Genomic DNA, 115,810 nt, shown 5'->3' on the forward strand with positions numbered 1-115,810 from the left:
GAAATGTGGTTGCATAGGTGGCCTCCTGGACCTTACTGTAACAACTGCGAATAAGGGCAAATAGTCAACAAGACACAGCATCATAGGGATAGTTGATCCAGGCAGGGGACATCATAGCAGTGAAGAATTCCATCCCATTCCTTGCAGCAAAAACAAGACAACCCTACTGTTAGTTAACCATGAAGTAGACATGTAGCCAGAAGTAGAATATCGGGTACCCTATCGCAAAATTGATCCTAGAAAGACAAGATCTTAGGTTTGCTTCCCCCTTTGGATTTTTAGAACAGAGCAGAGCAGGAGACAAACTAAAAGAACAGCACAACATTGGTTTCACAAATGCCATTTATCAATATCATTGATTTCTTTTTGTACTTCTGATTAATAAAATCTATACTCTGTACAATAGATTACATCAGCAAGAGAATGGACAAGCTAATTGGAACAGGACTGCTAAAGGGTACTGAGATTGTTTTTATGTTATGTTTCTTTAGATGCCATGCAAGGAAGAATGTTTAGATATGTGAGTGACGAGACAGTCCAAGAATATTCACAGCCCTGTCATATCAGCTGTTTTAACTGGAAAGCAAAGGAATTAGAACTTGGGCAGCATAGGTGTTACAGATGAGTCAGTAGCGACATCTTCATTGGCCTTCAAATGCATTCAGTGGGTCTTCAAAAGTACTTGATGCTCTGAATTCAGATTTAGTTCCTGAAGCTGTCTGAAAGGATTGGGCTTTTTTGGTCAATGACTTGGATTGACTACTAGATGAGAAGATATCATCTAGAGAAAATGAAAATGAAAAAGGCATCCGTCAATGGCAAGAAAGCTAGATTTCACAGTATACATTGTCTGCAAATGTGATAAACTAACTTTATATTGGCTTTGATTTTTAATATTTTCCAATTTAGTATTACTGGCTCCCATTTTAAAATCATAGCATTAAAATAAAACGGGGAAAAAGGGGCAACACCAAACAAAGTGAAGCAAAAAAGAGATGGCATGACCTCAAAATGGTTCATTCATTCATTCATTCATTCATTCAACTCTTATACCACCCAATAGCTGAAGCTCTCTGGGTGGTTCACAACAATTTATAAAAAATTATAAAATGTATACATTTATAAAAGAGTAAAATGCACAACATGTTACAGCAAGACCTCCTTCAGGGGCAACATTTTCAGAGATGTTGGCTTAACAAGAAAATTGTATTCTTATGCTTGTGAAGGTCTCACTGGAATGCAGGCATTTTACAAGAACCTCATGCTCAAAAAAACAAAACACCACAACCAGCTCCACTGGAGAAGGATTCAACATCTGATTTTCCCTCCCATAGGGCAGCTGATGTCAGTTAGCCCTCGGGTGAGAGGGGCAGTCCAAATGGAGCATGTTCACCCCCTTTTTTACTTCTATTTTAAAGGAGACACAGCCAGTTCTAAGCTTATGCATATTTTGTTGTCTTTCACTACAATCACCATGCTTTCTCCTTTTCCACCCACTATAAACTTGTTTAGGTACCTATAAGCGATCAAGGGAAATTTCCCAATTCTTGTTCAGATAAGCTCAGAGATGAAAATTTATATGATCTTCCTGCAGCTACTAGTTTAAATTAGCATAGATAATGGGAAAGCTTGCCCACACTGGGCTTCCCTAATTGATTTTCAAAACTCCTGTCATTTGCCATCTCTATGGACTTGAAAGGTACTATTTGGCAGTGGTCATCCTTTCCCAACTCTGAAGTTATCGTCTCCATTCCCACCCCCACCCCAGCCCAACATTAAAAGGCTGGACTCTAGTTTTCTAAGAGACTCTTGCTCTTTGAAACAACTCCATTCTTTCTCCATTGCTGTCCCTTATGACAAACTGCTTCCAGAACGTGTTTGTGGAACTACCGCCCATGCTTACTTGGAATTCTCCATCAAAAGCTTTTGGAGCAATGTTCCAGACCCAGTTCCTGCTATAACTAAGTTTAAGTACATGTAACCGAAATAATCGCATAGTCTTCCCTTGTTTATCCTTACGGCCAGGGACCTGAACACCAATGGTACTATATTGGAAAAAAAAATCAGAGGCAACCCCAAATGGCTAGAGAGCTCAAATGAGAGTATTAAGGCCCACATGGAGTGGTGGCAGCCAATTAATAACTTTGTGATCCAAGGGCACAAGGAACAGTTGCTGGTAAAAATCCCTGGTTGGCCCTAGGCAAGTTTCTAGCTAGCTCTTAGAAAATATGACTGAATACATTGCTATTGACATTCAGTATGTTAGCAACAGCAGAAACAGGAGTTCTTAGCTGTTGACTTGTAAATATTTTTATGTCTGTCGAAACATTGATTCATCTACTATGTAAACACCATTAGCACTGAGAGAATGTTAGGAGTAGCAGGTGACCTCAAAAACACTGTACCTCTCCTGTACACTGAGCAAACTAAGGCCCAAACTAGATGTGACATCGACTGGGTTCGCACGACACACCAACCCACAATTGGTGGTTGTTGGAAACAACCCACAGTGGGTTAGTGTGTCATCCAAACCTGTACTGGCTTTACCAGGTTTGATAACCTATGGCCTGCAGTAGGGGTTGTTTTGCCCACAGTGGGCTGGCATATTGTCTGAGCCTGGACATGCTGCTGCAGTAATCAAAGAGAAATTGAGGGGAAAGGTGGGAGCTCAGTTCTTAGGGCATGCACAGGAGCGAGGGGTTCCCACCTAAACTTCTCAGCTCTAAAAAGTTCTGACAAAGGCTCTGCATAGGCACAGAACCCATATGTCTGATGCACAGAGACCACAAAGAGGAATGTAATCTTTTCCTCTGCTGTTGTGATCCTGAAGAAAATCTCTCCTCTGAAGGTGCAATTTGCATTGGCGCCAATGGGGGATTTCCTCCCAATGCAAAGAGCACCTTCAGAGGAGGGATTTTCTTCAGCAGGAAAGGGTTAAATCCTCCCTTCACACCTACAGCCATCCCAATAATTACCACCCTCCCATTTGACATCACATTTAATTTGGCCCTAATACTTTAGATAAAGCTAGCAAGCAGGTGTGCAGGTATATTTATACAATGTTCATATAGGCTATCAGTTCTTGCACGGTTGGATTCCAATCCAGGGAAGGTTAGTCACTTCATTATAAAAACACAAGTAATATGAAACTAACTTAAAAGTCCCATTAAGTTCAGTGGATGTTCAGAAGAACTAACTTATGGGCTTCAACACAAAATCAAGACTATCCCATGACAAATCTGCTTTTCCCCCAACTCCTTTTAAGGGCTGCTATGATCAGTTCTGATCTTCATGGAACATACATCACTTTCCCATATTTCTCCCACTGAAGTATTGTACTGTTTCAGGCCAAGATTTCTGATGAACTCTGGGATGCAGCTTGGGTTGCAGGGTTCTGGTAGGAATTAGATCTTGAGCAGGGACCAGGTTGGGTCAGGTTTCTCATAAATCAAGGCAGAAAGAGATCAGCAGAAAGCTTTGAGTGATGCTGGGGATGGAAGCCAGACAGGATTGTATGCATGTGGCTCCAATGAAGATCAGAGCAAGACTGAAGCTTAAATGTGAAGTTACTGGCCTCTAGGCTGGTAACTCTACCTCTACTGAGGCTTTGACCCTTAAAGGGGCCTGGTCTGTTTTAGCAGTCTTAGGCTGCTGTGACGTGGAAGTGGCATGCTAGTGTCTTCGTGGCCTGAGTCCTCAAGAGTATGAGGACAGTAATGGAGCCTCCTTTGGAGACAGGGGGCTGCCTCCTGGGGTTCCTCCAGAGAACGAAGTTCTCTGGGAAGATAGAAGCCTTGCAATGCCTTTATGTGGCTGAGTTTTCTCCTACTGCTTCTGGAGCCTCTTCCTAGAATGAGAGGTTGAAATCCTCTGAGGATGATGGTTCGGGGTCCTGGGAATGTCAAAAATCTTCTAGACAAACCAGAGCTACCTAGGGTCCCTCACCACTTTCTGAAGACATATATTGAGTAGTTTGACAATCGTCAACACCCCCAACCCCTCCCATCACAGTGTAGCATCTCTCTTATTTTCTCTTATTCTCAACCCTATGCAAAATTGTCACTTGGCTACATGTATAGATATAGTACTTGTAACTGTACCTGCATATTTATTGAAGTCATATTTGTATGTATGTATGTATGTATTGCAGACCTAACTGCTTAAATAAATTATTTACCTGTGTCCTCATCAAATATGGATTTAGCTTCCATCTTCTTTTTGGCACTCCTTTCTTTTGGTTTTACAGCAAGATCAGCAAATATGTCAACATCAAACAGGTTTGCTTCCATCTCTTTTGCTTTGACAGGCAGCTTAGTGGCTTCTATTGCAAATATATCATCCTCAAAAAAAAGAAGAGAAGTTTCAGTATAGGGCAGGTCTTTGTAACTACGTACTTTCTCCCTAGTTGGAGCTTAGCAGCTAAGAGCACAATACTTTGCATGTTTAGGCAGAAAAAAAGCCCTACAACTCTGGCTGGGGAATGCTGGGAGTTGTAGGACCTTTTTCTGTCTAAACATGCACAGTATTGATCTCCAAGCCAACTTTGTAAGTCACTCACATTCTTTCTGAGTGGTTCTGAGCTGCAGGGTCTCCCACCTCTCAGGCAATGACTGTATGAAGGAATTATGGGGTAGGCAAAGAATTAGTTCCAGCTCACAGTTGTTAGTGGAGCTATGTGGGATCCAGCCATATGAAATTAACTTCCTTGCCACTTCAGTAACACATAAAAGCAGCCATTAATAATCTTTGGATGATTAAGCACATTGCACGCTACAACAAAATCTATAAAAATATTAAAATAATAAAAGTAATTCCCTTTGTATGAAATCCAGGCTCATGCTCTAGACATAACCCAGTAAAGAAGAGTCCTTCTGGATCAGACCAAAGGCCTAACTAGTCCAACATACTGTTCCCACAGGTGCCAGATGCCTAAGGCAGTGGTCTCCAAGCTTTTTTGATTGCGCACCCCTATCAGTGAAAATGTTTTGAGCATGCACCCCAATATATGTATATTTATAAATTATATACATGTACTACTGTTTTAGATGAATAAACAACATTTTTAAAATATTTTTTATTTTATTTATTAATGGTACAAATAATCTTTTTGCTCTCACTTAAAAAAATATTAATATAATCTGTAAATGCACTTAACTGTGCACACGTCATTGCTATACACTGACGATCTGACAATCGAGCGAGGGCACCTCTGTCAACTTTCAAAGAGGGGAAAGGCGTACTTGGCCAGGCTCTTGCCTGCACCAGAGCCAGGAGACCTGGCCGCCAGCCCCACACCCTGCGCAGAGTCCCCAATCCTTGGCCGACTGGTGGCTTGGCCTGGGCTAACCCTTCCCACTCTCCTTTGGCAGGATGGAAGCTGAGAGGAAAGTGCCCGCTTCCTTCTCGGCTTCATTCTACTTTGCTGCGTGGGAAGGGTTAATCTCACTCCTGCTTTCCTTCAGCCACCACCACCACTGCTGCCACCCTGCTTGCACACAACAGCAGCTCATGCACCCCAGTGGATCGTCTTGTGCACACACCCGACTTTGGAGACCACTGGCCTAAGGAAGGCCCACAAGCAAGCACCCCCTGCTCCTGTTCCCCTTCAATTTGCATTCAGAGACATAGTGCCACCAATATTGGAGGAAATATATAACCATAATGGCTAGTAGTTATTAATAGCTTTATCTTCCATAACGTTGACCAAGTTGGTGACCATCACTACATATTGTTGTAGTGAATTCCTCAGTTTAACCATGGGCTGTGTGAAGTAGTTCCTTTTATCTGTCCTGAATCTCCCACCATTTAGCTTCATTTGATAACCCCAGGTTCTAGTATTATGAGAGAGAGAGAGAGAGTTCTATCCATTTTTTTACGAGAGCTCCAGAGACTGGTCAAACACACCACCAGCAATGGCAAAGCTAAGCATGCCCATCTTTCCTACATCCTTTTACAATTAACCTGCATTCCGAAAGCTCAACGTTATTTTGTAGTATCAGGACACCAAACCCTTTTATTGTCTCCTCACCTAAAGAGGGGTTTGTGTAGTAAGTTGTTTCTCCACAACTCCCATGCTTATAGAGCTCCTAAGCAAAAGCAGGAAAGCACAAAATAAACAGGATCTACATCTGAAGGAAGGAACTTCCCAAATTACCTCAAAAATATCTTGCATTGGAGGTTCCTGATCTAACTGAGCAGTGGGTTTTGGATCTTTTCTCTTCACAGCTGTTTGATTGGTGATGAAGAGATCCTCTTTGTCCTCCAGAAAAGAGGCAGGGCTGGATTTCCTTGAAGTCTTTCCAGGTTGGAAGTGGTCTCCACTATTTGCACCATCCAGTGCCAATGGAATAGGCAACCGCTCCCCATCTTTAAGGGTCTGGCTCACAAGGCTCTTTGTTTCCACTGTTGATTTTGGCCTTATGCCAACTTTAGAGGCTACACTGTTAGCAAAAAGATCATTAGACTCAAAGAGATCATCTGCATCAGAGTGGACTGTTGATTTTGAGGCAGGGCTACCATCTGTCTCACTGCTGTTGGTTGATAGAAGCATTTTTGCTTTTTCAGTGTTTTCCTTTTTACGCAGTTCTCTATCGTAGGGATTCACTATGGCTGCTGGAACAGAGTTTTCCTTTAAGAGAGGCAGGAATGGATCCTCAGAAATGTTCATTTCATTCTTGCTGGACTCTTGAGCAGCTAGTCGCCTGGCATTTCTGGTAGGTGGCCTTCGTTTCCCAGTCATTTTGATTCTGCCCTTCAATTACAATCAAGTTAGGTGACATCAGGACACAAGGAGAAACAAGCACTCTTACATTTCAATTAATAGTAAGAACAGGTAAGACTACAATTTCTATCATTCCTAGCCAGTGTGGTCAAGTAGGGGAAGGCTCTTGCAGGCAGTTTGCCAGAGAAGGGGTTTCCCTATTCTCCTCTTACTTCTGATTTCATTACTGAGGAAAGGGCATTGGTTCTTGGGAGAAATACATCCGTGGCACTTTGGGGCTTGAAAGGGGCTGCATACTACTGAGGTTCAGTGAGTTCCCCAGCAACTTGTGTACTCTAATGATTTTAAACAGGAGTCTGAGGAAGAGGCTAGCTGAAATGGGTCCAGAGTGAAGTACTCTTCCCCAGAGAGCTCTTCCTCCTTCTGATCGGCAGGCAGTTTGGAGCTCACCAAGGAGCACTCCCCTCATCTCTGGAGTGGTGGATGGAAGTTCTGAATAAGGTTGCTATTGAATGGTCTTTCCTATGGTGGTATTGAGATGGTGGCCTAATCTCCCTGGGCAACTTGCAGAGCCAGCTCTTCCATGAGGCAAAGTGAAGCGTTTGCTTGAAATGGCAAATTGGGGGGAGCGGTGGATTTGGGGGAAGGGGGAGTCTACCCTCCACCACTGCCCCTGCCACCCACCTGAATGCTGCTGCAGTCCAGTGGGCAGCCACCACACTTCAATGTAAGAAGAGAGAGCTGGGTATATCCCTCCCTTCCCAACCAGGTTCCAGCTGCTGTCGCATTATTCTCCTTGCTGCTGCAGCTGCGTGGAGAAGGTAACACAGGGCTTTCCTCTCTCATTTGCCACTGCTGCCAGGCTTCTGTGTTGTTCTGAAGCACAGCCTAAACTGGGTTCCAGTAGCTACTGTCATCAGCCTTTCCTCTTTCCTCATCCTTTTACCCCTACTGGCTGCGGTGCTGGTTTGCCCTCTCCCCTCTCCTGCTAATTGGTCTTGTGGGGAAGACCGGCTGGGGTACAGCTTACTGGTGCAAAGGCGGAAACTACAGCAGAAAAAGAAGCAAATATTTTTGTTTTGCTACAAGCAACCAAATTGCAGCAGGTAAAACGTGTGTTTGTTTTGTCCTGGGACTATTTTATGAGCTTCTTTGGAAGAAAGGTATGTCACCCATTGTGCTTCTAATTTACATAATCCCATTGGCAGCTGATAAGGATCTGTGGTCTTGTCCTGTGTCTGCCTCCGTGTTGTTGTTGTTTTTTTTACTTTGTTGAAAAAGAGAACGGCAACATTCCTTAGAAGCAGCCAGCACTAACGATCACTTAGCACCCAGTTTCTCTTCCCTACTCTCTTAAAGGATTGTCTAAGTCCCTCAGAATTCTGTTATGATGAGGGCTTCATTTCTGCCAGGGCTATGTAGTCTTGCTTCCCCCCAATCCTATCTCTATTCCTTAATTTAAATAATGTTGAGTTTCATAGTTATGTTGAGTTTCAAAGAATCAGGCAGGGTCTAGGCAAGCTCAGTTCCCACATGCAAAAACTACTCTACCTTACAAACACAGCTCCTAAAAACAAAATCCTCAGAACTTGCTCTCTATAGGTAGCAGCCAAGAGTTCGTTTGTCTGGTTTATTTCTTCCAAAAACTCAGGTAGAAGGAACTACCTGAGTTTGAATCCTTTCATGCCTGTATAATTAAAACATGCCTGTTAAAATGTGTGTGTGTCTTTTGTTCTCTCTCTCTCGCACACACACAGTGCATTACATCGTTCCAGGCCCTGGAATTTTGTTCTCATTGCTAGGTCTTAATCTTTGCTCATGTAAAGTAATTAGAGATGTTAAAATAAATGTTGGTGCTTCAAGCTGAATGCCTCTGAGCATATGCAGAGACCTCTTCCTCCAAGAAGGACAGCATTTCATTATTTTAAAGAACCCAATGGCCAGTTATCTCTCAGAATGTCAAGAGCTGTTTAAAAGAAGTCAGTGTAGACAGAGTCATTGTCCTCCCCCACCCCCCGTGAACAGTACCACTTAAAAAAAAAAAAAAAGTAGAAAGGAAAGGATAAAGATCTTTTTTTTAGCAGTTACTAGGGAGGATGAAGTTCTGGGCTGTCCAGTCAAGTCAAGACTGAGCTGTCCCTGCTGGTTGGGAACCCTAAAAATAAATTCTGAAGGAGAAAAGAGACACTTCTAAGAATGAGCGGTGTGCATTTTACTGAGTGCTAAGCACTGCCCCACTCTACCACAATATCTGGGATTGTGTATGTGTGAATCCTGAAGCCTCAGCTGCAGTGTCAGAGTTGGACATGACTGGTTGGGGACACCTTTACCTTTTTTTTTTACCTTACGTGTGAATCCTGAAGCCTCAGCTGCAGTGTCAGGTAGGGCAGTTTAATTCCCCTCCAAGCAGTTGCCTCAGAGAACCAATTTGGTGTGTTATAAAAGGGAAGCAAATTGTTTGTATTTTTTTACTCCCAGGGAAGGAGAGAGATGCGTGGGGGATTTTCTGCCTTGGATGCCAGAAAAACGTGAACAACTATGGGTACTATGTATCTTAACTTGGGGGTGGGGGTGACATTTGCTGTTCTGCCTCAGGCAGCAAAACATCTTGGGCTGGCTCTGACAACTTAATCACCTCCATAGTAATTCTTCCTGTTCAGCTCATGATCTAATTTAAATCTGCTATACTGTAATTTGAACACATTATTTCTTGCCTTTACCTCCAAATCTATGGAAAAGGTCCTTCTTTATAGCATTCTTTTAAATACTGCATGCATTCTAACTTATGCCTCCCCTAGCTTTCTTAACTTTGTACAAATTCATTTAGTTCACTAGAACATGTGAACTAGTTCACATACATGTACCTCCAGACCATCTGGAGACTAGATCAAATAATAGAAGTTCCATTAAAAGTTACCTTAAGCTTTACACACCAGATGTGATTTGTTGACTAGTGACTATTTCTTAAAGCAGCCTTCCCCAATTGGGCACCCTTCAGATGCTTTGGACTACATCAGCCCCAGCTGGCATGGTCAGTGGATGGGGTGATGGGAGTTGTAGTCCAAAGCATCTGGAGGGCATCAGGTTTGGGAAGGCCGTCTTAAAGTATTGATTTGCTTTATTCTGCTTTATAAAGTTACCTTGTTGGCATTTTGTAAAGTGTCCGCTTGCATGGGATAATCAAAGCTGACTCCTGTCTCTTCACGGTTTCCTGCAGTAGCAGGTATTTTGGTATGCTGAGGCTCATGACATGGAATCTTTGGATATGGTGGAGCAGAAGTCCCACTAGGTAGCAAAACTGCTGGGTTAATATCCAAATTTGCCTTAGAAAATGATGGAGAGACTATTATTAATGGCAGCAATAGGTCCAACAAATACAAATACAAAATCCATGAAAAGAAAAGAAAGTCAGCAGGTGTATTCCTACATTTGACAAGAACAAGGATCAGTTAAAAAGGCAGCCAGGGGACAGGGGGGACAAGTATAGTCCATGCACATGTAGACACACCCTCCTTCTCTATCCCCCTTCCTCAGATCAGGAATTTTAATCTTAGACAGAATTTTAATTTCCCAAAGGAAAGAATAGCATGTCCTGACGAACATGCAATTTACAGGAATCAGAAGTTGCATTACAAGAAAGGGCTGAAGCTGAGAGTAAAAAATAATAAATGGAAAAACCACAATTAGCAGGAAGAATACATTTTAAGTTAAAATGCCAGTAAAACAAGTTACTTGTAATTTTCCAATCCGAGAGGAGGGTTCTTTAAGTTTACGTGCAGCAGGGCCAGTGGATTTCTGTGTAAAGTTAGATTTAAGTAAATCCAAGTGACTAGGATTAACACATTTAACATTTTACAGGAGAATCTCAGAAGCATCAAGACAATCCAGAAAAAACATTCTCATTGCTGAGCCCTTTCTGACTAGACTAAGGGGAAGCAGGGTACAAATGAAGGGGGCAAGATGCCAGAAGGCAATATTAACTGGTCTATCATGAAGTTGCAATGAGGATATCTATATAGATGAGTGTATTATCCTGAGAATGCTAGACTGTAAATGGGGGTAGTCTAGGAAGTGATTATTTGAAGCTAGTGAGCTAGTGAGATATCAAACATATTCATCAGGACTGCATATCCAGATGTTTTACCACTGTTAAGATATGTAATTCCACACATTTTTACTCATTCCCCAAAGGTGGAATATACAAACCTCAGTGTCCTCCAAGCTTGCTTCTTCTTGTTTGAGATTTTGATGACCCTCAAGAACCGTATTGTCCCCCTCCAAAGAAGAGATAGTATTGCCCTTCTTTATTATTGTTTTCTTTTCTGCTACCTTACAAAAACAAAAATAAAAAAGGTGTGCAAAAGCATTAAGAACGTATAAAAAGGAAAAGCTGTACCATATCAAAGTTTGACTTTAGTTGTTAAGCTGTTAATCTATTGGGTGAGTCAGGACGACCTTGAATGTTCTAGAATATCTAATTGTCCACGATTTCTCAAGTTCTGAGACTATTTGAGGGGGAAATGGTTTGCTTGAGCGTTAATGTTTTTGACCTGTTGAAATCAAATCTGGATGTACCTAAGCAATTCACTTTGGCTTTGATCCTGAAACCAAGGATGACAGCCAAGATGCCTGATGCCAACTACTTAACAGCATAAACTTGCTCTTGCAGCCACACAGTTTAACTACTTTTGATGAAATGTTGAGTATAAGCTAATATTAAGTCTAATATTTACCCCTTTTTATAAAAGCCCTACCTGAAAAATTATAAAATGGTGGCCAACTGAAATTTATTTTGGGCAAGGTCACAAAATCTGAACAAAATACATTATGACTAACATAGCTGGTTTCATAGAGCATTAAATGACAAACTATTTGGTGTACAAATCAGCCTTCTGTGACAATGGCTGCATTCACACAAAATGATATGCCAGCGTTTCAGCAAATCCTGGCTTACCATTCACGTGCAAGCATGCTAGTGCATGCTGCCTGATTGCTCCAGCCTGGCTCTTTCTGCCAGCAGGTTCAGTGTTACATCTGAACCTGACTCCTGGCACGTCATTCCCAAACAAGCCCAGTATCGTAAGCCAATTTCAAATTCTGGCTTATTAGGGGAGCAACAAATCAGGTGTCTCAGTTTGGACATAATGCTATGCATCCTGTTGAGTTGCTCGTTATTGAAGCCATTTCTGCTGGCAGGAGGAGCAAGGCAGGAAAGATCAGCAGTGTGCACTAGCATGTATGCATATGAAGGCTAAGCCAGAATTTACTGAAAATCTGGTTTATCAGTTTGTGCTACATTTCAGTGAATCCTGGCTTACTGTTCATGTACAGGCACGCTGGTGCACAGTGCATGATCTCTCCTGCTTCGCTCCTCCTGCCAGAGAGATACTAATGCAGCAAATTTCAAGGATTGTTCCCCAGGTGCCCTCACGGATGCTCCCCAGTCCTAGGGACAATTAACAGATTGAAGCCATTGCCAGGCAGGCACTGCTGAAGCAAGAGACAAAAAAGCAAGCAGCTGCAAGGTGGTAGCAGCCAGCTGTGCTGCACAAGTAAATTAAGTTGAATTATCAATATTGACATGGGGGGAGGAGGTGGCAGGAGTGGGAGCCTTGGAGGTTTGCTGCCCCACTTGCCTGAAAAGACCAGCCATGACTGAATGAGATGAACTGTGATGCTGAGAAAATAAAAATGTAAAAATTCAAAATGGCTGCCAACATCAGTTACATCTCAATTAAAACTGAAATATATGTGTCATTTTGTAATCAGATCAATGAAAGTTTTAGAACTACAGAAATAGCATCTGATATTACCTTGGAACTACTAATCTACTTGTTTTAATATCTGCTTTTATAATGCTAAAACATTATAAAATCAAGACTACTTGTCCCAATCTCTTGACATTTTCTCCAGATTCTCCATGGTCACAGCTATTAAAAAAAGAAAATAAATGCTTGAGATTCAGCCAGCACTGGCACAAGACGAGCTGTCTAAAGCAGGAGAACCCTCCTCTGCCTTTTTTTTTTAAGCACAGGCAGTCTCACCCATCAGTACCTAGCTCTGAGGGGTCATTCCTCTGAGTGAGGCATTTGGGGTGAGGCGGCAGGTGCGCCGACTTACAGTTTCTATGCTTTTGGCTGCCCGAATAACTCTTTAAGACTTCTTGAAACCAACGTTTTTAAATCCTTCCCCTAGATTTTTTAAAATCTACTTAGGTCTAGTCACTAGAAGTGAGGTTCATGGCAGTATATTATCATATGCAAGATACAGCTTATATTGAATTTAAAATAACTATCACAGGGAGTGTTCCTTTCACATGGATCTAGCATTAGAGAGTTAAACAGCCACTCAGCCTTGAAAAGTAAGAATCGATTTCAGAGCTGAGGCTGTTATGAAATTGAGATGGCTTGCTGTCAGCACTGATATGCCCAAGTAGTTCATAAATTATAGTTTTCATATCTATGCTTGTTAATTCCTAATTCTAACCCTCTCTGCTTTTTAACTTTATTTCCCTTGGGAACATAGAATGTTTGCGCTTTATGAATTTTTTTTAGTTTTAGTATAGGATTATGAAGGAACAGTAATATGCAAACATGAATAATACTTTTATGAGATGATTAAAGTGTGTGTGTGTCTGTTCGTTCTGTGGAGTCCCTGCTGAAGACAGCTGAAACTGGAATCACCTATTAAATGATTCCATCTTATAACAATATGCACACTAAGGACTAGATGATGAAAATAAATCTGTGTTACTTCTTCACAGGAGCCACCATTAAACTTATACAGCAGTATCCCATTCAACACTACAGTTTATGTAAAATTATGTTCTCATATCGTAAATTACTTCTAGTGCAACACCAATAGCATTTGCTGGTGTGTACAGATGTGAAGGCTTGGAAAAGAAGGGAAAATTCAGGAAAAAAGAAGTTTTTTCACTGTTTTTTTTCCCCGGAAGGCCTCCCGCCTTCTCTGCATTTTAGATTACTTGACTGCTCTCCTATGTTTTGATCTTGGCTGTGTCTCTTCTGGAAACCACCTACTTGCCTGGTAATACTGTGCTTTTGCCTGTACCTTGAGCACTCCTGCCTTAAAGACTGATCCCATACTGCACTGAAACCTTTGTACTTTACCATTTGCCGGCTTACTTGCCTTGCCTATTGGAACCCCTGTATTTGCCTAGCATACCGTCTGACCCAGCTAGAGCAGGACAGTGCCCCCCACAGTGCTCAGCAACTAAGAAGCAGGAAGTCAGCATATTGGGAGACTCCTTGCCTGATCTGCTCACTTCCTGCTTCCTTGCTGCTAAGGTGAACGTGACAGGAGGCAGAAGTGGTGATGGGGGTGAGTGGGGTGGAACAATGGGGGTGAGAAGGGAGGTCGCAGGGAGCAGATGCAGTAGGGGTAGCAATAAGTAAAGAGAGCTGGCAAGGGAAATAGACCCCAAGCAGGAAGGAGGGTGAAGAGGAGCAGGAGGAAGGCCGCAGGCACCCCCCACCCATTTCACATACCTGCAGGCCCAAAAACTTTGCCTATTTCTGATATAGACTAAGATCTGGCAAATTAAATCCTTCCTACCTGATTGGCAACTGCATCCTCTAAAGCAAAAAATGGGGAAGAACCCCTCCCCCTCAACTTCTGAAATGCTGCATAAAGTTTTTGAAAATATTTTTTGGGAATATATGAAGGACATAAATTACCCATGTCAAAACATTCATTTTAAGTATGTTAAACTTATCCCAAGTACTTAAATTAAGTGATGCCCATCTTTCCAAATCAAGAGATATTTCTGCCAGCGACACAAATTCAGTTTAATCATTTGAACATGTCTCCAGGCACCAGTATACCAAGATACTTCATAACTTCTGGACACCAACAGAACTGCCATTTAGTAACTACATTGGATGTCTTGATATTCTGTACAGGCATTAATTCAGATTTTGACCAATTGATAGTATAATCTGAAAGTGTCCCAATAGTATCAATTAATTGTATTAATTTCAGAATAGAAGATTCTAACCTAATGATACATAGCAACAAATCATCATATAAAGCCATTTTATATTCAATCTGCTCATGCACAAATCCATAAATTTCTTTACTCTCCCTAATGGAACACGCAAAAGGTTCCAGCCACAGATCAAAAGAGAAAGATGACAGCTCTTCAAAAGAAACGTGAAAGAATTCCATTTGCCCTCACTCACAAAAAAAGGTGTATTCAAATACACCTTAAAAAATCCTAAAGAAAGTCACATTTTTTCACAGTAACAAACATAAACTGCCAATATAATTTGTCAAACACTTTTTCAGTATCAGGTGAAATGATCACAGCTGAATTCATTCTTTTTGTATTCAAAGCAATCAGATTTACTACAAGCCTTAAATTATCTGCTCCCTGTCTTTGGTGAATAAATCCCAATGGATCAGGCTGTACTAATGTACGTATCATACACAGAAGTCTATTAGAAAGAATTGCCATTAATATTTTAGTATCCATTTTGATTAAAGGAATTGGCCTGTAACTTGCAGTTAGTATGATCTTTCCCAGGTTTAGGAATAATGGATATATAAGCATCATATAAAGATGCTGGTAAAGTTTGATTTAAAAGCCTTATGATAAAGACAAAAGTGCTTAGGAGTAAAAAAAAAAAAATCTAAGTGCATCTTACACTATTCTATAGGAAAACCCTGGAGGTTTCCCATTCCTCATGTTCTCAGTAACAGACAACCTCTTCCCTTTTACTGCAAATCCAACTGCAGAGGGATCAACTCTGAAATTTTCTGATTCTTGATTCACAGGATTCCTTTCCTTCCTGTATAGTTCAGTATAAAATTTTTGAAGCTCTAAATTTATATCCTTTGGGGACTATACATACATTATAATGATTATCTTTAATTAACAGGATATAATTCCAAGTTTTGTGTTGCTTCAGCCAAAATACCAGAATTTTCTCTACTCTCCCAACACCACTGACACAGACAAGTCAATGCAAATCCTGCTTTATATGTATGTAATTCACTCAATGTATATTTAGCTCACTGTAGGCTCTGACAGAGGTCTGGGGAAGGACAGGATGCAAATTGGTTTAATAAGGAGTTCACTGTTTTATCCAAATTATCTTCTTGCGTGACCCTAAACATTTTCTTGTGAGAAGTGTATGCAACAATCCTTCCCCTTATATAAGCTTTAGATGCCTCCCATTCAATAGAACAAGACATAACTGAGCCCTCATTAATCTCAAAATATTAATTTAGAAGCCATCTGCATTTTAAAATTATCATTAAGAAGTAAAACATTCATGTACCAAATGTGAAAAGGTTTAACAGAATTAGGCAATTTGATTCCTAGATGGACTGGAACATGGTCAGAGACAGAAATTGTATCAATATCACATGCTGTTACACACTGAAATAGAAAGGAAACCAAAAAACAATCCAATCTAAAACAATTTTGACACACTGCCAAAAAGAAAGGTACAAAGGATGCAGCATATGCCATACATTGATCAAACCTCTCTCAAACATATAAGCCTTCAATGTTAAATGGACTGCAGTCAAGTTTGCAAGAGGGATTACTCCTATCCAACAGTGGATCCAGAATTTCATCAAAATCCCCACCAATTAACAGATAGTCATAAGTAATAGTAAGCAAGTGACTAAGGCACTCATGAAACATAGCAAGTGAATCTAGATTAGGACCATATACAGTCAGGGCCAGAAATATTGGAACAAGGATAACTGTTTTGGCAGTTGGCCTCTGTACACCACCACATTGAAGCTGAAAGGAAACACACCCAGATGGGAGCAAAGTCAGGACTGTCAGCTGTAATTCAAGGGGTTGGACAAAAGTGGGGCACTAACCATTCAGAAAGGACAGCCAGTGGCATACACACACCCCCATCGTTGGTGGCTCATAAGTAATGGAACAAACCAACATCATTTCAAACTTAAGGATCGCCTTTAATACCTGGATGAAAATCCTTTGCAGTCAATGACTGCCTGAAGTCTGGAACACATGGAAATGACCAAATGCTGAGTTTCCTCCCTCGAGATGCTTTGCCAGGCCTTCACTGCAGCTGCCTTCAGCTGTTGCTTGTTTGTGGGTCTGTCTGCCTTCAGTCTGGTCTTCAGTAAGTGAAAAGCATGCTCTGTTGGGTGGAGATCAGGTGACTGACTTGGCCATTGAAGCACATCTCACTTCTTTGCCTTGAGAAACTCTTGGGTAGTTTTTGCTGTATGTTTGGGGTCATTATCCATCTGCAACATGAAGCGACGTCCTATCAGTTTGGCAGCATTCGGCTGAATCTGAGCAGAATGTATAGCCCTATACACTTCAGAATTCATCCTGCTGCTTTTCTCAGCAGTCAGGTCATCAATAAACACCAGTGACCCAGTTCCATTGGCAGCCATACATGCCCATGCCATAACACTGCCTCCACCATGTTTGACAGATGATGTGGTATGCTTTGGATCATGAGCTGTTCCTTTCCTTCTCCATACTTTTCTCTTCCCATCATTCTGGTACAAGTTCATCTTGGTTTCATCAGTCCAAAGAATCTTATTCCAGAACTGGGGAGGCTTTTTTAGGTGTTTGCTGGCAAAGGCTAATCTGGCCTTTCGGTTCTTGAGTGTTACCAGTGGTTTGCACCTTGTTGTGAAGACTCTGTATTTACATTCATACAGCCGTCTCTTGAATGAAGATGTTGACAATGACATGCCTACCTCCACAAGAGCGTTCTTGACCTGGCTAGATGTTGTGAAAGGGTTCCTCTTCACCATGAGCAGAATTCTGCAGTCATCCTAGTTGTCTGCTGCGGTCTTCCAGGCCTTTTGCTGTTGCTGAGCTTGCCAGTTAATTCCTTCTTTTTCAGGATGTTCCAAATTGTTGTATTGGCCACTGTATTTGCTATCTCTCTGATGGGTTTATTTTGTTTCCTCAGCCTAATGATGGCCTCCTTCGCTCGCATGGACACCTCTTTGGACCTCATGTTGGGAGTTCCAGTGAACAGCTACCAAATGCAAATGTAACACTCAGAACCACCTCCAGGCCTTTCCTCTGCTTGATTGGTCATGGGGTACCCAGGAGACAGGCCACACCTGGCCATGCAGCTGCTTGTCAGCCATTAATTCCATTACTTATGAGCCAACGATGGGTGTGTGTGTATGCCACTGGCTGTCCTTTCTGAATGGTTAGTGCCCCACTTTTGTCAAACCGCTTGAATTACAGCTGAAAGTCCTGACTTTGCTCCCATCTGGATGTGTTTCCTTTCAGCTTCAATGTGGTGGTGTACAGAGGCCAACTGCCAAAAGAGTTATCCTTGTTCTAATATTTCTGGCCCTGACTGTACATTCACCATGTTGATGATCATATTTGTACATTTAACAACCATCCATCTGGACCAGATATTGATTGTAACGCTGATATTGGCTCATTATTATGCATAAGTATAACCACTCTTTAGCTTTCTTAGAATTGCCACTAACATAAATTTCTACCCAATCCTTGCAAAGTCTGTCCTTCCCCCAGAAGTCGAGTTTCCTGTAACAAAGCAACATCTGTTTTAAGCTTAAGTTTGGAAAGCACTTGCTTTCTCTTAATGGGCGTACCTAGTAGTCAGAATTCACTATGCGCACTCAATATCCAATTGGTAATCCTCAGGTAGATCCAGTAATTAATACAGAGAGGATTCCATAAAAGCAGTTGGTTGAGCGTGCTCAGCCTGCTCACATATCCCAAATACTCATAAATTACAATAACAAGATTGAGTTTATAGCTTGTTAACCTTTGTCTTCAAAATAAGATTAGATCCCTGCAGAGCAGCCAACACAGATCCATAACTCCCAAAATTCTCTTCCACCAATGAGATTCTAGATTCTACAGCATCTGTTCTGACAGTGGTTTTGATATTTTGAAAAACTCCAGCCATTGCTCTAAGGAGTGTCATAGCATTTCCCCTGGATTTTTCTGAAAAAGCCCCTGCCACCCCAGCAATGGAGGAGGGAAGACATAGGCACACCTTTCTTCTTTGCTTCCCTCCTAATCGCCATCAAGCCAATTAAAAAAAGAAAAGAGCAGCACATAGTTGGCAAAGAAAGAGAGAATAGTTTCCCACTCTTTATATAAAGTGAGAGCTAGAAAATTAGGCAATTACCAGGATAATAAGGTAGGAAATGGACACATGTTGGTTGCTTCTACAACTTAACAGGAAGTCATGCCAGCAGAGGAACTACTGAAGGTAAGTGCAGAAAAAGTGTATTTATTTCATTAATATCTCATGTATGTGTTTAATAGCATGGGGGATAAGACAGAACCCTGAGGGACACCACAGGCCAATGGCCAAGGCACTGAACTGGAATCCCTAAGCACCACCTTCTGAAATCATACCTCCAAGAAGGACCAGAGCAACTGTATAACAGGGCCTCCCAGTCCCATCTCAGACAGATACCTCAGAAGGATACCATAGTTGATGGCACTGAAAGCCACCAAGAGGTCCAGCAGAAGCAACAGGGACACATTTCCCAGCAATAGATTATCCACCAAGGCGAACAAAGTGGTCTCTATCCCATAAGCAGGCTTAAAGCTAGATTGAAATGGATCCAAATAATCCTCCTCATCCGGAAATCTCTGGAGTGGAAAAGCCACCACATGCTCCAGCACCTTGCCCAAGAATGGAATATTGGAGACTGGCTGGAAATTATCCAGTACAGTGGGGTTCAGGGAGGGGGTTATTTTAACAGCAGTGTTACTACCACCTCTTTTAGGCAAGGTGGTATCACACCTTACCATGAAGAGGAGCTCACCACTAACTTTACCCACCATGAAGGGCAAGGTCCAGCACACATGGTAGGCCTCACCAAGGATCCTGTTCACATCTTTGAGCTGTGCAAATTGAAAAGTACCCATTATAACCAGACAAAGCCAGTTACATGCACCATAATAGGCCTTTGACCACCTGAGAAAGCTCTGTTAGGAAACTCTCTACAGACGTAATGGTGGCAGAGAATTGTTGTTGTTGTTATCATCATCATCATCAATTACATTTTTATACAGCCCCATAGCTGAAGCTCTCTGGGCAGTTTACAGAAGTTAAAACATTAAAATACAATATACAGAGTTTAAAAGCCATTTACATAAAAGCACACAGACAATATTCACAAACAATATATAACTAAAAACAACTTTGAATAGTCAGTCATAACTAAAGACACATCCAGGACTGATTAAAACTCATCGTGCATTGCCAAATGCCTGGGAAAAGAGATAGGTCTTAACCTGACCCTGAAAAGCTAACAGTGTTGGTGCCAGGCGGACCTCATTGGAGAGTTCATTCCACAGACGGGGGGCCACCACTGAGAAGTACAACTTCTCTGCTGCCCTCACTGGCACGGAGGAGGCTTTCAAATGTGCTCTAGCCCATGTTTGATCAGGCTCACGCTGAGTTTTCTACCAAGGTTAAGATTTCCAGCAGTGTAAACTATGGTGTAGCATAGTTTATGCTAGCATCCCCAGAGTGGAGGGTTAAGAACAGCACTAACACCATGCAAGTAGAAAAACTACTTGAAGCCCACCCAGCCCCCACTAGAAGGGGCAGTGTTGGATAAGACTGGCACAAAGAATTCTGAGGTCTGAACAAAAATGAAGAAACGGATACCTAAGTGACATCCCTACACTTAATGAAAGGAACCACGTTCATTATGAATTTGGCGGAAGCAACAACCCCACCGATAGATAAGTCTGTGAGCCTGAGCAGTGCCTTGTATGGTTGGGACATACAGGTGTTTAATAACCCAGCCATAAGATCCCTTCAAACTTTTTCTGCCCAGAGAACCAGTGAAGGGAACTAATAAACTCCTTCAGATTAATTAAAACTCCCATGCCCCTTTAATATACACCCTCAAGGTCATTCACACCTCAAGAGTGCACCATGCTTTCCCTTTGTGTTTAGGCTAAGGACAGAAAATGAGAGCTACCCAAAAGCAAACCTTCAAACATAGACTCTTAGGGATGGTGAACTGATAGGATTAGGAAACTCCTTAGAAGAAATGCTAAGGATCCTGTGCAAATTCCACCAGGGACATCTGTGAACCACCAAAGAGATCAGCAGACCACTCCCATAAGGAAAAACTATTCTGAAGGAGAAAGACATGCATGCAAACCTTGGGGTCATTTTGCTTATTGCGTCTATGGTTTCTGCTCTTTCACATGCCGATCGGGGGAAGAATACCTGAGGTTTTAAACTCCACTCCCATCATTCACATCCGAGCAACTCAAGTCAGCTGGCTCTGATACTGTGAATTCCTCTTAGAAGAAACACTGCTAAAGAGCATAGGGAATGAACTATCCAGTCAAGAGGCTACCTGAAAAAGAAGCCAAGAACACTGGAACGATTGCCCTGATTCCTAACCAAAATTGTTGCTATTACTGGATTATGAAACCACATGCCTTGGGACACTCTACTATTGCAGTCTATTGGATCTCCTTTGTTAGCTGAATTTGGAATGCCTTCAAGGAGAAACAAATGACTCCAAATGACTCCCAAAACAAATGACTCCAAGTCAACAACCACCTGAAAGATGCAGTCACCACTTGTGACAATAATGTGTGAGATGACATCGAGTTGCAATCACCTCCTGATAGCATTGCCCAAGTTGCTAGAGATGTCTGGAATGAAATCTAGCTCACTGGACAGAGACTGTGCTGAAAGTCATGTGGCCTTGGAATTGCCTTACTGGTTTAAAATGCACTCTGGTGGATTTTACAACAATGAGAATGAAATGTAGTCCAGAAAACAGACTACGCAGACCCACACATTATCATCTCATTGTGTCGATTATGTAAGATCCACTCCTGCAAGTAACGTGAATCCACTTTCTTTTTTTTTGTCAGTAGGGCCTGGAACCTAACAAATACTTTATAAAGAGCACCGCCTTGCCAAGTCACCTGAGCACTTGTAGAAAATAAAACCAGATGCCACAGTTAGGTAAAAAAATTAGTTAATATGCATCCCCTGTGGATACCATAAATCAATAGGGAAGCATGGGTGCACCTTGTATTAAAAGCAAATGCTTCCATAAGTACCTCTGAATTATCTGTGGAGCTTCTGGAGAAGGGGTACATGACTATATGCTGCTCCCATGAGAACTGCAGAAGCTGGAGAGTTCCCTTGCTGGAGAACCAGAGTTTTTTCCTCCCAACAGAATGGGACTTGAGCCCATGTCCCAAGGAGAACTGTGGCATCTCCTCTCTGCAGATCTCCTGCAAAGGGAGCTATGTGGGTGCTGTTCCATTACTGCCTTGGGAATTTCCATGTGATTGTTTACTATTAAATGTAAGGACAATTGAGTAAATATCTTGAGAATTTCTCTTGGAGAGATACCTGATCAATAAACTTAAATGCTGAGTTGAAAGGGACACCCTTTTGGTATCTTGAGATCAAAGGAGATACTGGGTCCTTCAGAGAACAGAAACATATTTTGCATTGAACCTACACTGTGGAGAAAGAGTTATACATATCAAACTGCAGTGAGTTTTAGACAGTAAACTTCTTGAACGCTTTATCCAAAAACTTATCCAGCTAGTTGAAACATCTGAAACCTCCTCCATTCTGACAGGATATTGTCATCTTGTTAGAAAACTGTCAAGTTTCTATAATTATTGTGCTTAAACTGCTACCTAAAGGGACATAAGGAACTAGTAAAGGGCTCGGAAGGCTACTCACACTCTTATCTAGGCAACAGAGGAAGAAGCTGCTTTTTGTTTGCAATTCAATTCTAACATTGTCAAAGACTTTCCAAAAGAATTATCTGCCAAAGAATATAAACAAATCAACTTCAGACTTGAAACAGCTTGTTACGGAATGATACCCTTGGTTGATGGACAAATTTGATTGGATAGGGAAAGGATGGTCTGATATGGAACCCAAAGATTACTTCACCCCATGCCTTAATATATAGGGTAAGGTCCTATATAAGGTGGTCATTTTTATATGTTAAAAGGCCCATGGTGATTGTATCTTAAACTTTATGTTGTTAGTTAAACAAAATAAATATTTTTTAAAACCCATTCAGACTTGGAAGTATAAACTCTATATATTACAAGCTGAACATTTAGTCTGATCATATGTGTGATGCACAGAGACCACAAAGAAGAACTGGGAGAGGGCTCTATCCCACACGGGAAAGTACATACAAGTGTGATTTGCATAAGCCTTGTCTACTGGAGCAAGTGGAAGGAGCAAACCATTCAAAGATAGAACTTGAGAAGATTTTCCACTGTAGGAAAATTTAGATTTTTATTTTTTTTAAATGCAAAATTCCCTGTGATAACATGCAAGGCTTGTTATGTGCAAGCTAACAGGCACCATCTCTGTCCTCTATCCTATTCCTCAAATTCTTAAGATAAAAAGCTAAGTACCAAGGGCTTTGCTTTCGAACAGCTGAAGAGACCATCATCACCATCATCATCCCCAAACAGCTCTCCTTCAGATGACAGTTTTACCCTAGGCTTTGGAACCTGCAAAAGAAAAAAAGGAAACAGTTTACTTATTTGCTAACTTGTTTTTCCCTAAATCTAAAAGTGTGTTAATTCATTTACGGGATAGTAGTGGTAGATCATTTGTGGCTCTAGACAATTTTCATGAATTTTGCCTGCCCTACTGCTAAGACTTCATTCTCATAAACAGCAGAGGAGGGTACCTTCTGACCTTTTTAAACTGTAGGCGAGGGCTCCCTATGAAAATAATATTGTATTGCACTGTAGGAGATTTTGGTGACAGCCACTTTTTTATTACATGCATATTCAAGGCCTGCTTCTTATACTACAAGCAGACTTCCCTTAAAGGTCCTATCAGATTTTTTCTTACTGCAAAGGCCTCGTGTCTGGCCAACTGGCTTCTCAAGTTCTTCTGCAATTGTGCCATGCCAGTGAAACAGAAAAAACACAGAACACTTAGTAATGTTTAAATTTTAAGAAGTGTAAAAGGAACTTTAAACATAAATATCAGGTCTTGCATAATATCCTTTCTATAGTTTGCATGCTACTACACCAACAGAAATGGTTCCTTTTCTTTAAAAATGTTTACAATTCAACATAACCCATTTTAAGCAAAAATTCTGAAAGTAGTTTGGACTGACTGACCCCTTTTTTGTTACTGGCAAAAAGATCAACATCAGGATCATTGTCTTTCTGCAGCTTCTGACTGAAGAGAAGTTCTTCATCCTGAAAAACACCTGTGCTCTTGGAACAAGCATTCTTTTCTGGGGGCTGGAAAGGAAATAAAACTGATAACTTATGGTCCTCATAACACACTGTGGCAGAAATTGGCTATAACATCTGTCACGAGCCTGGGTCCTCGCTTTCTGAGGACCTTGTTCACACCGTTACATGGGGTATATGTTTCTGGTGCAGTTGACCTATGCGGGCCACATAGCTGCAGGCTGGCAGCAACCCCAGGGCCCAATCAGCAGTAATGGTTGGTTGCTGGGGGTGGACCTAGGAAGGAGAATTCCTTCTCTGATCTGCTCCTGGGGCATATATAGGAGGCCCCCATGGGGTTTTGGCCATTGCTGTCAGGGAGGGGCGAGTCTAAGAAGAAAAAGGGCAACAAAGGTGACAAAAAGGAGGAGGCAGATAACACTCCATGGATTATGATGAAACATTCTACAAAAAGGCCTCTTACAGTGCTAAGCCAAATGGGATCTCCTGAATAACAATTTGTGGGCCCTCATATCAGAAATAAGCCAGATAGTTTTGAGGCAGCAAAGGCCACCAGCAGAAAGAATTTCAATTGTAAAGCACCCTTCTTCAACCTTGTGCCCTCCAGATATTCTGAACTACAGCTCCCAGCATTCCTGACCACAGGCCAACAAATAGATATCCCAGGTCAGGTACAAGACATCTGGAATTGGCTCACACTCCAGTCTGCCCATGTGCTCTTCACCCCCTTCCTGGATAGGGAGCCATCACCCTAGTTATGGGAGGATTTCACCTAGGACTTCCACATCACCTTCACAGGGAAGTGAGTTTTCACAGACTCTGCTAACCTTAAGTTGGTTCACAGCATGTTGGAGGCTGCTGCAGCCAAGATCTCCAAGGAGTATGCAGCAGGCAGAGTAGCCACTGTGCTTCCCCCCCCCCCCCGACTTCCAGGTTTCACTAGTGGACATAATCCCAATGAAATCTCAGGTGTGTTCAGGCTCATTCACCACCTTTTCTATCCCAAAGGGAATGTATTAAAGATGTGATCCCACCTGAGTTATGTGGGGTGTACTATGCATCTCTTGACCACATGGTCAACTTGATCAGGGCTTGCCCTGCTGGCTAAATGTGATATTCAGTCCACCTTCTGGCTGTTACCAATCCACCTGCAGGAATCGAACCTGTTGGGCTTCAAGTTCAATGACCTTTTGTACGTGGACAAGGCCATGTCAATGGGCTGCTCTATTGCTTGCACTGTCTTTGGGCCTTTAGCACCTTCCTTGAATGTACTGTGAAGGTTAAAGTTGGGCATTCTTATGTTACTCATTACCTACATGACTTCCTTTTTGCTGTCCCCCTGGATTTCACTGAATGTTTCAATATTTTGCACTGTTCCAGTCTGGCATATGTCCTAGGTGTTCCCTGGCACAAGACAAAACCAAGGGCCATTCTACCTGGCTTGTCTATTTGGGCATTCAGCTCAATTTAGTGGCATGCATTTCTTGCCTACCTAAAGACAAATTGGCTGGAGTGAGGGGCTTAACTGAGCATTCCCTTCAGTGCAGCAAGTGCACCCTGATGACTTACAGAAGCTGGATACAGATGTTCATGTGCAGTAACTGGGGATGTAGAACATAGCTCTTTAGGGTGTTAATCCTGGCCCTGCCATAGCCCGTCATAAAAAAATAGTTGTGCAGAGAATCTTGAAGTTTGTATGCGTTTGAGACCCATGTAGGAACATGTTTAACGTAGGTAGACATATGTATTCTGCAGCATGAATTCTATAGCTACCATTTTCCAAAACGGCTGATACACAAAGGGGGATATGGGGAATGGGGATCAATTCTTCTGGTTAAGGCATAAGGCACTTGCGTGGCTGCAAAACACTATCCATTTCTTCCCAATTGTAATCCAGTGGATCCAGCACTGAGTAGTCATGATCCAACAATAAAGCAACGATAACAATGCAGCACATAATAAAACCAGGATGAAACCAGCAGCAAGGGGTGAAAACAGTGTAGCAAATAATAAAACCAAAGTAAAACCAGCAGAAAAATAAATCTGATCTAAAAGATCAGAAAAGATCTAAAAGATCAGAAAAGATCTAAAAGCACTAAAACTGTTCTGAAAATGCCTGGAAGAATGAACAGGTTTTCTCCCAGCGTACAAACAAACATAATGTAGGCACCAGGCAGCCCTCTGGGCATTCCACAGGCAGGGTGCCATCACTGAAAAGGCCCTCTCTCTTATATTATGTATTATCATATCACCATTTGCCAAATTAAAGGCACTTAAAAAATTAGAAGATCTTAAGAGCGATTTGTTCAACTTTCTGCTTAATAGCAAAACCTTAGAAGGTATTCAAATCAGACATTCAGTCATCTTCTCTAATTGGTTGTTATATTTATACTCCACTTTTCAGTCTGACAGCTTTGAGAATAGTTTACAGCTGAAAACAAACAGCAGTAGCATCATCAGCGCTATTTCCAAATAAAACTCTAGCATTAATCTTAAAAGGCCCTGGCAAATAAAAGTTGTCACGTAGCACCAAAAATATATTGGAGCCTATCAAGAGGCATCTTTGGAATGCAAAGTTGTATTCTAAACAGCGCATGCAAGCCTTTCCCAACCCATGCACCAAGATGCTTAAGAGGGAGCAGTGGAGGAAAGCTACCTTCTCTGAGGATTCCTCCTGGAACTACTGTGCACATTACTCACCTTTCCTATTCCCTTCTGTGTGCTCTTACTAACATCCATATCTTCAATTTTCTCCTCATCTTCAAACAAACTGAATACGCTTTTAATTTTTCTCTTGGCATCTTTTTCCAAAAGGGGCTGAGGATTAATAAATAAATATGAGTTACCATTAAGATTTAGAACAGACTGGGCAAAATGCTTGAGTTATATTTAAAACTAGCTCAATTGATTTTACACTACATGATCCAGTATAGGGGAATAACACATTACAGTTTATCTTTCACAGATATCAAACAGTTGTTTTCAGTCTCACTTTTCCTCACATTCTGAAAACATGCTGGGGGTAGCCAGAAACTGGCTGTTGAAGCTCAAGGTCATACATCTCAGGCATCCAAAACGTCAAGAAGCTTCTGCATTGCCCCTGCAGTAGGCTTCGAACTCTTAATTTAGAGGTGCCAAGATAGTGATAAATCAGATCCAGGTTTACTGACAAGGAGATACTTTATTGAATACAATCAGCACACAGGCATACCCAGTGGTTGGATCAAACAGCTTCTCTGAACCCAGAGCCATGGGGCAAAATGGGTTTTATACCATACATATAAGCAGTAAGGCAGCATGACAGCAGCAAGTGCCAACTAGCGTTCATTCCTAGCATAGACTAGCAGTGCTTGGTTCTCAGTACAGCCACCTGCAGCTTGGCAAAAACATAGCCTCACTTCCCAGGTGCATCCTGATAAGATGTGCTTGAGGCTGCCCTATCGCTCTTTGACTCATCCTGGTAAATCAAGAGGCCTGTTAGGGAAAACAGCAGCCTTCTGGACCAAAGTCAGAGAGCATTATGCGGCATCTAAGACCCTCTAAAACTACTAATAGCTTGGTTCAGGCCTGAGGCCTTACAGCTTCCCAGACAAATCTGTCTCACAACTCTTTGATCATTCAAAGATGTGCATCTTTGGCATTTCAAGAGCTATGTTCTACATCCCCATTTACAACACATGAACATCCAGCCTCTGTAAATCATCAGTATTTTACTTGGAGATCTGTAGATAGCTTTTATGAAGCATGATGAACTCAGCATCTGTAATTTGCCTTGCTAAGCAACATTGCTACATCATCCTGTTTCTCACCAATTCTAGAAATCTTAAGCATCTATTGTCTTTTATATTCTATCTAGGCCTGCTCCTCTGTTAGCTTTTTTGCAGTATGGTGTCATCAATATGCTGATAATACACAACTAGCTTTCATTTACAGGTAATCAAAGTACAACTCTTTTGTATGTTATGGCCTAGGTGAAGGCAAACTCATGCTGACAAAATAGAAGTGCTGATGGTTGGTGAGTTGGGGACAGTGTGGATACTCACTCTAAACAGGGCCATATTCTCCCAAAGGGAAAAATGCAACCTGGGCATATTCCTGGAACTTGCACTACTGCTGGATGATTAGGTGGCAGCATTAGACAGGAGTGTGTTTACTAGTTTTGATTAGTGAGCCAGCAACACTTATCCTCTGATTGAGCCCTAAGTTTTGTTAGAAACCTGCTCCAGACACACTACTTGGCTCAGGCATCTATATTGTTATGGAAGGTGCAGTCCAAGGACTGCCAGGAATGCTATTAAGGCTCTGGAACCACCACAGAGGCAAAGGAGCCATAGAATATATCTGCGTCCTTCTTGATTAAAGAAGGTTGTTCCTTGCTATGCTATTACCTAGCTGACTAACCCACAGGGATACTTCTGAATTGGCCAATTAAAAGCCTTGGTGAGAAAAGTGGTTCAGTCCTGAGCGTCCTATCTCCAAGTCAGGTCAAACACTATCCTTAATGACACCCCTTTGTGTTGAATATTGTGTTACGCCACTATGCATAGCATGCTAGATGAAAAATGAATAAAGAGGCAAGGAATTTCCCCATGCTTTCCGTTCAGTGGCCAGAACCAAACTGTAGTTTCATTTGCTTTAATCCATCCTGGATCTAACCTATAACCTACTCTTTGTTCTAAACCCTATAACTGCCTTCAAGTTTTCCCACCAAGGGTTTTGATTGGCCAATTCAAAGTTGATGTTCATTCTTTCCGCTTGGGTATCCCCCACCCCATTTGTCTCAGCTCTGAGAATAAACCCAGGATCCAACTGATTTTTAATAATGTTCATTATGACTATTTCCTAGTATGGTTCCCCACTCTACTCTAATGCCTTTCCCATGTTTGCAGGACCAGAGTTCCCCACTCTCTTGCTCTGTTTGCCCCAGATAGATCCAATTGCTTCATATAGTCAGACAGAACTTTACTCCCTAGTAAAGCCCTACTGAGTCAAAATCAGAGTTCCACACATAATGCAGCCTACTAACTTTATGGTGCCTGGCAAGGGACCATGACTTATGACTGAGGTGCCAGTTCTGAGTCTCAAAGGCTGGAATTGGTCCTCTACCAATGCAGGAAGCATAGACCACTGGGAAGTGGCTACCAAAAAGTCTCAACTGGAATGCTAAATTTCCGGACCTATTTGGAAATTAAAGACAAGCCCCATTAGCAAATCTTTCCATCTAAGTCTGTTTTTAACCAAAATTGTGGTGGCTCCAGACTTCTAATAACAACTAAACCTCCATTCATTTTCCCAATCATTGCTTTTCCAAAACACCTTTCTTTTCAATGTCTGTGGACAATGTGGTGCAGCCCATTGTCAACAAGGCTAGAGTAGCTTGAGGCTACTGCTCCATTTTTGTAATTTGCAATTAAAGCAAAGAAACCCTGAGGGTAGCCTGAGCCCACAGTATTTTTTCTTAATTTTTAGCAACCAATTAGAAAATGAAGTCCTTTCAGTTCTTTCCCCTTCCTCTGAAGTTATGTAATTATAGACTTTCCTGCTCTATTTCTTTTCCTTTTCTCCTAAATCTATTGTGCCCATCACCCACCATTTCCACCAACACCAGAGCTTCCTTGGTTGCATAGCCCGCCAATCTCCTGCTTGCCATTTCCATAGCACCCCTCCTTTTTGCTAAACCCTAATTTCCCTTGTGTTCATCTTTTTCCCCTCATCTAAGTTAGGCCTATTAGAACTAACCCATGTGTTGGGGGTAGGTATACTAATCCAGCTAATTTTCTCATCTGTAATGGACGTTCATCCATGGTTTTGAGAATAAACATGGGTAAAAATAAACTTCATGGTTTTAAAACTCTGAATGAGTGTTTGGGCTAATCTGCCCATTTCAGAAGTAGCTTTTCCCCATTTTAGTAAGAGCATAGTGCAGAAGTGCACTGCCTGTGCGTCATACCTGCTAAAGGGCCCTGTAGACCAGCATTGGTTGTTACACATGGAACGTACATGTCTGTCTGAGGATGTGTGGCAACAGTGGCCATAACCATTCATACATTGGTTGTTGTTGTTCAGTCGTTAAGTCGTGTCCGACTCTTCGTGACCCCATGGACCATAGCATGCCAGGCCTTCCTGTCCTCCGTTCATACTCATTGCATCGGTGATGCTATCTAGCCATCTCTTCCTCTGCCGTCTCCTTCTCCTTTTGCCTTCAATCTTTCCCAGCATCAGGGTTTTTTCCAGTGACTTTTCTCTTCTCATTAGGTGGCCAAAATGTTTGAGCTTCAGCTTCAGTATCTGTCCTTCCAATGAGCACTCAGGTTTGATTTCCTTTAGGACTGACTGATTTGACCTCCTTGCAGTCCAGGGGACTTGTAAGAGTCTTCTCCAGCACCACAGTTTGAAAGCATCAATTCTTCAGCGCTCAGCCTTCCTTATAGTCCAGCTCTCACAGCCATACATTACTACTGGGAAAACCATAGCTTTGATTAGACGGACCTTTGTCAGCAAGGTGATGTCTCTGCTTCTTACTATGCTGTCTAGGTTTGCCATAGCTTTCCTCCCAAGGAGCAAACGTGTTTTAATTTCATGGCTACAGTCACCGTCTGCAGTGATCTTGGAACTCAAGAAAATAAAATCTGTCACTGCTTCCATTTCTTCCCCTTCTATATGCCAGGAAGTGATGGGGCCAGATGCCATGATCTTCGTGGTTTTTTTTTCTCCTGGCAATCTTAATTCCAACCTGTCATTCATCCAACCCGACATTTCTCATGATGTACTCTGCATATAAATTAAATAAGCAGGGCGACGATACGCAGCCTTGTCGTACTCCTTTCCTAATTTTGAACCAATCGGTTGTTCCGTGTCCGGTTCTTACTGTTGCTTCTTGACCCTCGTACAGGTTTCTCAGGAGACAGCTAAGGTGGTCTGGTACTCCCATCTCTTTAAGAATTGGCCACAGTTTGTTGTGATCCACACAATCAAAGGCTTTAACGTAGTCAATGAAGCAGAAATAGACGTTTTTCTGGAATTCTCTTGCTTTCTCCATGATCCAGCGAATGTTGGCGATTTGATCTCTAGTTCCTCTGCCTCTTCGAAACCCAGCTTGTACTTCCGGTAGTTCTTGGTTCGCATACTGCTGAAGCCTAGCTTGTAGGATTTTGAGCATCACCTTGCTGGCATGTGAAATGAGCGCAATTGTGCGGTAGTTTGAACACTCTTTGGCGTTGCCCTTCTTTGGAATTGGAATGTAAACTGACCTTTTCCAGTCTTGTGGCCACTGTTGAGTGTTCCAAATTTGTTGGCATATTGAGTGCAGCACTTTAACAGCATCATCTTTTAGGATCTTAAATAGCTCAGCTGGAATACTGTCATCTCTGCTAGCTTTGTTGTTAGTAATGCTTCCTAAGGCCCACTTGACTTTACTCTCTAGGCTGTCCGGCTCAAGTTCAGTGACTGCACTATCATGGCTATCGGGGACATTAAGATCTTTCCTGTATAGTTCTTCTGTGTATTCTTGCCACCTCTTCTTAATCTCATCTGCTTCTGTTAGGTCCCTGCCTTCTTTGTCCTTTATCATGCACAAAACGTTCCCTTGAGATCTCTGATTTTCTTGAAGAGATCTCTAGTCTTTCCCATTCTATTGTTTTCCTCGATTTCTTTGCATTGTTCATTTAAGAAGGCCTTCTTGTCTCTCCTTGCTTTTCTCTGGAACTCTGCATTCACTTGGATATATCTTCCCCTTTCTCCCTTGAGAAAGGGAGAAGTACTGCTTTTCCCAGTACTTTACCCCAGTACTGCTTTTCCCACCCTTTTATTGACTATGAGTGCTACTCTATTTCTTCTAAGGGATTCTTGCCCACAGTAGTAGATATGATGGTCACCTGAATTAAATTCGCCCATGTTTATCCATTTTAGTTCGCTGATTCCCAAGATGTCGATGTTCAATCTTGCCATCTCATGTTTGACCACCTCCAGCTTACCTTGATTCATTGATCTAACATTCCAGGTTCCTAAACAATATAGTTCTTTACAGCATCGGACTTTCTTTTCACCACCAGACACATCCACAGCTGAGTGTCCTTTCGGCTTTGGCCCAGCTGCTTCACTCTTTCTGGTGCTACTTGGAAATACCCTCTGCTCTTCCCCAGTAGTATATTGGACACCTTCTGACCTGAGGGGCTCATCTTCCGGCGTCATATCTTTTAGCTTTGTGATACGTTCCATGGGGTTTTCTTGGCAAGAATACTGGAGTGGGTCGCCATTTCCTTCTCCAGTGGACCACATTTTGTCAGAACTCCCCGCCATGACCTGTCTGTCTTGGGTGGCCCTGCACGGCATAGCTTATGGCTTCAATGAATTACGCAAGCCCCTTTGCCACAACAAGACAGTGATCCATGAAGGGGTCATACATTGGTAGCTTCCAATTAAATTAATGCAATCACTCTATTTACAGCTGCCTTTGATGAAGTTTTCAAAGCTTCAACTAGTGCAGAATTCTGTGGCTTTTTAAAATGATGACCTGCAGAATACTTTAACCTTGGCTCATCTGCACTGGTTTTTCCAGGCCCAATTCAAGTTGCTGGTTTAAAGCTTTGAGACCCAAGTATACTTTGGAGTGTCTTCTCCCTATCCCTAGAGATCTGTGGGTGCTGCTTTTCTTCATTCAATTTTAACCTCACTTTACAAAAAAAGTAGGACCTTTTTCCATGGTAGTTCCCACTCAGGAATCAAACAAACAACCCCTCTGTGGAACTTTCAATGTTATCTCACACTTCCTCTCCTGTCCCTGCTTATATCTAGAACTTGTTCTTTCTGACCCAAAAACCAGTTACTACTCTCAATGATTTTTCCTCTCTCAATCTCTCCAGTACTTGCCACCACCAAAACCTGGCTTTCCCATCACTCCAACACTACTACTGTCACTGTCCCCTTCTTTACGGGCCTTTATTTCTCCCCCCACAGTGATTGTGGTGGCCTCCTACTAGACAAATCTTATCAGCTCCAGCACTGCTGCCTCTCTTGCTTCCACTACACTGTTTCTATCAAGTTCATTCTATATACCCCTATCCTTTACCCTCCCATATGTCCATGCTGCTGTGCTATACTGCTCCCATGAGCTTCTCTCAATTTTCATTTCAGACCATGACTCAACCTCTAAAAATACTCCTACTCTCCTTGACAGTTGATAATCTTTCTGTCCCAGCTGCCTCCTCCTCTCCTTTGCTGCCTATTTTATTTAGAAAAAATAAGCTGCCTTTTAATAAAATGTTTTCAAAGAGAATAATAATATAATGAATAAAACAATAAAATAATTTCACACATCAGTGACAAGTAGTAATTAAAACTCTAATAAGCATATTCAACAGCTGAAAGCCATTTTATTTAGATTAGCTTTTAAGTCTGTCTTAAATGGACAGTGCTCCCAGATCTGACAGGTTTCTTGTGAGAGGCAGTTCCATAATCCTCAGCTATAACAGAAAGAGCCCGTTTGGCCACCATAATTAATTTTACAGTAGTAGGCACTTACAATAAGTTGTCACTACTAGATTTCAATGTATGGGAGATACATATAGGAGAAAGTATTATCTCAAATATCCTGGACGCTAGCTACAAAAGGCTTTGGTTTCAACCTTTGAAGTGACTCACTGCTTGGGCCTAACCAGTATGGAATGCACCCTTGAGAAGAGCTGGACTTTGTATTCCCCCAAATGGAGGATCAAACATTCCCCTACTCCTTCTTCCCAGCATTATCAGGGACAGCAGAGCCCCTTCTGTAACTATCACATGACCTGCTGACTCCTCCTCCCATACTTCACCTGGGAGTAACTAGTCTGGTCTTGCAGACAATGTGACTTCACCATCTAGTCACCTCCCCCCCACACACACACACACCTTTTATAACAGCTTGCTTGAAGAAGAGATCTGGGGATCTTGAAAGCTTGCACAATTTTTTTTGGTAATCTTTTAGTTGACCTAATAAAGGTATTACAGCAACATGGATTTTGGAATTAATACCGTTGCATCTCTCTCCTTCCCCTCATCACTCTCCTGTTTTCACCTCCACCAAAATTTAGGTTGCAAAGTTCTTGGGGCAGGAACCTGTGTTTTTGCTTACATTATCCTATAAACTGTCATATATATCAATTGTGCTAAATAGATTATGATAACCACCAGCTTCTGCTGGAGGAAAATAATATTTTTGTAGCAAAAAAGCCTTTTCTGGTTACCGATTATCAATTCATTGGACTCTGATTTTATCTAATCCTCCTGCCATTTTTTATTTTTCTAGTACCGTGTTTTAATATATTATTTTTTTAGATGCTACTTTGATATTGTACTGAGTGTTTGTATACTACTTTAAGTCTATTTTTAGTATAGGACTTGCCTAAAATCTAAAGGAACTGAGGTATCTGGCTGAGAGAATGTAACTTCAGTAATGCAAATCAAACGTAACTGGAATTTGAATCAGTCTCCTAGGTCTAATTTCAACAATCTGCCCATTGCATACCACTAGCCACAGAACAGATACTTTCTAAATGAACGTTTTTCAGGGCTTTTCTTAAAATCAATAGGTTTTCCTCACTTTTTCATTCCTTTGCTGCTCTGCTACATCTCTTCTTCCAAGACCACAACCATGAAGCATACCAGGTTCATCCAAAGGTCCTGCTTTCTCTTCTGCGAGTTTCTTCTGAGGCGCTTCCACCAAGTCTACCTGTTGACCAAGAAGTAAAGGATGAGGAGTCTGTCCCTTTTCGTATGCAATTAGAAAGCCTGTTGATTTCAACACTGCGAACAGAAGAGAGCTGCAACCTGAGAAGCCAGCCATAGCCACCAGCCCAGCAGAGTGGTGGTGGTGGTGGTCAGATAGTCTCATCTACATCTACATGGCAGGATCCCTCATATACCAGCCACACCCCACAAATTAAGCAAAGGGCCTCAAGCAGAAGAACAGGAGAAACATGAGGCTCCACTTCACAATTCCAGATGTCTCCAGAAAATGATCCAATCAACAGGCTAGTGGGGAAGTACTTCAAGAGCCAATCTGACTGGCAGCAGGGGTGAGGGAGAGAAGAATACTTTCTGAGCTCAAATATTACTTTGACCAAGTAGGGCCCTGGACAGCATCTGAAAGAAAACTCTCCTGTAGTTTTTGTTCTTTGTTTCAAGTATTAGAACAAATGTGAATTATGATCTGAATAAGTAGAAGCGGCAGAATTTGGCATCACTGGCTGAATAATTATCTTTTAAAAATTATGCTGGAACAATGTTCCTTCATAAACAATGAATTAGTAATTAAAAAAACCTTTTGAATGCACTCACTACAGTTTGTCAAGATTTTGAAAGTTACTTTCAGCAATATCTGAATATAAGACAACAAGGATTTAAGAAAAAGAAGTAGAGGGTTTAAACTGTATTAACCCATAGTAAATTACGACTAGAGATGTCAGTGAAGCTCACTGAGCCTGGCCCTGATACAAGCTTCTGGAACCTGTAATTGCCTCAAAGAAGCAAGCACTCCAACCCCCCAAATTTTTCTCCAGTTCAGATTAAAATCTGAGATGGAGAAGAATTCTGGGTGCTATGGGTCCATTAGATTAAATGGGCAAAGACTGAAAGAGGTTACAGGGGCACAAATCACTGAGGGAGGGAAGCTCCCAAAGACCCACTTGCCCCAAGGGTCCTCTCAAAGGTGGGTGAGCTCCCTACCTCCAGCATTATTTGTCCATGTAGCCCACTTACCCCACCCCTGGGCATATGCATTCAACAGTCAAGAACTGCTTGCAAATCTCCTGTGGCCAGGAGAGATTTGGGAGGTTTGCACACAGTGCTTGACTGTTAAACGCGTATGTACAGAGGTGGGATGTTGAATTCAGATCAACACAGAAAAAGGTCGAGCATTTTCTAATTCCTCCAGTGTGCCTGGGAGTTCGGAAGTGCTCACTTCCATTTTTTTTATTAACTGTGGCTTGCTGTGTCATCCAAACCCAACAAACTGTAATTTATCTATGGTTTATCATGACATCCAAATGCAGACAATAAGAGTGACGCAGTGAAGACTGCCTTAATGATAAGATTACATTTAATCCAGAAGGGTAGCCATGTTTGTTGTGTTTGCTGCAAAACAAACTGAGCCTTATAGTATCTTCAGGAACAATCCTATGGCCGCTAGTCAGCGGCTAGACAGCCAAAGGATACATCAGTTTCCGGGAACTGACCCTGGAGCCTGTGCTGCGAGGTTGGTTCCCTGAGAACTGACCTTCCCCCATTCCCGTGCTGCCTCGCAGGCAGCTCAGAACGGCCCTGCACTCCACGCTCGGAAGAGGAGTGTGGAGCAGTGAAAATGGGGCGTTCCGGGGCGCGGAAGGCAGAAATGCCAGTACGACACATCCTATGTGTCGTCCAGTAGACACTTCCCCCACTCCACCTTCCTGTGGCTAGACAGCTGAAATTGGCTGTCCAGCCGCAAATGCAAGGCGGCTGAAACATGGAGGGGACGATCCCCTCCGCGCTTCTCCTGCCCTGCATTGGATAGGCGCTCACCTCCAAGTTCGGAGGCGGCGCCTATCCCGATAGGATTGCACCCTCCAAGACTCAGACGTTTACTGTGAACTCTAGTCCGCAAAAGTTTCCACCATAATGAATGTATTATCACTCTTTTGAAGACGTTAGTAGACTCTTGTTTTTACATTAAATCCAGGATTTCCCAAAAAGGGCTTGGTGTCTCTCACAGAGAAATGTGAGGATAAATTACAAACTGGAGAAAGTCTGTAGCTCCCTGGCCTTCCCTTCACAGTCATCACTGAATGTATAAGGTTGGAACAAGCATTGTGTAGAGCAGGTACTAGCTGATTAGGCAGAGAAAATTGCAGCAGACATCTCCATCCCTTGCATGGAAGCAGGATATAAAGTGGTTATTAGGGGAGCTGCTGAGCCTCTGGAATATAGGTTTGCACAAATTGTTTGGAAATTCCCAATTTTAGAATAGTGCATACTTGTGGTACATGAACCATTGTTGCTTGGACACCAGATGGGAGATGGGATGGTTGAAAGCTGAAGAGCGAGTCTCCATTTACAGCATCATCTTCAAATAGGAGAGCAGCTTTATGAGGTTTTCTTTGGCTGCAGCAAGAAAATAAGGAAGAAACCAAAGCACATCACCCAAATAAAGTTGTCAAATCGAGTTCTTGACCTAAGTGTGTGGATTGTAACAATAGCACAATGCCAGGACTTCAACATTTTGGCCATTGCTACCACTCAGTGGAATAAAGGCTTGTTATGATTTTGGCAAGCTCTGAGTCCCTAATCATGGAAAATAGCCAATTGCCTTGCATAAATCTTAGCCTGCTCTATATTATCACCATATTTTCAACTGTAGCCCTGAACTTCGCAATACCTAGAATTCTATAGTTGTGCCAGTGGATCTCTATATCACTTTCCTATAAAATCTTTACTGGTTAAGTCAACACCTTCAGATTAAGAGCAAAGTACCTGTACTTCGTAAGATAACTAATAGTGTTCAGTTATCCTCACTGGTTTGTCATTAGCAGCTTCTCTATTTTACATAAGGTAAAATCCATTTCTGAGCACTCTTGGTAAACTAAATACTAAACAAAGTTAATCTAAATATCTTCAACTAATTTTATAAGAATTTGTTAGTACAGTTTCCAGCAAACGTCTCCAGGCTCAGGACCAGAAACAAGTTCTGGGGCCTTGATAATGCTAGTGTTAAAGGAAAGGTGAGCATTAAGAGCCCCTTCTTCTCCAGCTCAGATTAAAATCCAAGCTAGATAAGATTTGCAGGCTTACTCTTTTTTGAAGAGGTGATCCTGAAAAAATTGGGGGTGATGGCCAAAACACCACACACATACACTCACTCACAGGACCTTCATGCTCCAAGGGTGCCCCACTGTGGTTGGGTTTCTGCTCCCAAGCCCAGCTTCTTCCAGGGTTAGTTCTTCAAAGCAGTCCCTAGCAAAGCATCAGACACATGGGGGCAGCCCTTCAAATCATCCTAAGAAAACTGAGGGACTTTTTGTGAAGATTCCTTCTTGTCAAAGATAGGAAGACATCCTCACAACAATTACTCTTCCCATCAGTTTTTGGAGGCAGGTCTCAGCTGAATCTCTTGTCTCAAAATGGGAGAGAACTCTGCCCACTGGTGAAGACAAGCTGGAACTTTCTGGGGGAAAATAAAAATTGCTGTTACCCAAGGAGGCCTTTTCCCACCCAAAAGCTTGCCCTCACTGATCTTCTAGTGCTTGAGTGAAAGAAAGTAACAGCAGCCCAAATCCTTGGTTTGCAAAAAATGGTGTAAAGATGTTTGCCATGAAATCTTACTCCTACATCTTAAAGAAAAAAAATGTGGTGTTTTAAGTAAAATAGTACAGCACCCACTGCCAAGAAAACTACTAGATGCATCGTTGATGCCAAACATTTTACCTGACTTTAGTGATAGCAAACAAATCCTCTTCCCCTTCCTCCTCAAAGAGGCCCTTCTGAATAGTGTGGCTGATAGCAGAGGTAGACTTTGCAGGTTCCCTCTTTTGGCTGCATTCAGTGGCAGGTTTGACCTCTTGGCCAATATTCCAGTGGTCCTAAAAATACAGCAGTTAATCGTAACATTTTTGTTCTCACAGGGTTAAGCACATATCAAGAAGCATCACTGAATTTTCACATGAATTGAGAAGCTACCAAAACAGTGAGACAGCATTCTAGGAATTTAAACTAAAACACCCCCATAAAATATATAGCATCTGTCTTTCTTGGGTACATTAAATAAACATCAGTTTTATTTTAGCTGTAGCACAGTTCCCATGTGATCACATGAAACTGCCTTACACAGTCAGATCATTGGTCCGTCTAGTCCAGTTTGGTCTACTCAGACTGGCAGTGGCCTACAAAGATTTGAGAATGGTTCCTTTACAGCCTTGCTAAAACAATCTCTTGTAGCAGGAGTTGCCATGGATTGAACTGGAGGCCCATCAATGAAATACAGACTCACTCCATGCAGGAGAGCATCTGTCCCTTTTAAACGCCCCTGACGTTGCCTCAAGGAGGCTCCACATGGGTTTAAGGGTTTAACAGGGACAGTTCTCTTAGAAGAGAGTCCCTAAATCACTCATCTCTGACCATAAAGGGACTTTCCTCCCTCTTTCTTTTCAGTCCCAAATTGTGCAAAGCATGCAGACCCAAGGCACTCTACACTAGCCTCAGGAGTTCCCTTGGTCCTACAACTTCCAAGGGAGAATTTATTGTTGCAGGAATAATAAAATTAGCAATCTTCCAAATAAAATGTTCTCTTGCATTTTGTTTGCTGCAGAGTTCTTTTCCCCAGATCATGGCTTATGCCTGAGAAGAAACAACAATTTGAGCCAGCGAGGAGGGCTTGAAGGACTGAAAAGTTCCACACTACATAGGGAGTTCTAATAGAAATGCAAGGTGTGGAGACTTTCTTTGCCTGTAGAATTTCCATTCTCTAAAATGTCAAGGGGAGGCAGGCATCACAGTTTGGATAGCACCTTCTATTGATTATAGGTAGGGTCAAGTTGCTAGGATACGAAGGGGAGGAGCTACCTAGCTTCTCAGACTTAGCTCAATAAGCTAAGTGCCTCAAACCCAATTAAAAACTTAACGCAACATATTTCTAGAATATAATGTATAGGAGAAAATATTAAGGACAAAATAGAAAGATATCAATATAATTTGAAACTTTTTACTTTTTGGAACCACACAGCTCAGCTGAGTTTTGAAATCCAGGAAGTAGAGCGATTATGTCCCCCTGCCACCACCAAGTACTGGTATTTACAGATGAGTAAAATTTCCCATTCTCCCAAAGTACAGAGATAGGTGGTTATCTCTGTACCTATGGGATGTATAAAAGCAATGTAATACTTAGGGTGTGTCCTATAGCAAGTAGTTTATAAACACAAACACGGAGAGAATGTTAACTTTATGATACCTTATATACATGTATAACAAGGGAGTAAGAATGATGAGGAGAAATTTGCTAATGTGGGTACAGACCAGATTTCTTGCAGAGAGAAATGCCTTCTCTCCCTAGCTTCCACAAGAACTCTCTCTTTGTAAATTATAGCCCTGGCAAACAAGAGAACTCCTCCCTCCCTCTGGGTTGTTTGAATATAATCACTACAGTGAGTTTAGAGTGCAAACAGCATCCCAACAAGTCCAGACAACAACCCTGAGCTGCAATCTAGAGAATTCCTGGATTCCAGACCACAGAAAGGATTGATCGGAGAAGAAAGTTGCCCCGCAAATTTTCAAAGCAAAAGCAGTGCAGGAGAACTATTCTCTGGTCTGCCAATTTGAACTGAGACTATCTTGTTCCTCAAGATTGGGCAAGGGGACCAGAGGAGGAAATGTGATTTGTTCACTGCCAGGTTGCCTTAGGTGGATGGGGCAGGGGGGAGAAAAAGTGTGATAGCACCTTGCAGTACGTTATACTTCATCTCTTTCCTTTGAATTTATTCCTTCTTCAAGCCCCTTAGTATTAAGGAAGGGGGCAAGAGAATAAAGAACACTGGTCTTATTTTTTTTTAATTAAAGTGTACTTTTTTGTGAGCACAACAGCTCAACTGTTACCAGCTGACTAGACAGGGCTCTCTGCTTAGCATCTTAGCAACTAGTAGCCATGAGAAGGTACTACCCAGATGACAACTGCTTCTTTCTGGAATCTCAGGAGAAAAAAATACCCATTATTACCTCTTCTACAACTTTGACTCAGAAGCAGGGCAACTGAAAAAAATGTCAAGCATAAACAGCTCAAACACTGAACTGAAAATTAAGGCCAACAGAGTGAACACTCTCTCCTAAATTATATTTGTTTCAACTAGTTGAGATGTATAAAGCCAGCCACACTTTAACAACCTCAGTATTTGGTACCTCCTCATCACTGCCAAAGAGTGAACTGGTTGCTTTCTCTTGGGGCAGTTTTGACGCTTCTGTCTTAGGCACAGGCCCAAAGAGTTCCTAAAAGACACAAAGAGAAGAAGAGTTGATTTGCTGTAACATAAAAAAAACCTACCCCTTTCCCCAACTGTAGTTTTCCCTGCTGAACTACATATTAACCAAGGCAGAGAATCAGAATGTAATTAGGCTATATATTTACTATATTTACTATATATGTAGTTACATATATAGTAAAAGTTAAACGAACTCTCAACACTTTGAATGGGTTGCTTGCCTATAACTATCATTCTTTGAGTGTCTATGCAGTCATGCATATGGGTTCTGTACCTGAACAAAGCAATAGCTTTGTAGGCAACCTGGTGCCCTCCACGTGTTTTGGTCTATGACTTTTGTAAGCCCGGTCAGGGGTTATGGGAGTTGTAGTCCAAAACATCTAGAGGGCACCAGGTTGCCTATGCCTGATCTAGAACCGTATACGAGATGCTGAAAACATTTTTGGCAGGAGGCCTACCCTCAAGCGGTACACTCAAAGACGGCGAAATACTTTGAATAAAACCTGCAAAGTCTCTGGGCTGGAGCACTGGTTCTATTGCTCTCTTGGGATGAAGGGTTTTGACCTCCTCTTCTAACGGAAGGGATGGATGGGTTGAATAGAAAATGCCATTGGGGGAAACAAGAAACATATCCCATGTGGATGATGACAAGTACCCAGTGGTCCATATTGATAACATGTCCGGCATGACTGAAATGGCAGAATCTGGTTCCAAACATAGGGGAGCATAGTTTGTGGATGGAGACACAGGTGAAATCAAAGCCTGTGTTTGATCACTGTGGAAGTGCAGTGGGGAAAGGTGTGGCAGAAACCTCATTCAGCCCTGACAGATCAGGAGGGCCATGAGTTGGATGTGATGGCTCAAATCTTGTTCAACTACGGCTACCTTATTCTACTACAGCACTACATTATGGTTGTTCACCCCTGCCACTGCCTGTGTGGCAGCAGCAGACCAAGAAGGAGCTGTCTCCACCTCTAGGGTTGGCACACCCCACGGCACTGGCCGATCCCATTTTCTTTTTTAGGTTTGCCCTGCAGCCATGTGAAGGGAATTTTCTCTTTCCTGCCTGCTGAGTAGTAGTGTCAGGGTGCTGGCTCGAATCTGAAGAAGCTGCCTCAATAGCAAGTTCCAGTACTGAAGCCAGTGTTCGTACTGAGGAAGATAGGTCACACTTGATGATGCAACACAGTGGGGTGGCATCCAAGGTAGCTGGTGTCTTACTGTGGCTTTAGGAGACAGCCATAATACTTGCAAACATTTTAGAGTCTGCAACACAGCACAGGGGGCCATAAGAACAGACTCAACCATCAATAATGAGATAAGCAGAGATCAAGCACAGTCGCATGACCAGCATCCATGGGGCTTGACTGCGTGGGCCCTAAAGTCTGCCACCAAAAGAGCTTGTTCCTACAAGGTCACCCAAAAGTGGGTGGTCCTGTTCTGGCATGTTTGTCTCATACATTTCTGACAACAGGGGCAAATGTCCACAATGTGCCCCTCACCCAAACAGAGAAGGCAATAGTCATGGCTGTCCAACAGAGCAAGCTTAGTGCCACAGCTCACACACACTTTTAAGTTAGCATTCACTGTTCCATAAGCACTTGGCCAGTCAGTAAAGAGAGACAATTTCCATCTTGAGACTGAACCTAAGCTGCAGACTTCATGGCTACAACATCTGGCTGAATCTTTGTATTCCCCACCACCACTTTTTTGTACCATCTAGCCTGATGAATGTTCTGGAGAACTCGAAAGCTTGTCACTTCTGTGACATTTTGACTGTGGATTTTGGGTTGTAGTAAAAAATCCAGACTGGAATAAGCTATACAGGTAGACATGCCTGTTAATGCTCTTTATGAACAATGTGTTGGGGGAAGTGAAGGAGAGGCCAATCACAGCTTCTGAAATTGTGAAGAGTCAAACACAGACTAAAATAGCCACTGGAATAGTATTAGAAACCACAGAAAAATATGGAAGTTAGTTTATATTTATTATTATTATTAAATTTATTAATCGCCCATCTGGCTGGTCACCCAGCCACTCTGAGCGATGTACAGCGTATAATAAAACAGTTTAAAACAATAAAATTCTACAATAAAAACATTTTCTAAAATACCCTAACGCACCCCATCCTAGTTTATAGGATGAAGGACTGATGAAAGGAGATGTGTACCTTCAAAAAATAGTTCCTGTCCCACCACTGCTAGAAATTTCACCCAAGTCCTTTCTAGTTTCTAAGCAACCATCAGGACTAGAAGCTTCTAAAAGGCAACTGGAATTCTCAAGTTGATGTATATATTCCTAACAGCAGAAATGTGTTTTAAAAAAGGATAGAAAGGTGGAAGGATACAGAGACCAGCCATTAGAACAGTAGAGGACAGAGGAAGATATGGCAGCAGGAGGCAGCTAGGTTGTTATAGGGGTGGGGAGCGCAACAGAGTGTTGGTTGCTCCCAAGCTATTTCCCATATCAGAGAGACTGAGTAGCCTTGGTGACAGTCCCCCTAAGGCTGCTTGATGGGCCCCAAAAATTTTAGTTGTTCCTCCTTGATTGGGTGGACCACAGAGATACTGGATTCTCCATCTATAGCCCCCATAACACTCTTTTCTCAATACCAGTTTTCACTTATAGCCCCTTCTCTTCCTTCATTCTCTTTTTTGCCCTGTTTCTTTTTCCATTCCCACCCCAATTCTTATCTCTGCTCCTCCTTGCTAAAGTCTGTTAACAGTACAGACTGTCTGTGTCTCTCTCCCTCCCTCCCCATTCTACCACCACAGAAAGAGTCTCAGATGCAGACAAGGCATGCAGCATAACAAGCCACCTCACCAGAAAAGCTGGCATCAATTCCATCAAATGTCTCTGAATCCTACCCCTACTCATTACGTACTTTTGACAGGCTTCTGAAATGGAGAAGTTTGACAGTCAATAATTCTGATTTTATCTTCATGTGTTTTAAGTTTAGAATTTCCCAGGGGCCACACTGTCAGCCTACAGGCATGATGTCATGCAGGCCCGCATTAAGGCATACTATACTCTGAAGTGAGATCTAGCTGTTTTCAGACACCACCTACCTCTTCATCCTCATCCTCAAACAGAGACAGTGGTGTTTTTGTTGTCACTTTGCTAGATAAAGATGAGTTCTTTGCGTTTATGGATTGATTAGAAGAAAACAAATCCTGTTGGATATAAAAGAAAGTTGCGTTTAGCAATTTTTAAAGAAATGCATCTACTCATTTGGAACCTTCAGCATCCACCTTCAACATCAAAGATGACAAATTGGGGACTCGGCAGAGTAGGAGAGGGTCTCTGTGAGAGACTCCATAGCATTGCAGAAAAATACTAGAGGATCATAACGGTGTCTATTTCCCGTCAAAGTCATAGTGATGAGAAGTTGGTTCGTGTGCAAATCCCTCAAGCTTTTAGGGATCTTGGCAGGAATGCTGAGGACAGAAGTTGGCCCCAGGTCTGCCAAGGGAGAAAATTATGTTAGTTAGAAGGAAACTCAAGGCCTCACAGCTTGCATGTGGGTTGGAGCTCAAATGAACCCTGGCACATTTGGGTAGAAGGAAAGGAGTGCATTTATGTTCCATTTCCTCTACCCAAGTTGGAGCTCTGCTGACCACACAGCTAAGCCCTAATTTCAAGGCAAGCAGCAGGGGCTTGGGAGCATTCCTTTTCGTCTACTCAAAACAGTGCAGCTGCTGAGCTCACAGCTGAGAATTGAGGACGGAAGCATGGATTTGACTGGGCTGACAGGAGGGCATATGCCCCATTCTCTCCCACAAGCACAGCCTGTTCCCTGCTGTATACTGCAAAGCCTGCTCCCACCCCAACTTGTGTTTGATTTGTTAAAGCAAAATCCTCACATTTTTTTCAAACTACCTCTATATTTACACAACAGCAATCTTTATTTGCTTAAAACCAAAGGTCATCACAAAACAGGAGAGAAAAACGGGGGAAAACCCCCAAACAAATACACAGTAAAGGATCAAATCAAATAATCTCCTCCACTAGTAATTATTATTATAAATAATTCTGTCTAATTTTAAAAGCAGCTATTGCAAATAATGAAACTTGGCACATAACATATTTGTTCCGATCAGCCAAAAGCATACAAATTCTCTCAAAATCTCAGGACAAGAAAAAATACAGGAAAAAAATATCTCTCTAAGTGCCCTATACAATGGGCTGAACAGGACATAAAGACAGATATCCTCCACTTCCTGTCACCCACAGACAGAGAGAAGTTGGTCCCATGGAATTTTAAGGAACCTTCCTTCCAAACAGGCATAGTTTGAAAGTGCAGCTTGGTAAAAGTCTGTCTTAATAAAGGAAATGTAAGCTCATGCTGCCGAGTGTGATTTACTTTCATATGCTTATACCATAGAGAAAACCTGGTATCTGCTACTTTTTCTATATCCCAGTTGCAATCTTTGCTGAACAACTTATCCTTAATCAGTTTTTTTAATCCCTCCAAAGTCAGTTGTTCCTAATGTCTTAAATGTGAGGTCATAATCCTCTGACAGTTCTTCACACCTCTTTCCAGATTTTTGGGCCTAAGTTGTTCCTGAAAGCATAATTTTGGCGGCCTATAATCAGGCATTTGCTTCCCCTCTAGATAGTATATCAACAGTCTCTTATGTATTCTAGCCTTAATAGAGGGCATACCAACATCAGCTCAAAGCACTATGGCTGGAGTACCTTGGATCAAACCCAATAAACTTTTCAGAAATTTGTTCTGTATCACTTCCAAGAAACTGAGATCACACTATCTGCATAACCCTGCATACCTTTCTTACACTTTTTCAACCCACTTCTCCATATTTAAGTATTCTAGATCAGTGTATAGCAAATTGAGCCATAACGCTGTTAACACTATTAATATTCATACCCTAATTGTTACTCCTCATGAATAGCTTATACTCTTCGCCTTCAAGAACACAGCTGATCAGACACTGAGTCAATCACAGCTGGAGGCTTCAGATAATACAAGGAGAAACACACAACGTCCAGGACATCTATAGTATGTTCACCCAGAGGTTTGCTGCACAATTGGGTTGGTGCAGAGTTGAATGGTTAAGAACTTACTTCAGAATCCTCCTCATCAGAGAACAGGCTTTTCAGGCCTTTTGAAGGTGTCCGAGTTAAAGGTTTGATGTTTTCAGCAGAAGATGGCTGACTCTTAAAAATACACAAACACACATATACACACTTATGCCAGTCTGTAAGGTTTTTGCAAATTGTCATGACCAATCTACTTTGGAATTACTATCAACCATGCTGGGCCATTTTTACAGGAAATGTGGAAGTGAAATGCCAAGCCCAGGGACACACAATATTTATGTTTTTTTCACATAACAGAAGGCCATATGGTGTGTGGGAAGTAAAGGCGGCAAGCAAATGCTGGCCACAGGAAGGTGTGTTGCTCCCTCCAGCCCTCTCCCCAGTTGGTACCATCTGTGAGCTGCTATTTCAGACTGTACATACACATCCCCCTCCAAGCGGGACAAGAGAGAACAGCATCCCCAACAGCCTCCAACACTTTTGAATTCAGCCCGATAGCAAGTACCCCAGCCCCAACGGCAAGGCAGCATGCCAGAAAGAAAACAAAGAGAATGCTCTGAAGTAGCCCTTAAGCCTGGGCTGTGGTTGTATGTTAGAATTATACCAACTTTCAGCCATATAGCTTTGCAATAACAGTCTGGTTATTTATATTGAGCTAGATGGCTAGCTTTTGTTATGTTATGCATTAACCCTCTCTCCCATTGTTTGATGTCACAGTTAATCACTATTTGTTTGTATGTGACTGAGGAGCAGGTATTACTCCCCATGTCTCAGTCAGGCTGCGTGAAAGTAGATGGCTTTGTCCCCCTGTAAGAAAGGGGTGGCAGAAATTGAGGAGATATGTCATTTGGGGAGAGCCGAAAGGCATTTTAAGGATTGCCCTTTGGCGAAAGCCAAGTATGGTTGGATCCTGCAGGCACAGGAAAAGAATCTCTTCCATGGACTGTGTGTCATGGCATAGGAGCTAGAACTACCACTGGGATAATGGAGGACAGGGAGAAGTATGTCACTGAGTAGAGAAAGTAAGCTAAAAAGAGGAAGATAACTGACAATTGTGGGTAGGGTCCCCTCTAGAGCCCCAGGATATGATAACATAACATCAAAACTGCTTACAGCCTTGGACTGATGCTTATTAATGAAGGATCAAGGGCAAGTACTAACTTCATTTTGCACAATTTGTTCTGCAGCAGTATGCAACACAGAACCATCTGGATGATAACAAGGGCTTCCACTGGCCCAGCTTGTTCCAACCAGATGCTCAGTGCTCCACTAATGGAATAGAGTCAAGACTGTCTGCAGGGATACCATCTCTTTTTGTAAGCACTGAGAGCTGCTAACCTATTAACAATGTACTTTGTCTTGGGGACCTCAGATAGTTTGGCAGGGAGTGGTTGCTGGTGTACCTGCCATCCCACAGCTTAATTGAATCTGGGCCACTGTGGCAAACAGAGGGTTTTTGGTGCGTTATTGGCACCACACATGTAGCAAGCCACACTGACAGGCAATCTGAAGGACAGTATGTCATTTTGGCTCCCTAGATGTGATCAGATCATTACCTTTTATAGGCATGGATTGTTGCATTTTAGAACCTCCACAGGTGACAGGCTAATTAGATCTATGAACTGTTGGTTTCCAGAACTCTTGTCGATGAGTAAGGGACAATACTGTGGGCCTCTGTGGCCTATGCCAGGGGTAGGCAGTCTTCTGGGCCCATGGGCGCACTTGGATATTTGAGAAACTGTCCATAACCTGCCCAGAGGCATTCATGGGAAATTAAGATGGCAGCAGGCAGCGGTTCCCACCTTGCTTTGAAGCAATCCTTGCTGCCAGTAAGAAAATATAAAAATATTTTTGAAATAAAAATTGGGAGGATTATGGAGTCTTCGATGGGCACCAAGGAAGAAGTCTGGAGGCACTTTGGTGCCTGCAGGTACCACTTTGCCTGTCCCTGGTCCAGGCCATGGACAGCTGCTTCTAAGTTTCCTGTGCTGCTTTGTAAAGAGGCATCTCCTTGCATTTCAGCAGAATTGAGGTATCAATTGAAGAGCTGTCAAAAACTAGGACTGGAGTGCAAGTGGTGGAAGACTCTAGATGAATCCAAGTGAGCACCGTATGAGCAGGCTCTGCAGTTAGAATACAACAGTGGCAGCAAAAAAAAAAACTTCTCTGGTATGAGTGCATTCACTCCGCATCACCCAGCCAAGTTGTTCTGCCTCTCTCTGCCCCAGTCCGAAGGACTCTAACCGATTGCAACACATCTGCTGGATACTTTTTGTTAAAGTCTCTTGCATCCAGGCTGACTTGAATGCCAAAGTTGAGACAGGCTTCTCCAGAGCAAGAGCTCAAAGCAGTAATTATTTAGCATTTGTGATTCTGTTTAATTACCTTGTCTCCTGCTATCAGTTCTTTATCTTCTTTAGCTATATTGCTTACAACATTGGGAATGTTGCGCTTTTCCTTGAATAGATCCTTCTCAACATCAAAGAGATCAGCTGCAGATTTGGCTGTTTAAAAGCAAGATACAAATGTTCACTTTGGGAACAAAGTCACTAACTATATAAGAAGTCAACTATTAAAAACACTGAAGTAGTAATGCTAGTGTGTGTGTGTGTGTGTGTGTGTGTAAAAGAAAACACGTTGCCTAATGTGTCAAGACCCATGTTATGCACACAACATACGACATAACGATGTAACATAAAACACAACCAAGGAGGGATCTCGCAAGCTGAGGAAAGAAACAAAAAAACCTGATCCTACTTGTGAGCGTCACACATCACAGTTTTATGTGGACACTAAATACAGTGCATGAGTGAGACAAACATTAATTTATTAATGTGTGTGATAGTGGTGCACTCATCAGAAAGACAGGGCTGCCTGTAGCTTATGGTCAAGTGTGCACTGTCACAAAGCCATGTTGTTGTTGTTCAGTCGTTCAGTCGTGTCCGACTCTTCGTGACCCCATGGACCATAGCACGCCAGGCCTTCCTGTCCTGCGCTCTCTCCCGGAGTGTGCTCAAGTTCATATTCATTGCATCGGTGATGCTATCTAGCCATCTCATCCTCTGCCGTCCCCTTCTCCTTTTGCCTTCAGTCTTTCCCAGCATCAGGGTCTTTTCCAGAGAGTTTTCTCTTCGCATTAGGTGGCCAAAATATTTCAGCTTCAGCTTCAATATCTGTCCTTCCAATGAGCACTCCGGGTTGATTTTCTTTAGGATTGACTGATTTGACCTCCTTGCAGTCCAGGGGACTCGTAAGAGTCTTCTCCAGCACCACAGTTTGAAAGCATCGATTCTTTGGCACTCAGCTTTCCTTATAGTCCAGCTCTCACAGCCACACATTACTACTGGGAAAACCATTGCTTTGATTATACAGACCTTTGTTGGCAAGGTGATGTCTCTGCTTCTTACTATGCTGTCAAGGTTTGCCATCACTTTCCTCCCAAGGAGCAAGCGTCTTTTAATTTCATGGCTACAGTCACCGTCTGCGGTGATCTTGGAGCCCAAGAAAATAACATCTGTCACTGCTTCCATTTCTTCCCCTTCTATATGCCAGGAAGTGATGGGGCCAGATGCCATGATCTTCGTTTTCTTAATGTTGAGTTTCAAACCAGCTTTTGCACTCTCCTCTTTCACCCTCAACAAGAGGCTCTTTAGATCCTCTTTGCTTTCTGACATTAGGGTGGTATCATCTGCATATCTGAGGTTGTTGATAATTCTCCTGGCAATCTTAATTCCATCCTGTGATTCATCCAACCCGGCGTTTCTCATGATGTACTCTGCATATAAGTTAAATAAGCAGGGCGACAATATGCAGCCTTGTCGTACTCCTTTCCCAATTTTGAACCAATCGGTTGTTCCATGTCTGGTTCTTACTGTTGCTTCTTGACCCTCATACAGGTTTCTCAGGAGACAGGTAAGGTGGTCTGGTACTCCCATCTCTTTCAGAATTTGCCACAGTTTGTTGTGATCCACACAATCAAAGGCTTTAGCATAGTCAATGAAGCAGAAATAGACGTTTTTCTGGAATTCTCTTGCTTTCTCCATGATCCAGCGAAAGTTGGCGATTTGATCTCTAGTTCCTCTGCCTCTTCGAAACCCAGCTTGTACTTCCGGTAGTTCTCGGTTCGCATACTGCTGAAGCCTAGCTTGTAGGATTTTGAGCATCACCTTGCTGGCATGTGAAATGAGCGCAATTGTGCGGTAGTTTGAACACTCTTTGGCGTTGCCCTTCTTTGGAATTGGAATGTAAACTGACCTTTTCCAGTCTTGTGGCCACTGTTGAGTGTTCAAAATTGGCTGGCATATTCAGTGCAGCACTTTAACTGCATCTTCTTTTAGGATCTTAAATAGCTCAGCTGGAAGACTGTCATCTCCGCTAGCTTTCTTGTTAGTAATGCTTCCTAAGGCCCACTTGACTTCACTCTCGAGGATGTCCGGCTCAAATTCAGTGACCGCACTGTCATGGCTATCAGGGACATTCAGATCTTTCCTGTATAGTTCTTCTGTGTATACATTCCACCTCTTCTTACTCTCATCTGCTTCTGTTAGGTCCCTGCCTTCTTTGTCCTTTATCATGCCCGTCTTTGCACAAAACGTTCCCTTGAGATCTCTGATTTTTTCAAAAGATCTCTAGTCTTTCCCATTCTGTTGTTTTCCTCGATTTCTTTGCATTGTTCATTTAAGAAGGCCTTCTTGTCTCTCCTTGCTATTCTCTGGAACTCTGCATTCAGTTGGATATATCTTCCCCTTTCTCCCTTGCTTTTCGCTTCTCTTCTTTCCTCAGCTACATGTAAAGCCTCATCAGACAGCCACTTTGCTTTCTTGCATTTCTTTTTCTTTGGGATGGATTGAGTTGCTGCCTCCTGAACAATGTTACGGACCTCCGTCCATAGCTCCTCAGGCACTCTGTCTATCAGGTCTAATCCCTTAAATCTATTCCTCACCTCCACTGTATATTCATAAGGGATATGATTTAGGTCATACCTGAATGGTTTAGTGGTTTTCCCTACGTTCTTCAATTTAAGCCGAAATTTTGCAATAAGAAGCTCATGATCTGAGCCACAGTCAGCTCCAGGTCTTGTTTTTACTGACTATATAGAGCTTCTCCATCTTTGGCTGCAAAGGACATAATCAATCTGATTTCAATATTGACCATCTGGTGATGTCCATGTGTAGAGTCGCCTCTTGTGCTGTTGGAAAAGAGTGTTTGTTATGATCAGCGTGTTCTCTTGGCAAAACGCTATTAGTCTTTGTCCTGCTTCATTTTGTACACCAAGGCCATGCTTGCCTGTTACCCCAGTGATTTCTTGACTTCCTACTTTAGCATTCCAATCCCCTGATGAAGAGGACATCTTTTTTTGGTGTTAGTTCTAGAAGGTGTTGTAGGTCTTCATAGGACCGATCAACCTCAGCTTCTTTGGCCTCAGTGGTTGGGGCATAGACTTGAATTACTGTGATGTTGAGTGGTTTGCCTTGGATTCGTACTGAGATCATTCTATTGTTTTTGAGATTGTACCCCAGTACTGCTTTTCCCTCCCTTTTGTTGACTATGAGTGCTACTCCATTTCTTCTAAGGGATTCTTGCCTGCCGTGCAGGGCCACCCAAGACAGACAGGTCATGGCAGAGAGTTCTGACAAAATGTGGTCCACTGGAGAAGGAAATGGCAACCCACTCCAGTATTCTTGCCAAGAAAACCCCATGGAACGTATCACAAGGCTCAAAGATATGATGCCGGAAGATGAGCCCCTCAGGTCGGAAGGTGTCCAATATACTACTGGGGAAGAGCAGAGGGAATTTCCAAGTAGTGCCAGAAAGAGTGAAGCGGCTGGGCCAAAGCCGAAAGGACACTCAGCTGTGGATGTGTCTGGTGGTGAAAAGAAAGTCCGATGCTGTAAAGAACAATATTGTTTAGGAACCTGGAATGTCAGATCAATGAATCAAGGTAAGCTGGAGGTGGTCAAACATGAGATGGCAAGATTGAACATCGACATCTTGGGAATCAGTGAACTAAAATGGACAAGCATGGGCGAATTTAATTCAGGTGACCACAAATCCATGATCACTGCCTAATGTGTCAAGACCCTTTTATCAGCAACTCATTGTACATAAACATTACAGGTGAAGCTTTCCCCATCACTTTACCTTCATGCCAAGAAGTTTCACCTGCTAGATTTCTGCATGTTTAACTACTGTTAAAGCACAGAAGCAGAGCTGTTAAAGAAGTGCCAGTTTTTGATATAAGGAGTGACTTGGGACCATTGAGTGCATTATTAAATAACCACGGGTACTCCAACTCTTCTAACTCCCATTGCTCTAATTAAGACTTCCCCGGCACTTCTACCCCAAGCAAGGTTCTTGAGCAGGAAGAGCAAGATGATGTTCCACAAAAGAGTTATTTGGTAGAAGAGAATGAGCGGAAAAGGAATTCAAGGAATTAAATATAGAACCTTACCTGAAATTGAGCTTTTCTTATTTGATTCAAAATCATCATCATCATCATCAAAGAGGCCAATACTTTCATGTAGTTTGGGGGCTCTATCTGTGATTGGTTCTGTCAGCTTATCCTCTTTCTCCATTAGAAATGAGGAGGAGCTAAACACATCATCACTACCTATAAACAGAGGACAGACATGGTCATCTATTATTTAACTGGAGTTCCTAAAGCTGTCTTGGTTGCAGCCAATTAATTGCTATTTCACTTACAAACCATTTTCCTATCTATCAGATGCAAACATAGGACAAAATAAGGACAGGTTTTGGAATTTGCTTTTTAAATCATTATGGACATTAAGATCTGAAACTGAAGATCAGCAGTGATTAACAAGAAACATTAGCAAGACAAAACATCTTGTTTGGATGAGTTTCAAGAGAACCGTATGAATATAGAAACAACAAATGGGACCGCCAATGAGGTGTTCAAGTGTGGAATGCTCCCTGTTCAAGATTCCAATGGTGGAATTCCATTGCCACTCCTCCCACCCACCTAGTCAGTCAGCATTCTATAGCCACCATACATGATCAGTCCTCACTGGCTCTTTTGGGGTGCCTCCCATTACTTTTTTCTAAAAAAAAATGTTTGTACTTCTGCAAACCTCAGGGTTCCTCCTGGCCTGCTGATACCTCCCTATTGTGCATTGTTAGCGGGGTCAGACAAAACTGGAGAACATCCAAAATAACCCAATACAATGAAGAGGTGAAGTCTTGCAATGTTGAAAAAAATAGTTTTATTCCCTGAAGTAGCCCAATGTGTTTTAGCACCCCCTTGGGTGAACAAAATCACTCTGCAAAAGATATTGGGTTTGGGGCTTCACAAAAAAAATTCTACAAATGACAGAATCCTACTAAAAAAAGAACTTGAATGGATTAAAGGTTAAAAACTCTGACCCCTGGGGGTCTTAATGAAGAACTAGAGTTTCTGCCCCTTTTGTAAAGTTCAGGACTTCTGAGACACTCCCTAAGAATATCATGCATATCCAAAACCTGAAACCTTGAAATTAATCAGAGATAATGCAGATAGAGCTGAAATGTTTCAGTATATATCCATAAGAAGTACTACATATCAAACACGTCACCAGTCACAGGATTTGTCTTGGAGATCTCTGCAGGCACTTTTTCAGAGATCTGTGCAGGCATTTTTAGAAATATCAAGTAAATAAGAACATAAGAAGAGCCCTGCTCCATCAGACCAAGGGTCCATCTAGTCCAGCATTCCGTTCACACAGTGGCCAACCAGCTGTTGACTAGGAACCCACAAGCAGGACACAAGAGCACCCTCCTGCCCATGCTCCCCAGCAACTGGTGTACATAAACTATTTGTATTCTTCAAATAGTCATCACAATGAAGGATTTGCAGTGCTTTCAAGTGTTCAAAGAGCTTCACATACCTTACAGGGTTACAAAATAATGTAGCTCAATATTATTCCTTAAATTGAACTGGCCATTTTTTAGTTTCTTACTAAAACTAAAGCTTCTAATATTATGTGAGAGGGAGAAAAAAGTCTCCCACTTCAGTAAGGAAGACAAACAGTATCAAGTGAATACCATTCTTACAGACACAGCATGTAGAAGTAAGAGGCACCCATGACAATGTTATTTGGACTTGCTAAGTCAACAATAGAAGTTCAAGGCAAGAAGGACCAACTAGGGATGCCTCTCCCAAATACTATTGAAACTTACTGTTTTCAAACTGTGTTTCTTGGAAGCTTATCAAGGGTTCCTCAATGAGCAGATCAGAAAAGAAAGCCTTGAGGATGTAGTGGCTAGGGGTTTGACAGAGACTGGAGGCTGGTAACTCTCTTGCACCCTAACCTACTTCTCCAAGTTGTTTTGGGAATTTGGGGAGAGGGAGACACTACGTATTGTATGCTATCCCGAGTTCCTTGGTAGAAGGGCAGGACAAAAACGTAATCAAGTAAAACGTCAGTGAAAACCATCCTATCCACCACTCCTATTGTCACTATTTTAATTAATACACCACCAAGTCTTACCTTTTATAAATAAAATGTATTCCACCGTTCCCATGCAACCCACAGCCATAAAAGAGCATTGTGCATCCTCTGGGTGCCTTCTTGGTTCATGCAAAGCCCAATAAAGCCCAACAGGCCTGGCCAGTGTTCCATGTAAATTGACTGTGCATCACAGAATATACTACAATGGACAGAAATTCTGTGGCTGTCATGTAAGGTTTATTAAGCAGAAATGTCTGTGTTGAGAAAGTATTCTTGCTGGTAGAAAGTTTCAATGCCAGTTGCTCAAATAAACTAAAGTATCAATGACTGATTGGACTGAACGATCTACAGGTGCCCTAGAGCATGCCCTGGAATCTTGTACAATGCACAGGCAGGAGTCTGTGACAGAGAAGTTGACTTGAAGGTAGAAAGTTTGCAAACCACCATTTTAGATCAACTCTAGATTGCTCATACCTGGAAAGAGAGAAACTGCTCCAGCAGGAACTTTCCTCAGAGCTTTTGATGATGGTTCTAAAGAATATAGAAAAAGTGTCAAATTGAAAACACAAAACATTTATTTCACATAGTTCATTCTGATCAACTATAACCTTGAACACTAGAAGGAGCATGTTTTCCTGTAGAACGTTAATGGCACATGTGTGTGTTGTGTGGGGGAGATCATGGGAAGTGAAGTCTGACACATCTAGCTTCTCCTATTTTCACATTTTCCTTCCCGGCTGACATGACAACCCCTTGCTCCTCCATTCAGAAGCTGCTTCAAATGTGAGGAGGCTAATCTGCCATAGATAAGAATGACATCTGACCTGCACCATGGCTTGATATGCATCGGTCACTAATACAAGGCAGATTTTAGGAGTATTCAGACTCTCCCCCAACCAGTTCAGTGAACTAGAGGAGGGAGCAGGATTGTGTCCACTAGCTACACACATACTGGACTAGATAGGTCTTTGGTCCGATACAGCAAGGGTCTTATGTCCTTATATATACACCCGTGCACGAAGCTTGCATTCAGCAAACACAGATTCACATACTGCGTTGCTACTTAACCCTTCCCTCATCAAATCTAGTAAGAGTGTGTGAACAAGAAACACAGATCCCACACAGCCCATAGCTGCGGGCACAACGTCAATGAGCATTCAAATGCTCATCAGGATTGGCATCCAGGTATGAATGCCGACTATCCATAGTGCAATGCTTTCAACAAGACACGCATTCTGAAGTGCATGCATATTCCTACAGAACTAGTATGTGTAAAACCCTTTTAAAAGTGCACTTAGAACTAGACTGAGGTGAGAGTCTGAAAAATAGACTGTTCTGTTTGTTAAACAGCAATTTATCATCTGAATTATACTCAGTTCAATGTATATAAATTGTATACATACTGTTGATTCTTTTTTAAATATATGTGTGTTACACTGTGCAGAAATGCAATGTTTTATTCTTGTGTGAATTTTACATTTGGCGAAAGCTACAAATAAAGCAGAAGATTCCAAATTCAATCTTTTCTAAGGATCAGGTCTACATCAGTCTCAAATTTCAGCTTTCTGGACTATATGGCAGTATTGCAACAATCAGACATTGCAATAACTGAATCACTCAGATGACAATTTGGCTATTTTGAAGGATGTGAAACAACATTGCTATAAGGGGCCATGATAGGATAGAGGCTCAGGCTACTTAAGGGTCATCACTAGCACCTCAAATTGAGCCCAAAGCAAATAACAAGCCAGTTAAATTTTTACTGTGGAAATGGCTGTGTGTGCAAGAAAGATGACTAAGTAAAACTGATGATGTGCAAATCATGGAAAGAATATTTGTATTATAAGTTTATACAGTGCAATCCTATGCTTGTTTAGACACGCACAAAAGTCCTACAACTCCCAGCATGCCCCAGCTAGCCATGTGGACTGGGGTATGCTGGAAGTTGTAGGACTTTTTTCTGACTAAACATGTATAGGGTTGTGCCCTATGTTTCTCAAAGAACAGTTTCTCACTGAACAAAAGATAAATGCTGCCCCAGCAGTGACTGGCTTTTGGATGCTAACACATTTTGGGAAGAGTGAATTGGAGAAAACCAGAATTTCTACTTTCAATACACCATCGGAGTTTTCTGTTAGAAGAACTATCTGACTCACAACCTATAAATATAATTGGCTATTTTTCCTCACTGACCAGTACACCAATGAAAACCCATTAATTCAAGAAGTGAAACAATCTTTTAACAATATCAGTTATCAAGAGTTTGTTATCAAAGTTTGTATCCAATACCGGGGATGACATTTTCATAAATGAAAGCTTTTTCTCACAACCATGAGTGCAAGAAAAGTTATATTCAAGACTAAAGCCGCAGCTCCCTGGATTCTCTGGACACATCATACACTCCAATATGCACATGCCCAGCATTCCTGATTAACACTGGTCTATTACTCATAGGAAACCTTCACAGTTCAGTCTGTTCCAAGTTCCAAAAATCCTCACCATCATTTATTGGGACCTGTGCTTCTCTTTCTACCACATCTTCCTCTTTTGGCAATTCAGCAAAAAGATCACTCTGGTTGGAAAGAAAGGTTAATGGTAGTATTTGTGATCAATTACCACATGAGTGAAAGGGACCAAGTGCTGAAAACTAAAAATAATGTAAGACCAAATAAAGGTGACTTTTCATAAATATACTTCATGACATGTACCATGTTGTTATTTATGTTTCTGGCTATTAATTAGGCTTCCAAAGATGAATAATATTTGGACAGTAACAATTTTAATTTAGTTGGCACTACTAGCTGCAGATCGCAACTTGAAAGATTTAGACACATTGCCTTATTCCTGCATACAATACAGGATGAGAAGTCATCCACAGTAACTTCAGGATTAGGTTATCAAACCGTGGGATGAGATGCTTGAGGAGGCCAAGACACCCAAGGGCATAAGGTGCAATTGTCTGGGGAAGCCAAGACAATGTCTGAAGTGCTGGGATCATAGGAGTGATCTGCCAATGCTAGAAGGCAAGCAACTGTTAGAACTGCTCACTTCTCCTACATATTTCCCCACCTTCATCCCAAGAAGGAAATCTGCAAGCATGAACTAAAAGGAAGAGCTGCTCAATTCAGTGCCTAAGGTTGGGGTGCACAACCCACAGCCCCCATGACCCCCACAGCCAAAATTACCACCTAATTTGCTGTTGCCGTTGGCAAAAACACTCTAGGAATCAGCACTTAAGAGGCCCTGCTTCCAGGAGGATGCTCTAGGAACCAGCATTCAGGGAGCCTGTTTCCCAGAGGAACTCCAGGAACTAGCACTCAGAGGGAGAATGAGTGTGTGCATGTTTGGGATGGGGGAAAACGCTCTGTGTGTGTGCATGCGTGTTCAGAAGCACACACTTGTGTGTATGTATGGCCCTGATCCCCCAACCAACACTGCACATGGCCCTTGGGGCAGAAAAGGTTGTGCATGCCTGGTCTAAGGCAACCAAGGATGCCCTGTTACCCCAGGATCATCTGCTTTTCTTCTTATCAGCACAGCAGAAAATGTCTGCCTGTGTAGCTGGAGCAACTCTACCCACCAGTTGATAAAACAAAACATGAACCAACTAAGCACTGTATGAGGACTTGGGCTTATGAAGCTATTACACAACCTCAGTCATCTAATGTGTTTGAAGAATGCAAAGAAACAGGATAGGCTACATCTACATTGTCTTGAAGCTGGACTGCAGTCAACTGTCATCTTATATCTTCCCCAGGACCCTAGCCCTGTTCTGTCTTATATAATGAAGTTGCAGTAGAAATGCCTACATCAGCTGAAAAAAATAGTGCAGCATGAGAGACTTGAGGAATATCAGTGGATTCTGGCTAGGGAAGTCACATCTAAACACAGCAAATACAACAGAATTAACTGACTTTCAGATAATGTTATCTTGTCACCAGTAGTTGAGACACTGTGGCAGGTATCACTATCTATTATCGGCTTTGAGCTCTTTTAGCCTAGTTCTAGCCTAGGAATCTGAATCAGATACTAACCTCTTCATCATCAAAGAGTCCTGCCCCACCACTAAAGAGGCCCTCTTTAGAACCAAATGGTGAGAAGTCTGCATCAGTCAACTTGGGGGGCTTAAAGATATCTTCATCATCTGAGAAGAGATAATATATGCATGAATGTCCTTTCAAAGGAGCTAGAAAAAGGTCAGTTATGAGCTACTCAGTCACCTACCCCAAACACAAGCTTGAGGCAATTCTACTGATACACTTATCCTATCTGAGGCCCCTGAAGACTCAAATTTCCTATCCCTTGATATTCAACAGTAGAATAGAGCAATGGAGCTATAGGAGTTGTGAATGTATAGTCCAATGGGTAGACTAACTAGAACTCAAGGCTCAAATCCCATTTCATTTGATGTACTGAGCAGTCTTGGGTGTCAAGCTCTTTTGTAGCTCATAAATTTCCCATATGTGCAATGGGAGGAAACGGACTTTAAATTCAATAAAGCAAGTCTTCACTTACAGGAAAGTCTTTAAAGCTAGAAACAGCTGACAAAGACTGGGGTCACAATAAGACAAGCAAGCAAGTATTGCACAAACATCTCCATATACCTTCTTATCTTCAGACAGTAAAAAAGACAAAGGAGGAAGCTTCCAAGCCACAGTAGTATTCACTAAGCCCAAGGACATTAAGACATTTAGAATAGAATTGACTCAGCGGTGCCCTTATCACTTCCCCCTCCAGCCTCTCAAACAAACTTAGCACATAAAAAAGAACACCTACCATCCGATGGAACACTAATTTCTTCCTTGTCAGTCACTGTTGTCTTATTTTTCGTATCTGCTAATGGTTCAAATAGAAACGTTTAATATGTGACTAGTGTTACCTCCTCACCACTGCATATTTTATGAAAGCACTTAACATGCAACAACAAATAGAAAGCTACATTTGGCCACCTTTAAAAATAACTAAGGATGCAATCCTATGCCTGTTTAGACAGAAAAAAGTCCTGGCAGGGGAATGCTGGGAGTTGTAGAACTTTATTTCTGTCTAAACATGCATAGGATTGCACCCTAAATAACAAAGAGGAAAAACTTTCTCCAGTCTGGATGACATTCATCACTCTATGGCTGTGTCTTTGGCCTAGTACCCCATCAAAAGTAGCCTTCCTTCTCTACAATATAAGCATCAAATCTGACTGCCTCAAGTTATATGATACAAAATGTCCTCTTTGCCCCTTTCCTTAGGGACTGTCTCAATGGCTTCCAGTTGTTATGCTTTCATGTTACATTTCTCTGGAATCCCAGCAAGAGTGCCCAGAGTCAAGTTCCCATTTAGATGCTAGATCATTCAAGTTTTTTTTCCTACTGAGGCCAGTTAATCCGAAACTAATTAATCCAAAACCAGCCCAGAAGTACTTGGGTAGAAGGTCAGATTTACTTCAAGTTCTTACACTGTTAGGGCCCACTTTTAAACAAAAAATAATCTATACACGTGTTAAGAATGTAACCTTCTAGTTCTCTTTGGGAAAAGAGCAATGTTCATAATGGAAACAGTTCACCCTAATGGAGAATTACCCATCTCCTTCTTTGTATCTTGAAGTTTGAGCATACTTAATGAACTCTATCTGACAAAAGCTACTAACATTCTTTGAACACCAGTCGAAGGATGTAAAAAGCCAGGCTGTACTATACAAAGCAAAAGTATCTTTCCTAGCCCCAGTAGGAATTGTTTCTTGCATGCACAGGCCTCAACACTGTCGAAGAAGAAAAAAGGTCTGAGAAGCAGCTCACACAATTGTTCTTCTTGTTTACATAGCACGTCCCCTTTGATACGAGCTGCAAGTTCATCTGTAAATGATGCGGGCCCTTTCTTTTTCTGAAGTGTTCATGTGGGGATAAATGGGAAAGAAAAGACAAATACAGTTAAATTTTAATTAGCTTACCAGCCTTTGTTCAAAAGGTGCTATGAAAAATAGCTTTATTTCTCAGAGAACTATTAAAATTTCAAGTTATGAAAATAGAAGAATAGGAGAGAATAAAAGCAACACCCCAAACAACAGGGCAGGTAGCTAACTTTTTTTCTTTTTTACTATCTGGGGATGAAATACATGTAAAAAAGGAAAACTTGTAGATTTAAGGATCTCCAAAAGGGTAAAATAAGGTTTAAGACCTCTCTCATTTTGGCCAACTGAAAGGCATCAGGAAGTTCATACTCTTTGGTGAACATTGAGCAGGGTATTCCATCAACTTTGGACAAGATTAAAACAGCAAGAAAAGCTTTGCTTTGAACAGTTTTCCTGGATGAAACTAGTAGTCATGTAAAATAGCAGTTCCTTACCAGCTTTGCATTTTCTTCCAAATCACCTTCTTCTTCTTCTTCCCCTCTTTCAGAATCACCAAAAATATCTTCATCTTCATCACTCAACAATGCGGTTCTCTGAAAAAGTGGTAAATACTACACTTCATGCTGCAGTGCAGTTGAGACAGATATGTGGATTGTAGGAAGCTATATTTAGCCAGCTTTAGATTTACTGTCAGGGAGTATGTTCTCTTCCTGGCAACAGGAGCATCCGACCTGGATATTCCAGGTTTTATGATAGGTATAGTATTTTTCTTCCCAAGTGCTCTCATATTCTATTTCCCTGAAAGCCTCTCAAAGGCATATCTTGTCAGTAAGAGTGCCTGAAGTCAAGCTCCCATTCAGTTGCTAAACCACATCGGTTCAAGTTTCTTTCTGCTAAAGTCAGTTCATCCAAACCCATGCAGTAGCATTTTGGCTAAACATTAGGAATGTGAAGAAACTGACTCTTTGTGAGATAAAGTTTAATATGTTCAGCTGTTATGTTTTGTTACAATTGAAGATGAAGGAGTTAACAGTAGTAAGGGAAATATGTCCCTTTGTAAGGAAGGATACATTGTAAATATAGTGTGCTGGTGGAGTTGCAGTTACTGTTACCATTGAGAGGGGAATATGAGACCAGGAAGTCTGGATCAAAACTGGTACTATCTGTTTGGAGGATAGCTAAATATTCCAAAGATCCCAAGTTTGAAAAGAGGTGGTGTGATAGAATGCTGGCCATGCTAAAGCTGGCTGGCTGGAGGGTTCTGCCAGGACCAAATATAAGGAGCTGTTGAGGAGAGAGTTTGCCTGGAGGAGGGTTGTCTGAGGGAGATTGTCTGAGATTGTCACTAGGGAAGTGTAGCAATTGAAAAGTGTCTTCAGGAGAGGATGAGTGCCTGAGCAAGAGAGCATCACAACAACAACTAGACTTCCCTCCCACATACTACCTCTTAGGAGGCACTGTGAGGAGTGGATCTTGGCATATGACATATGCACAGTTAAAAGCTCCCTTGGTAGCAGCCCTTGCAAGTAGGCCAGAACAATTAGGAGATGCTATTTAGTATCCAACTCTAACACCATAAATAGATAAGGTAAGGATCCACAAACATCATGAGTCAGTAGGAAGGAGTACCCTTTCTCTTTTGTCAGGCCTATTCATTTTGGTATCTCCCATGCTAAGAAGTCATGTGCCCTGAAAGCAATCATAGGGGTTTGGCTTTGGCCAAAGGAAGAAAATGTGGCACAGCATACTCTACCCTGAAGCCATGAGCTGAGGTTTGAAATTACAAAACACACTCAGCTGATCCCTGCACACAAATGCTCCATGAAGGCTCCTCCTCCCTCAACTGATGGATCATGGCTCAGTGCCAGAGCACATGCTTTACATGCAGAAGGTCCCAGGTTCAATCCCTGGTATCTCCAGGTAGGGCTGGAAAAACTCCTGCCTGAAACACTGGAGAGCTGCTCCCAGTTGGTCTCACCAATACTGGGCTAGATAGAGCTATGGCAGCTTCCTGTGTTCCTGACTCTCACCACCACCAGCCATTCCAGCAGGCTGTCCTGAGGGAGATGAGAGTGAGCAACAGGGCTATTCCACTAGCCCTGCGGAAAGGCTTAATTTTTTCTTCTTTCCTCCCCAGTCCATTTTTTATGTGTTTTGTCTTTTTATATTGTAAGCCTGCAGGCAGGGACTGTCTTATTTTACCAATTATATGTAAGACGCTTTGGGAGCCTTTTTGCCTTAAGAGTGGGATAAAAATACTTTAAATGAAATAAAAATAATAAAATCCATTGCGGGGCTTATTTTAAGCTGAGGGGACCAACCCAGTAAATAAGGCAAGGGTATGCACACCACTGGAAGTGATTCCCTTCTGCCCTGCCTGACCTCTCAAATTCCTGGCCCTGGCTGCTATAGAAGACACTAATGGAGGGCAGGGGTGTGGGGGAGAGAAGTAGATGCAACCTACACCGATTCCCTCCACCCAACAAGGAGTACACACACGCACACACACACACACCATGAATTACACACAAACACAGGTGGGGGAAAGAAACTCTCCCTTTCTCCAGCCCCAGCATTCACTCTCATCCATTTTATGGTCAGTTTAGGTAAAGCTTTTCCAGAAAACAGTATGAAATTTAAAATTGAGCTATTTAACCAGTGGGCTTATCTCTATACATGACTTAAATCTGTTGGCGAATGTTAGATTCTTTATACTATCTGGATCTTACATTATGTGTTTGATAGTCGCTGTTTTGGTTTAACTTACAAATCTTTTTTTTTAATGAGGTTGAAGCAAACAATGAATTAGCATGGAATCTGAATACACATACAGAATGATTATACAGAACTGGAAATAGGGAAAAAGACTGAACTGCAGAAGAATGCTTAAAGAAGGTTTGGGTGGATATGACAATGGTTCTGTTCACATACTATATAAAAATATGGGAAGTATTCATTCATAAAACTTTTAAAGAATTTTTTCCCATCAGTTTTATTTTTGAGCAAAAGATGTAGTGCCAAGTTTGATCCATTAATGATACCTATTTTGTGCTTTTTTATCTTGAAGTTTAATAAAATTGCTGTATAACAGGATTCATATTTTGAGTCTAAAAAGTAAGTTAGAAAGGTTATTAGGTACCAGATACACTGTGATAAGGCCATTTGTATTCTCATGCCATTGTTAGAGCCCTAATACTCAGCTCCATGGTCTACTCCCTACCATCTTTGCACAGGTACCTTTGGATAAAGGTATAGTAGAACGCAGACAGAGTACATTTCTTACCCGTTTCTGGTCTTCCTCACTAACATTCTCTAATTCTTCTTCCAAATCCTGAAAGGCAAAAGCGGTTTCTTAAGAGAACCTGTGCCCAGCAGTACTTAAGCTCAGTATTCTGAATGTTCAGTATTTTATCTATATCATCTTTCCACAGCCCACACCAACAACAGAGTGTGGTGCCCCACAACATAATGCATAAATTCCTACAATTTCCCAGAAGCCTTACAATGTTATATTTTAAAACTAACAAAAAATGCTCAAGAGAAAATTAGTCTTCTTACTTCTTTTCCTTCACTGTCAATCATGCTGCCGCGATCACTGTCGACTGAACCTTCTGTTCCATGGAGAAAGAGAAAATTAATTCAGACAAGACTTATGCATATATCCTCTTATTCAGTATATTTCAAATGGCATTTTCCAAGTCACAATTATATACACAGGTACGACAGATGCTTATTTCTTGTTGTTGGAAGTTCTGAGCCCCCTCACCCCCATATTTGGCAGATGCCCCTAACATTCCACCTAGTTATGAAACACTATGAAACAGCTAGTACCGAAGTATGCGTATTTTCCTCTTCTCTCCCAATTTGTAAGATTTCTCTTTAATATCATCTTTTTAAGATTAGAAAATTTTAACTGTTTTGAGTGCTTTTGCAAAAAAAGTAATATAGACATTTAGTAAATACACAAACAAACATGCATAGAATCCTCTCTATGCATTGACTAAATCACTCCAGTATTCATTTTCAAGTGCAGTCTTCCAAACAGAAGAGACCAAGTAGTCTCTTAGCTACTTAGCTCCATGGTCTACTCCCTACCATATGTGCAGGATACGAGTGGCAAAAACATGGAAGTATTTCCAGTGGAGGAAAACTATCAGTGGCAGGGATTTCCACAGAAAGATTTCAGCTCAGCGATCTCTGCCCCACAGGTGAAACTACTTTTTTTGTCTCCAAATCCCTCTCTAGAGCAATCCATTTCTGGATCCTTCTTCATAACCCAGTTCCATCTCTGAATAACTGAATGAAAAGAGTTCCATTTTGCAGTAAACAAGAATCATAACAAGTAGTGGAGCAAATGGTTAAAATGGGATTTCTTTTTTCAAAGCACTCAGATGATTGCTAGGATATTAGCAAGAAAAGATGCTCAGGCATGGATAGGAAAACAATCATAAGACTGTCATAACTGAAAAAGATATGGCTTGGGATGCTCAAGCACGTTGAGTAGCTATCTCACACTGATGCCATAATTAAAGTATCACTGAATCAGATGAGGTCACGTAACTACAGCGGCAGAACTTGGTCATCCACAGAGACAATACCACATTTTTGAAAGCACCAAAAGCTAACCTTGGGTTATGAGCTAGTATTCTCAGTCAGTGATGCCACATTTCTCAATTAGTTAGCTTGTTCCAGCAAACCTTCTAACACATGTAGTGATGAACCACTTGGTCCTCCATAAGTCAAAAAAAGTAAATTAGGCTGTATCTATCTAATTATTAACTCCATTACATACCTTCACTGGAGAGTTCACCAAGACCAACATCATCCTGTTCCATGAAAAGTTGGGAGCCAATTAAATATGGCAAAGGCCTATCAATATAAAGATCCTGTAAAAGGGCAAACAAGCATTTTTTTAGATCTCTAATGTCAATGACATTTCAAAGATAAAGCTCCAAAACCATTTAACAATTTGCATAGTCCTGATTTCCAGGTTTGCTATTAGCTACTCACTTCGTTACCAGTGGTGAGTAAACATCACCTCCAGGTGACTAGATGCATGTCATCTGTTACTTCAAGTAAGAATCTTATTCCCCCTTCTAATCTTAAAAAACTAGTAACACTTTCAGCTTAGAAGGAATACAAACCCCCATACACAGTCTCAGACATGCAGTATTGTAGAGGATCTGTGCATAGGATTCTCTTGTTCACACTTCAAGACTTAGAACCTGCTCTGACACTGAACTCTGTCAAAGTACTATGCTTGCTTTCCAATTACCTTGGGCAGACTCCCCTTCCTTCGGAGTCTCAGAGCTACTCCCACAATCCATATGCAGTCTCCATGTGTAGCATGTGTGTGTCTGTATGTAGAGTTAACTGTATGTGAGAGTGTTTAGAAAGGGTGGAATACCTCAGACAAATAGAGCACAGGTAGACAGTGCTGTCCTGATGCTCTTCATGCTTCCATTGCCAATTTTAACACATTGTTGCCAAGTACTTATGGAGGTCTGCTGCACATCACATTCAAAACAGGAAGTTTCTCAAAAATGAGAGATTGGTAAAAAAGAAGTTGAAAGAGAAAGTCAAAAGGGCCAAATCTCTCCAGAAAATTTTGGGGTTACTCAAAACCACAATAACAGAATGCTTACTGCAGGTTAGGAAAAGCACCACCAAATCACCAGTCTGGTTAACAAGTAGTGTCAAAGAAGATATTAGAGAAAAGAATATTTCCTTCAGATTGTTCAAATGAGAACAAAATGGAATGCAAACTTACACACAGGAAACGCATGCAAAGGATAAGAGATACAAAAAAAAAGGACTTTGGGAAGCATCTAACTGGTAACATTCAGAAGAATGATTTAAAATATCTTCATATACATCAGAAGCAGAAAACCAGCTAGGGAGGCAGTTAGTCTGCTGGATGACAAAGGAGGAAAAGGAGTACTAAACAAGACTAAGGAGTTTGCAGAGAAGCAGAACGAACTATTTGTGTCTGTCTTCACTGCAGAAGATGTAGGGTAGATATCCATGCCTGGACTGATATTTTCAGAGAGGGAGTCTGAGCAGCTGAGGCGAACCGTGGTGACAAGACAGGAAGTTCTACACTTCATTGACAAATCACTGTGTCCAGATGGTATCCATCCAAGAGTTCATAAAGAACTCAGATGTGAAATTGCTGATCTTCTAACAAAAATATATGGCATGTCCCTAAAATCGGCCTCTGTACCAGATGTCTGGCCTTGTTGTCCATGCCACAGAGTCCCAACTGGCAACAAAACAGCAACAGGCCTTCTCTGTGGTGGTACCCGCCCACTGTAATAAACTCCACTCTGTGATATATCAGGCACTGACAGTTATGTGCTTTTGACATATATTACTAACTTATTTGTTTACTCTGGCTTTTCCCAACCATTAACTATGTTGTTTCAGCCTTGTGTCACATAGCCTTGTAATATTGTTATTGTTATTTTTATGTTTTATTGTTTAATAATACATTTTTAAAATTATCTTTTAAATGTATAAAGAAATAAAACAAAACAGCAAGCCCCCCAAGGATCTGTAGCGGGATCGGTGCTTTTTAACTTGTTCATAAATTATTTGGCATTAGAAGTGAGGTGGCCATGTCTGCCAATGATACAAAATTATTCAGGATGATAAAAACAAAAAGTGATTGTGAAGAGCTCCAAAAGGATCTGTCCAAACTGTGTGAAAGGGCATTAAAATGGCAAATGGGGCTTAATATAAGCAAGTGTGAAATGACAGATATTGGGGCAAAAAATCCTTGTTTCACATATATGCTGATGGAGACTGAGCTGGTGGTGACTGGCCAGGAAAAGGATCTTGGGATTCTAGTAGATAGCTTGATAAAAATGTTGAACCATGCACAGCTGTTTTGAAAAGGGCAAATTCCATGTTGGAGATCATTAAGAAAGGAATAGAAAATAAAATTACCAATATGATAATACCTTTTTTCCAAAAAGAAACAAGATGAGCCCAAATAATGTACAACCACGACACATAATCAAAGAACATGTTTTCCCACATTGTGCAAATACCTGGGAAAAATAGTATGTAAGATACACCAAAATCAGCAAAACTCTGACCAAGACAGGAACACCAGAGGAGCAGCTAGCATGTTAGCACTCCTCCTGCTTCTGAGTACATGACCTGGGTTTGGCCACCAGGTTTGATTGATCTAACACTGGCAGCTATTTGAGTGAATGTGACAAGTGTGAATGGACTGAAACTAACTGCATTTTATCTAAATAAAGGTGTTCTAAAAATTGCATTCAGATTTTTGAGTCTCAGTCTGTATCTCATTCCATGGTCCCTTTTTTGTAACAAGGAGGAGGAACCTGAACCCAAGCCATTAATTTTGGAAATTGCCACCCGCCACCCCCCACCCCCCACCCCCACCCCACACTGTTGCCCAATGTCTTTGGGGCTCCTAAACCTTCAGTAGCTTTAGAAGCAAGGCTCCAGGGATCAGGATATCAGAGCAGAGTCTTTAGAGAGGTAAGAGCTCAATTTGATGCCCTAATCTTAGAGTTTTAAACAACTGATCTCATTAGGGAGCGGTGGTGGAGACAGTAGATCTGTTGTCCTTTAGTGAACTTTATTTTCAGCTAATTCAGTTTATTACATTTTTATCCAGTCCTTTCACCAAGGACTTTAGGGTGGCAAACATGGTTCCCCTCCCACATTTTATCCTTACAATACTTGTGAGGTGAAGTAGATTGAGAGATAATGACTAGCCCAAGGACACCCAATAAGTTTCATTGCTGAATGGGGAAACAAACCCAGGTCTTCCTGGTCTAAGCCCATCTGCCACGTCACACTGTCTCTCTTTAGTGTAGGCAAGCAAAAGTCCATTACCTTAGGCTCCAGTATTAGTTCTACCCTTTCATTAGTTTCTTCTTCAGAATCTGAATTCCCTGCTTTAATATCCAGCTGTTCAAAGGCACTGTCCAGCACCTGCAGCCCATAATTCACAGCTTCCTGGATTTTTGGAATCAAGTCAGCTTCTTTCTGTTCACGAGTTTTCTCCTTTAGAATCAAAAGAACCACATTCCACAGTTAACTTCCCATTACAGTCAACCTTCTTAAGTCCAATGGAACTGGAGTCTGTTTCCCACCTCCCAGCTGAGCAGAGCAGAGCAGAGCAGAGCAAGCTGCTCCAGCTGGTCCAGGGACTACAGAAGCAGGCAAGCTCCCAGAGAGTGAGCGAACAGAGCGAGCGAACAGGGGAAGAAAACAGGAGTTGGCCAGGGGAGTTGCAGTGGTTGAAGAGACAAAGGAGACAGAGGCTAAGAGGTAAGTGGGCTGCAGGAAGCCCAGGGGGCTGCCCTTTATCCTTCTGATTGGCTGTGAGCTCACCAGGTGCTTCTGAGAACTCCAAATGAATTGGAGGGGTGTGGCCTGAGTACTCCCAGCAGCTGACTGGGCGGGAAGCTTCAGTCTGTTTCCTGCCTCCCAGCTGAGCAGAGCAGAGCAGAGCAGAGCAAGCTGCTCCAGCTGGTCCAGGGACTACAGAAGCAGGCAAGCTCCCAGAGAGCGAGCGACCAGAGCGAGTGAACAGGGGGAGCAAACAGGAGTTGGCCAGAGGAGTTTGGCAGGGGAGGTCAAGGGGGAGGCCCCTAACATATATTTTTTTTTTTTAACTAACTTTTTTCCATTTATTTGTCTTGTAACACACACTTTCACACCAGTGGGACTCTGCTTTTAACCTCTACTGAGTAGAGGAGCAGGCACAGGCTAGTCTAGAACAATCACAAAGCTAGACACAAAAAGGGAAAAGAGGCTATGGAAGGACAAGACTCTCCAGTGGTGGTGACCTGCAAGGTGTGTGCAATGTTTGTTTTCTTGCCTGAGAACAATTTGGTCTACACCTGCAACAAGTGCAAGTTGATCACACTGCTGGAGGAAAAAGTAAGTGGACTGGAGCGGCAACTGTCAACCCTCCGGGGAATAAGAGAACACGAAGAGTTCTTGGACAGAATGGGGGAACTACAGCAGCAAAGGGAAGACCAGAAGCTTGAAGAGCAACAGCAAGATGAGGCAGTGGGAAATGCTGAGGTGAAGAAAAATGGAGTAGAGGATACTCCTTGGAAAAGGGTGACAGTTAGGAGAAGAAGAACTAGAAGCCACTCTGCACCAGTGGAAGCAGTGGAGCTGTGGAACTGATTCCAGGTACTTGCGGATGAGACTGGAGGACAGCCTGCAGAGGAAGAATCACAGGGGAACCTGCATGAGAGTGAGCAAGAGGCTGAAGGTCAGTCAAACAGAGGCGATGAAATCCAGGCCTACAAGAAGAAGAAGAGAAGAGTGGTAGTAGTGGGAGTCTTCTTACTGCATGGGATCGAGACCCAAGTATGTCGCGAAGACCCATGGACTCACCAGGTATGTTGTCTCCCGGGAGGACAGATTAGAGACGTGACTGAAAGGTTGCTTGCACTCATAAAGCCCACTGACAGGTATCCCTTTCTTTTCATCCATGTGGGAACAAATGATACCGCCAAGCAAAGCTACAAAGAGATTCCGTCAAACTTTGAAGCTTTGGGAAGGAAACTCAAGAACTTTGGGGCCCAGATAGTTTTCTCATCCATCCTTCCAGTAGTTAGAAGAGGGATAGAAAGGGAACGAAAAATACTCCGGGTGAATGACTGGCTACGAAGGTGGTGCCGACGAGAGAGATTTGGATTCTGGGACCACAGGCTATACTTCCTGGAAGATGGGCTGTTGGCTAGGGATGGGTTGCACCTCACAAAGGATGGGAAGAATGTGTTTGGCCACAGCATGAAGAACTTCATCAGGAGGGCTTTAAACTGAATCCTACGAGGAAGGGAGATGTAATGTTGGGGGTTACAATGGACGTAGGTGCATGCACTGCAACAGAGAGAACAGCTCTGATAGCACCCAATAATAGTCTTCAGACACATGTAGGAAGAAAGCCAGACTATGAAGCACATGGTCTTCGATGTCTATATACTAATGCCCAGAGTATGGGAAACAAACAGAACGAACTTGAACTCTGAATACAAGAGGGAAATTATGACCTGATAGGTATAACTGAGACTTGGTGGGATGACTCTCATGACTGGAATACAGCAATTGAAGGATATAACTTGTTCAAAAAGAACAGGAGGAACAGAAAGGGAGGTGGGGTTGCACCGTATGTGAAAAATACATATCTCTGCACAGAAATACAGGAGGAGGCGCTTGGTAGCCCCATCGAGAGCATCTGGGTTGAAATAAATGGAGCAAAGAATAAAAGGAACCTGGTGGTCGGAGTCTACTACCGGCCACCCAATCAAGGAGAAGACGAGGATGAAACTTTTGAAAAGCAAATAGCCAATGTTTTAAGGAAGCATGAGGTAGCAGTAATGGGGGACTTCAATTTCCCCGATATTTGTTGGGAGACAAATTCTGCAAAACATGGCCCCTCCAGGAAATTCCTGACTTGTGTGGCGGATAACTTCCTCCTACAGAAAGTAGAGGAAGGAACTAGAGGATTGGCTATCCTTGACTTGATCCTAACCAACAGAGATGACTTAGTGGATAAAGTAGCAATTACAGGAACTCTGGGGGAAAGCGACCATGTTGTACTTGAGTTCTTGGTTCTAAGGGAAGCAAAAGCTGAGCGTAGTCAAACGTGTACCCTGGATTTTAGGAAAGCTGATTTTAATAAACTCAGAACAATGATCAGTAAGGTCCCATGGCAAGTGACGCTAATGAGAAAAGGAGTCCAAGATGGGTGGGAGCTTTTAAAAAGGGAAATTCTCAAGGCACAATCACAAACAATTCCAACAAGAAGAAAAGGTGGAAGACAACAGAAGACGCCTGTGTGGCTTCACAAAAAGCTTAGGGATGACCTGAAAACAAAAAAGGACACATATAGGAAGTGGAAAGAAGGCCAACTAACAAAGGAAGAGTACAGGCAGATAGCACAGAATTGCAGGGATGGCGTCAGGAAGGCTAAAGCTGAGAATGAGCTGAGGTTAGCAAGGGATGTTAAAAACAACAAAAAGGCTTTCTTCAGCTACGTGCACAGTAAAAGGCAGAGGAAAGAAATGGTGGTTCAGCTATTAAATAAGGATGGCAAAACGATAACAGATGACAAAGAAAAGGCAGAGGTGCTCAATTCCTACTTTGGCTCAGTCTTCTCCCAAAAGAGGGTCTATGACCCCCCTGGCAAAGGCAAAGTACAGGCTGAAGGGGCAGGATTGCAGCTTGAGATCAATAGGCATATGGTCAAGGAACACCTAATTACTTTGAATGAGTTCAAATCTCCAGGGACAGATGAACTGCATCCTAGAGTCATAAAGGAACTGACAGAAGAACTCTCAGAACTGCTGTCCATTCTCTTTGAGAAATCATGGAGGACGGGGGAAGTGCCAGATGACTGGAGGAGGGCTAACGTTGTCCCTATCTTCAAAAAGGGTAAAAAGGAGGAACCTGGGAACTACAGACCAGTCAGTCTGACATCCATCCCTGGGAAAATTCTGGAGCAGATTATAAAGCAATCCATCTGGAAGCACCTTGACAACAATGCCGTGATTACTCAAAGCCAACATGGATTTGTCAAAAACAAGTCCTGCCAGACAAATCTGATCTCATTTTTTGATCAAGACACCTCCCTTGTAGACCGTAGGAATGCTGTAGACATCATATACCTCGACTTCAGCAAAGGTTTTGACAAAGTGCCCCATGATATCCTGATGAGCAAACTAGCTCAAAGTGGGCTAGATGAAACAACGATCCGGTGGATCCACAGTTGGCTACAGAATCGGACTCAAAGAGTGCTTATCAATGGGACCTTCTCAAACTGGGGAGAGGTAACAAGTGGGGTACTGCAGGGCTCAGTCCTGGGCCCAGTGCTCTTCAACATTTGTATGAATGACTTGGAGGAGGAGGTGCAGGGAATGCTGATCAAATTTGCAGATGACACAAAATTGGGAGGGATAGCTAATACTTTGGAAGACAGAAACAAAATTCAAAGTGATCTGGATAGACTGGAGCGCTGGGCAGAAAACAACAGAATGACATTTAATAGGGATAAATGCCAAGTTCTGCACCTAGGAAAAAGAAACCAAATGCACAGTTACAAGATGGGGGATACGTGGCTCAACAACACGACAAGTGAGAAGGATCTTGGAATTGTTGTCGATCACAAGCTGAATATGAGCCAACAATGTGATGTGGCTGCAAAAAAGGCAAAGGCTATCTTGGGCTGCATTAATAGAAGCATAGCTTCCAAATCCCGGGAAGTACTAGTTCCCCTCTACTCAGCACTGGTTAGGCCTCATCTGGAGTACTATGTCCTGTTCTGGGCACCACACTTTAAGAAGGATGCAGACAAACTGGAGAGGGTTCAGAGGAGAGCAACAAAGATGATCAGGGGACTGGAAACAAAGCCCTATGAAGAGAGACTGAAAGAACTGGGCATGTTTAGCCTTGAGAAGAGAAGACTGAGGGGAGATATGATAGCACTCTTCAAGTACTTGAAAGGTTGTCACAGAGAAGAAGGCCAGGATCTCTTCTTGATCATCCCAGAGTGCAGGACACGGAATCATGGGCTCAAGTTACAGGAAGCCAGATTCCAGCTGAACATCAGGAAAAACTTCCTGACTGTAAGAGCAATGCGACAATGGAACCAATTACCTGGGGAGGTGGTGGGCTCTCCCACACTGGAGGCCTTCAAGATGAGGCTGGACAGCCATTTGTCAGGGATGCTCTGACTTGGATTCCTGCATAGAGCAGGGGGTTGGACTCGATGGCCTTGTAGGCCCCTTCCAACCCTACTATTCTATGATTCTATGAACAAGTTGAGATTTTTGTTCAGCACTGTGCAGCCATTCTCACTAGAGCTGCTTTACTAAATAGGGAGACAAAGTACTCCAGTTAAAAGTGAATACTTTGATAAAGGTACATTCAGCAAGTCTGACTTCTTGCTAAAGCAGGACAGCTTGTCAAGCCTTCCTAAATACCCACAGGTTGAACACAAACACAGCCATTCTACAAGACTAGGGCAAGTGCTGAAAAAGCCCTGCTCTAATAAGCCACAGACTGCAATAGGTATGATTTGGGGAGATATGGAGGACCTAGGCCATTTTGGGCTTTCAAAGTACAAAGTTGCACCCTGAGTTCTTTTCAAAAGCCAACAGCTGGCCAATGCAGTTGACATAATCTAACATGAATATATTCATATTGCCTCACATCCGCAATAAGGCACACTGTGCTGTACATCAACGGTAGCTTCTGAACAGTCTTCAGTGGCAGCTTCACTAAGTAATTTTCCCAAGTAAAAAGCCACAAATTCTTGTCATCATTTAATCCCCAAAATCATTGAAATAACATGTTCATCATTTGTACACAGTGCTGTTTCAAACTCAGATTCTGTTTGTTCAAATCCACCATTTTTCTCATCTATTTTAAATCTTTCTTTAAGTTGCAAATGTGAAAACCACTGACATACATGACCTTCTTCCAATAAGCTTTCCCTTGATTTTAACTTATATTCCCCTTGTGACAATTCCAGTAAATCATTATATCTTATCCATTTATGCATGCTATCAAATTCTCTTCTATGCATTGCTTCTTGTGAAGATAACCAACGTGGTATTTTTTGATAGAGCCTTAATTTATATTTATTCCAAATTCTTAATACAGCCTTTGTTATATAATGATTATTAAAATCTACATTCACTCTTGTTTTACCATACCACAAATAACCATGGCACCCATATCTCAATTCATGTCCTTCTAGTTCTAAAAGTCTTCTGTTTTTCAACGTCACCCATTCCTTCATCCACATCAAGCAGCAGGCAGAAAAATAGCTTTTAAAATCTGGTAATCCCAAGCCACCTCTTTCCTTTGCATCTTGTAAAACTTTTATTTTAACTCTTGGTTTTTTTGCTTGCCATATAAACTTCGTTATATCTCTCTGCCACTGCTTAAAAGGTAAATCCGATGTAATAATGACTATAATTTGAAACAAAAATAACATTCTAGGTAATACATTCATTTTGAACATTGCAATTCTTCCCAAAAGTGATAGTTGTAATTTTTCCCATTTTAATAGATCATGTTTAATTTCATTCCACACTTTAACACAGTTATTTTGAAAAAGCATACAATTCATATTTGTCAAAGACTCCCAAATATTTTACTTTCTTTTCAATTTGTAAGCCAGTCTTATCCATCAACTTTTTTTTTCTTGAACATTCATATTCTTTGTTAAAATTTTTGTTTTCTGTTTATTAACTTTGAACCCTGCCACTGCTCCAAATTCTTTTAATTTTTTCATTAAAATTTCAATTCCCTTTAAAGTTTCTTCCAACATAAACACCAAGTCATCTGCAAAGGCCCTCAGCTTATATTTCTCCTTTTTAATCTTTATTCCTGTAATTCGATCATCTTGTCTTACATCTCTGTTCAATAGTTCTAAAACCAATAAAAACAATAGCGGTGACAATGGGCAGCCTTGTCTTGTTCCTCTTTGTATCTCATAAGGTTTAGTCAAATCCCCATTTATAATTATTTGAGCCTTTTGATCGGTATATACCAATTTCACCCATTTTATAAAGTTTTCTCCGAAGTCTAGTTCTTTTAAAGTCTTAATTAAAAATTTCCAGTTGAGATTATCAAATGCTTTCTCTGAATCTAAAAAGATCAGAGCTGCTTGTTTTTCTGGGTGTTTTTCCAAATATTCCACCACATTCAAGACTGTTCTTACATTATCTCTCATCTGTCTCCTTGGTAAGAAACCACTTTGGTCCTCATGTACAAACTCCTGCAATATTTTCTTGAGCCTTTCTGCCAAAATTGTTGCAAATACCTTATTGTCATTGTTTAATAATGAGATTGGTCTGTAGTTTTTTGTCGAGGTTAAATCCTGTCCTTCTTTAGGTATTGTTATATATGCTATTTTCATGTTTCCGGTATCTCCCCCTTTTCTAAAATACTGTTCATCATATTTTTCAATGGTTGTAAAATTTCTTCTTCACACTCCTTATAATATAATCCTGATATTTCATCTGGTCACGGAGTTTTTCCCAATTTAATTTTTTTATTGCTTCCACCATTTCATTTTCTGTTATTGGGCCAGTCATCATTTGTTTTTGTTCCTTCGTAATTTTTGGTAAATTTTGTTTATAAATATATTTATCCATTAATTCTGAGAAATCCTGTCCTTTATATAAATTTGAAAAATATTGATAAAAGGCTTTCTGAATTGCCACATTATCAGTTAATTCTAATCCACTTTCCCTTATTTTCACAATTGTTTTCTTTTCTTTTTCCTTTCTAAGTTTATAGGCCAACCATCTTCCTGGTTTATTAGCAAATTCAAAATTTATTTGTTTTACAAAGTTTAAGGTTTTTTTTGCATATCTTGAACTATTAACTTCGACAATTGTTGTTGGAGTAATTAAATCTGTCGGAGGACACTTGCCTTTCCTGTTTTTTCTTTAGGAGTTCTTCTTTCTCCTTTATCTGTTTTAGAATAATTTGTGCCTTCTCTTCTCTTTTCTTTTTCAGTTGTGTGTTTTGTTGTATAAAATAACCTCTCATATAGGCCTTACTTGCATACTGTTCAGATATTTGTTCCTTTGTCCACATTCAATTCAAAAAATGTCTCAATTTCTTTTTAGTGTCATCCACAATACTTTTATTTTGAAATATCATTTCATTCAATCTCCATCTAAAAGTAGTGCTTCTTTTCACATATGACATAGATATAGGGTTATGGTCCGAAAATGATCTTGGTAAAACTTGTATTTTGCCAATATTTGTAGCAAGCTCTTTAGTTGTCAAAATCATATCAATCCTTGAAAAAGATTTATGTCTTTCTGAAAAATATGTATATTCTTTTGCGTTTCCATTTTTATCTCTCCATACATCTACTAAGGCCAAACTGTCCATCAGCTCAAAAAAAAACTTTTAGGTAATTTCCCTTGATTACTCTTTATTTTTTTCTCCAATATTCTATCAATTTGAGATGCAATCAAATTGCTTGCTTGACAATTCCAGAGAGGATCCAGGAGCTGTTAAGCAGGGGACTGTTGCTGCTACCTGACAAATCTCAGGATGCAACAATCGCCTGCAAGCACTGGCCTTTTTCCTTGTCAAGGAGAAGCATCCTATCAGCCAACACAATTTGCCCACACAGGACTAAGGCTAGCATCTGCACACTGCCCTCTGCAGGAAGGGATCCGCCCACGGCCTGAGGGCATATGCAACCCTCTGCATGCATTTGGGGTGGGGGAAGGGAGAAGGAAACAGGGGAAACAGTCATCTTCATCCACTGCTATCTTTTGGCAAATGTGGGGAAGCTTCTACCTTCTCAAATCCTTCAGTCTGTCACCCTTCAGCACTGCACATGGATAGTGAATGTTACCAACAGATAATTCTTATGTAATCCACTTGCCTGTTCGGGTTTGTCTCCCACTTCAGTTCTGGGTATGGGTTCCTCGACTTCATCATCATATACTCTCTATAAATGTAAACAAATATTTTCAATTAAGTTTTAGCATCAGATACAGATACTGTTCACAAGCAAAGCCAAGTCAACACTCCGCTTGTGTCAATAACAATTAAAGAGTTAAGTACCAGAGTAGACATCGCTGTGTCCCCTCTGTACATAATTGTGGAGGATACAGATTTAATCACACAAAGAGTGGGACCATTCAATTTAAGGTGTTAAAGGAACACACATGAAAGAAGTTCAGAATATTTCACCTTCCCATGGCTTATCTCCTCACAATTCCTCTCACTAATAAGCGGGCAGTATCTGAATCTCATGTGGGAGAAATGTTCTTCAGGCAAGGAGCTGTGGATTTTTAGTTGTTGGGACAAAGGAGAGTTCATCTCCCCTCTCACATCCCTCTTTTGCTCCTTAAATTTTCTGCCCAAATCCACTATCTACATAATTTTGGCAGAACCGCATTTAAACATCCAATCTGCCACCATCATGTTTAGTTTGGCCCTTAGTTAAGCCAAGAAGAGTATCTAGTAACATTACTTGTTCTCACATTTTAGAAGGTTACTCTTTAAAAATGCTGCTATAGCAGCATATATTATATGTATGTTGCTAATATAAAGTTGATATTTTAGTGTATGTTTTATTGTTAATTTCAGTTAATAATGGTTATGTTCATGTACTATAATTTTAATGTGGTTGAATTAAAAATGAATGTGTCTGCATTTTCCCTGTATTTTCTTTTTTTAAAATACAATACTTGTAGCTAGGTAAACTAAAGAGAAAAGTACAAATGGCTCCATGTTACTACTAAGGTTCATTCCAAAAGGCCACAGATGGGCCTCATTTGTGAGGCCACCTAGTACTTTTGTACCACCATCACCACAATGAAAAACAGACGATCCAGCAGGAAAGTCCAACCCAACCACAGAGCATGGACAACAAACTGGTATGGGTTAATTTTCAGGAGGATTCCTTTGGCAATACAGGTCCAGGAAAATGTGTGGCATCCTTGCTGGTCCCAGACACTCCATCCTCCCCATCTGGATATACATTCCCAAAAAGCGATCCAAAAAAACAAATAGATGCCACATCTCAAGTTTTTCACTCAAAGGGCATTATTTTTATAAGCAAATTAGAAATTTGGAGGAATGCTGAAAAACTCCTATGAAATGTTCTTTTTTGGAGTGAGTGAAATGCTTTTTAACACAAAGTTATAACATTCAATATGTGTAGTATGAATATTTTTATATTACGATAATGTACAGAATTACAAAATAATGATTCCTGTGTATACTGCAGACATATACAACACACAAACCCAAAATACATTAATATTGTATTAATGTACAATATGAGCATGATACGGCTCCTGTCCAAATAATATCTTTCTTTTGTTTACTAAATTTGTGGTTTCTATCTTCAAGTTTTAGATTTCTTACTTCTCAGATGGCAAAGCCATTCTAACATAGCATAGGGTGCAGAAGGGTGCAGCTCTCTCTGGTAGTGGTTATATTTGCGGTTATATTTGCAGTTATATTTGCAATTATATTTGCAAAAGTACAAGGCATATACTTTTGACGCTGCAACTCTATGCACACTCCCAGGAGAGTAAGCTCCACTAAACAGAGCTGGCCTTTCTTCTGAGTAAACATGGATAGGATTACGCTGTAAATTTTATAAATATGTTAAACAGCATATCAAATTCTTTTTGTTGTTTTTGTTGTATATTCATTCAGTCGCTTCCGACTCTTCGTGACTTCATGGACCAGCCCACGCCAGAGCTTCCTGTCGGCTGTCGCCACCCCCAGCTCCCCCAAGGTCGAGTCCGTCACCTCCAGAATATCATCCATTCATCTTGCCCTTGGTCGGCCCCTCTTCTTTTTGCCTTCCACTTTCCCTAGCATCAGCATCTTCTCCAGGGTATCCTGTTTTCTCATGATGTGGCCAAAGTACTTCAGTTTTGCCTTTAATACCCTTCCCTCAAGTGACCAGTCTGGCTTTATTTCCTGGAGTATGGACTGGTTTGATCTTCTTGCAGTCCAAGGCACTCTCAGAGTTTTCCTCCAGCACCACACTTCAAAAGCATCTATCTTCCTTCGCTCAGCCTTCCTTATGGTCCAGCTCTCGCAGCCATAGGTTACTACGGGGAATACCATTGCTTTAACCATGCGGACCTTTGTTGTCAGTGTGATGTCTCTGCTCTTAACTATTTTATCAAGATTTTTCATTGCTGTCCTCCCAAGAAGTAAACGTCTTCTGATTTCCTGATATCAAATTCTACTTAAGCACTATCCTATGGGGATCCAATGCAGAGCGGGAAGAACAGTGGAGGTGAACTAACTGAGGTGCAAGGGAGGGGGAGGGAAGGAGGCTGGGAAGGCCACAGGATTCCTCCTACTGCAGTTTACCCAGTCTCCTCCCCTCCCCAGCCACAGGAATGCCCCTTTTATCTTCCCTCCAAGGTTGCTGTTGCAGCCTCGGAGAGGCAGCCATCACAGTTGTCTCCACGCTGGCTGCGAATGGGAGAGGAGGGGGTGGGAAGTGCAGTATCCAACCTTGGATCCAGGAATCCAAACTACCCTATGGCCTTCCCCCCTCCCCAGACACTGTCTAGGGGCCCTAGGATTACTCTCTGAGTTATAAATGAATCATTTTATGTTGTTAAAACAGTAAAAAAAGGTTTGATAAGAAAATAAGTATTTCATATATTTCCATTTTCCCCAAAATTTGTTTTTTCCTTAAAAAAAACAGAAAACAACCACGTTTTTTCCATGTCCGACATTTCAGTTCTACACTCCCATCTTCTTTCCCTACCCTTTGTTATGCCCTTCCCCACTATGTTTAAATTACAAGCTCTTTGGAGCAAGGACTTCTCTGGGACAGCAAGCTGGCTGGGTTAGAGAGTTCTTCCATCAATTTCATTCCCATCTGTCTGTTACGGAGGCAAATAGCAAAGGTAGGGCAAGATGTGAGTCCAGACTTTCTTCTCCAAACTTGCTCCTGCTCCTAATTTGCTAAACAAACCACATGGCCCTAGGCTCCGTGAAAGAGGTAAGGACTCTCCCACCACCCCACCCACTGGCGTGCGCACAATCAATTGGAAACATAAGAGCCATACTGGACCAGACCAAAGACCTATCAAGTTCAGCATTTTGTTCCCAGAGTGGCCAAACAGATGCCTATGGGAAGCGCACAAGAAGGACATGAGCACTCTAGCATCCTCCTGCTCATGTTTCTCAGGAACAGGCATATAAAGGCCTGTGATACTGGAGTAAAATATAGCTATCATGCAACAGATAGCCCCTAACATGGCCAGTTTTAAAAGGGGCTCATGGAGACTCATGGAGGGTGCTATCACTCCCTCTTGTGGTAGTGATTTCCATAGTTTAACTATATGCTGTGTGAAGTACTTCCTTTTATCTGACCTCAATCTCCCACTAATCAGCTTCACTGGATAACTCCAGGTTGTAGTATTTATTTGTTTGTTTGTTTGTTTGTTAGATTTATTAGCCGCCCATCTGGCTGGCTATCCGGCCACTCTAGGCAGCATACAATACTAATAACATGAAATACAACGAATTTACATATTCAACTGAACAAAACAACATAATAAAACAATACTGCTCTAAAAAACCCTAACCCACCCCAAATGCCTGCCTGAACAGCCAGGTTTTTAAAACCTGGTGGAAGCTCATCAAAGAGAGAGCATGGCAGAAGTCACTAGGGAGGGAATTCCACAGAGTGGGGGCCACCACAGAAAAGGCCCTCTCCCTAGTCCTCACCAGCCTAGCTGTCCTGGCTGATGAGACAGACAGAAGGCCTACTGAGGCTGATCTCGTTGAGTGGCGTCCCTGGTGTTGTTGGAGGTGCTCCTTAAGAGAGACTGGGCTGGAACCATATAGGGTTTTAAAGGTCAATGCCAACTCCTTGAATTGGGCCCAGAAAACAACTGGTAACCAGTGCAACTCCTTCAGCACTGGAGAGATGTGATCTCACCGATGGCTGCCTTTAATCAGGTGGGCCGGTGCGTTCTGCACCAGCTGCAACTTCCAAACCATCTTCAAGGGTAACCCCACATAGAGCTCATTACAGTAGCCTGGGCGAGAGGAGACCAGGGCATGAACTACTGATGGGAGCAGATGGTTAGGGAGATGGGGTGCAGTCGCCATATCAGATGGAGTTGGTACAGCACTGCCCAGCTCACGGCTGACACCTGAGCCTCCATGGACAGCTAGGAGTCTAAAATGACCCCCAGACTGTGGACCTGGTCCTTCAGGGGTCGCCGCACCCCATTAAACACCAGGTCAACCTCCCCCAACCTCCCTTTGTCTCCCACAAAAAGTACTTCGGTTTTGTCGGGGTTCAGTTTCAGCTTAGTCCTTTCCATCCAGCCACTCATCAACTCCAGACACTTGGACAAGGTTTCCACAGCCAACCTTGGCGAGGATTTAACTGAGAGGTAGAGTTGCGTGTCATCTGCATATTGGTGACACTGCACCGCAAACCTTCTGATAGCCCCCAGTGGCTTCATATAGATGTTAAATAACATCAGGGAGAGAATAGAACCCTGTGGCACCCCGCAAGTGAGCAGCCAAGGGTCTGAAGTCTCCTCCCCCAGAGTTACCCTCTGGTACCTGCCAGAGAGGAAGGAACGGAACCACTATAATACGGTGTCCTCTATGCCCAACCCCTCCAGGCAGTCCAGGGGGATACCACGGGTCAACGGTATCAAAAGCCACTGAGAGATCGAGGAAACCAAGGAAGGAGCATTTGCCCCTATGCAGAGCCTTCTCCATATCATCCACCAAGGCAACCGAGGCTATTTCTGTCCCATGCCCAGGCCTGAAGCCCGACTGAAATAGTTCCAGATAATCGGCTTCTTCCAAGTGTGCCTGCAACTTCAAAGCCACCACCCGCTCAATCACCTTGCCCCAAAACGGCAGATTTGAGACCAAGCAAAAGTTGTTCAAGTCTGGGGGACCCAAGGAGGGCTTCTTTAACAGTGATCTTATCACTGCCTCCTTGAGGGCTGATGGTATCACTCCCTCCTCGAGGGAGGCATTCACCACCGCCTTGATCCCCTCCCTAAGTCTCTCCCTGCAGCTCATAATGAGCCAAAATGGGCAAGGATCAAGTAAGCAGGTGGTCGGCCTTAAAGATGAAAGCACCTTGTCCACCTCCTCGGAAGGAAGAAGCTGGAACTGATCCCACACAACCAGTCTGCCACTGGCCACCCCTCGTTCACTAACTGTATCCACAGCGCACAGAATAGCACTCCTGATCCAGTTGATTTTATCTGCAAAGTGCTTTGCAAACTCATCACAGGAGGCCTTAGAATGCTCTACTGGTTCTGGAACAACTGGACCGACCAGGTTCCAGACCACTTGGAACAGCCTCCTGGGGCAGCAATCTGCAGACGCGATAGAGGCAGCATAAAAATTCTTTTTTGCTGCTCTTATCACCATGTGGTAGTCTGAAGCTACAGCTCTAACCCACGTCCGATCACCTTCGGAGCAAGGTTTCCACCACCGGCGCTCTAGCCTGATCTCAGCAACCCTGGTCTCCCAGAGAGGGAGTCTGGTGAGGACCAAGGACTCCCAGTAGATAACAGCCACTCCCCCTCCCTATCCCCCAGCCCTTGGCTGCTGTGCATATGAAAATCCAGCTGGGCAAATGGCCACAAGAGTGGGAGCACCTGCCTCATCTAGCAAGGTTTCTGTAATATATGCCAGGTTCACACCCTCATCCAGGATCATGTCATGGATGAGAGATGTTCTATGGGCAACGGACCTGGCATTACACGACGAAGGCCAGAGGATGGAGTCACGCATCCCTCAGCCATCCTTCGGCTCTGTAGAGGCCCAGAACAGGGGACAGATATTACACATCTCTCCCCTGTTCCCCTTACCCAGCATGGCTTGCCCCTAGCGCTCTGCCAGCATCTGCATCCCCCCACTGTCTCTGCCAGGTGGACACATGCCTCCCTCACTTCCACCTATCAGGTGGGCACCACACCCCTAAAATCACAAACACAACCCCAAAGTCCACCACCCACCAACAGTTTTTAAAAACTACAACCCAGGCCCTCTGCTCCCTTGTGGCTCCCCTGAGTGAGTCACCCAAGCTATAAGCCTTTCGGGGTTGACTGAAAGCTGTGTGATCTTTCTAGCAGGGAGAGGTGGAGCGGGCTCCCTGCAGCTCCTCCCTCTCTGGCTGATGTTTAGAATCAGGTTGGTCTCCCCCTTGTAGTGATGTTCTTCCCGGGAGGCAGGAGGTGCAGCCTCCCAGTGGTCCTTGGTTCTCCAGCCGATGGATGAGGCCAGAGTCTGCAGTCCCAGGGAAGTGTCAGTTGGAGTATTATGAGAGAGGAAGAAAAACAACTCCCTATTCACTTTCAGCACACTATGCATAATTTCATACACAGGGTAAACCTACCGAGTGCTCCAAATACCCACTATTATGAGTCAAGCTTCCTCCTATCTCCGTATTCCAGTCCTATTTGTTGGTAATGCTACAATGTGAGAAGAACAAGACGAAACATTGGAAACTAGCTTTTATATAGTTAAACATTCTATAGACACCCTAGAGTTGGTAACAGTGAAAGGTAAGGCATAAAATTCCTACATAAATTAATAAAGCCAGAGGGGCTATAGTGAAAGTTGGGAAATACTGTTCAGCAACCCAGCCATTTCTCATTTTGCATATTTGCATCTGATTTCCTATACAAAACTTTAGAGAGCAAGAATCTACCCTGCATTATGGAATTCAAAAACTATCACAAGTCAGTTACAGGTCTATATCACATTATACTCAGAAATGCAAGGCACACAAATGAGACTACCTGACTGATGGTGTTAAGTGCCGTTTCTTTCATATTGCCTTCTCTGTTCATAGCCAAGTGTACAATTATAGCGCACTCACATTTTCAATGAACTGTGTATTTGAAAGCATGAGGAAGCCATTGAAGACATTGTGCAGGCGGCAATCTGTGCTTTTCGTTTCATGGATCAGTCTGTCCAGTTGCTTCTTGATTTCATGTGTCCTGGAGATTGTTTGCTGGGAGAACTCTTGTAGAAAACGCAAAAGCTACAGAAAAATAATATGCACTTGCTCAGAATTTAAAGTCATAGCAAACTTTCAGCACACTATTCGTTCAAACACACATGGGGTACTCAAAATAAATAAATCCCTACCAGGAAGTGAAAAATACCTGAACGATTTAATTACTTCACATAGGGCACAATCCTATGCATGTTTAGAAAGAAAAGAGTCCTGCAACTCCCTGCATTTTCTATGCATGTTCTGTCTAAACATGCATAGGATTGTGCCTTTCATGCCTTTAATTTAGGCAGGCAGAGACTAAACTGAATGGAAGACAATGAAACATGAGAACAGGGCACTATCCTCCATTCAAAGTAATTAAGCTTGATATCGGGCCATTAGCAACTAAAAATGGCAAAACTGAAAGCTTAGTGGCTAAGAATACTATTCATTATGGAACAACTGAATTCTTGAAAAGTTTGTCAGATATGAGAGTAGAAAGTCACTCCAATGGACGAAGATGGATCTCATTGGGATTTAGGAATAGTCCAGAGGCATTTCACATATAAGCACTGTAAGACAGATTTATTAGTTAACTTTTATTGAGCAACAATTTCACAGTATGTCCTGCTACAAGACAGGGCTTGAGATCTGTGAGCTGGGGCAAAGGTGGCAAGGGTACAATCAAGGCTACCTGCCTCCATGGGCTCCATTATAAATAAAAGCAAAATCACTCTTTTGTAACAAAACAATACTTTACTTCAACTTTAAGGATAACTGACATAATAGGTACAGGTAAATCCAAACTCTATTTCTCTTCTCTATCCTCAAGGCAAAGGTGCACATGCCTATGCGCATGTGAAAAATGGTTGCTGTTGGAAAAAGGATTTCTGCCCTGAGGGAAGTGTAAGTATATCCAGATCAGAGCCAACTGTAGTAACAGGTAAGTTTTGGCAGGACAACAGCCCCAAGCCTTTCTCTGCTCTTCTCTTGCTTGTTCTGCCAGTCAAGCACAATTTGATTCCCTTTCGGCTCCTTCTTCAATCAAAAGGGAAAGACTTTAGAATAGCTCTCTCAGCCCCCACCCCCAGAAGTACCTGCTATGCCCCTTGAATTATAGTGCTTTCAGACTGAAGATGGGGTTCTCCTCCTGCTCTCCTATCTGGTCCCTGTCTCCAACGTGGTGCCCTTGGGCACCAACGTGCATGCAGACACCTCTCTTGGCACCCGCCAGGCTCTCTGTCCCTCCTGATTTTTATTTTATTTCCATTTTTTAAACTTTTTTTTTTTTACTGGGAAGCTGGCATGCCCAAAGTGAAGGGCTGCACTCCAGTGCCACCTTTATTTGGGTTCCAAAGAGTGGCTTTGTGTTCTGGAGCTCAGGGCAAGAGTTAATCGTGCCCTTGTGGGGATGGCACATCTGCTGGTCCTGGTGCATGCGCAGCACCTACCACTGGTGGCTTTGAGGTAGTGCTTCTGGGGGTAAGCCCAGAAAGGGAGTAAGCCCAGAAATGAACCGAAACGCTAGTTTCTGGAAGGGGCATGACCTGTCCCTTCCAGAAACAAGCATTTTTGCTTGTTTGGGGGCTTGCCCTGGGAAGCGCTACATGCCATCACCAGTGGTAGGGGCTGTGTGCACACCAGGACCAGCAGACTTGGCTACCGGCACAAGGGCACAATTTGATCCTGCCCTCAGACTTCATCTCTGCCACAGTGTATGTAAATTCTTTAGCAAGTTACTTTTCTTTTGGTCTCATCTTTTTGTCTTCTGGAAAATTGTTTTGTGACCAGTTAGGCACACCATGGCCCATTTTATGAATGGGCCAAGGCCCCCATGGCAGCCATTTTGTGAGAGTGCCCACTGACACTTTCAAAATTCCAAATGTGCCCACAAACCTAAATAGTTTGAGGATCCCAACACTAAAACCTAAGAAACTTTTGGATCATGCTTTCAGAACCCTATCAAGTGAGACTGGCAATTCTTGATGTCTTAGAAAAGTGGTGTTAGGGTGCTGCACTAGAGACCCGCTGTCTGCCTTAAAGAAAAGCCCTGCTATTTAATTCTGAGGGGAGTGGGTGGAACGTGCTGCAATAGCTCAGTGAAAAAAAAACACCTCTTTGAATATTTTCAAGAGTATTATTCTCCATTCCCTCATGCATTTTTCTGGAGAAAGCAGTATGGCCACAGATGGGGAAAGGGAGTGTTAAATGGTCATGGTTGAAATAGTACACCACACCACTGTAAAAATTATACAGACCGGGCTATCAGCTATATATTGCAGGTGTAAGCAAACTCTTCTGTGAAGACTGAAACCTTGAAGACCTAGAGCAGCCTTCTCCAACCTGGTTCCCTCCACATGGGTTGGACTACAAATGGACTGTCGCTGAACATACCTGGAGGAACCCAGGCTGGGGAAAGTAGAACTAGGGTGTGCATTAATGCTCATTATTGGTCTCTGTGAGGATGAAGTTAGCCAGGAAATTATTCAAATATTTGAAGGGGATGTCTACAGCGCCATACATGGTGTCTATAAAAATAATGCCCCATTAGTGACGGAATCGAAGCCGTGACTCTAATATTTCTAAGGCAATCTATCTTTGATGAATATCCCATGTTTGATGGGTCCTCAGCCATGAGCTTCAAGTACGCAAGTTGACTCACAAGTAGCCCCACGGGCTTCGAGACTCAAAAGGCTGCCCACCCCGATTCAGGCACGGCTAACACTACCCGTAAGAGATCTATCTGCTCAGCTTGCACCGCTCTCGCAGCCCCACCAACGTACGGTCGCTCATCCCTAAGAGGAAGCGAGAGAGGGGCAAAAGCCACATTTGTAAGCCGCGTTTTTTTCAAGGAAGCCCGCTTCCTCCATAAACTCGGCTATGCCGTGCCCCCCTCATGCCCGAGACCGAGGCCCAGGGGGCGTCAGTCAACAACCGCGAAGGGGGAACGACGCTCTCCGCACGTCCTCCTCAGAACATCCCCCGCGGGAGGAGTAACTTCTTGCAGGCACTGGGCAGTACTCTCCCCCGGTAGCCCCGCTTGGGAACGCAGCAGCGGGGCGCGGGGGAGCCGTGACAAGCGACCATCCTGGCTGAACTAAGCTCCGGGGAGACCCCAGCAGCGGCCCCAGCCCGCTCGTCCTCGCGGTCTCACCCCGGCGTCGGCGGCCAAGGACCAGCCTTGGCTTCCCGCGCGAACCTCCTCCAGGGGCCAGGCTCGCTCCCACAGCAGCGCCGCCGCCGCCGCGCTGGCCGGAGCCTCCGCTTCCGACGACGACGACGCAGCGGAAGACATCTGGCCGGCTGGAGCGGGCTGCCGCGCACGCCACGGCGCGCCTCGCTCCGGCAGCGCCAGCTCCCCCCAGCCTCAGGCCGAGCCGCTCCGACCGGCAGTCAGCTGACTAGGGCCGCGTGACTGGGCTGAGGCGGCTGCGGGGCGCTGAGCGACGGAGGAGCTGCACCGTAGAGATAAAAACGAACAGGCGGTAGAGTGGTCAAGGTTTCCGGTGTGATTTGAGATCTCCAGCTTATCTGTGAGAGAGCGATAAAAGTACGGGGCGTCCGCGTGAACGTGTATAGCAAGCAGGGCGGATCTATATTCGACTTCCTTGGGATGGGTGCGGGTTTGAGGGGGCACAGTTAAACACCCCGCTGTGCTGCAACTTGAAGTGTGTTTGGGGGGCGGGGTGTATCGTTGCCTGAAATATAAACTTGGCAGACAGAAAATGACCGGGGTCGGGGTATAAGCAGTAGTGTGGTGGCAAATTCAGAAGTGCAGGGCCCCCTCGGGGCAGCCACGGTCGCGCCCCCTTCAGTTCCAGTATAGCCAAGATACACCGTTCCTTAGATTCCTGCACTGAGTGAGGGGTTGGACTCGGTGGCCTTATAGGCCCTTTCCAACCCTACTATTCTGATTCTATGATTCTACAGCCTTCAACTGGGATCCAAAAATAGTGCAGCTGAGAGTAAGGCAAGGGTATTTCAATTGGATGCCTGAAAAAAAATGCAGGGGTGTTAATCTTTTTCACCCACTCACTCACTCAAACAAACATTTTAGGTTTTCAAAATACAATACTCTATGGAAGCTTCACCCTCTCAACTCAGCCCTCATGGACAGATCCCTTCTCATTTAAGCAGCCCCCTTGCACGCTCCCTTAGCGCCCCAACATTACCCATTAGCCTTTCCTAAGCGCCTTCATTATAACCTGTCCTGCAACAGAAACGTCCACACACCCCAGCTGGATTGAACCACACATATGGTTTACTTACCCCATAAGTAAAACATACATACACACACACACCCCTCTACCTTCTTTCTTCTCTCCCCCCAACTGGTTTTTTTTTTTCTGTTTCCCTTCCCTCCACCTGGGTTTGTTCACCCAGATACATGCCAACCTTATACCAAAAAGTGTAGCTGACAGCAGGTTGCATTTGACAGTTCTGCTTACTGTTCAATAATTAACAGTGCAATCCAATGGGTGTTTATTTCAAATTAAATTTACAGAGATCTTGGGAAGGCAGCTAAGGCTGCAGTCCTATGCACACTTACCTGGGAGAAAGCCAAGTTGGCCACTGAACATAGTGGGACTGACTTCTGAGTAAATGTACATAAGATTGAGTGGTAAATCCTAAAAACTGGCACAAACCAGCCGCCTGCCCCGTTGTTCAGTCGTTAAGTCGTGTCTGACTCTTCGTGACCCCATGGACCATAGCACGCCAGGCCTTCCTGTCTGCTCTCTCCCGGAGTGTGCTCAAGTTCATATTCATTGCATCGGTGATGCTATCTAGCCATCTCATCCTCTGCCCTGCCCCATAAGTAAATAATGGTGGCAGCACACACACCCCAACCCCACTCTCCTGCTGCTGCCATGGCCAGCAGCAGCAGCCCTGAACAGGTGGCTGGTGTTGCAGGAGACTAGGGCAGTGCCAGATGCCCAGGCACGGAGCAGAGACGGGCGGGCGGAGAAGCCAAGAGCTGAGGAGGAGAAGGGGGGGGGAAGGAGGTTGCAGAGCGCCCTCAGGATCCCTCACTTGTTTACTCCCTTTGTGTGCCAGCGGTTCTGCATAGATGAGAGGCAGCCAGGAGGCATCTGCCTGCACTCCCTTTGCTCCCTCCTCCTTCCCTAGCAGACTGCGACCAGGCCAGGGGCTGGCTTCAAAACAAGTGCCGGCGCAACACCCCGGCGCGACCTGCCACCACTACACCTGGTATTAGCTTGGTATAACTTCCATTCCAGCATATGAAAGCATTATTTAAATATTTTTGTCTATGTTTAAGGGGAAGGACACGTTGCTGCTCAGTCACAAACTGGATTGTTCTATTTTTTTTCTATAAGATTTGTCCATTTTACCCTGCCGGTGAGAAGAAAAGTCGCGTCTAAAGCAAACAAGAGGTCCTTTAGCTTGGCGTAGTTTTGTCAGTCTGTAATTTGCTAGGTCTATGAAACCTACATGTAGTTCAAGCAGAAACGAAACAAAAAAGCAGACTGCGGATCCATTGCCAAACGAGACCGGATCCATTGCCAAACGAGACCGTTTTCTTCACGTCAACTCACTGTGAAGGAGCCCTTAGAAGCCTACACAGGGTAGCAGAAGATCCTGGGAACTGAAGAGCGCTAATGCAGAAGAGTGTTATGTTCAAGAAGCATCGTGAACTCCACTGAAACTTTATTTGGAGTGAGAGATTAAAAAAAACACATAGGAAGAAGAGGTGGGGGAACCCAGATGCACAAACACAGTACAGCTGTCTTAAAATATCATAAGGTATATTTTGTGACATCACTGCCTTTATCATAACATTGACTCATCCTAGAATGATTTCCTTCATCTTGGAAACATTGGTGAAAATGCCGTACAACAGTCTTCCCCACCCTGGTGCCCTCCAGATGTTTTGGACCATTGGCCAAGCTGGCTGGGGCTGATTGGAGTTGAAGTCCAAAACATCTGAAGGGCACCAGGGTGGGGAAGGCAGCTCCAGAGAGTAGCAGTGGAAGGAAAATGAGTATTTTTGATTAGGTTTTAGGTTCTAGAGGATCCTGGGCTACTCACTTCATTCCCATTGTTATCAGACACTTTTTTATCAGCTAACAATACAACTTTTGCATGGCTTGAATTTTTAACTACAGGAAAGTACTTTTAGAATTGCATACTTTTCCTTGAACTATACATGTTGCATATGGTTGCACATTTTTAAAAAGCCCTAATAGCATCCGAGAACAGGTCTACTATTTCTGGTAGATCTGGTGACTGAGCAGCAATAAGGCTGGGCACCAGGTCTACCAAGATAGGTAGATTGAGCTTCCGAGAAATGTGTATACCAACTCTACCCCTCTGTTGTTTCTCCTTGGGTAGAACTGGTGTCCAGACCATGTCTTTCCTCCCACAGCTGAAAGCCTTAGTTCTTTCCATGGCTCCCTTCACCCCTGTAGTGGCCCTTCTGCTCTACAGACAATGCACAATAGAGTCAGGTACCTTCACAAGAGATCTCTTTATTTCTACAAAACATGAGAAAACACTGACTTCTGTGGAGCTGCATGGCACAGTATCTCAGCTCCAAGGCCAACCCTAAGAGAGAGATGAGAAGAGGTTCCACTTGGGCCTCCTGCAAGAGCTAAAACTGGCACTCTTAAAGCTGTGTGTGTGTGTGTGTGTCTCTCTCACAACAACCCATTCTAAACAATGAATTGCACTGCTGCTACAATCAATTTCACAGCCCCATCTGCATTTTCCTAAAACACCAGCTGTCCTGCCTGAGCCTTGCCTGTCTGGCTGGAAAGTGAACGTAGAGACAGATGGGGCAGGTGCAGCACAGCAACCGTGTTGCTGCCCTGAGGATGACATCATGACTGCACCCCATCATGATGGCATTCTGAGTTACAACCCCTTGCCCCTATGAGCAGATGCCCATGGCTGCAGGAAATAGTCCATATTCTTGAAAAATGGCCCAGAACGGCCACTTCCAAATGAGCCTAATTCACCAGTCACACATGACTGTATCGGATGGATGGAATGAGCCACAAACCCCATGGAAACCACTTTCTAATATCCAATCCGGGCAATAGTTGACATTCTCGAAAAACAGCCCAGAATGGCAACTTTGAATTGACCCAAATCAACCAAATTCACAAGTCACATATATCTACATGGGAGAGATGCAATAGGCCACAAACCTTCCACAAAAAAACACATTATGGTACCTGTACCAGGCAATAGTCCATATTCTGGAAAACAGCCTGGAACAGCAACTTCCAAGCAAGCCAAATCAATCAAATTCATCAGTCGTAACTGCATGGGAGTGATATATAGTTAGCTACAAAACTGCCATAAAACCATGTTCCATTACCTGTTTCAGCCAACAGTCTGTATTTTGTAAAATAGCCTGGAACGAAAACTTCCAAGTGAGACAAATCAACCAAACTCACCAGTCACATTTAACTAGATGGGAGTGATATAATAACCCATGAACAAACACCACCACTCAATATTAGAATTAAAAGCTATATTGAATATATAGTACAATAATATAACAGAATCAAACCCACCTCAAAAATTACTGATTTGTGTCTTTTAGCCCTATCCAAGTAACATTTGACATCATCAAATTCAATTTGGCTATTGCTAAACCAGCGTAATTTATATTCAATGATTTTTTTTAAAGCCTGCTGGTTAAGACCAGAGTTAAGGCTATCTCATGTTTGCTCAAGGTCTACAAATCCCAGAAACTGGAAGCTAAGTCTGGTGCCTTAACTGACGTGCCCTGTGATCAGCCATGATGTTGTACAATGGGTGTCTCTACATTAAGTAAAAAAAAATCCACATCCTTTCTGGGGCTTTCTGCTTTTGCTTTCTTTGTGGGATTAGGATGGGCTTCTTCACACAGCAGACATATGGTTTGAGTAGAGGAAGCACCTCCCTCCCTTCCTGACCTGTGCAAAGGAGCAGGGGTGGGGAGTGTCTTGCTTTCATTGCTTAACTTGTGCTATACTGTTTCCCCACAGCCTTAGGCACACTTACTTGGGAGTAAGCCCCATTGAAGTAAGTAGGACTTCTGAGTAGATATAAGATCATGCTGTAAGTCTGCAACCTTCAGCACACTTACTTGGGAGTAAGCCCCCCTGAACTTAATGGGTGCTCTGAATCAACAGAGGACGTTGATTCTGAGCTTGGTGGGGTGGGGGATCAGATCTGTCTCCCTTCATTGCAGGGAGGGATTTTACTCTCTTCTTCTTCCGATCAGCAATCAATAAACGTGGTTTGAACCGAGAAAAGTCCTTCTTCGGCAAGTTCATGGTGCTAAGCCAACATTACACACTGCTGATATGGCACCATTAACTTTTATTACTAGTTTATCTCCAATCTTTTTGAAAACACAATAAAGGGGAAAATGTGTATGAGGCATCCTGGAGGTTTATGATGACATGTAAAGGACCGGCAAAATTCTGTGAATGACCAATCATGAGCATGCAATGTATCACTCATGTAGAGACACCCAGTGTCATGAATGTTTGTTTACACCTTACCTTCCGTGTATCCACATTCTCCTGGGTCTTTCAGGGCCAAATCTACATGAGGAAGTTGAAGTGTCTGGGACAAGCAAAGATGCCCATGTTGTCCTGGTCCTGTATTGCCTTATGATGCACTAGAGGAATCCTCCTGTGAGTTGAGCCAGGCATCTTTGTTAGTTACATGAGTAGCTATCAGGACGGATTAAACGACAAGAGGGAGATCTCTTCTAGCAGTAACACTAGATGCTTCGTAAAGCAATACAGGACCAGAACAACATTGGGCATCTTTGCTGACCAAGGAAAAGTGTTGGGTACATGAATTAAAATGAGCATACATAGAGTGTGAATGCATGTTCAGTGTAACATGAATATAGTGTGAGATATGATCCTTGTATGTCCTTTCCCCACCACACAGAAAGAGCGAGGATTGGGGCCCTTGTACTGCATTTCTGCTTTCAGAAAGATGGTGTGAGTTCCTGATCCTTTTGCTCCCCCCATCTGTGCATTCCATCCCCACCCCTCCCAAATTATCTGAGGGTCAAACTTCAAGTTACTGTAAAGATGTAGCCAGGTTTTCTTTCTTTTTTACTCAGAAGTAAGCTCAAGAGACCTCATATGGATCAGGACCCTAGACTGGTGGGTAGGGGGCTTTAACCCTTTTCCCTATGCCAGCAATCTACATTGCAATTGCAGTCCTTTTTGACAACGTAAATGGGAGGCATGGGTAGGGATGTATGGATTTACTTAAATTCGTTCCGTCTGTGTTTCCCGGATTGTCAGACGTCCTTTGTTTTGTTGTCCACTCATGGATGGAATTGGATCTTGTCTGCGAGAATTTCATTCATTTACAAATGCACATTAGTGCATTTGCATGGATACACACATGTGCAAGTGCACATTTGCACAAATCCCTTGCAAAAGTAAAAAAAACTAGACTAAGTCTAGTTCTTGGAACACTGTTTTTGTGGAGGTTTTGTGGCTCATTGCATCACTCCCATCCAGTTGCAGGTGAATTTGGTTGATTTGGCTTATTTTGAAGTTGCCCTACTGGGCCATTTTCCTGAATATGGACTATCACCTTGCTCTGCCTCAGGTGGCTTTGTCAGGGGGTCAGGATAATATAGGGAACACATGTTGGAGCTGCAAAGCTCCATAATATAAACTCAAGTCTAGCGAATTGACACCTTGCCTCAGTGTCAGCCGTCTGAATGTCCCTGCTACCCCTAATATATTTATCCAACATTCCCTGCTAGTCCTTAATCATGCTATGAGGTATATACAGGAATGGACTGAAATAAAAACAAAACCTATTGGGAGTATAATACTTTTCACCACTTGGAGGCGCGTGAGCCTGCAAATCTGCCTTAATTACAAAACAAGCAATCTCCTGTTATGGTTCTCAATCCAGTCCTCAGAAGTAGTCAGATGAACACCCAAACGATGCTCTTTCCCTGTGACCTGTTGTAGTTATTTTGAATCCAGACACCCCTCCATATACTGCCAGATTTTCCTGGAATAAAAACAAAGAAAAAACAGCACTTAGATTAGTTATAAACATATAATCAGCAAAAAAAAAAAAAATTGTTTGCCTCATCTCCACATCCACTCCCTTGGTTAGTCTGGATTGTTTTGGTTAAGGGCTCTCCTGAGAGAGTGAAATGCAGTGAGATGGGACAGCCCTGTCTTCCTCCCCCATCAACCCCCAAATGCATCAACCTGAAATTATTCATTTTTATATGGGTGGAGGGAACCCATATATACCCCCCCCGCCCCATGTGGTGTCTGGATTGCTCAGAGGAAGTCTGTGCCAAAGCTGATGTTACCAAGCAACCCTTTGAAAAAGGCTCCCTCCAGCTAAGGAAAGGCTTTCTCCATGTCTATGGGCATCTCTACACCTGCAATTTATCACACATCCATGATTGGCCACTCACAGAGGTTTGCAGGTCCTTTACCTGACATTGTGACCCTCCAGTAATTTTCCCGCTATTTCCCCCTGCATATCCTGTGTTATCCCCAAATGGAAAAATGCAGAAGTTTTCCAGCCCACGCAACAGGAGTGCCATGACCTTCCCATGTATTTCTCCCATAGTACACAGAAGCCGCTGTGTGTGGATGGCTGTGGGCAGTTGTTTTGGGTTGTTGGGGGTGCAGTCATGATGATGGAGGCAGCGATGATGGGCTGTGGGGCATGTTGCCCTGGCATGCCTGTGCCATTCTGGGTCCTCGCCATTTTCAGCCTGCAGAATGGAACAAGGCGGCAGGGTAGCAAACTAAGTGGGGAGCTCAGAGGCTCAATATGCAGGAAATGCACTATAGCAATCACCTGCTCCTGTCTCCTGAGGTCCCCCTCCCCACCGGGTCTCTTTCCCACTCCAACTAGTGCTTACTATAACTAATTTTAGTGCAAATATTTTTTTTCTCTGATTAACCTTTGAATTATTGAGGAAAGAACTAGCAATGGAATAAAAGCCACATGTACATAATGTAATAATGCTCTCCTTCCCCATGTTATGTAGGACTGAAGCCTTCATAACGACTCCAGCTTCTTTTAAGTAAAACATATTAGTAAGCTTAAAACAGAGGAGCAGGTACCAGGGAGGAATTTTCATGATGCCCCAGCACATGTGATGGTTCTTTGTGGAAAAGCAACGATGTTTCTGAGCAGCTTCACCACCCCAGTGAAAACATAACAAACAGAAAATAACGAGATGGGGAGAGCCGTATAAAGGCGTATGACCCAATCCTGCAATGAAACCAGGAGGGGGAAGCACCGGTATTGATACGGATTTCTCCACCCATGTGATGGAGCCTTAAGGTGACAATAGAGATTCTCTCTTTACAATATTGGATCACTGTCCACCATGTATCTTGGTATAGCACTACTATGGTCATTTTTTATATAGGAGTAGGGATGGCGGAGAATTTCTCCATGAATCTTCGGGAGGCCGAGTGCCGACGCATTCAGCCCCCCGAAAGTGTTGGGGAAATTCTCCGCCAGCCCCCCGCCCCCCCCCCCCGGGATGGGACTTACCTTTGGCGAATGTCCCTCTCGGTGGCGGGTCCCAGCGGCATTTCGGCGGGGGCGGTGGCCGGTCTCCAGACCGGCCGCCGCCACCGCCGCCATTGCAAAATAAAAAAGTAAAGTAAAAAAACAACAACACACACCCGTGATAGGCTACATAATGATTTATGTAGCCTATCACGGCTAGATTTCCAAAGTCAGCCGTGATAGGCTACGTAAATCGTCACATAGCCTATCACAGGTGACTTTGAAGGGGAAAAAAAAGCACGTACACAAATGGTGGCGCTTTGCATTCCTTATTTTGGCACGTCTAGTCTACGTAAACATTTACGTAGACTACGGCGAAAATAAGGGAACGCTATTTGTGTTGCCCTTATTTTCGCCGTAGTCTACGTAAATCTTTACATAGACTAGATGCGCCAAAGTAAGGAACGCAAATGGCGGCGCCCCATGGGCGCCGCCATTTGCGTACGCACTTTTTTTTTTTTCCAAAGTCACCTGTGATAGGCTACATGACGATTTACATAGCCTATCACGGCTGACTTTGGAAATCTAGCCGTGATAGGCTACGTTAATCGTTACGTAGCCTATCATGGGTTTTTTTTGTTTTTGTTTTTCACTTTTTCTTTCGCGGCCGGGGAGACGGGGCGCTTCTCCCCCGCCTGAATTTCGGCTGGGCGAGGCGAGGCACCTCCCCCCCCGGCCTGAATTTTGGACAGGCGAGGCGGGGCACCTCCCCCCCTTGCCTGAACTTCGGGGGGAGAAGCGAAGCGCCTCCCCCCCACCGCGAAGCAAGCTGCGGGACAAGGTAAGTCCCTTTCGTCCATCCCTATATAGGAGCCAATTATTTGATTTAAACTACTGGTAAAATATCTTTTAAAAATTGCATTGTGGTTTAGTAAAGATGTGGGTTGCTAGGATTCCATGTGGGTGAGATCCTTGTTTGCTTTAGGGATAACTATTTTTCTTGCCTCTTTTCAGGTAGGAGGAATCGCCCATCATAATCACTTGATTGCACAGTTTGGCTATGCATGGAGAAAGAGGCTCCCAGAATTTTTTGTAAAAAGCTGTTTCGAGGCCATTGTGCCTGAAACCTTGCCATTCTTTAGGCCTTTAATCACAATTGCAATATTTTTGCTTATAAGTTCTCTTAACCAGCATCATGTTCTTTTTTTTAACTAGTCAGACTGGAGAAAGTGGTCAATTGCCTTAGCAGAGGGCTTCTCCAAGGTAGTAAAAATGGTTTTAGAGGTATAATTAATAGTGTGTTCTGCATAAGGCATGCCTCTAAAACAGGGGTGGGGAAACTCAAGCCCAGGGACCAAATCTGGCTCTCCGGGGATCCCAGTCCAGCCCTACAGAGTTCCCCAGAGGGCTATGCAGCACAGGGGAAATTCATTCACAGCAATCTCTACTCCTGTAGCCTTTAAAGAGCCTGCTGCAACGTCTTGATTACTAGAACACTTGTGAGTCTCTTGCAGCATTATGACATCAGGTCACTCTTTGAGGAAGACCAGATTCTCACCATGGGACCCCTTTTCCAAATCCGTCATCTTCAGAGTAATATCCTCTTCTCTGTTTTGTAACCAAAGCAGTTTGTCTTGCAAAGTTAGCACCAGCTACAATGTAGCCTGCAGTATTCATTGTGCCATCAGGTTTCTCTCCAATTGCCTACAGCTGCTGCTGAACTGAGTCTAAAAGGGCTTGTATTTTCAAAACAAGCTGATCCTGATTCTGCTCTACTTAATCTAATTTATTGTAAAAACAAACCAACAAAAAACACTTTTTTTTGAAATGCTTCCATTCTGGGCCAACTGTACTGGAGTGGCCATCAGCTCACCATCTCCTGATGTGGGGTGGAGAGTGAAACTTGCTGTTCCCTGACAAACCAGGTAGGTGTTCAAATCTTTAACATTTTTAGGAATTTCCTTATATTTTCTGCTGCTAGATTTGCCTATATTAATCATTCTGCAAAGCAGTAAGTATAGTGTTTGGGGCCCATATTTCTGCATCCATGACTCATCTTTAGGTTTTTGTTTTCCTGGTTTGTATTCTTTCAAACTTCAAGGAAATACATTTCAGCTGTGAGACTTTTATCCCTGTAAGATGGCAATGGAATCCTATTATTTTCCCTCTCCTGTATCTTCAATAGAAACATTAATTATACTGATTACAAAACAGATATAAAAACCAGATATAAAAACAACTGGGTGTCTTAAACAGTTGTTCTAAGGTAGTATCAGATGTTGTCTTTGTAGTACTAAATCTTTCATTGTCATTCCAGTTAGAAAATGATGCATATATTTCAGTTTTAATTGAGCTGTAGTAAATTTGACAACTATTTTGGATTTTTACATGTCCATTTTATCAGCATCACAGTGTTATAGAGAAGGCTGGGTAATACACCAAGCTATGACCACTGAATGACTAGTACAAATAGTTTCATAACATACTTTATACAGATTTTGCATTGTTGCCCAAAATAGATTTTAGTTGACAGTCATTTTATAATTTTACAACTATGGTTTCTAAAAGGCTTTAGGAGACGGGTGGGCTACACATAGGCTTCAAGCCACATGTGACCCCCCCACCTGTTTCGTGGTACCTGCCACCCTGTGCCACCTAATTTCAGTAGTGCGGCAGTGAAAAGATAGTTTCCCCTTTAAAACAAGGCACATGGTGAGCGTGCACCTTGTTTTAATGGCAAATCACGCTCTCCGGGGAGCATATTTGCCTTTGAACCAAGGCACGCACTCACCGCATGCCTTGTTTTAAAGCAGAATGCAGATTTTTGCTGCCATTGCATCAATATTTGGTAGTGCAGCAATGGTAATCTTAGTAGTGGGTGGGTGTGAAAATTGGGCCTGAACCCTCTGAAGTTGCCTACCCCCTGCCTCAGGATATGTGTTAGTTGTATCCTAAGCTTGTTTTCAAAATGTCACCAACATTTTTTAATAATGTGGATGCTTGAGCAATTTTATTCTCATAAGGAGTCAGTGTCCGCCATCTTAGCTGATCAACTTTAGGGTTAAAACTAAAGTGTATCGCTTAGGAACTGATAGATTGGGATTCAGCAGGGTCAAAACAAAAAACACACTAAACAAATTCCCATCGCCTCCCATAGCCTCCATTTCCAAATTAATCCAATTTTTCTGCTGACTGGACATTGCAGATTGGCTTGTGCAAGCCTTTTAACAGGGGTGGCTCAAGTAGGAGGGTTCCCCATGTGCCACCCTCTGTCGCACTCCCCCATCCCCCTTGCCTGTACCTTTAAAAATCAAATGCAGCTGGCTGCTATAGCCGTTGCTGCTGTGCTACAACTCCTGGCAGCGCAGCAGCTTCAAACTCCACACTGAGCATGTGCAAACTCTTACACATGCTTAGAACGTTCCTGCTGCTGCAGAGCCTTGGACCAGAAAGGCTTTGGAGTCTGCCTGGCACTCAGTGCCAGGCAGTGCTGGCCCTCGTAATTAAGAGGGGAAGTGCCACAAAAAATGAGCTAGCCAATCAAAGACGGCCCCTTCCCTCTACAAGAGAGGGGTATTTTGGGGGTGATGGGGGGGTGGGTCGCACAGAAGGGAGAAGGCTGTCTGATTGACAGGCAAGCTGAGTCTAGGCAGCCAATCAATGGATTGGGTGAGCTCTGCTGGCTGGCTCAAAAGTCAGAGAGAGAGAGAGTGTGGGTATCTCTACACAAGCAAGTTATTGCATGTCTGTGATTGGCCACTCATGGAAGTTTGCAGGTCCTTTATATGATGTTGCCAACCTCCAGGATGTCTCCCATGCTTTTCCCTGTTTATCCCACTTTCAAAAAGATCCGAGATAAGCTGGAATAAGAAAAAACCTGGGATATCACCAGTGTGTAAAGCTGGTGTAGTGCTATAATTTGGCCACTAGATGGTACTGTTTCATTGAAAACATAGAAAGCCCCCTAAGGCTGTGGAGAAAGGGCATTTTCAATTCCACATCACATGTTCATTGTCTAAAGGAGCCCATTGAAATTGTGCCACAGAAACGGGAGCAGTAAGCCCTGAGAGTATGTTCTTCATTTTAAAATCTTTCCATTCTCTGTTTTGGGTGTCTGGAGAAATTCGTGGTGCTGGGTTGTAAAATACAACAAAATCTTTGTCCCCACCTTGTTTAAATCATCTCTCCCTGCCCCCAATTAACAATTAATTATTTGTTAATTAACAATTAATTATTTAATTAACAATTAACGCTTGTTAAGTCAGCAGCAGTTAACAAGTTTTACCCCTGCAAAACTGAGTAAAGCAACGCATGGATCTAGTTCGCATGTCATGGCTACCCCTGGGCAGTTGTGAACGAGTGGGAGTGAGAATGCTGGCTCCCAGCTGGCTGCTCCTACTGAGCTAAACAACCCAAGGATGCTCTGTCCTGCAGAATTGTGGGTTGTTGGGGGAGGAGCAACCCAGACTTATAACCCATAGTTTGTTCATGGTTTACAAGTCTGGGTTGTTCCTCCCACTACAAGCCACAATTCCACATTCAGACATTATGCAAAACATTATTGCGAACCTGTCCCTGCTTCCCCATTGCACTACTTCATCGAATGCGGAAGCACAGTCCACACTCGAGCACTGTGCTGTTTTCCTGCTCTTAAAGACAGCAGCTCTCGTATCTTCCTCTATCCCTGTGTGTGTGTAGGGATTGCGGGAGCATCACAAAGCCCTGTGAGAATTTACCCCCCCACACACACACCAGTTCCCTCAGCAAGAAGAGGGGAAGAAGGCAGCGCCTCTCGTCCTCCCGCCCATCATTGCTACAGCAGCAGTGGTGTGGGAGAGGTGGGTAGTTTTTCGCATGTTTTCCTGGCCTTAGGGAAAATGGGCAGCTTGTTCCTTGCCGCCGCCATAACAGGTGGGGGTGGAGGGAAGAAGGAGGCACCTAACCTCTTCTCCCCCCGCACCAGCTGGAGGCCAGGGTGAGAGGCTGGGGGGTGTCTGTCAATGCTCTTTTCCCCGCACCAGCCCTTGACAGCTGGTGTGAGGAAGAGGGGCACTCACATTTGCATCTTTGAAGACAGCCCTGTGTTTATCCACCGCTCCTGAGATGATGTTAAAATTGTCCACGGACATTTTTATCGATGTTAGTCCATGGACACTGAGGACTGTCTGCCTGGATATGTGTGTGTTTTTCTTTCTGTGTAGTGAGCATGGATAGGACTGTGAAAATATTTACACTTGCCCGGGCAAGTTTGCGGAGCAATCAGGCTGGAGAAGCTATACACTGTTGGCATAATTGGGAGAAGCTTACACCACCCCCTTCATCCAACCAGGTCTCAGCTATACTTAACAAGCCAGCCCACTCTTCCTGCATTAAGTCATAAATAGTTGCCACCTTCCCTGTGGATGTGGTGACATTTAATAACTGCACCATAAGGTTAGAGGGGACTGCAGTAAGGCCACCAGTGCTATCCAGGCTGGAGGACGAGTTGGAAGGGGAAATGGTGCAAAGGTGTTGGAATGGCCTTCCCTTCAGGTGTCGTGCTCACTACCCACAACCATATTGCCCCTGCCCATTACTACATTCATGGTGGCCCCTCCCCATGATCTAATGTCTTGCCCAGAAATTGACTATTGGAGTCTGGCTGGAAATTCTCCAATACAGTAGGATTATGGGAGGGCTTTTTAAAAAGCAGAGGTCTCATTACAGCCTCTCTTAAAAGATGCTGGGACCAAACCTTACTGCAACAAAGCATTTACCACTCTAGGGATGGTGGAGAATTTCTCCACGAATCTTCGGGAGGCTGAGTGCCAACGCATTCGGCCCCCCGAAAGTGTTGGGGAAATTCTCCGCCGGCCCCCCGCTCCCCCCCAGGATGGGACTTACCTTTGGCGAATGTCCCTCTCGGCGGCGGGCCCCGACGGCGTTTCGGCAGGGACGGGGGAGGCGGCCAGTCTCCCGACCGGCTGCCGCCGCCGCCATTACAAAATAAAAAAGTACAGTAAAAAAAAAAAAACACACAGCCATGATAGGCTACGTGACGATTTATGTAGCCTATCACGGCTAGATTTGCAAAGTCAGCTGTGATAGCCTATGTAAATTGTCACGTAGCCTATCATGGGTGACTTTGGGGGGAAAAAAAAGCGCGTACGCAAATGGCGGTGCCCCATGGGAGCCGCCATTTGCGTATGCGGTTTTTTTTTCTCAAAGTCACCCGTGATAGGCTATGTGACGATTTACATAGCCTATCATGGCTGACTTTGGAAATCTAGCCGTGATAGGCTACGTAACGATTTACATAGCCTATCACGGGTGTGTGTGTGTGGGGGGGAGGGTTACTTTTTTTTTCGCGGCCAGGTAGACGGGGCCTTCCTACCCGGCCTGAATTTCGCCGGCAAGGGATGGGGCGCCTCCCCCCCGGCCTGAATTTCGGCCGGGCGAGGCGGGGCGCCTCCCTCCCCTCGCCTGAACTTTGAGGGGAGAACCGAAGCACCTCTCCCCCACCGCGAAGCGAAGTAAGTCCCTTTCGTCCATCCCTATGGCAGATAAAGTCACCCATGTCTGTTCCAACTTAGGTGCTTCAATTATCGCCATAGTGGCTGGGTGACCGGCCAGATGGGCGATTAATACAGTTAATAAATAAATAAATGGTGGGCTACTGAGTAATCCTCCTCTCCACTTTGTGGGCTATGATGGTAACTTCTAACTCAGGGGTAGGCCTCATGTTTGGGTATGTGGGCACATTTGGCAATTTGAGAAACTGTTCTGGGCACCACCACGGAATGGCTGTCATGGGAGGGATGGTTAGTTTCAAAGAACAAGTAACCTCCAAAAGACTGAGTACATGGTAGAGTCCCAATACAGTAAACCATTCCTTTCAACTCATGGTTTTCAGTAACAGCAGAAACCTATTTTACAGAAGGCAAACTCTTTTAATCTCCCCCACCTCTGCCAGCCAACTGATTCTCACTCACCCTGGCTCACCACCCATAAGACAAATGCTCGCTTGCTTTCTCTCCCCCCCCCCTCTCTCTCTCCAGACAGAAATTACAGGAGTCTCCTTTTCTCCCCGCCATTCTTTTTCTTTGTGGCTGGGAGTGCTGCAGAAGAAAGCATAGGCCTGCAGCCCCCCCACCATGTTTATCTCCTAAGAACGTCTCTGAGCCCCACATATAGCTGTTAGATAAAAAGTCCTTGCTTTCGGTTTAGAAGAAAAGAATGCCAGGCAGGCAGCAGTGGATCCAACACTATTTTATTGAACGTTTTGCAAAACGGGTGCAGAGCAGTCTGGACCCCGAGACACGTGTGCAAAAGCCCTTTATATCATATCGCTTCTATTGTTCTTACCAGTAACCAATGAAACAGTTAGTACATCGGCTCACTAAGTTAATATCCAATAAACAGTCACTATCAGCTTACCAAGCCGTTAGTCATGAGCGCGTCAGTATGATTCCCTTTTTGCTCCGCCTATATTTTCCCGCCACTCGGGCTCTTACGTAACTTGAGACGCCAACGGTTATGGAGTCTCCTTTTTTTCTAACATAGCCCAGAGGCATTCATGGGAAACTAAGATGGCAGTGGTTGGAGGCCTCACCTCATTTGAAGGGATCCCAGTTGCTGGTAAGTATTTATTTTTATTTTTTAAGTGAGAGGAGTGGGGGCACCTCAGTGGGTGTCAAGAAGGGTGTCTGGAGCGCACTGGTGCCCATGGGCACCACGTTGCCTACCCCTGCTCGAATTACTCAAAACTAGGGATGTCAGAATCAATGCTTTCGAACTGTGGTGCTGGAGAAGACTCTTACAAGTCCCCTAGACTGCAAGGAGGTCAAATCAGTCCATCCTAAAGGAGATCAACCCTGAATGCTCATTGGAAGGACAGATACTGAAGCTGAAATATTTTGGCCACCTAATGCGAAGAGAAAACTCTCTGGAAAAGACCCTGATGCTGGGAAAGATTGAAGGCAAAAGGAGAAGGGGATGGCAGAGGATGAGATGGCTAGATAGCATCACCGATGCAATGAACATGAGTTTGAGCATACTCCAGGAGACAGTGGAGGAGAGGAAGGCCTGGCGTGCTGTGGTCCATGGGGTCACGAAGAGTCAGACACGACTTAATGACTGAACAACAACAACAACAAGGGATGTCAGAGAATTCCGCCACGGATTCCAGTGAGGCCGGATTCATTAGAGTCTGCCCCCCCCGGAATCCATGGCGGAATGGCCTCCCACCCCCCACCACCCCGCAAAATCCCCCCGAGACGGAACTTACCTGGGGCAGATGAGGCTCCGGCGGCGGCAGCCAGGCTGCCGCGGCTGCCATTTGCGTCCTTGCAGCCATGATAGGCTACGTAAGTATTTACGTAGCCTATCACGGCAAAGAGCAGGGGTGCAAATGGCTTAGCGGCCGCCATTTGCGTCCCTCCTCTTTGCCGTGATAGGCTACGTAAATACTTACACAGCCTATCACAGCTGCTTGCAAGGATGCAAATGGCAGCTGCTACGACGGCCGCCATTTGTGGCTGCAGCAGCCCGGCCGCGGCCAGAACTCTGGCTGCGGATGGCCCTGGCCAGCGGCTCCGCGGACTGTAGGGATGTCAGAGAATTCCGCCACGGATCTTGGTGAGGCCGAATGCCAGCGCATTTGGCCCCCTGAACTCTGTGGTGGAACAGCCTGCCCCCCGCCCCCCCACGAATCCCCCCCAGGACGAGACTTACCTGGGGCGGATCTTCTGGGCGGCGGCAGCTCTGGCGGCAGCTTTGGCGACCGGCTGGCGCCGCCGCCATTTCCAGTCTTGGTAAAAAAAAAAAAAAAGACGTGATAGGCTATGTAAAGATTTACGTAGCCCATCATTGCTGGGTTAAAAAAAAAAAAAACACGACGTGATAGGCTACGTAAATCTTTACGTAGCCTATCATGGCTGGGTGGGTTTTAAAACAAAACAAAACACCCGCATATGCAAATGGCAGCCCCATTTGCGTCCCCTTTTGATTTGCCGTTTTAGCCCACGTAAAGATTTACGTGGGCTAAAACGGTGAATCAAAAAGGGACGCAAATAGCGCCTGCTACACTATTTGCGTTCCCCTTTCTTTTCACAGTCATAGTCTACGTAAATATTTACGTAGATTAAGACGGCCAAAAATAAGGAATGCAAATGGCAGCAGCCGTAGCTGCCGCCATTTGCGTACGCGTTGTTGTTTTTCCCCCAGAGCCCTCTGCAGCCGGAAATTCGGCTGCGGACAGCTCTGGCCTGGCTGGGCCTGGCTGGCTGCTCTGTGGAGCTGCCGCGGAGCACAGCCGGCCGTTCGAGGATTCCAGGGGGGAGGAACAGAATGCCTCCCCACCACCACCATCAACATAATCCACAAAAGGTAAGTCACTTTCGTACATCCCTACCGCGGAGGCACCGCAGAGCGGAGCCGGCCAGGGAGGATTCTGGGGGGAGGGACGGAGCGCCTACCCCGCACCGCGGATGCCCCTGCGCGGAGCCAGGTAAGGGATTCGTACATCCCTACTCAAAACAGCTGTGCTGGAACAATGGTAGAGGGAAAATAAGATTTCTTTGCAGCCATCATTGCCACAAAGTAGACTGCTAGGAGCTCTAGCCTGTGTGTGATTGGATTTGTCATGAGTCTTTTGCCCTGTCGCCTGTCATTTCTTTGTCATCAGCTCTTCAGAGCACCAAGGAGCTAACTTAGTTCCATGTCCAGGGAGAGGGCATTCAGGAGTAATCATGTCAACTGCCTGGTCCATTTCCCCATTCCAGAGGTTGATCAGGGCTTTGATAAGATCACCAGCTCTGTGACAGGAAAATCCCAAGAGCTGTCAGATCTATCAGTGTCCTGGGGCAGCCCATTTTAACAGGAACTCATTGGAACTTATATCTGAGTAGACACATATAGGATTGCTCTGATAGTGATCTAGTTTATGGGATTGTTGTAAAGATAAACGAGATAAAATGCCATTGGGGATTTTGCTATTTAAATTACTATGGTGATTAGTAATGAACTATGAAACGTTTAAAACAACTTTGGAAACAGATTGGAAAGCTGTAAGCACAATGCATTTATAAAGTTGAATAAATAACTTTCTACTCGTATGTTTTGGAATCAGTGATCTAGAAATGAAAGGCTTCATTGTAGTGACTGATTCCTACAAAAAGGACTGCGCATAAAACAACAAAGTACCTGTAAGGGGCCACTCATTGTTCATTTCAGATGTCCTATTTAAACTTTGAAAAGTGTACTTGTAGCAGGTCAGTGGAACAATAGCACATTGCCACATATGTCCTTCTCCAGATAGTTCTTTGATGGTCTGCCAGAGCATAGACCCCCTGGACTTAATTCTGCCTATAGTTACCTTTGGGTCAAAGTGGGATGACTGTTGCAAAAGTCTGATGTGTTCTAAAGTTTACAAAAGGACACATGTGATCAGTATTTGTGATCCATTGGCCTACCATTTCAGTTCCAGAAACAGAAATAATGTTGAAAGCCTCCCCTTCTAAGCAGTGACAAGGACAAATTAGACCTCCTGCCCATTGCCAAATCTGTTCAAGTGGTGGTTCATGCAATTTGGCAACTATTCATTACACCCACAATATAAATTCACAAAGCAGTGTTTGCAAAACATCAGAGGCCTGTGGAAGTGTGGGGTGTTTCTGTGATGGTGAGTGCCTACTGTTTTTTTCTCAGTATCTTGTAGACTATTTTGTGTTGACTAGTTTTTATTCCATAAGATTTACAGCCCAGTCTTATAAACACTTTCTTGGAAGTAACTCATACAGCTTTCAATATGACATATTTCCAAATAAAGCTCAAATCCTCTGCACAGCTGGTTTTACAAGTTCGCTGATTTTAACTAGCTTAAAGCATGCCTAACTCTGTACTCGGAGTGCTATGCATACTTGCAAACACAGCACATATCTTCACATGTCCATGCTAACTAAACTATTCAAAATATATAACCACTGGGGCCCATTCCAGTGACCTTCCTGCCTCCCTCCCCTCTGTTTTACAGAAGCTCCTGCCGCTTTTTCTCCTGGTCGTTGCCCTCTTGAATACCTTGTGTGATGCCCAGTGCTCTGTAAAACCAGTTGGCAAAAAGGGTAAGAATTCGTGTTCAGTATTTGGGTTCAAATAATGTGATGTTTAGAACAGGACAAACCAATTCTTAGAGATAGAATGGATCCCCATGATCCCTCTTAAACAGCCTTTTCCATCCTTGTGCCTTCCAGATGTTTTGGACTACAACTACAACCATCCCTGACCATTGGCTACGAGGGCTGGGGCTGATGGGGGGGGCACCAGGTTGGGGAAGGCTGTTCTTGAGCAACTAGGGCTGAACAGCAGGGGCAGTCCCACAGGGTACTCGTGTGCCATGGAAGTGACTGGTATTGTGCTTGCCAAATAAAAACCCAGAAAAATGTTTTAACAGTCCTTTTTACCCTGCATATTGCAAACTACATATTTACTGTGCATGCAGGGTTCCTTTTTTTGTTCCCTTTCCTTCCTAATCCAGCCTGGCTGCAGATGTGCAGCAGATTTTTTTCATGTGCTTGAACTTTCTCACTGAAAACAATGGAGCATAAATTTAATGTTCCTGGCTGCTCAAGTCTGGCTCTGTCCAGGGTGAAAAACTGGCTCTGAATATAGCACTAATCTGAAATGGTGGTGCTTTCAAATTTCAGGGAGAAATGTCAGGGAATTGAGTTGCAGTTTATTGTTGTGCTGGTTTTTCTTTCTATTCTTCTTCAAATGAAACTTATTTCTTGACATTGTTAAAAGGCATGTTACACCCGCTTCATTAATATGCTTTATGTTAATGTTACATTATTTATTCCACAGCTGAACAATATCTTTATTAACCAATCAAATATCACAAAATAGTGATCAAGTTCTCCACAACCCTTAATAAGGCTGAATGTTAAACAAAGGGGGGGGGGGAGTAAAAGAAAAATCCTGATGCTACCACAAAGTCTTCATTTAGCTCCAGTCTTAAAATATAGAGTGTAGGAAGAGATAGTGGGTTTAATTGGTGCTATGCAGGTTTCAGTTTGCACCACTGGGACAAAGAAACACACAATGGCTGATCTCACATTTTTGAAAAAATAAAATCCAGCAGTTACCTGGATCTGTTTCTAATCTTGATCAAAATAGAGTTCCCTTGTTAGCTAGATAACAGAAGTAAAGAGAAATCTTGCAGTTTTTATATTAGTAAAATTGGAGATTAATTTTAGGTGGTGTACCAAGTGAAAAAAAGTTAATAGAAACCGCACTGAAAGTGTCTTGGGAGGGGCTACGGGGAGCAAGCTAGGGATGAAGGAGGGCTCAGCTCCAGTCACGTCTTCTTGCCCTTAATCCCTCCTGCCTAGGGATGGCAGAGAATTCCGCCACGGATCTCAGTGAGGCCGAATGCCAGCGCATTCAGCCCCCCAAACTCCATGGCGGAATGGCCTGCCACCCCTCACCCCCCCCGCGGATCCCCCCGGGACGAGACTTACCTGGGGCGGATCTTCCAGGCGGCGGCAGCTGCGGCTGCTGGTCTTCTGACCGGCTGCCGCCGCCGCCATTTGCAGTCTTGTAAAAAAAAAAAAGACGTGATAGGCTATCATGGCTGGGTTTAAAAAAAAAAACAACGCGTACGCGCGTTCCTTATTTTTGGCCATCTTAGTCTACGTAAATATTTACGTAGACTATGATGGCGAAAATAAAGGGGAACGCAAATAGCGTAGCGGGCGCTATTTGCGTCCCTTTTTGATTTACCGTTTTAGCCTATGTAAATATTTACGTAGGCTAAAACGGTAAATCCAAAAGGGATGCAAATAGCACCTGCAACGCTATTTGCGTTCCCCTTTATTTTCGCTGTCATAGTCTACGTAAATATTTGCGTAGACTAAGATGGCCAAAAATAAGGAATGCAAATGGCGGCAGCTGTAGACACCGCCATTTGCGTACGCGGTTCCCCCCCCCTTTTTTTCCCCCAGAGCCCTCCGCGGCCGGAAATCCAGCTGCGGACGGCTCTGGCCTGGCTGGGCCTGGCCGGCTGCTCCGCGGAGCTGCCGCGGAGCACAGCTGGCCATGGAGGATTCCGGGGGGGAGGAACGGATCACCTCCCCCCCATCGAGGATTCCGGGGGGAGGGACGGAATGCCTCCCCCCCATCAACATAATCTGCAGAAAGGTAAGTGACTTTCGTACATCCCTACTCCTGCCTATGCATGATGGGGAGTAGTCCCAGAGTTAAATGTATATGCCACCATCATGTTTATTTTGAGCCTTACGCAGCCCCTTTCTGGGTGCATTTCCCTTTCCAGTGAGATGCTTCGTGACGAACTGCATACACCCACTGCAAAGCATTGGGCAAAACTATTGGTTTCCACTGCAGTGCAACAGCAATAGGAAGTGGTAGCTGAGTGCAGGGAATTCCGCATGCAGATGTAACACTCATGTATGTTTTGTCTTCCCTTTTGTCTAGAAGAAGTAAATGTGATTCTTCCCACAGAACTGTGATGTTCTTATACATTTGAATAATATATCATCACATTTGCCAGTGGAGTACTTTTCCCCCTCACTTTTTGTGGTGAATTCATTTAATTCTGTTTCTTTATCATACTTACAGGGGACCCACCCCCTTCATTAGACACACATTAAAGTTATGTATGCATAGGCTTACAACAGGAAACGAGGATTGCAGCCATCTTCAATAACCAATTCATTCATATGGCAGCCTGTTTTGTTCCTATTGTTAGCACAAGTCTTCTAACATTTCACCTTTGCATGTATTCTGAATATGATGGAGAATTTTTGTTCCTCATCTTTCTTTCACCACAGTAATTGTTGCAGAATGGTCAGTATCTCTCTAATGTTCTTTTTCCTAAGCTTCACTAAACGTATTAAGATCTTTCAGCCTTTTGTTATACTTTGTTCTACAGACTCTCCTCTACATTCTCTCCTCATTCAACATACTCACCTTAGAATTTGTGAATACTCTTTTCTCAAAGTCAGAAGTGAAAACAATACTCCAGATAAAGTATTACTGATGCTAAGTTTACGTACTTTTTGAATATAAATATGATGCTTCCCTTTGTATCTGTTAAAAGGGATATCGGCATGTTATGCCACTGCATTACACCATTGGTTTCTATTATGCATAAAAGCCAGGTGCTTGGTTCCCTCTCTCTGTCACACTGCAGCAGGGGTGGGGTGGGGGGACGTTTTTGGGGTTGAGGGCAGCATTCCCTCAGGGGAAGTTTTCAGAGGCTGCATACTGGTGGTGGGTGCGCTCATCTCTCTCTCTCTCTCTCTCACACACACACACACACACTCACTCATTCACTCACTCTCTCTCTCTCTCTTCATCCATCATCTCAGGGAGGCAGAGCAACATAGGCTCAAACACCTCCTCTCCCCTCCCATTCTTTCTCCTTCACACCCATCCACACCCATCTATCTATCTCCATTCCCACACTTTCCTTCCATCCACATCCTTCCATTCACTTTCCCCCATTCCACATACTCTCATTCATACTTTACTCCTCTTCACACTTCCCACCCACACACTTACCTTCCCCCTATTCATATACTTTCCTGCATTCGCACACATCATCTATGTAGACACCTATAATCAAGTGAATGCTAGTGACTAGAGCATGCAAGAAAAATACTACTGGAGAATGGACAAAGCTAATCGGTACAAAGAAATCAATCATTGAGAAAAATGGTTTTGAAATTCTTCCAGAATCCCCAATGCATTTCTAATGTTTGTGTATGTTCTTGGGGAAAATTCTCCATATTTTACTAGGGGTAATTTGAATCTTCTGTGCCAGTTATATGATAGCTGAATATAGAGAAAGCTGCTCTCTCCAAGCAGTCAAACTTGGTGACAAAAACTGCCTGCCCAGGGGGGCAAGAAACTTGGGTGGAGTGGGGGAGTATGTAAAACCTGTAGATACCTGCTTTTATGTGAAAGGGAGTGATGTAGATATACATAAGATAAGAAGCAAAAATGGATGTGCCAAAGCTGACAGCCACAACATGGCCCCAAATACAGTCATGTCCTAAAATATGTATCAACATTGCTAGAGAGAGGAGTTTTAAATTTTGTTTTAACCAGCAACAACCCCAGTTTTTATCTCTGGTTTCTAAATCACTGGAATCTGTCCTGCATTGTTTGCTTGCTCTGCATATTTCAGGTTGCTTTCAAGATGGAAAGTGGCACCGTGTTACTGCTGTGTGGAAAACTAGCAATTGCCAAAGATGTGAATGTAAATCAAAAGAACTGATATGCTGCAGCTTGTAAGTTCAAGTTCTAAAATCTACTTCAGATTTTCTGAATGCTGGCACTTCTTTTCAAATACACAGGTGTCCATGAGTCCTGCTATAGTTGAAATGTGGGTATTATGCCAACCTAGTTTATCCAGTACATGCTTGAGATGGCAATTCTATAAACATTTACTTAGGAGTAACTCCCATTGAACTCAATGGGGCTTACTTTTGACTAAACACAGTGGGAATGTAGTATAATGATGCTTTACCAGGGCTCGGGAACCTGTGACCCTCCAGATGTCGTTGGACTCTAATTCCCATCAGCCCCAGCCAGCCTAGTCAATGGTAAGGGATGATGGGAGTTCATCAACATGTGGAGGGTCAGAGATTCCCCAGTTCTGCTCTAAACAATTTCTCCATTGTAGTTACCATCTGTTACATCCTAAGGCTAGAATATACCAATGCATACTAATAAACAGTCACACATAAAGCACTAATTGACACTATCTTCCCCATATCTAGTTTACCTGCATAATAACTTGGGCTTGAACCTTCAGAATGCAACAATATTCACATATTCTTCTTTTTTCTAAATGATCAAGACTAAGTTCTTTAGGTTTTCTTCATTTTTTCCCTTCAAGGTCAATGAGACAGTGTTTCAGGAGGTTCGAATGCCCAGCTCTCCTTTGAGGTGAGCATTACCTCACACCCAAAGCCCATTTCCAGTCATAAGCCCAGTGAATGTTGTTGGCATCTCTACGTTAAGGTGTGTGCTAAAACACCCTGTTAGTGTTCCTCAAGAATGTCTACATTGCGGGTGGAAAGCAGTGTACCTTGAAGCATGTTTTTGTGCCAAAGGGCTGGTAGGGTCTAAACTAGGGATGTACGAAAGTCACTTACCTTTTAACAAAATGTGATTCGAGGTGGGGGGGAGGCGCTCTGTCCCTCCCCCCGAAATTCTGGCCAGGGGGGAGGCGCTCCATCCCTCCCCCCTGAAATTCTGGCCGGGGGAGAGGCGCTCCATCCCTCCCCCCCCCCCGAAATTCTGGCCGAGGGGAGAGGCGCTCCGTCCCTCCCCCCCCCCGAATCCTGGCCGGCCGGGTCCGCAAATGGCGGCGGCCGTAGCTGCTGCCGTTTGCGTCCCTGCAGTCAGCCGTGATAGGCTACGTAAATGTTTACGTAGCCTATCACGGCTGAGTTAAAAAAAACATGCGCGCGCGCGCGTATGCAAATGGCAGCACCCATGGGCGCCGCCATTTGCGTTCCTTATTTTGGCACGTCTACGCTACTTGCGTTCCCCTTATTTTCGCCGTAGTCTACGTAAATGTTTACGTACACTAGATGTACCAAAATAAGGAACGCAAATGGCGGCGCCCATGGGCGCCGCCATTTGCATACGCGCTTTTTTTAAATTTTTTTTTAACTCAGCCGTGATAGGCTACGTAAACATTTACGTAGCCTATCATGGTATTTTTTAAAAATCTAGCCGTGATAGGCTACGTAAATCTTTACGTAGCCTATCACTTTTTTTGTGTTTTTTTGTTTTTTACTGGAAATGGCGGCGGCGGCAGCCAGTCGGAAGACCAGCTGCCGCAGCCGCCGCCACCGAACTGCCGCCGAACCGCCGCCGGAGCTGCCGCCGCCAGGAAGATTCGCCCAAGGTAAGTCCCGTCCCGGGAGGGGGGGGGGAGACCGTTTCGCCACCGATTTCGGGGGGCTGAATGCGCTGGCATTCGGCCTCCCCGAGATTCATGGCGAAATTCTCTGACATCCCTAGTCTAAACAGATTTCTCTTCTGGGTCAGCTGCTGAAACTGAAAGGTGGATTCAAGGAAAGAGGTCACTTCTGATGTTTGGATTTCTTCCTCATCAAGCTGGTCCATGGGCAGAGCCATGGAGGATGTCTGATTATGCATTCAGTTTCTTTTGAATGAGCACAGTGGCTTTTGTTTTTGGCCACTACACTTGCAAGTATGGCTGTCAGGACATGGGGCCGGTAGTATTTGATGTGTCAGGTCAGACACAGTTTCCACCCCATGAAAAGGCTGTTGATGGATCTGAATTGTTCCAAGACAAAATTTTATGAGTGCCTTCCTAAAGATGAAAACTAATAAAGCTGTGGTCCTCTGGAAACTAAGCTGATTTGACTCTAGTGTTAACTTTATATCTCTCTGCCATATGACCTGACTACCTGTCTTAATTATTTAGGGTTTTCAGACCTATCAACTACGACAAGACGAAATGTATTGCCATGTTCCACCAGCGATCCTGCTCTATCCGTGTGGTGAAGAAGGATGATCCTGCAGAACACTGTGAGGTCTTTGGTGGGGTTGGGTAATCCCTTTCTATTCCGCCTAAGTCTTTTAGGAAGACCAGGGATGATGAGGGATATAGTTGTTTAGCTTTATTTGAGGAATCACAAATTTACTCTGTTCATGCTTGCCTAGTTATGATCTTTCAGAATGTTCTACCTCGATTACCAACCAGTTTGTCATTTTGTAGAAGTCAGGCTGAGTTCACACATTCTGTTTATCAAATAATAATGGCAATGGTCACTTAATTAGTTGAATGTGAGAAACTGCTGTCATGGATCACTTTCTCTTTTCACTACAGCTAATTACTAGGGCATATGAGAAAAAGGTAGGCTTATGCAATCATTTAATTTGATTTCATTCATGATCTTCTACTTTTTTAAACAAAGATTCCCCTGTATGGCTCGAAATAGGAATGAGCCAGTGTGGTGTAGTGGCTAGAGTGTTGGACTGGGAGCCGGGAGATAAGGGTTCTAGTCCCCACTCTGCCATGGAAGCTCACTGGGTGACTTTGGGCCAGTCACAGACTCTCAGCCCAACCTACCTCACAGGGTTGTTGTTGTGAGGATAAAATGGAGAGGAGGAGGATTATGTACTCCGCCTTGGGTTTCTTAAAGAGGAAAAATGGCGGGATATAAATGTAATAAATATATAAAAAATAGGAATGAGCTGAAGAAATATTTTTCTAACCTCTTAGGATGAAAATGTTGAAAAATAAGTGATAATTGGACAACATGGGAACAATCAGGTGTCAACTCTATAATAAAGAGAAGTACTTTGCTTGTTTGATTTCTTGCAGAATAGTGTTCAAAATTTTCTTCCCCATAATTTCTATTAATTCTTCACACACAGTTTTTGATATGTAAAAATGGGCCAGTTCACACGATCACTGCAGTCCACCATGGTTTATTTACCTGCAGTGGGTTAACCCTCAAACAACCCCTGCTGCCCAGTTTCATATGACACATCAAACCATGGCAACCCAGCGCCGAGGTTGAATATTCAGAATGGCACGCACTGCAACCCACACCGATCTGGGCTGCAGTGATTGTGCAAACCCAGGAAATGAGTTCCTCTTCACTTGTTTCTGTATTTTGTAATATGCCCTGTAAAACTGAATGTTGCTATAAAATGCTCATCCTCTTCTGCACAAGAATTCTAATATAGCTAGAATACTAGTGCAATTCAGTACCTTATACTACTACTGCGTTTCAGTGTTTTAGTGTTTAACTGCTTTTTAAACTTCTTAACTACAAGTACATTATTGTGCTGCTTTAATAGCCAACAATGAACTATTCTTATGCTCTCGACCTTTCTCTTAACAAGAGACCTGTTCTTCCTCATGCTTCTATCCACAGAAGCAAGACGTTGCAAATGAGATGTGGACAGAAGTAGCTTCCATGCAAAACAATAAATATTACCGGTTGATTCTGAGTACAGCAACTATGCCATTTTAATTGTGTCATCATTATTTTCCCCTCAAAGAGCTGCTCTGAAAGACATTGCTTTGAGATTTGTATTGCTGAAGTGTATCAAGATATACTTTATTGCCATTCTGGGGGGAAATGGAGCCCTTAGCCCATGGGTGGGGAGCCTTATTCAGTCCAAGGCCCAAATGCCAATCTGAGAAAGGTCTCAGGAGGGTGCCTTCCATCTGTAGGCAGGGCCAAAGTTAGAGAGGGTGGGGCCAAAATATGATTCTTTAAGATCTTAAGCCTACTCAGCAGCAAGCAGGACAAGCCTCTGTATGTCTACTCTGAAGTAAGCAGAAATGAATCACCTAGCAGCACTTTCAAATGGCATTCTAAATATCAGGCCTCTGCATTTCTACTGAGAAGCAAACATGAACAGTATGTATACTCAGAAGTAAGCAGGACAAGCCTCAGAAGTAAGCAGGACTGAATCACTCAGGACCTTCCTCCTCAGGCCCCACTCCCTCTCCCCTGCTGTGAAAAGCTCCAGTGTCTGCATACTAATGCGCAGAGCATGGGAAACCAACAAGATGAACATTAAAGCCTAATATCGCATGGTAAGTATGATTTGATAGATATCTATCACCTATCAAATCATACTTGGTGGGATGAGATTCATCACTAGAACATAGAATTTGAAATGTATACCTTGTTCAAAAAGAATAGATCCAACAGAAAGGGAGGGTGGGTAGTATTATATCTAAATGTAGACACCTGCATGAAAATCCATGATTCTAAGAATGGAAGCCCTGTTGCAAGCATCTGGGTAAGGTCAGCAGGAGTGAGAAACAGGAGTAATATTGTTCTGGCAGTATACTACAGACCACACAGCCAGCCTAAATACACAGATGGCACTTTGACAAAACGTTCACAGAAGCAAGCCATAGTAGTAATGGGGGATTTAACTATTCTGACATCTGTTGGAAGTCTAACTCAGCTAGGAATGGAAAATTTAATTCTCTTTTTACTTGACCTGCTGACAGCTTCATCTCTCAGATGGTGGAAGAAGGAACAAGGGGACTTGCTATCCTGGATGTAATCCTGACCAATAGGGAAGAAGTGGTTGATGAAGTGAAAGTGGCAGGAACCTTAGGGGAAAGTGGCCATGTCATCTTGGAATCTGCGACAGTGCAGGCCTTGAAAACTGAGCTTAGTCAGATCATGTGTACCTTGGTCTTTAGGAAAGGTAATTTTAAAAAGCTCAATTGGGTAGGATCCCATGGCTCGAGCGATGGGAGATTTTGAAAAGTGAAATACTGAAGACACAATTTCAAACTATTTCCATGAGAAGGAAAAATGGGTAACATCTAAAGAAGCCAGTGTGGCAGCACAGGGAGCTCTCTGATGAGCTGGCACTCAAAAGGGACTTACAACTGAGGAGGAGTACAACAGAGAAGCCCAACCCTGCAAGGACAGCATCAGGAAGGTTAAGGCTCAGAATGAATGGAGAAAGGGATGCTAAAAACAACAAAAAGGGCTTCTTTGGCTATGTTAGGAGCAAGAAGG

General features: G+C 43.2%; 2 protein-coding genes across 21 annotated transcripts; one reads left to right on the top strand and one right to left on the bottom strand.

Moving 5' to 3' along the window:
- Positions 1 to 324: 324 nt before the first annotated feature.
- Positions 325 to 87,166, bottom strand: LOC146350469 (WASH complex subunit 2C-like). Of its 20 annotated transcripts, none has more exons than XM_084845057.1 (30): positions 86,926 to 87,166; positions 83,652 to 83,816; positions 76,677 to 76,742; positions 68,126 to 68,296; positions 65,046 to 65,139; positions 63,812 to 63,864; positions 63,537 to 63,584; positions 60,748 to 60,846; positions 60,201 to 60,285; positions 59,191 to 59,247; positions 58,449 to 58,558; positions 56,914 to 56,986; positions 54,889 to 54,945; positions 52,419 to 52,577; positions 48,353 to 48,471; positions 45,992 to 46,084; positions 43,975 to 44,079; positions 40,827 to 40,913; positions 38,367 to 38,521; positions 36,920 to 37,046; positions 34,510 to 34,638; positions 26,634 to 26,750; positions 23,856 to 23,981; positions 23,133 to 23,231; positions 10,928 to 11,050; positions 10,454 to 10,516; positions 9,862 to 10,044; positions 6,155 to 6,751; positions 4,178 to 4,340; positions 325 to 781 (listed from the first exon to the last, which is right to left on the bottom strand). In XM_084845057.1, exons 1-30 carry the CDS (start codon positions 87,064 to 87,066, stop codon positions 642 to 644), a joined length of 3,804 nt encoding a protein of 1,267 aa, XP_084701183.1. In that variant the 5' UTR covers positions 87,067 to 87,166; the 3' UTR covers positions 325 to 641. The 20 variants fall into 20 exon arrangements, with proteins under 20 accessions (XP_084701183.1, XP_084701181.1, XP_084701182.1 ...); XM_084845055.1 differs by having other exon boundaries at positions 40,812 to 40,913; XM_084845056.1 differs by having other exon boundaries at positions 59,191 to 59,250.
- Positions 87,167 to 87,176: 10 nt separating this feature from the next.
- On the top strand, positions 87,177 to 114,273 carry MSMB (microseminoprotein beta). The gene is made up of 6 exons (XM_084845084.1): positions 87,177 to 87,321; positions 89,108 to 89,534; positions 102,807 to 102,881; positions 106,276 to 106,363; positions 110,449 to 110,551; positions 112,729 to 114,273. The coding sequence occupies exons 2-6, from the start codon at positions 89,496 to 89,498 to the stop codon at positions 112,856 to 112,858; spliced, it is 435 nt and encodes a 144-aa protein (XP_084701210.1). The 5' UTR covers positions 87,177 to 87,321; positions 89,108 to 89,495; the 3' UTR covers positions 112,859 to 114,273.
- Positions 114,274 to 115,810: the final 1,537 nt, after the last annotated feature.

Source organism: Heloderma suspectum, chromosome 3 (assembly GCF_057233095.1).
Source record: "Heloderma suspectum isolate Gila_16-S chromosome 3, 16-S_ref, whole genome shotgun sequence".
Classification (NCBI taxonomy): domain Eukaryota; kingdom Metazoa; phylum Chordata; class Lepidosauria; order Squamata; family Helodermatidae; genus Heloderma; species Heloderma suspectum.

Excerpts from the sequence above, each read along its gene's own strand:
- LOC146350469 (XM_084845051.1), bottom strand. The coding sequence starts at position 87,066 with ATGTCTTCCGCTGCGTCGTCGTCGTCGGAAGCGGAGGCTCCGGCCAGC. Across the intron at positions 34,639-36,919 it reads CAATGGTTCATGTACCACAA|GTAGACTTGGTGGAAGCGCC; the intron begins GTATGCACTATT and ends CTTGGTCAACAG. Across the intron at positions 10,045-10,453 it reads CTCGGATTGGAAAATTACAA|GCAAATTTGGATATTAACCC; the intron begins GTAACTTGTTTT and ends TCATTTTCTAAG.
- MSMB (XM_084845084.1), top strand. The coding sequence starts at position 89,496 with ATGCACAAACACAGTACAGCTGTCTTAAAATATCATAAG. Across the intron at positions 89,535-102,806 it reads CTGTCTTAAAATATCATAAG|CCCAGAGGCATTCATGGGAA; the intron begins GTATATTTTGTG and ends TTTCTAACATAG. Across the intron at positions 106,364-110,448 it reads AAAACCAGTTGGCAAAAAGG|GTTGCTTTCAAGATGGAAAG; the intron begins GTAAGAATTCGT and ends TGCATATTTCAG.